At 41.3% G+C, this 123,260-nt stretch overlaps 2 protein-coding genes across 3 annotated transcripts; one reads left to right on the forward strand and one right to left on the reverse strand.

Annotated features, from left to right (window-relative positions):
* The first annotated feature begins 1,433 nt into the window (after nucleotides 1–1,433).
* CDHR2 (cadherin related family member 2) lies at nucleotides 1,434–43,382 on the forward strand. 2 transcript variants are annotated; one of them, XM_088133923.1, is made up of 32 exons: nucleotides 1,434–1,525; nucleotides 5,825–5,889; nucleotides 6,379–6,447; nucleotides 6,822–6,961; nucleotides 13,909–13,962; nucleotides 14,541–14,630; nucleotides 17,241–17,330; nucleotides 18,151–18,276; nucleotides 20,238–20,381; nucleotides 22,217–22,292; nucleotides 22,987–23,093; nucleotides 23,195–23,425; nucleotides 24,799–24,954; nucleotides 25,657–25,824; nucleotides 26,163–26,224; nucleotides 26,322–26,565; nucleotides 28,683–28,922; nucleotides 29,239–29,308; nucleotides 30,781–31,395; nucleotides 33,097–33,168; nucleotides 33,598–33,647; nucleotides 33,783–33,934; nucleotides 34,958–35,060; nucleotides 35,151–35,239; nucleotides 37,215–37,295; nucleotides 37,738–37,815; nucleotides 38,470–38,530; nucleotides 39,244–39,368; nucleotides 39,635–39,748; nucleotides 40,584–40,664; nucleotides 40,900–40,963; nucleotides 43,113–43,382. In XM_088133923.1, the coding sequence occupies exons 2-32, from the start codon at nucleotides 5,844–5,846 to the stop codon at nucleotides 43,260–43,262; spliced, it is 3,948 nt and encodes a 1,315-aa protein (XP_087990049.1). In that variant the 5' UTR covers nucleotides 1,434–1,525; nucleotides 5,825–5,843; the 3' UTR covers nucleotides 43,263–43,382. The 2 variants fall into 2 exon arrangements, with proteins under 2 accessions (XP_087990049.1, XP_087990050.1); XM_088133924.1 differs by lacking the exon at nucleotides 30,781–31,395.
* A 5,803-nt stretch (nucleotides 43,383–49,185) lies between these two features.
* On the reverse strand, nucleotides 49,186–51,000 carry GPRIN1 (G protein regulated inducer of neurite outgrowth 1). Its single transcript, XM_025174385.2, has one exon. The coding sequence runs from the start codon at nucleotides 50,953–50,955 to the stop codon at nucleotides 49,186–49,188; it is 1,770 nt and encodes a 589-aa protein (XP_025030153.1). The 5' UTR covers nucleotides 50,956–51,000.
* Nucleotides 51,001–123,260: the final 72,260 nt, after the last annotated feature.

Here is a 123,260-nt window from a genome sequence, read left to right on the forward strand (position 1 = left end):
AAAGGGTGAAGATGCCAAAGGGAGCATGAGGAAAGCTAGAGAGGAGGACAAAGGGATGGGGAGGCTTGAAGACTGAGCTGTGCTGCCCAGCAATAGCAACTGGCACTTTGTAAGCAGCTGCACTTCAGCTAGAGAGGCAACTCATGGAGTATACTGGACTTTAGGTGCCTATGGCTGAAATGGCCATGTAGGCCGGTCACTCATCCCCTTCTCAGGAGCTCTTGTGAGAGGAGGGGAAAGGGAGGGGAAGTGGGATGGGCAGAAAAATGGCTTGGTGACCCACAGAAATTTGAGTCTGCTGAGGGCAGCTTTTTGTCTCCTGAGAGCTGCATCACATGGCAGTAGTGAAGGTAGCAGGAGCTAAGGGTGAGGTCAGAGCCAAGACAGGGTGAAGCCACATATTCTCTATATTTTGGGGCACCCACTTTGCTTTCCTTCTTTCTGATACCCTCTTCTCTCTCTCTCCACCCACCCACACATCAGTCCATGAGGGAAGGGACAGACTGCTGCCCCTGGGGATCTATATTGATTCCTTGTAATGGGCTTTGAAATTAGGCTGCGATCTTGCTTTCTGAGGTGTTTTTCTGGAGGCTTCTCACTTAGGGCTTTGGGGAAGTCATATGGTGAAAAGTGTATGCACCTTCTTTTTCTCCTCACCTGATTATACCATGGGGCATCCTTTCGGATATTTCTACCCCCACAGTGATTGTTCTTGGCAGATCTGCCCATTCCTGCTCTGCACTGAAGACAGGAGGACACAGAGCATCCAGCAAACAAGATCTTCCAATGGCTGATCAGTCACTTGATAGAGGCAGGGCCATAAGTTGTAAACTGGACCAGGGCCTGATATAGGAAGTGGGGCTGTGGATTTGAAAAACTTCTGGGTGATAGGAAACAGCCTACTGGGAGTCATAAAACCCAGTACATGTGGGCATGACATAACATAACATCTGTATCTTTATATTCTCAGAGCTTAAGGGAAGGTGGGCCCTGTATACCATTCTGATGGCATTTTCATATATCCCTTCCTGCAACTACTGAGGCCCAGGAACCAGGTAGCTCCTATAGTTAATGCATTGTATACAGTCATCTAAAGTGCAGAGGTCTGAGAATTCAATTCCAGGTACAGAGTCTGAACCCCACAGAAAAGTCCCAATAAAGGATGAAACCGATCACTCGATGCCTCCTGGTGGTCAGTCTAACTAAAAAATACGACACAGGATATGCACTGTGTAAAAATAGAGATATTGCCACTCCAGGAGTAGGGGTGGAAGTCATGTTAAGCCAAGCTTCCCTTCCAGAACACAATGGACACTTTAGTGCATAGTTAAGACTTCAGCACTGATGACAATCTGAAAAGGAAGGCTTTTCAAGGAAGAAGATTTGAACTTCTCTATCCACTCATTGCAGTTAATGATTGATCAGCTAATTTATAACAGGAGCCAAAGTCTGCATGAAGGTCTCAGACCTACCTCCATCACTGCAACAGAACCGAGCAGTGCTCCGCGAGCCTGCATGATTCCAGGTAAGGTTTGCGAGCTGTTGGTTGTCCCTCGGAGCTGTGTCCAGGGAAAGCGGGATGAGAATGACACCAGGCAGCCCTGTTACAGCATGAGGGGGGCCGTGGCTCCCCACCCATCTAAAGCAGGTGCTCTGCATAAAGAGCAAGTGCCGGGCCTGCAAAATCCTTCGGGGTTAATGGGATGATATGTACAAAGAGCGTGTGGTGGGCCTTCCTGGATTACTGCAGATCTTGTGTGGATGATCGCTTGCAGAAGAGCTGAGGCTCCCAAGAAGCGCCCCGACTTAAAAACGTCAACAACAAGGATACTACCCATACAGTCAGTGGAGTTTAGCTCATATTAGCACATACTCTTTTTTACCTCCTGTATGCTGATTTAATCAGAATTACTTTTTTTCAAAGGCAGCTCTCTAAATCACTTTAAAATCACATTTATCCTTAGAGACCCAAACCAGCCTTCCCTAATTCTGTGTCTCCTCCAACAGAATAGCCAGTAATTCTACACCTTAGATTATATTATCCAGCACATATTGTAGTACGTGCCAGGTTGTATCTCTCTTCTCCCACCCCACCCCCCGATCCCACCTCACCTTATAGCAATTGATCTTTATGTAGTTAAATTTACTTTGGGCAGATTCAGGACAGTACTTCCTATCATCAATAATTTGTTATGAGACACAACACTTGATAGCTACAAGCTTAAGTGGTTGTTTTAAAGTATTGAAGCATCTTTGTAGAAGATAAGTCCATGGAGTCCTTGGGGTTCTCTGAGCTTGGTTGTTTTCTTGCAAACGTTTCGTTACCCAGCTAGGTAATATCTTCAGTGCTAGAATGGAATGGGGTTTGCTCTCTGTTTATATACAGTGGCCTGCCCTGCCAGTGTTGGTGGGGGTGCGGGTTTTGTTTTGCTCCTCTGGTAGTTCCTTGAGTAGGGTATTGTTTACTGTTTGATTGTATGTCTGGTGATAATCTTGGTGTTAATCTCTGCTTATCTAGGTGATGATTGTTGGTGAGGAGATGTTCTGGTCTTTTGTTTTCCTTTTTATTGTCTCTTTTGAATAGTGTGTAGATGTTGTTTATCTCTATGTGCCTGTTGATGGCTGCCTTGTCTGAATACCAAGCTTCTAGGAATTCCCTCACATTTTTGGATTTAGCTTGGTCTAAGATGCTGACAGTTTCCCAGTTGAAACAATGGTTAAATCTGTCCATGTGTTGTGAGATTATAAAGTTTTCATCGTGTCCTTTGACTGTTAGTTGGTGTTCATGGATGCACTCTGCCAGCCTTCTGCCTGCCTATCCTACACAGTGGTTATTACAGGCCTTACACTGTATGTTGTAGATGACTCCTGTTTTTTTTTCTTGGGCTACTGGGTCTTTTGGTTTGCTTAAGATGTTTTGGAGGGGTTTAGTTGGTTTGTGTGCTATGGTAATGCCGTGTGGTTGTAATAGTCTGTTGGTAATTTCTGAGACATTTCTGATGTATGGCAGTGTTATCCTTTTCATAGCTTGTGTTGGTTGTGTTGTAGTAGGCTGAGTGATCAGGCACTTTTTGATAAAGTTGCGTGGATATCCATTTTGTTGGAAGATGTTGTATAGGTGGTCTCTTTCCTTTTTCTGCTGTTCTAAATTGCTGCAGTGCATTTGTGCTCGTTTGAATAATGTTCTTACACAGCTCCTCTTGTGGGAGGTTGGGTTGTTAACCTTGGTAATGGAGTACTTGGTTGGTGTGGGTCGTTTTCTGATAGACTTGAGTTTCTAATTTGCTGTTGTTACCTCTGCTGATGAGGATATCCAGGAAGGTTGTTGTTGTTTTCTTCCTCTCTGGTGAATTTTATTCCTTTGAATATGATGTTGATAGTTTCATGTGTCTTCTCTAGTTGTTCCTTTTTTATTATAACAAAGGTGTCATCTACATACCAGATCCATACTTTAGATTGTATATGTGGAAGTGCTATAGTTTCTAGGTGTTGCATTATAATGTCTGCTATGAGTCCTGACAGTGGTGATCCCATGGGTGTGCCTCTGATTTGTTGCTATATTTGTCCATCAAACTGAAAATAGATAGTGAGGCAGAGGTTGATGACATCCATGATTCTGGGTATTTCGATCTGGGTGTATTTCATTAGGTCGGGTGTGTTGTGTAGTACCGCTGATATGGATTCTTTCACTAGTTCTGGGTTTATGGATGTAAAGAGTGCTGTGACATCAAATGAGACCATAATTTCATCTTCATCTATGTGTACATCTTTGATTTTCTGAAGGCGCTATAATGAGGAGTTGATAGAATATTTGCTCCTCTCTATGAGATGTCCAAGCTTTTTTGTCAGTTCTTTCGCTATGTTGTATGTTGGAGTCCCTGGTAAAGATACAATTGATTGAAGAGGTATGTCAGGCGTGTGTATTTTTGGTCGTCCATAGAAACGTGGGAGGATGGGTCCACTGCTTTTCATCTGTCACTGTTCTTCTTTTGTGATCTGGCCTTTCTTGATTAGGTTGTCTAGTTTCTGTATTGGGTTGGTGTTAACTGGGATGTAGGTTTCTTTGTCCTCTAATAATTTTTTGGCTTTTTGCAAAAAAATAGATAAGTTCATTTGGCCATAGATAAGTCTATGGCCAAATGAAGCCTCCTTGATCAGAGGAGAAGATCCTTTTAGGTGAGTAAATATTGACTTATTATTGAAGTTCATTTGCCACTACTATTTTTTTTATTTATGATACATACTCTTCTTAGAAGATCATGGGACCATCCAGCATTGGGGTAAAAAAAATATGGTCAACCTAAAATTGAATGTTCATTCTGGTCATGTCAGACTGCACTACTTTTTTCTCAAAGGATGACCCAACAAGTCACAGGGTTGTCTAACATTACTTTAAATAGATTTCCATGATAGTTTTATAGTAGGTCAGAGTCCGCTTAGCTGGCGTATTAAACTTTTCATCCTTCTGCCTAGGAGCTCTCTCACACAAAGATGTAGATACATCAGTAGTATGAGATCACCCCACCAGCTCTATTACCAGTTGTATGTGACTGTGTCAGATCCTCCCTTTTTTTTGCTCCGGTTCTGCAATGTTGTATTTTTCAGTATGCAGGAATACAAAGCCTTACCTAGTTAATTTCTCAACTAAGAAAAGTGTGTGCTGACATGTGTGACAAGGGGATGTGATGGTTCACCCCTAGGGTGGCCAGATGCAAAAAAAAAAAAAAAAAAGGCCTTAATTGATGCACCTTTACAAGTTGTGTAGCAGTAGCATTTCAACAGGTGGGCTTAACTGGCAAACTGTTCTGTGCTCTCCTTCCTTGTACACAACTGTTAAAGGTGCAGAAGCCCAATCATCTTTTGCGCCAGGCTACCTTGCTCAAAGATTGGATTAAGGAAGCATGAACTAATTGTGAGTGTGCTCGCATTTCATTCAAAATCTTGTTGGAATGGTTCTGCAATCGCTCTGAAGCACCAAGGCTGATGTCCAAATTCTCAAGGCTTTGCTTGAGAAATGGGTGGACCCGGGAACTGGATGCCCTTTCAGGATTATTCCAGGCCCCTTTGTGGAATATTCCTTATCATTAACAAAAGAACAACTCTCATGATCCATCGTTCCTGAAGACCTAACAAACTGGTGGGCAATATTCTATCCAATCCCACAGTGAGTGAAAACTTGACTCCAAATTTCAACCTCTTCAGACAGTATTTTGTTAATGCTTTATTTTTCTGGAAGGTATTTCTTGAATAAGTTTCAACAACCAAAATCTCCTCTCTGTGTGTGTGTGTGTGCATGTGTGCTATTTTTACATTGAGTTTTTCCTTTATCCTATTTCTTCCAGGTCTGCGTGCATAGCATTGTAGATTAGCCTTCTCTCTTCAGCTTGCATAATATGCTACTTTTGTCATACATTTATTCTGGTTATGCTGGGCAGTTTGATAAGAGGACATATTGAAATCCTGTGATAAACATAGACACTCCTACTTGTAATGCCATAAAACAATATTAGAGATAGGAAATTTTGTTGTGACTTAATAGCAATTTAGCATTCATTTAGCCACTACACCCAGAGGACCAACTTTTTTTATTGTACTTGGGAGGCATAATAAAGCCATAAAACATTGCATAAGAGTAAATCCACGTTGCACACAATTCTCTGTTGCCTTTTCATGGTGATAAATCTTTGCAATGAACATGATTCCTGCTGTCCAAGGGCAACCATTCTCAACAACCTCATGTGATCTTACGAACAACCAGGCCCTGGGCAGGTAGAGCAGTTTTATCTTCAAGATAGTTAATCCTTCCTTTCTGTTGCATTTGCAGATCTTCTTGCCTCAGCAGGATGCTCTGGCTTTCATGGGTGCTTCTGTCTATATTTCTGACAGTAGGTAAGATTTTCGGTGGAGAAATCCCTCCCCCACTTCCATGCCAGTTCATGCTTACTGAGACATTACTGAAGCTTGGCACTGCATGGAAGAGCATCCCCAAATGAGGACTACAGTCAGGACTACAATCCTGTATATTGCAATCAGTATGATTTACTTTTAAGTAAACATACAATAAATCTGGAAGAGCACCTTGGTATTCTACCTCCCTTGAAGGAAGTGAAGGAAGGTTGATGGAGGTATACATTTTCCAAGGTCTTACTTGCTAGGACTGGGCCATGACTGCTCTGGACACCCTGTTAAGGGTATCACTAAGTTCACTAGACTTAAGTCTATTGAGTGTTGGGAAATATCAAGAACTATGGCAGGAGATACTGTGAAGAAATACAGATGAAGGAAGAATTAGAAGATGGGGTGGTGTGTATATGGGAGGGGATTACCTTTCTCTCATGGAGAAATAATCATAACTTCAGCTGACTGTCTTTCCTGCAGCATCTGGGAACACAGCTCCACAGTTCAAGATGAACAGCAGCTTTATGTTGCCAGAGGACACACTTATAGGTTAGTGATGGAGAAAATTCTGTCTTGGAATGCAAAAAATTAAAGCCAATATTTCCATATTTGTCAATGGTATTTTGCATAGCCTTCCTAGGTTAATGACTTCCAGATGAGACAGGCAGTAGCTCCCATCATTTCAGCCAGTGGTTGTGATGACAAAAGAGCTACAATCCTGTGCATATGGAGGATGTGGTAAGAGGATTAAGGAATTCAGAAGCCTTTCAGGGTTCTTTCAGAAGGTGCAGTTTTAGGGAGATGATATATTGGGGGGGAAAAGTCAGTTGCCATAAGGATTTTTTAAACCCAGGTATCTCTGTTTGGATATTTCCTCCCATCTTTTCTGCCCTCATTTATCTGGCCCTCATTTATCACTGCAGGCACCTTGGTTTTTCAGCTGGTGGCAGTGGATGCTGAAAACGATCCATTATACTATAGCATTAAGGGCGAAAATGCTTATTACTTCTCGGTTGATGATAGAACAGGCAACGTGACCCTGAAGCAATCTGTGGATTACGAGGTAAAGATATGAAGGGACATAACCATGGCTGGGCAGAGGGGGAAGTGAAAATCTGGCCACCTACTTTTGAACATGCAGGTAGTCCTTGGTCAGCAACCACAATTGGGACTGGCAACTTGGTTGTTAAGTCGTTGCTAAGTGAAACCATGACTGAGCTTATGATATTACTTCATCTTTCCTTTGCTTTACAGACCTGCAAAGGTCATTAAGTGCAAGGATTGGTCATAAAGTTACTTTTCATCACTGTCATAACTGCGAATGGTTCCTAAACAAGACAGTTGCTAGACAAGGACTACCTTATTGCAAATGTGCCTTTGTCAAGCTTTTCCTCTGAATCCGTGTAAATCAGATATGCAGCATTGTGTTAAAGGTCTTGCAGCTTTTTCTAACATTGGTATGCTATTTTTTTTTATGTTGTTGTTGTTCCTTAATTGTCCCCTGTAATATGCTGCAAGGGTAGGAAAGACATGGCTGTTCTCATGAAATACACAGATGCATGCACACACATGTGTACACACTGAATCTACTGTGGCTGACATTTTAATAAACATGTATACTCACGGTATAAAAGATAAAGCCAAGTTTGTGTAATTAAGGTAAAATTGAACTTGGTAATTGGATAAAGGAGGGTGAATGGATGGAAACTGGCTTGTGAAAAAATCCATGCATTAAAAAAAAAAAAGCAATTGCTTCATTCCTCATATTCAGCAGCCATTCTTCAGGAGATATCATTGATAGGATCTCTTTAGCTATCCGCTCAGAGCAAAGAAGGGACTTTGCTTATATCTGCTGTGCCTGCAGAAGAATGGACAGAGTCAGCTTCAAAAAAGGAGACCAAGGGAGAAACGAAGGTGGCAGAGGAGCACTGAGATTGGGACAAGAGCATATGGGGAAATAGGCTTATGTTCAGCATGTTTAGATTGGTATTTCCTATGCCAAAATGTGGCTATATGTGAGTCCTTTTTCGTATGCTCAGTCCTGCTAAAAGAAAACAGTACTGTGTTTATGCATTGTGGCCAGATGATTGTGCTTGAAATGGAAAAGTCAGGCAATTACAAGAAACTAATCATGATTCTGTTCAGGTTGGTCTTCCTGGGAGACAGGACCTTAGAGGAATCTTGAGGATGTCCCTCCCTTTTCCTTTTCTTGGCTGGTAGCTGGGCTCACATCTACATTAAAACTGTTGAAATCTGAACTAGAGCCAAGGTGCTATTGAAATAATGTTCATGATATATATGGTTACATCTGAAAATAGCATTTTTTACAGTGTTTCATCTTGGGAAGAAACTGCTTCTTCAGTCAGCTGAGTGCCCAGTCAAACAACTTGTCTTGTTTCTCAGCCACTCCTAATTAAAATGCCTTAATAATTTATGTGGGAACGGAATATTGTTGAACTCAGTACCAGTTTTAAGGTGCAGTTAAATAACCGCATTGTTTTTATTTTTTATTTTTCCTTATGTCTTTTTAAAATCCTCTATTTTACATTCTCTGAATTAGTATTTTCCACTCTTTCCAACACTTATGTTCTTATGTAATTGATTTTATTTCAGGTAGAATCTTTACTGAAGCTTTTTGGCTCCCGGGACACTGCTATGCCTGTATTTTTTTCCACACAAAGCTATTGCTCTGTGGTCAGACGTTAGTTAATGCACTGCAATATCCATTGTATTTAAAATGCATTGCAGTGCCACACACTGATGCATAGTGTTGTAACAAGAAGAATTTGAAAAGTCACATCTGCTTTAAGTAAAGTTGAGCTCAGCTCCTCATATCAGACTACTTAGATATGTACATGGAGAGGGTTTTTGGCAAAAACTTGAAAATAGTTCACCATTGCTTTCTTCTGGACTTCGGACATGTTTTAAAAACGTCTTATTCTATTCTATAGTTTTTCTTTCCTGATGGTGTTCCATCAAAGTATAGGTTCAAATCTACTTAGTTTTTTCAAGATTTGCCAAGATTCTGATCTCTGCAGGAATACCAATATAAATCTTTCTTTTTAAAAAATATAGTTGTTCCTCACTCAGGTGCACATTTAAATAAGGATAAATAATTCCCATCATTTTTTTTTTTTTTTACAACAAACACAAAACATACATGGACAAACAAAACCATAAAAAGGCATTAAAAAAAAGCATCTTCCATTTTATAGCGTGTGTCAACCAGTTACCAACTCGTTGGTGCCCCTTTCATAATCTTAAATTCTCATATCATCTATTCAAAATATACTTGTATACTTATCAATTAACAATTATTAATCATTCATAGCTAATCTATAAAATCATTTATTACAAGAAATTTTAACTTTCAATAGGATTAGTAATACATTTTCATCTATCGATTATATGTGTATATATATAATAATTAATATCAAATTTCTATTATAAAGTTTCCTAATCCATTACATTACTATATTTTCTCATCCAATCATTAATAAAAACAAGTTACTTATCTTCTTACTCTAATTTCAAATCTCAATTTAACTCATCTCTGCACATTTCATAATTTTCAATAACTTCCTCCTGCATAAGTAATTTTTAATTTTTCCAATTCTTAAAAGTTACAGTTCTAACCAGTATCAGTTACAATATCAGTTACAGTTCTAACCGGGTTACAGTTCTAACCAGATTCTTCACTACATATTTCAACAAAAAAATCTCTAGTTTAAAATCTATATGTTACTATATTCAACCATATGTAAATGTCTAATCTCTTAAAACATTTAGAATCAAATACAATTTTTAACTATATATCTCAGATTTATACTTAATTCCAGCACTTGCATAATTTTGAGTTCACCCTTTTCATTCAATATCCCAAAATATCTAGCTGTTTATTCCTTTTTCTATATTATTAGATAAGAGAAAGCAATAATAAATGTCCTTTCAAACATTCTGCTTTTTGAAGCTTCTGTCAATTCCATCATTGTTGTATTCCCCTCGTTTTTTCTTTAAACATCTGAAGTAGTTTCTTTCAATATTGTTTTACTTCTTCTTTTTGTGCATTCTTTTAGTACGATTTTCCATTATAATCTTGTATAATCTTTTTCTCACCCTCAGTGCCAAGAACAAGTCTGTCCCTCTTCATTTATCAGTTGATTAACCCTTTTAATTCTCAGTTTATAAGCCTCACAATAATTCTGGTTAATGTTTCTGATTTCTTGTACTATTTCTTCCTTTTCCATTGATCCCGTTTTATGTTTAATTAAGTCCATTTTAGCTTTAGTATCTGGCTTAGGAGCTGGCGTCGCGGCGATACGGCGGGCGATCCTGGGCTCCCAGGATGGCAGCCGATATCTCCTCCCCCGGACGGTCCCGATGGACCTAAGCCGTCCCGTAGAGATGGCGATCGCAAAGGGCACGTCCCGCGGATCTCAGGGACGCCGCAAGTCCCAGATTGATCCGGGGAGAAGCTCTTGAAGCCGGCGGAGGAAAGCCAGCCAAAATGGCTGCGAAAGCCGGGGCAGCTCCAAAGGAAGAAGGAAGAGAAGGGTGTCAACTGGGTGAGATGGACTTTTACTATTTAACTATTCTTAGAGAACACCTTAAGTAACTTAAAGAGATTTTTAAAAGTGAAGAAAAGTGGATTAAGCGGCGAGATCGAGCCTTATAAAAAAAGGGGGGAATTTTTTTTTTCTTTTCAACTTTCCCTTTTTAGTGGAATTGGCAAGATGTTTTTTTTCTTTAAAAAATATATATTTTTAACTGGATTGGCTTTTTCTTTTTAATACTCAATAACTCTTTATCTTAAGCCTTTTTTTTGACTAAGATTTCTTTATTGTTGTAAGAAATTTATACCTTTTGATTTTGAAATGGGGAAAGTGGAGTTAAGAGAAAGTAAATGAAAGAAAGTTACACTACCATCTAGAGGCTCAACATAGTGCTTTTTTTCTTCTATTGTGACGCATGCTCAAGGACCCTGTGCTTTCTAAAAAGATAGTGGGATGTGCATGTTTATACAAGTGCCATCCGTAACTATAAACAAGAAAGTGGAGTTGAAAGCGATTTTGAAAATATCAAGATGGAAAGTTTGAGCTAGTCACAAGAGCCCTGATTAGTGGCAGTAGCTCTTCTTTCTGCTAGAAGCTCTGCTTTGCTCCCCATTCCCCCCTCAGTTGGATTTTTTTTTAAAGAGACTTAGTCTTTTCCCTCCTCTTCTTTTTTTTTTTCTCTTTTTTTTCTCTTGTTTTTTTTTATTTTTTTTTTATTTTTGGCAAGAACAAAGATAAAGAATCCTTTGACTCAATGAAGGTTTATCAAGATAATAAACTATACGAGAAACACAATGCAGAAAAAGATCTTTAAACTATTGAGGATGACTATAAAAAACTGGAAGAAGAGCTGCAGAAATTCCCGCAAAAAAAAAAATAATTCCCATCATTAAAGGAAATAAATGGTGGACAGCCATGAAGGTCATATTCATAAACCCTTTCCCCATTCAAGTGAAAGATACTGTAGGTGGGAGAAAAATGTTGTAAAGAAGTTGGCTGGGGAATTCTGAGAGTTGAAGTCCACAAGTCTTAAAGTTGTCAAGGTTGAGAAACGCTGGAATAGCTCAACAGCAGTCCTAAGAACGAAATTGCAACACAGAGAAACCACAAGGTTCTGCCCTCAGTCAGGGGCACACCCCTGATTACCTCAACTTCCATCTCCTGAACAAGGGACTCCCCCAACTCTGCTCCTGAAAGGCCTGTTTTGCCTTACAATACAAATAACTCATCCATACTACATATCACACAGTGTGATAAAGACAATCACTTGTGGTATAGCTTTTAAGGGGGCCTGAATATTTACTAATATTGCAAATTAGCAAATGTATAAAAAGAGGGAAGTCAGAAATCAATAGTTTGTTTTTTGTTATTTTTGTTATTATTATCATCATTATTACTTTTTTCCCTCTTTTTTCTACTTTTCAGGTATTTTAATTTTTGTTAAATTTGCTTCCTCTATCTCTTATTTCCACAGAGAGAGAGAGAGAGAGAGAGAGAGAGTAATGATACAGTGGAGATCTTAATATTAAGTAATTAGTTTCAGACCAAAAGTATTGTCACATAACTACTACTTTGATATGAAATGCAGCAGTTCTTTTTTTATGTTATACTCAATTTTGGATGAAAAGTTAAATAATTTTATGCTTGCAATATTGACATCCTAAAATGCTATTGATATTGATAGACTTTTTACCTTTTTCTTCTTATTTTCAATACTTTAAGCTTTCTAAATAATAGACTGTTCATAATCTTAATCCTATTACATAATTTTTATTGCATTAAAATCTGCATTGAAATAATACAGTGTATCAAGATTTATAACATTATAATAAAAGGGAAAAAAATCACACTGAAAAAAACAATCAGAACATAACCCTAGGTACACAGACAAGGGCCTTCCTAGTTTCCCGAAAAGTTGCCAGCAAATCAAGTTTCCCACCTTGTAGTTCTCAACTTCTATAAAAATATTTGCCTTCCCATTGTTTGCGCCCCTCTTTCTTACAATAAACATGGTTTCTTCTCTTCAGTGTTGTGCTCTGTAGTTCTGAATTTTCCACAACCCTATCAATACATCCAGATCTGCTTTTATCTACCCCTGAATTAGACATTAACTCACGTTAGACTAAGAGCCCTCAATAGATCTGTCCTCCATTTATCCAGCCTCCTTTTAGAGCCATCCAAGTTAGTGACTATCATCACACAGATTAACTATGTGTGGCGCAACAATGTGATTTCTTTTGTTCTAAATTACATTCCATTCCACTTAATTGGATGACCCCTGATCCTAATGTTCTGAGAAGAGAAAAATGTCTGTTGTTTTTCTCCAGACCATGCATGAAGTTACATACTTTGATCATGTCCACCTCCAAGTCACCCTTTTCTGAGCTAAAAAGCTCCAAATGTTCTAGCTTTTTCTCATAAGAAAGATATTCAAGCCCCCTGTTCTGATCATTTTGGCTGCCCTTTTTGCAGCTTTGCTATATCCTTTTTCAAATGTGGCAGCCAGAATTATGCAGATACATATCATAGATTTGTGTAAGGACATTACTCTGTTTTGTTTTATTTACAATCCCCTTCTAATGATCCCTGACACAGAATTTGTCTCTTTCACAGCTGTCTTTGTTGAATTGTCTGTTGTGACCTAAGAACTTTTCCCTGGTTACTTACAGACAGCTCAGACACCACAAGTGTATATGTGAAGTTAGGAGTTTGCCCCAATGTGCGTTTCTTTTGACTCATTTAAATTAAAATACATTGGTTATTTGGTTAATATTCATCCTTTTTTTTTTCTTGGATTACCATTTCCTCTAATTTGCCCAGAAGAGACATTAAGGTAATTGGCCCACAATTACTCACATCTCACACAGGTCCTTTTTAAAAAATTGGTGTCTTCATGAGATCTTTTTTATACCAGAAGTTACCCAATTGATTCAGACTCAATAAAGATACAAAGCACTGGAAACAGACTATTGGTTAGTTTTTTTAATCTCTCTTCAACGGCTGGTAGAGACTTTTATTTTAGAAAATAAGGAAAGCTTACTAAAAAGATATGATAATTAGCTACCGGAGTTTGTTAGCCTACAGTGATCTGTAAATTTGGTCTGAAAGAAACGTACTGGCTTAAATAAATCAGGGCATAACTGACTCATTGGACCTACTATATCTGGAATAGCTTGTAGAAAAGATGGGAAGGGATTAGTAGACTATGGTTAAGGACATCAATGATTCATAAATGAGGCATTTCAGATAATCTGTCCTTGGGGAGAAAGTATTAATAAGAGATATGGTCTGGTTCATCCATCATTTCAAGTCATAATGTGATTTGTCTGTTTTGACTTAGCATTATGTGTGAATGCAACCATTATGATTTATTTATCAAACCATGTTAAAACCAAAGTATGATAATCATGTTGGTATATCTTTATCAAAGTACTTCTGCTCTGCACTTTCTTTTCAGCAAATAAAAATGATCCTGCTTGATGCCACTGTAACAGATGGTCACAGTGTACCAGTAAGTGAAGAGATCTTTTGGGAGAAAGATAAGTCTGGAGAGATACATGGGACAGAGAATACCCATGGGAGCACGCCTATGAGGGGGAGTGGGATGGATAAGTTTGTTTGCTACCCCAGTGCTCAGTTAGGAGCCACAGCACAGTTTGAGCAAGTTACTCTTTCATTAGAGCCACTGAGGTCAATTAAAATTAGTTTAAAAATTGAGAAAAGACTCAACACAACTTTGTTAGATATCCAAATGCAAAATCAGATGTAACAGCTGTGCTGAAGACATTTCTGTGGTTGCTGTGGTTGCAGTTTTTCTTATCCATTAATCTGCTAAGCTGCAACTGCTATTGTTGATTATGATGACACTGATGATTACATTTTTATATGGTGACTACTGGAGTTTTGCCTTTTATTCTGCTGGCTAGCAGAGTCTTGTTTCCATTACACTCTTCAGGGCCCAGGATCTGATCTGCCTTGTATGTGGTTACCATATCTCTACAGTTCAGCCCTTTCTATACATGAATGCTGAAGCCCTTCCATTTAGCCTCTTATATCATTAAGTTTCTACCCTTTCTTTTTTATCAACAGGCCTCTAAAAAAATTACCATCATTGTAACTGACCGGAATGACAATAAGCCAATATTCCAGAATGAACCTTATTTGATAGATGTCTTTGAGGTATCTATGTCCATATTATCTCCTGCTCGGGTTTATTCTAGAAATGTTGTTTCTTTGTGCCTATGTGTCCAATACAGATAGTCCTCAAGTTACGACGATAATTGGGACCAAAATTTCCATCACTAAGCAATGCGGTTGTAAAGTGCAATGTCATGTGACTGCATCGCTTAGTGATGGCAGTCCCAGTCGTCCCCATTGCTGTCATTAACCAAATCCCACCAGTTGTTAGCCAAGGACCCACCCCAATCCAAGCCATTCCCAGCTTAGTCCGTCCCAGTCCTGAGCCTTGGTAAGGTAAGGGACTGCCTCCTCTTCAACTCTCCCCACCCACCTATCTCCCTCCCATCTCTGCTGTTTTGGTCATCTTGGGTTCCGCTCGCCCTGTTACCTTGTCCAAATCATGTGTGGCCTTCTCATGAGGCTTTGAAGCCTTCCAAAGCCTTGCATGAAAGCCGCACGCAGTTTGGATAAGGCCACACGTGCCTCAGGAAGAAGGCCTGGTGCATCCAGCAGATATCTCAGAAAAGGCCAGGCTGGGCATGCCCTGGGCATGCAGAGCCCAGGGCAACCAAAAGGTTAGAGATGGGGGGGATAGAGAGGAAGTTGAAACACCCCTGCGGTTGTAAGTGCAGGTGGGCTGCCAAGCACCCAATTTTGATCATGTGATTGTGGGGGTCCTGCAACAGCTGTAACTTCAGGGACCAGGCATAACAACCATTCACTCAGCACTGTCATAACTTCTAAATGGTTGCTGAACGAATGGTCGTTAAGCGAGGACTATAAATATGCTAAATAAATAAATAAATAAATAAATAAATAAATAAATAAATAAAAATACCTGTACAGTGATTGCAAGAGTTAATCATGGAAACAATGGAGATCAGGGCTGTGTATATTTTGAAAATGAGTTAGAAGAAATGCTACAGAGCTCACCACAAGCATGAACGCAGCACCTCACTGCCACTTATTAAAGCAGCTTCTCTTGTATTAGGCTTCTGTGGGAACCAAAAAAAAGGGGTTAACCTGTTGTAACTTCAGGGACATTATATCATTTGGGAAGCTATGTTTGAGAAACAACTTCCGTATCCAACTGTGTCCATTTCAACCACATGATTTCAATCTTACAGTATTCCTTTCTAATACAAGTACTGTATATCCTAGTCACTTTGGCTACTGTTAAAACTGAGGAATTAATGAAACTGCCTTTGGGATGGAGGATAAGGAAAATCAAGAAAGGCTGCTGCTTTTTAAACAGGTTTCTAAGAACCTGTTGGATGAAACACTGTTAACTTGTGATCTGCAGAAGATTTAGATTGCATTCACAATAGTTTAGTTATATCATGATAGAGCCCAAACAGACAATATGTTAAATCTGTGTCATGCAGCATGATCTGTATATTTAAAATGTAATAGTAAGGATGAAAATAGATATTTATCAATCCCAGACTGTGTTTGGAAACAAGATTCAACTCATTGTTGCTATCACTCATAATTCTATACTAAACTTTGGCTTAGACAGAAACCTCCACTGATGTCAATGGGAGCTTTTCCCCCCCAAAGCCTAAGTACTGCACAAAAGAATGGATTTTCAATATGTTTGCAGCCAATTAAGAAAGGATTAATTCTCTCTTCCCTGTTTATTGCAATCCCAATAAGTGCACCCTCTTTCTTAAATAATAATTTAAAAACCCTGTACATTATTTTGTGCACTGTAATTTAAACATAATTAATAATTAGGCCCTTATCCTCAGACATTTTGATCTTGCCTCATTCCTTAGATGTTATTTCAAGTTTACTTCAAAATGTAGTACGCCAGCCTTTGCATGTTAGGTTAACTAAACCTGAATGCTCTTTGAAAGTAATGAATCCAAGGGACAGAAGAAAGATGCTTGCTTTCTTCAGCATCAGGGGTGGATTTGCTGCCTGAGATACAGAATGTCATGTTAGCCCCCATGTAGTGTGTGCTAACGCCCCAGGGAAATAATCCTACATTACTCAAGCTTCTGCCCTTCAGAATTAATGGGCTACAGCTCCTCAGTTGCCTCCTGGCTGAGATTTCTGTAGGTTGTAGTTCATCACACCTGCAGGGCACCATGACTGGCATACATGGAAAAAGCTGCTGAAGATACCATAACTTCTAGTGTTGCCACTCATTTTGTTCAAATGACTAAGGAACTTACCTTATCAGAATCAGAGAATTATTGGGTAGGACTATGGACATTTCAGATGAAGTACTTTGGACTTTGCAGCACCTCTTCGCTACTGATTAAAGCAGCTCAACTGTTTTCAGGCTTCTGCCTGGAAAAAAATGGTGCCACTACTTTAAAATGGTGCCACTACTTTAATCCACTTGTTAATGCTGTGCTTCAAGCAGTGGTACCTTTTTCAGGTTCACACTGAAGCATGAAAATAGTTGGACAACATTAATCAATGCAGAGAAGTGCTGCCCTTGTGTGAGGTCCAAAGCAGTTGTTCAGAATCATTTGCAAAGTGTGTGCAGCTGTGTTAGTGAGGTTTGTATATTAGCTTTGGATGTTATAGCTTCTGTTGCTCTTCCTTCTCTCTACCCCAACCTCAAGTCTGCAAACTGATTAATTTTTTTTGTTCCAGAATACCAAAAATGGCACTGCAATCTATAATGTGACAGCCTTGGACAGTGACAGTGATAATGCTGGATGGGTATCCTATGAAATTATAGGGGTGAGTGTCCTAATGCTGGCATTTTGAATATGTTCTAAGTAATGCCTGCCCAATGGCACTTGTGCAAAATACCTCCTTAGGATTATGAATTTCCCCATTTAATACAGTAGAATGACTTCTCTCAGACAGCAGACTTCGGAATTTTATCTAAAATTCCATGCACATGGCATGAATGTCAGCACTATATAAAGCCATTGCAGCCATCTTTCTGAGATTAAAAAAGCTGAAGAAAAAGTGCACATTTCTTTTTAAGAAATGCATCTGAAAAAGAATGTATGTTTCTGAGACTTCTATGCGAAAAAGTGTAGGTACAATTTTAGAAAATGCTTACCTCAAGGACATTTAAAGACATCAGGATAATTTACATAATGTATATAATCCTGTTGGAGAAATTTGGGCTAATATTTCTCTGGGAATTTGCATTACCAAAAATGGAACTCAAAAGAAGTTACAAACAGAACAAGAATTCCAAAAGTTAGTTGGAAATGAAAATGTATGCAGATATTTAAAGATTGTAACTTTTTAAAATTGTAAACAGAATCTTGATGAAACATATGACTGTCCTGCTAATGCAGACAGTAAAACAAAATCAGATTTCTACTTATGTACACATAAGCTGAGAATTTATGTGACCACTGGTGAGGGTTACTTTATTGGCTGAGCCTGTATGTTATAAATAGATATACTTTTTCCCCATCAGCTGATTTATAACATCTCCAGGACTTGCCACAAAGTCATCCTTGAGGAATGTTTATTTTATTCAAGGCAAAGTCTTGTGTTTTGTCACTGTTCATGTTTCTACCATATGACTCATTTACAGGTCATTCCAGACAATGCAGAGAATCATCAGCTTTTTAACATTCTGCAAAATGGCACTGTGGTGTTGAATGGCTCACTCAGTTACAACAACAAGAGCACTTTCTATCGAATCAAGATCTTAGCTTCGGTGAGGCTCAGCTGAAGATAAACAAGGAAGATTCAGAGGGAGGGAAGGGATGATAATCTCCTCCTTTCTGTGGAGGAGAAAAACAGGGCGTGCCTAATTGCCACAAATAGGGCCCTTGTGTGCAGTGGCTTTCAACTGGATTCATTAAGGAAGGATTTGTATTGGCTTAGCCTTTAAGTGTGCTAAGACTGCAACTCCTAGAATTCACATGTAGCATGGGGTTGTAGTCCCAACATATCTGGTGAAGACCAGGTAGGGGGCCCTGGCATGAATATTTCCCTCTCCCTTGTATGGCTTGAGCAGGTTTATGGGGATATGGTTTGGCTAATACTAGGGCAAGAGCTGGAGGAGATTGTCTATGTTTTGTTCAACATTCTGTGTGTAGTTCAGGTGCTGGATTAACCAAATCAGATTAGGAAGCTGCGGTGGAAAGGCCCCGTTGCAGCTGAGGCCACCCTTCCTCTTCCTCCTCCTCCTCAGGATCTCCGCCATGGCCCACTCACTGATGGCCATGCAGGGGCCCAGCATGCAGAATCACAGAGCAGATCCTGAGGAGCTTTTCACCAAACTGGAGCACATTGGGAAGGGGTCCTTTGGGGAAGTCTTTAAAGGCATCGATAACCAAATGCAACACGTGGTTGTTATTAAAATCATCAACCTTGAGGAAGCTGAGGATGAAATTGAAGACATCCAGCAGGAGATCACGGTTCTCAGCCAGTGTGACAGTCCTTATGTCACAAAATATTATGGCTCCTATTTGAAGGACACAAAATTGTGGATAATAATGGAATATTTAGGTGGGGGATTGGCCCTGGATTTGCTCCCTGCTGGCCTGTTTGATGAGTTCCAGATTGCTACGATACTAAAGGAGATCTTGAAAAGTCTCAACTATCTGCATTCAGAAAAAGATTAGGAAGCCAAGAGGAATGAAATTTATATTATAAATAAACATCCCTCTATCTGTATCTGCTTCAGTTTAAACTTTCTTGCCCTTTTTGTTTTTTTTACCTTTTAAAATCCATTTCTTCTTTCAGTCCTCCCTCCCCCCCAGCACCTTTCAGAGATGTTGGATTCCCAATTATTGTTATCTCACATTGGCCAGGGGTGATTACAAATCTAGACCAATATATTTGTAGATAATGCATTGGGGAAGGCAATTTGTTAGATTGTTTAGATATTTACAAACCTCTATAACAATTACATTTGGAAAAGTTTGTTTATCTGGCAGATGCTACATTTTAATTAAACTGCATTTTGAGAGGAGGAATATCCTACACAGGGGAAAGGTTTTAGAGAAAGCATCTTTTTAAAACACTACAGCCAAATGTCCAAATATATTTTTAAAAGTTTGTTTGGAGAACAAAAATAAAGAGGAAGGGGAAAAAACAGAGAAGACCCATACATATAAAATTTCACATAAAATCAGTTAACTAATTTTTCTAGTCATGTTGCCTACCTGAACAGCCTTGCTAGGTAGGTTTATTCCAGGGAAGAAGATCTGAGACAGAGTATCTTTGAATTCTTGATCTAGATGATTCTAAGAGACAAACTAAGGATGAAGTCTTCCATATTTATATAAAGCTAGCAAAAGCCAGCCTGTTAGATTATTTTTTTTCTCCAGTGGTGTAATAAGATCAATTTCCAAAATCGGTGATTTAGTTCGGCAATCAGAAAACCATTTAAAAATTTCCTTCATCACCCTCAGTTCTAAATTTACTGTTCAGAGGAGTTAACCAATTACAATTTGATGCAATACTGTGAAAGAAGAGCTTTAGATCTGGGTATTTATTCAGAAAAAAATTCAGAATAGATGCTTTTCAAGGGTTCTTTATGGGAATGCAAAGCCCTAGATGCTCTAGATGCACTTGGGCTATGTCAAAATACAGGGCTTCATCACAGTGCTACCATAGGTAGGTAAAAGGAGAATTCAAATGATTTATGGTTGCTTCTGTGTATTGTAGGACAATGGAGGATTGTGGAATGGTTCTCTTATCTACCAGACCAACATAGCCTATCTATCTGTGACAGTTATTGATGTTGCAGATCTGGATCCCCAGTTCTTGGGAGAGCCGTATGTGACCTCCGTCTCAGAGAACTGCCCTCCGGTAAGGGGCTTCTTGTTCAATGTTCTCACCCGTAAGTGACAAAACCCAACACCTTCCTTAGACATAGAAATATCATCACCTTTTGTGTACTTTCACATGTTTTTTGCATACGTGGGTTTATCCCTATATCCTCAAAGGGAAGCTATGTCCTTCCCTACAGCCTGAGCAGAGTAAGTAAGAAAAGAATATGATCACGTGGATCCCATCTCAGTTAATCCCAAAGGGTGAACTTTGAGTGGTAGGTGTGCTCTGGCCTATTGAACATTTTAATACTGATATCAAACTGACCCTGGCTTTCAAGTCTTAAAGCTTCAAAATCTCCTACTAAATCCATTTGTGGGCTGAGTACGGTAAAATTTGGGGATGGCATTGAATTTAAAGTATAAGGAGAGGCATAATATTGAAAGCCTAACTAAATTGAAGATATTTCCAGCCCTTCTAAACCAAAACCAAGGAATCCATCTGCAATTCCTCAGGAGGAAGCTCACAATTGCTATTGAGAAGGTTCCATCTTAGCGTCTATAGGTGGGGAGACGTTCTTTTTGAAACTCAGAAATCATAGGCAGGAAAGTGGTCCTTCCAATTAGGGCTGTGGAGCGATTGGTGTCCCCTGAGAGCAGCCAAGCAGTCTCAAGCAAAGTTGTAAGCACTTTAAGGAGTGGCAGTTGAGTGCCATATGCATGCCCCCAACACCTTTCTGCCATTGCATCCAAAGTGCTGAACATTGCTACCTCATTTATCCTAGTCCCACACCATGCTAGTTTTGATTGGTGCATGGAAACTACTGGAACGCCAATGACATTAATCCAAGTCTGATATAATGTACACCTCATTTTGCAGGACCTGAAGTTTTTAACCACCTTAAGAGGTAGCCCATCAAAGCATGAATTACTGTAGTCAGAACGTTATTCTCTAAGATAAATTGCAGATGTCATATCAGGCAAAGGTATACGAACATCACAGTCTTCCATATGTTGTGATCATCACCAGAGGAGCCCGTGGATGTTGACCTCCAATGACTACTACATAGCACTTTTTGCTAAGCTTAGTTTTGTGGTATATCATCCTGACAAGGTCAGCCTGTGAGAGGGAGGAGGATTTTCTAAAAGAAAACTGGATGTTGCGATATCATGTCACTTTTTAAAACCATACTTTAAAAAAAAAGACAGGCATATTTGAGAGAAGGTAGTAATTATATCAGGTGATAAAAGCCAGTTCTGAGTTCTTGAATCTTCACTTTGCTTCTCTTTAGATTCAGTTACACTGTGTCCCTCTCTTGAGGAACATCTTCCACCAGCCATTTGGTTCTAGCAATTTTTGTAATCCAAAGTGAACACACTGAATACATGGTTGGTCTCATTCCCCCTCTTGCAAGCCAACCTGTCAACATCTGTAAGTTATGAACATTTTACAGATGTTATGCTATATACATTTGATAAATAAATAAACAACACTTAGAATCTCGCCAATGTCTGTTTCCAATATGAATCTAAATGAAAGTATGCATGAATGATTTCATGCTGACAAAATGTTTTAAAAAAACAGCTGGAGCAGATTTCTGAAGGCTCTTCCATAACCCCTTGTCCTGCAAAGATCAAATAGAATAGTCTTTTCAGCACCTAAAACAATTTTCCTGAACAGCAATGATTTAGCTAGATGGAGTATTATTTTATCTCCTTGTTGGAATGTTGTTCACCTTTTAATTTCTTTTTTATAAATCTAGAATTGTACACAACTGCAAGGGTTGATTAACACATTGGCAAACTAGGTTCTTTCTCTACATACTGTGAGGGTACAAAATATGCCTTACCTTATTCAGGCTTTCTTCCTTCTAGGGTACCCCTGTGATGACAGTGCTGGCCATTGACAAGGACAAAGATGTGAACGATATAATCTATTACAGCATCATCAGTGAGTAAAGGGACTGGGGGAGGAGGGATATAAGGTGTGCAGACAGGATCAAGGTTATGATTCCTGTAGTTTAGCACTATGCAACTAATTATGAATAAGCCTCTAGTTTTTATAATTCCTATTACTGATACTTTATATCTAGAAAACACTTAGCAACACCCTTATGCTTAGGAAATCATAGTTGATGTTCATTACTCTTCTGACATGTTACAACAGCAAGCCTGGCTCTCCTATCACATTCTTCCCAAGATGTCTTCCTGGCTTCCTTGTTGTGTGATTGAACTCCATTGCTTTAGACCTTTTCCTATAGTCAGATAGTGCCTTTTATGTATTTTGAACTTAGATTCCCATTATCCCAGCCAGCATGGCCTGGAATCCACAACTTCTGGAGGCCATTACACTGCCTATCCATGCAGTGGACAGTTCTGGAAATTGTCCCATCACCAAATCTTGACTCTGTTGGACAACTGCTGTCTTAAACTTTTTCTTGCTTCTCCTTCCCAAGAGCTGGAGGAAAAAGATGACAGAGGACCTGCTTGAGGGCCTACAACAGGCCAAGCGGTTAGAGAATTGTTCTTATACAAAAACATACCCCTTTCCTGAGGTCCAAATTAAAAGCCAAACACAATGGCCATCCTTAGTGAAGTGTTACTTCTCCAACTCTGCTAATAGGATGGCTTGTCTCCCTCTCCAGATGCCACCAGACTGTTTATAGTGAATCAGACCACAGGAGTCATCACTGTGAGTGGTAACCTGGACCGAGAGGGTATGCCAAGTGAAGAGGTGCAGTTTCAGATTATTGTGAGTAACAGAGCAGTCTTGGGGAATGGTCAGTCTGTGTTCTCCCCAATCCTCACTTTTTGTCAGAGGCCTCAGTTGATCTCTTTTGCTTCAATGGACAGGCTCAAGAAAGAAATCTGGACATTTACAATCAAACGGCACAAGTGAGCACCCAGGTGACCATCCATATCACTGATATCAATGACAACAAACCTCAGTTTTATTTATGCACGGGTCCTACCTGCAACTTCACAGGTCCTACAGAGGACAATTTTTCTGGTCAGATTGAGGAACATGCTTCTGCCAGAACACCTGTGGCCAACCTCAGTATTGTGGCCTATGATCCTGACAAGGTGAGTGTGTGAGGATTTTGTTAGCTTTTTATTTTGCCTTTCCTTCAGGTGCTCAAGGTTTCTTACATGGTGGACTCCTATACTGTAGTTTATCCCCACAACAACAACCCTGCAAGGTAGATTGGGCTGAGAGTGGCCATCTGGTTCCCAAGTCACTCAGTGACTTTCCATGGCTGAGGGTAGACATATCCTGGGTCTTTCCAGTTCTAGTCCAACACCTTAACTGCTACATAACAGTGGATTGATTAGGCATCTTCACGTGGTGGATGCAAAGCTAGAATAAAAAGACAACAGCTCAGAAGAAGGCACGATATGATTGCCCAGCTGGGAAACCTAACCTGCTGCTTCATTCACTGAAGACTAGGACCTTGAATTTGGGCTAAAGGCAGAACAAAGTTTCATCATAATTTTGGTCAAGCTTTAAATTCTTTTGACCAGCTAGGTGGCAGCACCTAACAGGATTAGGCTAAGCAGGATTGGACCTGCTTAGTACTTGGATCAAAGACCACCATGAAACATGTTGTAGACTAAATTAGAAAGAAAGAAAGAAAACAACCTTGGAAGAAAGCAGTGGCAAAATATTTCCATCCTGTTGTCACAAAAGCCTTCATAAGGACATGTCTATCAAGTCACTAGGAGTCGAGTTTAACCTAAAGGAAACTTGGTATTTTAAAAATTCCTTTAAGTGGAAAATTGTGTATGTGTGTGTTTTGGGGAGTGGAGCCTACATACTTCTTCAATTTCTCTGAATTATGAACATGTTCCATTTCATTCCACTGAATTTGCCAGTACTGTACTATAATCCCGCAAATGTGCTGGAAAGACTTTACAACACGCTGGAAAGACTTTACAACACTGTTGTATCAGGTCTGTGTTGGCTGAAGTCAGGTTGTTCCAGTTAAATGGTAAGGGAATCAATCACCTGTACTGACTAAGGTGGCAAATAGTATTCGGTTACCTTCACTGTTTTTGCCAGCGGTAGCTTCTCTCTTTTACCTTGCCTTAAATATAGTTACTGAATGCTCATTTGCATATTTAGAACACAAGCTAAAAGTTCATCTAATCATTTCAGCTCATTTGATAAAATATTTTAATGTGCTTAATGTGACATTGAGAGATACGTCAGTGTCAGTCCAAGATCATTTTCTTTTACAGGAGATTGTTACAAAAATCTTGTTTTACAGCTGAAAGTTTCCAGCTCCAGGAAAATTCAGGAGCATTTGCAGGTTAATGGGGGTGGGGGACAATGCACTGCTACCCGCTATTTTCTATTGTCAAAAATCCTGATCAGGATTCATCCTCCTGGCTAGTACTAACCAATTCTCCTGGTTCATACACTTCCTTTAGAATGTCATGTCTTCTCTTTTGAATAGGGTCAAAATGGTACTTTCCAGCTGTTCCTGAAGGGTCCTGATGCACGGGCATTCTCAGTGTCACCCAGGCAGATTGTAAATGAAGGGACTGTGCAAGTGGTAGTCAGTAACTCAAGCCTTGTGGATTATGAAAATACAACTACTATGACTGTGGAGGTGAGAAAAAGAGGGAAAAAAAATAGATCCTTTGTTTGAGAGGTACTCCAAATCAACAGTTTAACATTCTTCCCTCTGAGCACTGAAATACCCCTTAGATAGCCTTACTATAGGAGACCTAAGCGGGGAAATCCTGGCACATTTGCCTCTATACTCTGCAGATCTCAGATCTCAGTGTGGAAAGTGTGTGGCTGGTACTGTGGGATCAACGGTGGAGCCAAACTATCCCCATCCAGCTGCTGCCAAGGAAATGGCTATCCCTTCTCCACAGCTGTCAAGAAATGTGGATCTGATCTTGGGAAGGGGAAGGAATAATGAGCCATTAAGCGGAGATGTCGAGAAAAGATTACTTTAGATTACTTAAAGATTACTCATACTTGCTTAAGAAGAAAGCATGAGAAAGAAACACAAAAGAACCCTGCTTTGATTCTGTTTGGTATAAGGGGGCAGAGAGAAACCCTGACTCAGATTCAGATTCTTTATTCAGTTACAATAAAGAGCATTCCTGGCATTTCTGCTGTGCCCATTTCTTGACTTTGCCTATCTCAATGGGCTGACAGCAGCTAGACAACAGGCAGGAGTTTTGATGGCCCTGTCGTGTTCCTACCTGAGTCAACAAGACTCATCCTGAAGGAAATTCTCTTCTGATGATGAACATACATGAGATAAGTTTAGTAATTTGATGCTTTTGTGTACTAACAGATTGTAGCAAATGACACCAGAAGGACAGATGATTGCTGCTCTTTTGCCACAGTGACCATCCATCTTCTTGACATCAATGACCACAGGCCTGAATTCAAACAGAGTGACTACAAGCTTTCCGTATTGGAAGAGAGTCCACCTGGTTTCATTGTAGCTTCTAATATCACAGTAAGAAAGCTCCATGGCTAGTTGGAGTCCAGGTGTTAAAGATGATGGGAATAGAAAGACGTATTCTCTCTATGACTTTATGACTGTTTTGTGCCTGTAGAATATTATGTTCCTTGTTTCCTCACACCCTGCACATAGAACTATTTAAATTTTTCTTCTATAGATCCAGCAACAACTGATCTAGCATTAAGTCTGCTATTAATCCATTTAAACCAATTACAGTATTTGTTAGTAGAAGGGAAACCTACTTGTATCCTGGCTCTCTCCTTCTTGAGCTGCAGACTGCAAATCCTGAAGAACCTATGATAAACAAATGGTTCCTTCAATTTTTTTTGCAGGCCACTGATCCAGATAGTGGAAAGTTTGGAGAGATCACCTACCAATTACTCCCTAACAGCATGTAAGTATATACAATAATTAGCAGAGAGGAGCAGAAAAAGGATTGGTGTCAGCATTCTCTTGCTAAGTGGGCGTGATCTTGTTTGTCTGTTTTGCAGCCAATCAACTTTCACTGTGAATGCAATGAACGGTACAATATTTGTGGCCAATGGCAGTAAAATAGAATGGGGAATCCGCTCTGTCTATTACGCTACTTTGCAGGCGGTGGACGGTGATGGGCTGATTGGTTCTACCCAGCTGGAGATCACAGTGATTGACATCAACAACAAACCTCCAGTTGTGACAGGTTCCTACAACTTCATGGTCACTGAGGGCAACAGCATTGATGATGTCCAGATCCAGGTAGAGCTAAAATACCAGCTTCCTTTGTCTACTGGAACATTTCCCAAACTAGACTAATAGGCATTTTCAAGCAAAAAAAAAAAAGCAATAGTTTGCTTCTTGGAAGAAATCATTTAACTATAGATAATAAATTTGAAAGTTTACCTTTGGAACTGAGATTATTTCATCAAATTGTGTCTATCCTGTTTCTTCCCAGCCCTACTCCAAAATTAGGTTATGACTGTAAGACTTTCTAATTTATTATTTAGTATGTTATCTTTGTATGTTGTATACAGCCATATGATTACCATGGAGAGTCAGAATGTGATATTCTGAGTTTTTGTGTTTTTTAAAGATGGCATTTGCAACCATTCTAGATATAGACAGGAACTTCAGACTGCCACAGCTATGGGTCATTTAACCTCTGGACTCAAAAGAAAGAGGAATTCCTTCCATGCAAATAAGAACCCATAGCACTCATACCATTTCTTTGCACAGGTTTTAAACAGTTGTGGAATATCCAGTTGTTTAAGATATGTATTGACTTGTCGAGTCCTTGATACTCTTTGAGCTTGGTTGTTTTCTTGCAGACATTTCATTACCTGACTAGGTAACATCATCAGTGTGAATTAGGGCGGTTTTGTTCCCTATTTATATACAGTAGCTTGCCCTGCCAGTGTTGGTAGGGGTATGGTTTTCTCCTTGGTAGTTCCTTGATTAGGGTATTGTTTCCTGCTTGATTGTTTATCTGGTGTTAATCCTTGCTTACCTGGGTGTTGGCTGCTGGAGAGTATATGTTGTGGTCTTTTTGTTTCCTTCCTAGCTTTTTTATTGTCTCTTTTGCATGGTGTAAATATGGTTTATCTCTGTGTGTCTATTGGTGGCTGATTTATCTGAATGCCAACCTTCCAGGAATTCCCTAGCATTTTTTAATTTGGCTTGGTCTAAGATGCTAACAGTTTCCCAGTTGAAACTGTGCTTGAGACTCTCCATGTGCTGTGAAATGAAAGAGTTTTCATTGTGTCTTCTGACTGCTAGTTGGTGTTCATGGATGCACTCTGCTAGTCTTCTGCCCGTCTGTCCTACATAGAGGCGGTTACAGGCCTTACACTGTATGTTGTCGATGACTCTTGTTTTTTCTTCTTGGGCTACTGGGTCTTTTGGTTTGCTTAAGATGTTTTGGAGGGCTTTAGTTGGTTTGTGTGCTATGTGAAGCCATGTGATTGTAATAGTCTGTTGGTTGTTTCTGAGATGTTTTTGATGGCAGGGTTATCCTTTTCATAGTTTGTGTTGGATGTGCTGTAGTGGGTTGAGTGGTCAGGCACTTTCTGATAAAGTTGCATGATATTCATGCATTGTATCCACACATTGAACTGACTTGGAACATACTTTGACTTTTGTGGCTGGGGTCACACATCATGTTAAGACATCGCTTATTTAACCATGGCTTATTGTATGAACCATAATTGGCTTAGTTCTCACAATATACCAAGCCAAAACCAAAACACTCACATCATGGCTTAGTACACCATGTGAGTCAGGCTATGGCCTCTTCAAGGCCTGGATGTCCAGTCTAGTCCTCTTTAAGGTCTGTGCAAGCAGTAACTCATGAGTTCTGGTAAAAGGAGTTAAAAAGTACCCAGCTATTTCCATCTTGGCCCCTGAAATTGTCACAGCAGGTAGTAGTGATCTTGGCTGATCTAAAAAATGTTAAGCAGAATCAGACCTGATTAGTAGTTGGATGGTCTCTCCCAGAGAGACCAAAGCGCTGCAGTTTAGAGTGAGAAGTCTAAGACCAATAAAACCCTCAAACTTATATAGATCTGCCATAGAAAAATATGGGGACCTACCATGCAAAGCAAATATGGGATAATTGGTCTTCATCTCAGTGTAAAACAACCTAATCTAAGAAATTCTAATCTAATTAATTCTAATCTAGGAAATATTCTAAGAAACTAATCTGGTAGTTTCTTGACATGTTGGGTTCCTATTTCTGCTATTTCATTGGCTGTGCTGGGTGACCAAATGCATCTAAAAATCATCCAGTTGGGGAAGTTTGATCTTACTCCTAATATTGACTGAAACAAGGAATAGTAAGAAGTAAGAGTAAGAATAATTTTCTTCAATTCTCTTCCCAGGCCACTGATCAGGATAAACCAGACACGAATAATAGCAACTTGCATTATGAAATTATGCCTGGCAAGTTCAGCAACAACTTCACTATTAACCCAGATACTGGACTGCTAGTCAGCAAAGGGCCCTTGGACCGAGAAGCTATTCCTGTGGAGCTCAATGGGAAGATAGTGCTGACAGTACTTGTACAAGACTTGGGGACCCCTCAGTTGAACACCACTGTCAATGTCACCTTCACTGTGGAGGTAATCCTACTACTCTTTGAGTTTGAGCTAAGATGCTTGGAGAAAGAGATTGTGACTAATGCAAAACTAAAATTCTATTTAGGTAAGATGCTTAGTGGAGAAGGAAGCATGTGTAAAACACTCCAAAAATGGAATTTGCTTTTATTTTGCAGTTGGATAACCTTGGTAATAGGGTTTCAAATTTAACATTATATCTATCATTTTATGTGCTATAACGATCCCCCTCCCCTATTTTTCTTCCTGTACTGCTGCCAGAATGCCCAATGCAATCTTAGACATAGGATGGTATTATTGTAAGCACTTCTTCTCTCCCTAGGACAGAAATGACAATGCACCCAGATTCAACAGTTCAAATTATGAGTTCTTTGTTCCTGAAGGCTTGCAAGGTATGATTCACTGCATCTCTTTAGTCTGGGCTAGAAATGAAACTAGAAACTAGAAAATATCTTGGAGGGTAGCCTGATGCAAAAATCCTAGTTACTGCATTCTAAAAAAAATCCAAGTGAGGAGCTAAACAGACCAGCTACAGAGCTCTACTGGATCAGATGAAAAGCTAGGCTAGTTGAGCATTCTTTTCCTACAATCACCAATCAGATGTCTATAACAAGACCAGAAGTTGGACATGATGCAATAGTGCTCTCTTGCTCTGGTTCCCAGACAGCTATTATAAGAAGCACCCTGCTTGAAATTGCAGGCAATATATAGCCACGAGGACCAGCATTCATAGATTCCATTATCTTGATAGTCTTTGGGAGAGGAAAATCTTCCAGGCCTTTCTAAACTAATCTTATTTATTTGCCTTCATTGAAGGAGGGAGTTCTGGACAGATGATATTCTTCTAAAATTTACCCAGAGTTTTAATATATGGCATCCAGCATGGATCTGTACACATTTTAAGGGACAAGATGATTAACAGAGCTTCATTACACATACTGTATAGGTTGTGCTATAACAAAGTGTGGTTTGTTTGGTTTTGCTTTAGCATGTAGTGAGAACTGCAAATTACTAATTCATATTTTACTGCAAGGTTAAGAAAACTTGGTGGCCATGAGCTGCATTTAACATAGGTTGCAAAGTGGACAGATAAGGCCACATTACACATATGAGAGGGTCTGGGGAGGGATCTTAAGATTTTTATTTTTTAGCCTGTGATTTGCTATTAAAGGGTCTGCACTACAATTTTCATGTGTTTTCCACTACAAAATGGCAGACAAGAGTGTTGTCACTTTTCTCAATCATGCCCAAAGAGGCTTGGTGGGCTTTATGAACCCAGTCAAGGGTTAAGCAAAACATAGTTGTTTGACAACATGTGCAAACCAAGTCATTTGTGGCTTATAAGATTATAACTGGCATCTTCAATGCCAATCTGAGAGGCAGTTTAAATCACCTAAAATAGTGCATGAAAGGATTCTTGAGAACCAGTATTGGGAATGCTTAGCAGTGCATGAAACTGAAACTGTATGAAAGAGAGCCAGTTTGGTCTAGTGGTTAAGGCTCCAGGCTAGAAACCAGGAGACTGCTGAGTTCTAGTCCTGCCTTAGGCATGAAAGCAGCCGGGTGACTTTGGGCCAGTCATTCTCTCTCAGCCCAACTCACCTCACAGGGTTGTTGTGGGGAAAATAGGAGGAAGAAGGAGTATTAGGTATGTTCACCGCCTTGAGTTATTCATAAAAATAAGAAAGGCGGGATAAAAAAAATCTTTTAAAAACCTGAAAGCATAGGATAGCATTTGCTTGATTGGTGGCATTGCCATTCATAAAGAAACTGTAGAGCTCTACTATTATGATCTGGGTGGAGAAGGGTGGAATATGTTTAACTCTACAATTATTCTAATTTTGATATTCCAATTCTATCTCAGGTATCTCTGTGGGAGATGTGGAAGCCAGAGATGCTGATCAAACACAAATTAACAACCGTATCTCATTCTACATTAATAGCAGTGTAGGCTCAAACAACTTCCTGATTCGCTCCAGTGCCCAGGGATCTGGCTGGTATCAGGGGATGTTGTACCTAGACCCAGACATTGCTCTTGACTATGACCAAATGCAGGAGAAGTTCTTCAATCTGATTGTACGGGCTGAAAATTCAGACTTTGGGGGAACAGTGGAGGTCGCTATTGCCATGGTGAGGGTGTATGTGCTGGATGTCAATGATGAGTCCCCAACCATTGTACCATCTCCACCACAAAACATTAATGTTATAGAGAATGAGAAACTACATACATTAGTAGCTGTGCTAAAGGCTACTGATAAAGACACCAACCACTCATTAGTCTTCCAGGAGTTGGCTGTTGCATGTTTCAACAGCTCAGGCAGTGCAGGCAATATATGTCAGCACTGGTTCCGCCTGACAGCCAATGGATCACTTTTTGTGAATAGTCCAGATATAGACTATGAACTGTGCACCCAAGTGGAAATCACGCTGCGTGTTAAGGATGAGTTCACTGCAGTAGGAGACCCTTACAGTAGAAATGGTAAGGAGCCTGAAGGAACACTTGCTTTCACACTTTCTCTGTCCTGTGAGCTATATACCCTTCCTCTATCTGTCCTACTTTTCCTTTACTACTAGATTTTTTAATTCCACGGGGGTAATTTAAGTGTTTATAATAACTACGTGTTCCATTCCTAGCATCCCTTAGAGGCAAAGGATATCATCTAGAAAAATAACAAGTATCAAAACTGTCACTGGTACCTGATTCCCCTGGGGAATAGCTGATCACAAAAGAGGTTGCTAGCATTGCAGTTTGTCATATGGGTGCGATTGATAGCACAGCCCGTCCTGTATTGTGCTGATGACCTACAAATGGTTAGGGAGATAAAGAATAACATGGAAGAGGAAGTTGAACTCTCTGCACCTGCACTTCTTCCTCTTGCCACCTCACTTACCTGCAACAAGTCTCCTGAAAGGGGAATACTTGGAATCATAGCATTGGACAGCACCATAGAGACCCAACCCCTGGGTTACAGAACCCAACTAGAAGAAATATTGTTACATATATGCATGGAGATGGAAAGACTCTGAAATACCCACAATGGAGGAATGGTTGGTGAAGATGACCAAATTTGCAGAGATGGCAAAATTGACTTGTTTGATTAGAGAAATTTGACTGGAAACACTTTATGGAGTTTTTGCTGAAAACAGAAAAAAATGAACTTATGATGTATGGGTTTGGTCACTAGAATGAGTAGAATGTGGAAAGAAGGGAACCATGATGTAACCTTAAAGAGAGAGGATAAAATAGAAATGTATTTATAACTGCTATAAAGAGATTGGAAGCAGATCGGAAGCACTTTATATATTTTTTTCCTTTTTCTCTTTTTTTGTCCCTTCTTTCCTTTCTTACTATTTACTCATCACTTTTCTCTTACTTTTCTTTTTTCTTTAAACATGTACTGTTTTTATTTTATAAAAAAGCTTCTTTAATAAACATTAATTTTAAAAAAAGAAATATAGTTACAGAAAAGGTGTTCCACAAGAAAAAATATACATGAAGGAATGATGGAGTTCATTCTTTCTGTTCACTCAAGCTGTCTTCATAACCTTTCAGATGTACTAGCCATGTGAGGTAGGGTTAATGAGAGTTGTAGTCGGGCACATCTGAATGTTGGGGAAGGCTGCTGTGTGTGGCTTTGGCATTGCTGAATAGAGGTAAAACTGCCAGTGCATAAGTGCCTGCAGCGGGAGAAAGGGAGCAAGTGACAAACTGTATCACAGTTCAAAACTGTGTCTTAAGTAATTGTATCACATGTTGGGCTGCAAGAATGTAAGAGCAAAATTTGCATGATGACATCATCACGCTCATGTCATCATTTTGATGTAATCGCAGTTTGGTGTAGATGGTTGTGTGCCAGTGGGCTTAATGCCACAACTTGTTTCTTTATCTCAGGGTATTGCCACGGTCCTATTTGTCTCGTAGAAAGGTGGCTACAAAAAAGAAGTACAACCACAGATCATCTGATCCTAACAACTTCACAAATGGAGGCTTCTCACTCCTCTAGAATAGAAATATCAGCACTAACACTGGGATATTTTATATAAACAAGGAAACAACATGTGCTATTCATGGGAAATGTGAGCAGAACTGGTTTATGACTCCATTGTGCAGTCTCCATGAAGGCATTCAGAACTGTTTTGATCAGTGACTAGAGTCTGTTTACTTGTGGCTTTTTTGCAGAGACCCTGATAATCTTGATAGCTGATGCAAATGACAACGCACCCCAGTTTCTTCCTGTTGATGACACCTTTGGTAAGAGCAGAATCGCAGGACAATTTACTGCCCCCTAATGGATGAGGGGTGGTATGTCAGATTCATTTAAGGGTGCTTTATTCACTTTACCCTGTGCAAATTGACTCAGTTGCAGGGACATCCATCTCTGTGAGATCATAACTGATTGCAGATCTCAGAAAGCCTCTCCTTTCACTGCAAGGTTGACCTCCTCCACATATGCATTCCTCTTTCCGTTAGCCAACCGTAAGGGGGACGTTCAGCTTTCTGAATAGGCAGAGGAACACCATATTGGACAGCCAGGCAATGGGTGTTGGTAGAGCACGTGCTTGGGAGCAGAAGGCAACAGCCCCATTATAATGTGATTTGGTAGTGAGCCTTACAAGAGAACAAAACCCATTGTGTTTTGCTGATGGGGTTCACTGATCTGTATCTGGTATTTCATTGCAGTAATAATCCCAGAAATCTCTCCAATAGACCTGCCAGTGGCTGTGGTCAAGGTAAGACTGTACAGTATGTCCATTTGGTGGCACAGATTTCATGCTTTTTTTAGGAATTAAACTTGGTACTCACAAACTATGCAACAGGGGCTGATAATATTTCAAAGTCCATCAATATTCCTTTCACCCTTCCAGGCCAAAGATGCTGATTCAGATGAAAATGGTGTGATCACATTTAGCATCTCTGGGGTAGTTTTCATCCAGGACGATGGACAGGACCAGACGTTTTATGATCTTTTCAAAGTGGCAAAAACAACAGAGAAAGGTGTCTCTGTTGGAACCATCCAGTAAGTGATGGAGTTCTCTTCCCTGAAAGCTTTGAGAATATTATCTTACAGTCCTGTTCACATTAAGTAAATGCAGGGCACACATGCTAACAACCCCATCCTTGACCTCCTTGTATTGATCAGTAAGATCATGAGGATATTTGGATAGATATGTTTAATAGAGCTCTTTAACCCAAGGGGCATTGCAAGACAAGGAGATGAGACACGGGGGTAAAGCTGGCTTTTGCATCAATATATTGCCGCAGTGCTTTATTTCCACGCACATACTTTGAACATACCCATAGGGCTCATTGGAGGTCACTAATTGGGCAGGGAGAAGGAGAGCTTTGCTTTCTAGCACATATAGAAGCAGCTAAATAGGAGTAGAACTTTCAGATAATGGCTTAGCTAATTGGGGCTTAATGTTTTCAGTGGGCCTGCTGATCCTGGGTTTCACAGAACAACCTCAGTTTGGTGCGCCCCAGATGTGTTGTATTACGCTGCTACTGAGATGATTAGGAGAGGCTGTCATAAATGCTGAGTGACCCTCTGGATGTAGTTAACACAACATGCTAAACCCAGATTAGCAAACTGCAATCACTGTGTTCACATAGCATACTATTCCCCAATAATAAGCCACATTATGGTTTAATAGGATAATCTGGCTCACACAACATGCAACACCAATGGCTGGGTTCTCATAACACCCTGGAATGCATCTTACACAATCTCATTTTAGTCTACTCTATCATTTTCTGAAAAACAAGTTTCTAAATGATTGAAATGTTAACAACAGGATACAATTGTGATGTTGTCTTTGGTAACATCCAACTCTTTTCTGATGCTACAATAAAGATTCCAGTTTAGTATATGCTTTATTTGGTTTTCTGATGAACTATCCCAAAACTTGAAACACAAGGATTAAAGCAACTAATGCAGAAATATTTCAAGATGGAGAAGGGATTGGGCAAGTCTGTTTCAGGGTAGTGCAGAGTGGGAACCAGAACATGCATCTCTGATGCTGCAGCATGTTCTGTCCTGCAGAATTGCAAGCAACCTCAACAGCGTTTTGAAGGGTCGATATCAAGTGAGAGTGGAAGCCAAAGACAATGGGACTCAAGCACGAAGCAACTTCACATCATTGGATGTAAGTTTGTTTTCTCTCCTGGCCAGCTTCCATCCACAGAGTTTTCATAATGTCTGATCTCTGAGAATGATCATTTCTCTCCTTTTCCAGATCTTCAGCGTGGATCAGAGCTACCGTACCAATCTGAAATTTGATACCTCCTTGAAGGAAGTGCAGACTAATTCAAATGAAATCAAACGGTATGGTACCCTCTTCTGCTTACTAACTGGTGAACTCTGAGGTAGGACAAATGGTGAACTTCATGGAAAGGTCATTTACAGAAAGAACAGGGATGGAGGAATTGTTATGTACAGGACTCAAAAGCTGATTCAGAAGCTGGATTTTTGAGAGCTGCTTTTTTTTTTTGCTTGAAAAATGGAAATGTCTATCTCAGTTTTGGGGGCAGGGGAGAGATAGTCACATGTCCATTTAAAAAGCGCAAACCACAAGTCAAAGGAGCAGGGGTTGTCACCGCCATGCAGAAGTTCTGTCTCATATTCCTTCACAGACTGTTATATAAACTTTTCAGTACCTTATGATGCCCTTCAGTCAGAATATAGGTGATCATCTTTTCCCAGCTTGTTACCCTTCAGGTGTATTAATCTATGCACTCTGCATTATTCACCTTCCAATCATCCTGTTGGATGAAGCTGGATATGAGTTCTATGGGGCAATGATAACATAATCTTGGCTGTGCTTGATTCTGGTTTTGGTTTTTAATTTTATTTATTTATTTGTGTGTATGTGTAGGCACATTTTATGCTTAAATTTCACCCCTTTAGAAGATTGTAATGTAGTTTCTCACCCCATCACTGTATAAAAAATGGTGCTTCTGACAGTCTTATTATGCAGAACAAGGCAAAATAAAATGTCAGTTCACAAAATAAAGTACAAAGCAGTGTAGTGTGTGTGTGTGTGTGTGTGTGTGTGTGCATGCACTCATGTAGGCATTGACTCCATAAGTGGAGGAGATATCATTTAGCTTTGGGAAAGCCATTCTTAAAAAAATTACTGAATTCACATATCACAATAAACCAGTTTTGCTTAACCCTGGTTTACTAAATGTACCATAATTTACTGGATTTCACCTAATGTGCTAAGTCATAAACTATGGTCTAGAAATTACAATGGTGGGGCTCACACATCATGTTGGGCCAAAGCCAGACAAAGCACATTATGCCTTAGTGTAATGTGTGAACAAGAGCAGCTAAACATAGGCAAAGTAAATAGTTACCATTATAATACAGTGGAACCTCGGGTTACGAACGCCTCCGTTAACGAACTTTTCGGGTTACGACCAGCTCCGGCCGCAAAAATTTACCTCGGTTTGCGAACTCCGCCTCGGGTTACGAACCAGATCCGTGGCCATTTTCCCTCCCATGACACGGTCCGCGGCCATTTTTCCACCCCTGACACGTGGTCCGCGGCCATTTTCCGCCCCTGACACGTGGTCCGCGGCCATTTTTCCGCCCCTGACACGTGGTCCGTGGCCATTTTTCCGCCCCTGACACGTGGTCTGCGGCCATTTTTCTGCCCCTAACACATGGTCCGCGGCCATTTTCTGCCCCTGACACATGGTCGTAGGGAGGGGGACTCTCCCTCCAAGCAATAGCCGCCTCCCTGTCCTCCACGCCAGAACGGATTAACGGTAATTACATTGAACCTTATGGGGAAATTTCCTTTGGGTTGTGACCAATTCGGGGTGCGACCAGAGTCACGGAACGAATTAAGTTCGTAAACTGAGGTTCCACTGCATCAATTTCAGGAACTTAAAGTTAGAACATTTGACTAAGATAGGGTAGTAGATAGTTCATGCATCCAGGATTCTAGCGGTTCCTTGCTCAGAGTCAATGTCTTTTGAATCCCTTAGAAATGTTTTCTAAATATAGGCGCTAAAGATGGCTGCCCCCCCACCCAAGCTTACCTTCACTGATTCCATATCTCCATATTTTAAATGTGGTTTTGAATTATGGTTCTCTATGACATGAGTCTCTCATATTTTGATGGTACAGAGTAGACCATATACCAGGGAGGATCAGAGTATGCAGTAAAATGCCACTGTGTAGTGCTGATTTTACAATTCCTGAGCATTAACTGGGTTACCTGCAATGCAGTCATGTGGGCTATTTAGCGTGGAACCGTGATGATAACTTGCCTGTTTTATGCTGCTTCCAGAATTCTGAGCAAAGCAACTGGATCAACAGTCTACATAGCATCAATCTATACAGATGATTCATCCTCCTCCAAATCTAACAGGTGATTTGAACAGAGGGAAGCAATAGTAATGAGGAAGTAAATGAGGTTAAAAAGCCTATGAAATACCTGAGGAAGAAAGAGGAGAGAGATGTTGAAGTATTGGGGGTATATTTTGCTGCAACAACTGGCATAGGCATACTCAGTGGAATGTTACAGTGCTTGTATGGATTAAAAGTTGGTAGAACGTATGGAAAATGGAAGGAGCCTCTTGAGGTTCCAACATGGTTAGCATCTTGGTGAAGGGTGTAGTTGGCCACTTTCTACAGATGATAAGGCTGCCTTTATAACACTGACTTCTTAGGATTCTTTTTGTGTAGAGTAGGGTGGTTGGAAAGGCAGCCGTTCCTCTGAGATGGCTCTCTGATGGTCATGCTTCGAAGAAGATCCTGCTGCTAATTTCCCTTCAGTCCATCTATCTTACGTGTCGCTTCATCTTCTATAGGGCTGTGACAAATACTGCAATGGATGCCTATTTTGTTTACAAGAATGGCACAGCTCTGACTGGCGATCGTGTGCTCATGTAAGTGGCAGGTTGCTGTCAGGCTAATAAACGGAGCAGGGGGAAGGAACAGAGGCGGCCAAGTAAAAGTGCCATGTGCAAGGCTAGCCCACTCAGCTGTTAGTGTGACACTGTTGGAAAAGGAAGTGCTCGAATTAAGAGGGAAAGGTAGGGGCCTTTAAATGAAGCAAATCTTGTCCCCCCCCCCCAATAATTTTAGACAAAGAATGACCTCACACTTTCTAAAATAGTATTTTAGAACTTGTATTCTCTCCCCAGCCCCATGTAACTTGAGCCTGGGGAAAACATCTAAGTGTGTCAGTGTACATGGAGCTACACGGGAAAATTTGATGGAGCACACAGGAGAAACAGTGCAGAAGAAGGCTGAGATTTAGGAAGCAATCCTAGGGGACAGCTCAGCATAATGGCACAGAAAAAAACCAAGAGGGGCTGCAAGGCACTAAGTGAGAGGTTGGAAATAGACGTTTTTTAAAAGATCTTTTTTAAAAAAATTTATATATTTATTTTCATTTCATTTCATTATTTCATTTTATTTATTTATTTTCATTTCATTTCATTTCATTTTTTATTTTCATGCTTAATTCTATTGTAATTGCAAATACCAAACAGCTCTTGGAAAACTTCCTAATCAGCCTCAAAATATATTTTCTCCAGGCTCATTCGAAGAAATCCTGAAGAGTTGCAACAACTTGTCCAACTTGGCTTGTTGGTCATTGTGAGTGTCTTTATCCTACTAAATCTTCCAAATTCAGAGGAGTTGAATTTGAAAACAAAACTGAACAGTGGGGATGGAAGCTGCCCAAGGCTTGTAAAAAGAACTTTTAAGATGGGAACATCCAAGGCAAGATATATGGCCAGAGAGGACAATTTTCTGCCAGAAGTGAGCTAAACAGCTAAGGGAGAAGCATATAGGTGAAGCCAAAGTTTCACCTGGAGAAACAGGCATCCAGCAAGAATGGCCACATGCAACTTCATGCTTCAGCTTTTGCAATCCCTTGTTAGTAGCCAGGGTGGATGGCAATGATGGAATTGTAACCCAAAATCTTTAGAGGGCAATGAAGTCAGAACTAGCACGGGGAAGTCCTGTCTGTAACAAGTCCTCCTCAAGTCAAGCTTGGCATCTGATAGCTTCTTGGACACGTGGATGCAATTTTCTGAACAGCACTATGGAAGAAGTCCTGTTCTGTGATTTTTTTCCAACTTCCCAGCCTAGTCTGCAGCATTAGCCTAAATGTAGTGTAGATGGGTCTCCCCCAAATTAGCATTTTCCAGATGTTTAGACTAGAGTTTCTATAATAACCAAGCAATATGATTCTGCTGAGTGTGGACAGTGTGAGTTGTGATTTGATATGGGGAGCACCAGGATGGGGAAGGCTAGAATGGATTCTCTACTTGTTGAGCCAGTGTAATGCATTTGTATGTTCCCAGGGCCCTGGGGATGTGAAAGAGCCCAAGAAAGAGACGGAGCTGTTTGGTATTATTGCAGGATTGGCTGCAACTGTCGTCCTCCTCCTCCTCCTCCTGACTGGGACAATAATTGGCATGAGGAAAAGGTACAACTTCCCCACCAACTCAGTTTTCCAACTTTTTTCTTCTATTTCTGATCAGATACTGCATGAATTCATTGCACCCAGGTTTTTCCCTCTGATTGCAAACCCTAAACTCTTTTGCCGTATTACACTGCCTCCACATCTTTAAAGCCAGTGCAACAGCTACCTCCTTCAGGTGGTCTATTCTTCTGCCATCAAGGACTGCCTTCAACCTGCTTCTCAAATTGGTACGACAAAGAGTTCTTCCTGCTCTTTCTTTCTTTTTGCAGTTATACGAGGAAGTTGAAGGCACTCAAAGCCTTGAAGGTGGCTTCAAATTTCTCAGCAGATGGAGTGCAGCAGGCAGCTGCTATTCCTGGGACCAACAAATACAATACAGAAGGGTATGTGGGTTTTTTGCATGGGGAGTGGTTTGCTGCACTAGAGAGAGGCAGATACAGCTTGTAACAGAGAAAATGCCTGGGGCCCTGACTGTGTGCAGGGACCCACTTCTTGGTTGTGTTAGGGACTGCGTTGTTTCTCGGCTGCCTGTATTTTTCATTTTTATAATGTTTGCTTTCATATTTATTATGTTTTAATTTTGTCTGCCACCCAGAGTCACTTGTTGAGATGGGCAGCCATATAAATTGGATAACTAACTAACTAAATAAAATACAAGTAAGAACTTTAAGCTCCTGCCTCCTGGAAGCCATCTAGCCCTTTCCATTGCTAATTTTCAGTGATAAAACTCCATCTGTTGGTCAGATGCTATGCTGAATTTGGATATGATGGAACCATACAGCATCTTCAAACAAGCAAACAAGCGAAAAGCTGATGTGGCTAAAATTGGAGACTTTGGAAATTATGGCAGAGTTGTGCTGTTGAAAGGATATGGAAGTGCCCAAGGAATGTTTAAGACCATTTATCAGTCTGAAGAATATGAAATCTTTCTCTCTGAAGCTTCAAACCTGTTATAGGAGGGCAAAATTAAGATAGCAGTTGCTTGTTGCTTGGATAGAAGGTAATCCACATTGTGGAAAACCACAAAGTTTTAGTACCCTTTGTGTGTCACCTTGGCAATTGCAAGTGATGGTGTATAGTTTGTGGCATATACAAGAGTAGCTGTAGGGCACGTTAGTTACCAGATGTTGTATTATGGCATTCTTTGCTGAGCATAGCATTGGACAGGTTACATTTCTGATAGATAAAGACACTCACCTGTAAACCATTCTTCTGTAGGGCTAATCCTGTGCTTGGTTTCTCCTTGGACTCTTCTGTGAACCTTGGCTTTGAGGAAAATGCCAGTTCTGAAGTGGCCAGGTAGTGTGATGAATTTCATCCCTAATTTCTCACCATCTATGCAGAATCACATGGTGATTATGCTAATGTGACTGCTTTACTTACCCAAGGCCTTATCCCACCTCCCCCCACCCCGCAACTTAATTTTGTCATTGAGGTGCTGAATTTTCCACACGTGTTAAAGGGGGTTATGGAGACTTGCAGCTAGAGATGACAAATAGCCCCCTGGCTGGTCAAGCTGCTTTCTGTATTACAGCCTGAACTCTCTGGATGAAAATATGGTTGATGCTCCACATTACTCGATTCCTGCTGAACGGAAGGTGAGATACCTGTCCCTACTTTATTGCACATTTTTTGGCTGATGATTTTTTTGAGAGGGGGAATCTACCCTTCCTTCCAAGTAAATATATTATTTGCTATATCTAAAATAAGTAAACCTCCTTTCTATTTATAAGGGTTTTTTTAAGCTATAGGGATTTTCATATATGGAAAGTATTAAAACCAAGTTGCACATCTTTACATTCCTAGTTAAGCCCTACTTTCAGCTTCTGCTTCCTTGATCTGTGATTAGCATACCCAAAGAGCAAATGGAAATTACCTGCTGTCCTTTATCTGTGAAGGCTTTTTCCATTTGGACAGAACCTCTGCCCTGTCAACCAAAACATCAAGAACTCTGCTTATATGATCACCAGTGGGCCAGTCCTTCTATGCCAGTGTTTCTCAACCTTTGCAACTTTAAGATGTGTGGACTTCAATTCCCAAAATTCCCCAGCCAGCAATTCTGGGAGTTGAAGCCCACACATCTTAAAATTCCCAAAGTTGAGAAAGACTGCTCTATACAAAGCTAACTTATATTCTTCCCAAGATTAATATATCCCCTCATTTGTAAGAATGCCTAATCAATAGAAGAGTAATTATACGTCGTCCATGAGCTGTGTATTCTATATTGCGGAAGATAGTCTGATATCAGTAGGGTTCTTTGTACCATGCCTTTAGAAATCTATAGGTTGGATGCTTGCCCTACTTGACTTCTTCAGACAGCTGAGGTAGGGGGCAAGGGGCTGGATTCAGGGAGATTTTGGAAAATATGGTCAGGCTGCAGTTGCAGAGGATCCTCAAGGAATTGCATTATCTGGTTCCTCTATAGATAGGTTTCAGGGCCAAATATGGAATGGAAATGGCATTGGTCACCCTTGTGGATGACTTCCAACAGGCCCTGAGTGGAGACAGTGCAACTCACTCCGTCCTTTTAGATATCTCAGTGGCATTTGATACCATTAATTATGGTAATTGTCTGGAACACCAAGATCAAGGACTGTGCTTATATGATCACCAGTCGACCAGTGTTTCTCAACCTTGGGAACTTTAAGAAGTATGGACTTCAACTCCCAGAATTCCCCAGCCAGCAATTCTGGGAGTTGAAGCCCACACATCTTGAAGTTCCCAAGGTTGAGAAACACTGCTCTATACTGTCAAAGATGACCCAGTAAGCTAGATTCACACTTTGTGGTAAGTCATAGATCACTGAGCAAGCTATAGTGTTTTGGTTCATGCATAACATATTATAAACAATGGACTGTAACTCACAAAGCCAGCACTAACAAAACAAGGTTTGTGGTTTAGCCCAATCTCTTCATGAAGATCAGATCATCAGTAAGGGCTGAACCAGATGCAGCTACATCTGTACACCTATGTTTCCAGTTCACCCCTCACTCATCTTTATGAAGAGATTGGTCTTATGGTGCTCAATTTTATATCACTTGTCGTTAGGCCTTTCCAATCTCTGCAAGGAACGGCATGAGAAGTAAGTCCACCATATGTTCACACAATCCCATGCACACTCACAGCCATAGGCTACACTGTGCTTGGCTTTCTACAAGGGTACCAGATGGCCAAGTACGTGTTTGAAAACAGAGAGTGGAAAGACACACATTCATCTGTTGTGCTGGGCTGTGCTCTAGAAGGCTAGTGTTCTGGAGGAAAAACCCCAAAAGAAAATGCTTTTCACACACTTACAACTTTCCCCAACCTGGGACCCTCCAGATGGACTGGGACTACATCTCCAGAATTTGTCACCGGTATAGACAAAGGCTAGGGATTCTGAGAGATGCACTCTCAATCCATTCAGAGAGCACCAGGTTGGAGAAGGCAGTTCTGTGATAAAACAGAAGCAGCGGCTTCAACAATTGTATATTCCCATGTTTCCACTATAGATCTGCTGTTAGAAGTATCTTCCAGCTCCTACCTGTAAGTGTTGAGGTGCTGCATTCCAGAAGGTGGGCTGGTGGGTTGAAGAAAAGAGTACAGGATGTGGCCTCTTTTTTTAAAAAAAAAATCCAGATCTCAGGTCTTAAGACTGACAAAGCCTAGGATATGGTTTCTATACTGTGTGGCAATCCAAAAATATGATATCCAGCACTCGTATCCCACAGAAACAATAATCTTTAAATATGATCTCACTCTTTCCAGCTGGACAAAGCAGATGCTCGGTGTGAAACAAACAGTTGGGAAGAGCCCTTGAAAGCTGCTTTAGATAGTCACAAGAAAGACAAGCCACCACAGCAAGGGCTCTCCAAGCAGGCCTTTGGAAAACCTTGCTTGGATACTACAGAACTATGACTTCACCCATTTCCTTCTGGCAAAACAATGACCCAAACTGGTATAGCAACTGTGACCTGAAGATGTTGGAATACCAATGAAATAAATAATAAAAATAAAAAATAAACACATTGGAATATTGTCTTCTCTGTGGCCTAAATCAATTCAAGGTCTGCACCTTAAACTGCACCAGGTCTGCCCTAAACTAAACTAAAAGATCAGACAAGATCATGGAACCAGAGAACTAGAAGAAGCTCCTTGGGCCATTAGGTCCAGCCCCCTTCTGAGTGCAGGAATCCAACTGAAAGATATACACATGTGGCTACTGCAGAGAATTGTTAGTAAAACAAAATGCTTCAATGGAGACAAGGCAGAGAATAAAAGTTTAGTATAAAGCTACTGGTAACCAGTATGGTATAATGACTGAAGGTACTGGAGTAGAAGCTGGGGCACTATGAGTTCTCAACCTGCTTTAAGCATGGAAGCCAGCAGGTGACTTTGGGCCAGTGACACACTCCCAACCCTAGGAAGAAGGCAATGAAAAACCATGGTTTTTAATGTTGCCAAGAAAATTGCATGGGCTTGTCCATGTAGTCGGTGAGAGTCAAGACTGGCTTCAAGGCACTGCTAGTCTCTGGGTAGAAGCCAAATTCTTGTCATCCTATCTCATTGTTGCTGGAAAAGGCATAGGCCTCTTGCTATTTTATTTCAAACATATAGCATGGCCAGATGGTGGTTTTCATGTGAATCTCAAATATCTTCAAAAATAATCCAGCACAATTGTTCCCCTCCCCCCACTTCTTAGAGCTTCTGCAAAAGGAAGTACTGATAACGTCAAAGCTTTTCATTCTCCTGCAGAGATTTCTAAACCTTTTATTAAGATGCCTAGAAATGAGCTAATAGAACTGTCCCAGCAAACACACATTACTTTCTCTCAGGCACAGTTGTTTGTATGTGGTTTCACTTTTGGTTCTCTAACAATGTATGGCCTGCGGGGTTGATGCCCCCATAAAATAGAATAAAGTAATTCCTCTTTGGGTGTCATAAGAAAACAAATATTTCTTAGTCTAGTATTCTAACTTTACTGTCAGGAGAAGGAAAAATGCTTGTAGGATTTTTTTTTTTACCCTGGTATCAGTGTAACTTGTAGGTTCAGGGAAAATAGACATTTTCCATTTCTGGAATCTGTATAAACTTGAATGCTGGCCCAATCTGGAGTACCTGACGAGTATGACACTTGTAATTCATGACTCAGAGGATAAACTTGTAATTTTAAGAACATTCTTCCTGAAGGTTGCAAAAATCACTGTTTTCCAGCTCTTTCGAGAACCTGCCAAGGCGTCACCTTGAGAGCCCTTCACCACAATTTCCACCATTCTCAGCAGGGAGACTGTTCAGAACTTCAGCCCAATAAAAGGAAACCACCCCTTCCTCCCAACACAAAGAAAGCTTTTGGAGCAGGAAATGTTGATTGTTGTGTTGGGTTTGTTTGGGTATTTTGGAGAAAATTTTATTATCCAACAGCTAGGTTTACAAGTGGTACCCTAAAGATATAAAGAAAGGAAAAAAAAGAAACCAAAAGGCAAAATTACTCGTAACAATTCAGCATTGCTTGGTACTATAAATCCATATGGCACGTAAACACCATACTGAGAACAGCACACAAGGCAGGGCGTGGGAAGGCTCTTCAGTGGCTCGGTAGGTTTCCCCTGTATTTCTGAGGAGGGATCAGGGGGAAGTGCATTGGCCATAGCCTCAGCTGCATTCTCCATTCTAGACATACTGCCGGGGGGGGGGGTAGATTTCACCACGCATATTTGTACTTCCAGGTTGGATGCCTCTCCCCACTTCCTCTCTCGCATGCCTGAGTCTCAGCCGAATGTGCTGGTAGCAGAAACCCTGTGCCTATTATGTGCTTATTACGCTCTCTGACCTGCAAGGCTGAGGCCCACACCACAAACTGGCTCTGCATCTTGCAACTGGGAGGCTACTTGTGAACACTGAGCGCTCTAGGAACTGAGGAATGCAGCTGGCTGAAGGATAACTTCATCCTCCAGCATGCCTTCCAAAAGCCCTGTTTAATGTATCGAGGAGAGCTTGCCAGCCCCAAACACTTTAGGAATAGCTTTATGCGGGCAGTGCTTCAACATTTCCCTTTTTGCAGCTGGGTGTACCAAATCTAGGGCTAACATTTGCACCTCAGCAAATGCCTGCTAAAAGTGGTTACAAGGCTAGACTTTTCCATCAGCCAGATGCTCCCCAACAGCAGTGCTAGTTGGAGATGATAGATGGTGTTGTCCAACATCTCTGGAGATCACTGGGTTGGAGAAATCTGACATGGATTCCCTCTCTTGTGCAGGAAGGCAGACAGGCAAACTATTCATTTGCTTGCACTGGTTTACAAAGGTTTTAAAAGCTACTTAGAGTTGAACACCCCCTTCTTCCATGCACTCTGCAGATGATAGTTAGCCTTTGTTGCCTGGAGATAATGCAGCAATCAGGGAAGCTGTTCCCAGGCATCCGAAAGAAACACACTCTTTTGCATCACAGGAACAGAATGCGGCCTGGCTTTTGAGGGTCTGGTGAAGAGATCTTTACACTCCACCCAGGAGTTCAAGCAGGTCTACATCCCCCATTAGCCACGTAACACTGCAAAACAAATCAATATTCTTCTGCCAAGGGAGGGAGGGAGGAAGGAAGGAAGGAAGGTTCTTCAGGTGTAGCCAATCCATTCACAGTCTTGCATAAATTATCATGTGCTGGATGTTTTCAATCAACTGTTTGTAAAGAGATACTGAAAGTCTTTCCTTTTGAGATATATCCTCCATTGCTTAGACTCAAAGAGTTCATCTCCAATCAGAGTATAATGGTCAACTTTTCTTCCTTTTTCATGGCAGGGCTCCCTGACAGAAGAAAATTCAGCAGAAGAACCCTTGCTTACTTTTCATGATGGGCAAACTGCCCACTTTCTGCTCACTTTCTGCCTTTTAGCAACAGCTAAATAGCACAGCCCAGGCAGGAAAAAAATCAGGGTGGAAAATGAAAATGAAGAGGGTATCTTCTGGCAAAAGTTAGAAAGAGATTTTTGGCACCATATTTCCCACTGGAAGCTCTTTTGAAACAATAGTTGATGCAGCTATCTGGACAACTACCATCAAAAAGAAAAAAAAAGAATCTGGGTTTCCCCCACATTACCATCCTCTGTTCCTTTTATCAGCTATTCCTGCCCAAATTATGCCATTTAGGGGAAAAGTACAAAATCCCAAATCCCCAGTGCATACATCAGTGAGAGAGGAAAAATGAGGGAGGTAAAAAAGAGGAACAGCAACATCAAGAAAAACAAGAATTTGGTCCAGAGTAAACACAACGATTTTTTTAAGCCCCCATCTCCTGACACATATGAATAAAGTATTTCAGCCCACCCAGACCCTTTGAAAAAAACATCTGGAGTATAACACCTGCCAATTTTCAGGTGGCAATGGACCTCATTGTTCTATAGAGAAAACAGTGTAGACTGCAAAGAGGCAAAGATACATACGTACATGCATTCAAGTGCACACAAGGTGCACATCGAGCCATCCATTCGCACACAAGACATAGATTCTTCCTAAGGATTAGTTTCTCAGGCAAATGGATTGGTTGGCGGCCTCAGCACCTTGGCCTGGGATCTGAGCCATCACCATGGGACCTCAGCAATGGTTGCTGGCCAGTGATGCTGCAAGGGGTTCAGGCCCACATGGAGAACCCACCATCAATTCAACATCCAGGCTATAGAGTTTTGACTTGCAAGAGGCACAGACATTAGGCCTGAGGAGGCTATGGGGACTATGCAGACAAAGGGCAAGCGATTAAATATTTTGTCTACATTTTTCTTTTGCCTTAGGAGTAACTCAGATTACTCTTGAGCTAACACCCTAAATTGTCCATCTTCTGTGCAAAACTAATCAAAAAATAAACCCAGACCCACACTAAGGTAATTCCAGTCCTGTGTACAAAAGGAAACTATGTGCAGAGTTTTTGTGCTGCCAAAGCCAAAAAAGTGGCTTCAGAGTAGGTACAGACACACACACTGCACCCTTGAATCCCTCCTTAAAGCAGATGCATCTTGATCTGGGCTTAAATGGTAACCAAGGAAAACATGTTAAGGAGTCATCAGTAAGATGCAGGAAAGTGCTTTAGAGCCAGCCTAAATGCCTCGACTCAACCATATTTTCCTGGGATTGTGTGGCCATCATGCAAACCCAGGAAAGATGCAGCTTCTGTAAGGCGGCACCAACAGGCGTGGCATATGTGTCCTGTCCGTGTGAATCACCATTTTGGTTTCAGTTCCAAAGTGCTGCATGTCCCTAGATACAAATCATACTTCATGAATTGAGTAATTTTGCTTGAAATTGTTCTGTTGGATTACTTCCTGGATATATGAGATGGCTGTGGAGGAAAGCTACTGGCAAGGAAAATACCATGACAGGAAGAAAGCTTATCCGTGTGGAGGGAACAAAAAAATAAATAAGGAGGAGCGCAGTAGCAGTTGCCTGTTCTACAATGTTACAGGGTTTTGCTTTCTCAAATCATTTTGAGAAGGGCTTCCAGATGGGTTGGATCACAAGTCCCATCACCTGCTATCACCGTGGCCAAACTGATGGGAGTGGTCATCTAATGTGCTGGAGGACACATGGTTGAGGAAGGCTGAAGATGGGAGACATTTGCCAATCCATAACTTGAAGAGCCAAGAGTGGATAAGTATTCAGGGCATAAATGTTTCTATTCCTAATTACTAGAGGCTCACATAGTACAATTTTTGGTTTGGCCTCAGTTCCTAAAGGATGGGGACTGGGAAGAAAACAGGCCTTCAAAGGACCCAGGAGTTGACATTCTGCATGACATTGTGGAAAACTGCCTGCTCAGCACGGCAGCTCTGAAGCTATCTCCCTAAGAGTTACCTCCAAAGACTTCAAAGGCTTGATCTTTCCAAGCTGTATTAAGGAGATAATACTTCAGAAGCACAACCATGCAAGTCTGCTGTAGCAAAACAAAGCTCTTGCTTTGGATCTACAGGGTGAAATGGCATAACTGTCAGTAATTTGGGAACTAAGGCTGCTGGTCCTTACCCCATCAACCATTTTTAAAAAATGGTATGTGAGAAAGTACTCAGTACGCATGGAGCTGACAACTCTAAGTGACCTTGTTCTGTGTAGCCTAAAAGCAGATTCAGTGACTGTTTCCTGAAGCAGCCCTACCCAATCATGCCCTATGTTACTGTCATAGATTTTTCAGTACTTGAGCAACAGGACCAAGAAAGATGTTGGGGTGGCCACAGTGGCTGTTTTAAAACATGCTCCAGTTAAATGGATAGCTCTTCCTATTCGTGGATCCCAAACACTTAAGGAAGGTGGCTTTTAACCTGTTGAAGAGGATGGCCAACTCTATTCCCTTATATCTTGCAGGATATCCTTCAGAGATCTCAATGTAATCTATCGTGTGATTATTTTAAAACGACAAATGTGGGCTATCAGAGGGCTCTGTCAGCTGGGCACCAAAGCCCAAGGATGATCTCTATCCTATAGTAAATAGATTGCTTAGACCTTTGCATTTTGTCATGGAAGTCTGTCATTGTGGAGATTACACATCCAGCGTGAAAAGCTGCACTCCAGATGTGAGCAGCAGTTATGAACACTGCCCTCAGGGATATGTAAGCTTTTCAAACACCTATTTCTGGGCAGGGCTCAAAGTTCTCCAGCCAAACTTCTTATGTCAGCCTTGGAATTTAGTATTTGGCCTACATTTTCAAAATGTGTCTTTTGAAGGACAGTAGATAGATAACGTTATGGTTTCAAAAGACTAGGAAGGGGTCTTCTCCCCACCACCACCACCATTGCCTGAGAAACTACATAACATTTGCATTTTCCAGCTACAATAAAACCCAAGAAAATGACAAGAGCACATTTCACTCCACAGCTGGGCCTCCACGAGAGCAGCAGCGGGGCCGTCGTACATTCTGTAGGAGTGCCCTGAACACACTAGGCTGCCTCTTGATCTCACCCTTGCGTGGGGCAGCCTTGACAGAACTGGAACGGGTACTTTGAGGAGTCATCACCATCTGCCGACCATGCTCTTCAATCTGCTTCTCCAGATGTTTCTGGATTGCCATTCCCAACACTTCTACCTCCATGGACGCTCCATATACTTCCCATGTCATCCCCTTTTCATCCCAGCTGACCTCCCGTATTGGCTCTGATGTCTCTTCCTGTGCCCCCTTAATGTGCACTTCAGGATAGGATGATTGAGGGGATTTGGTTACTGGAGTCATAGGTCCTGTGGCCACTGATCTGGTCTCCACTGGGATGGACACTTGCATTTCCACATCCCTTTTCGTGGGTTTCTCCTCTGGGCCAGGACTCTTCAGAGAGGATGTCCCTAAACCTCTCGTGTGAAATGTGAAAGCTGTGGAGCCGTCAGGTGGATTGATAGGGCTGATGGCTACAGACACCAAAGATACACGATTGTCAACTTGAGTTCCAGCATCATGCTGGGGAGGCGTGACTTCAAATACACAGGTCTGGGCAAGAAGTTCTACAGATGCCATCTCCCCATTGGTTGTATGGTCTTCACTTGTAGCTATGCTGATCATTTCCACTTTTTTTCCATGAGCTTGGTCTTGACTCTTGCAGTTGGAGGATGTTGCTTCCCTGAGCCCTGTTTTCTCTTCCATGGATTCACTTGGGCTTGATTCTAACTCACCTGATGTGCCTTGATGTTTGACTTCATAAGAAATGCTGGTGACAAGTACATCTGGCACTTTACAGGAGTCCCCAGGTGGGTGAGCTTCTGCAACAGGGAACCTTGTTTCCTCACTATGACCCAACTGATAGCTTGTCGTAACTGGCTTGTCTAACTTCCCTGATGTGGTTTCAGCTTCAGAGAGTTCCAGAATAGACTGCTTCATAGCTTCTGATGCAAAGAGACTTTTGGAACCTTCATTCCCAAATTCCACAGCTTCACAAATGTCACTGCTGATGTGTGATTTATCTCCTTTAGAGGCAAGAGGCTGCCCTTGACTTGTGTTTTGCAGACATGCAGGAAGTGCTGGAGTCATCTCGGAATGAACTGTTTTTGTTTGGATACTTTCTTCCTCAGCTTTACTTTTGATGGGTTCAAGAAATGCAACATGTTTCAGGGAGGTTGGTGTACTGGATGAGTCTTTATTAGGTCCTTTGAGGCAGGGCTCTGTTGGGAGATGCCTACATGCTTCTCCAGCAACAGGGCTAGCTTTTCTTTCCAGATGGCTGCAGACAGTCACTGAGCTACCCGGGATCTCCTTCATGCTCACATCCTGCTTACTGTTCTGCTTCCAGTCATGACAAGCAGCTGTTTCTCCTTTTGCTTCTGAGGGAGTTCCTCCAACACTTGTGTTTTTCAGAACAGGAGGCTCAGTGGCAGCAAGTAGATCTGCAGAAGACTTTGGATCTACAGCTGGAACCTTCTCTTTCTGGTTTGGGTTATCAACCATGGTGACTTTTTGGCTGCTGTCTTTGGTGCTGAGTTCATTTACACAGCAATTCCTCATGGTGAAATCACCACTTGCACAGCTGGCGTTTTGGAGGCAGCTGTTTTTTCTCCGATCACAAGGTGAGCTGCTGGTGGGCTGGTGAGCATCTTCTGGAACAGCTTCTTGCTTCAGCAATTGCAAAGCCTTGGTCTCCTTAGCACTGCCCATCTCTAGGCAGGACTTCTGCCATGCTATTCTTTGTACCTCTCTTGGAGGGTTCTGAAAGGAGAGAGAGGGTGGGGAAGAGACAGGACAATTATCTGAGGTAACCTCAAAGAAAAACACAATGATCTTAAAGCTATCTATCTTTGATGTCTTCTGGGTCAATGGTTCCTTTGCATTATTTGAGAGTGTTTAGTATGTTTGCTGCCTTAGCAAACAACACAAAATCTGAGAGCTGAAATGAGACGTGGCATTTTGCACAGTCTCAGAGAGGTTCACAGATTTCCCACCACTGAATTCTACTAAAGTAATTCCACCCCTTTCCTCCCTTCCCCTCTTCCTTCCCACTCCTTACTTTCATAACAGCTTGTTCAGGCGTTTAGTTCCATGAGTTACATACATATCTGCTCAAACAACATTGAACTTCTTATGCACGTATATAAATTGGTAGGAGTAGACTAAACTGTAGCCCTTTAATTTATAATCTGACCTTGACAGAAACCCAAAGCACAGTCCATCACTAATAATAAAACTGTTGTACTCTTTTAAGTACACCATCTTCTTCATCTCACTAATCTTTAGAAAAAAATTATACAGTAGATCAATATTATTATTCCTATTTTATAGATGTAAGATTGAGGCTGACAATCTTAGGGTGCTTAAAGCCATGTAAGGGTGCTTAAAGCCACATAAGGAATTCACGGCAGAGGCAGAATTTTCAACTCTGTCCCCATAACTACAGTCTTTAAGCCACAGCCATGAGTTCCTGGAATCACAGAAAGAATCCTGCATTCTGATAAACATTTGATAGTGGCCTTTGATAATTCCACCAACTGGGAGATTTAATAGACCAAGGCTAAGAATGGAGGCCACCAAGACTGTGAAAATAAAAGATTCTGGCATCATAAACCAAAATTTGATTTTTGTAAAAGTTAAGCATATGAAATGAATGAACTGAAATGGGTCTAGAGTGGTTCCAATGCCACAGATTGCATACCCTGAGTGCACAGCTGACTGCTGCAATAACCTGCATTTGCACAAACCAACTTGGTGCACAATTTCTAGACATATATTTTGTAGAGAATCCATGGTGATGACAAAGAAGAGGCGTTATGTCCAGAAGTGGTGTATTAACAAAGAGCTGATCTATTGTTATGCCATATCACACCCACAGCATCCTCATGCTTGAATAAGCCACAGGATCTAGGGAACTACTTTTTATCCTGCTTATAGCCACAGGCCAGTGTAATCCAAACATACAAGAACAAGACAGCCAGAACAATTTGGATAAGAAGGACAAGCATCCTGCCACATTCCTACAATGAAAGAGAAACAAAATAAGTCCACTTAAGTGTTATTACTTGGAATTGGCTGGGCAGCTGAGGATCCTTTGCAGCCTGCAACAGCTCTCTGTGGGGCCAGTGAATGGCACTCGCATTCCCATGGCTTCTCCTAATCTCAGGGGCAGGTTTGTGTTGTGGTCCTTGGATTATGTCAGCCGTGAAGAAAAAGTGAAAGATGGAGACCTTTCACCTTTTTTGAGGTGGCGGGGGGGGGGGGGAGACAGGAATGGGTGGTACTCAGGGAAAGGGTATCAGGATCTGGAAAGCTAAATTTTGCTGTAGCCAAATCCAGATTGATAAAAAGCAGTGTTTTCCCACACAGCAGGGCAAGCAAACTTTGAATGGTCAAGGGTTGCCCCTTTTTACCAAGAAAATGGGGGAAGGATAGGATTTTCAGCCTTTGGAGAGGGTTTAGGGGGTTGTTATCGTTCACCTGTTTTAGCAAAATAAGTGTTATGCTGACTGGAGGCTTAACAAGCCATTAATTCTGTTGCTTTTTAAAGAAAAAGTGAAAATTTAGTCTGAAAAAAATCAAACTGAATGGAGAATCCATCCCCCTGCTACAGGGAACTGGGACGAAATCTAATGCTGGGTCCTGCTTACCATAAAGCAGCTGAGTTTAATGTTTAGGCCGCTCAGTATGCTGCAATGCCTGAATGTGGTTCCCCCAAAATGCGTCAGAGCACACAGCAGCATGGATGTAATATCTACCAGCAGCTTTTTAAAGCAGCCACACCTTCTCCCTGGGAACTTGTACAGGATTGATAGCAGAAAAAAGTAAAAAGTAAAATCACCCTCACCCATGTTCCTCAGAGCTACATGTACACATCCATATTGTTTTCTTGACAACAATACAAAATTGGCTTGCCACTGCCTTATCCCTGGATCTCTACAGCTCTGGGATATCTTGGTAGTCTCCCACCCAAGAACTAACCAAGTCCAACCCTTCTTTGCCTTTTTCAGGTCAACAAAAGATGTCTGGATGCTCCCACCTGCTGACATCAAGGTACTAGTTGAGGGTAGACAACTCTGAGATCTTTAGGGAGACAGATAAAAGCTCAGTGATGATGTAAGTGCTCTATAAGCAGACGGTCTGGGTCCAATCCTTGGCATTTTTGCTTAAAAAGAATCAGCAGGCAATATGAAGTAAAATGTTTTTTAGTATTTATGTATAGGGTTGTTTTATAATCAGATTTTAATTGATTACTTAATTTTAATTATTTATATGGTATTGTTTTGTAATGGCTTGGGTTTGTGGTTTTAATTGTGAGCCGCCCAGAGTCACCCACTGGGGGAGATGGGCGGCATACAAATTTAATAAACAAACAAACAAACAAACTGCAGCCAGGAAGAAGAAACTTGGGATTGGCATCATGGTGCACAGATACTCCCACGACCCTGTCAACACCCTATACCGTTTGGCTTGTTTGTTTTTTAGATAAATTTTAAGACATGCTTTTTCTTTTTAATCTTGGGAGGCTGGAGCTTCCAAATCACCCTCCTTCTGTCCTATTCCTTTTCCAAGGTGCTTCTTTTGAGTCCCACATGGCCGAGGTCCCTGAAGCTCTGCTATGCAGAGGTTCGGCTTGTAATCGAAACCTTAAAAAAAACGAGGGGAAAAGATGTCATTTTATACTATGGGAACGTTCTCCCTGTGAGGATAGTTATCACTGTGTCTTTCAATAGTTCTGGTAAGGTTACTGACTCAGTCTGGAGATTAAGTTTATGTAGATAAGTTATTTTTTTTTAATGAGTGTTTGCAACTTCCCATTTTTCTTTTAAAAAGAAAAACATACTAAACCCTTCACTGATTTTTATGCGCCCTAACTATTTCACATCTAAAGTAATTTATTTCTTTTTCTCTGTGGAACTTTTGACATAGATGCGGTTCTTTAGGCATTCTTAATATGCCAGCTAAGAAGGCAAAGATGTACCACTTCTGCAGTGCAGACCAGAAAACAACCTGGATGCGGCTGTGATGAAATGGTAGGTCAGCTAGTTTACTAAACTACGCAAACAAAGACTTAATTGAACTCTGACTTCCAAGGCAGGCGGGGCAGAAAGGTGAGAAAACTTAAAAGAGGGAGGCGGGAGGTAGTTGTGATAGAGTAGAAGAAAGGAAAAGGAAAAGGAAGAAGAGCCAAATAGACATTTTTTTAAAAGTCCCAGGTGGCTCATTCGACAAAATAAACTAACATTCTACAAATAAGCATGGAATTCTGTACCTCTAAACAAAAGCCATTTATATCCCATATTATCCATTCATACAATATTATTGTTAAATAAAATTTTAATTCATTGTAAGCAATTTGTCCTACAGGTAAATGAGAGACAACATATAACACCCAATCATATAGTTGGGAGGAATCACAAGATCTTCTGCAATGTGCAGAAAACCAACTAAACCATCCATGAGAACTGGCTGTCATGGCTTTTCTTGAAAGCTTTCAGAAAGAGAACCCACAACTCCCCTAGGCAGACAGCCCATTGCTCTACTAATCTTACCACCAGGAAATTTTTCCATGTATTTATCACCTATCAAATCAAGCCAACTATCCAGGTATTTAAACAAAATCTAACTAGCCATTTATACCCATTATTTCTAACCCTAGTTTCTGTCTAAGATAAGATGCTACAGGAAAATGTTTGATAAGAGAAAATAATCTCAGGATAAAAATTCTAATATTCGGGGTGAGGAGCAAGATTTTGAGACAATTTATTTATTTCTCCTCCCCTGCAAAGTAAAATAAATTACACCACTTCTGACCAAATAAGCCAGGTTTCACCTGTAACAGCCACCAGCAATTAAGATCAACTTGAGACTATCTTTACTTAATCTTTGGCAGTTCTCTGTGGAATCCTATTGCTGTATAGATAAATAATAAAGGAAGTTCAGAAGCGATTTCAGCAAGTGACATTTTCAGACTGCTCATTTTCATATTAGTCACACAGACTGGGGCAATACTATGGGATACAGTGTTCAGTCTGGAATGCTGAAAGATGTTTGTCTGAATATGCCAGACCTATGCAGCCAGCAGAAAAGAGAGTTATAGGCATACCTCAGGTATAAGATTTGCTTCAAACAACATTCATTTATAGCATTTTCCGTCATGCTTAATATCATAATATAAAGTGAACACGTTTATTCCATTTAAGAATGTTTTCAGTTATGAGATCAAATTCCATACCAAACAAAGCCTAAATTCTGCATCAGGAAATCTGCAATCTTTTAAACACTATAAACGTGTGCTTAATGTTACGTATCTTCTCTTGCATGACAGGAGAAAAAGTATAGACTTCCAACCACTAGAAATAATCTGGAACAGCTTCCCCTCTGACTTTGGAGACTGAATTATCCATGCATACTTTCTAGCCTTGTACTGCGGCCTTAAGGACTAGAATTTTTTGAAATAAAGAAAGAAAGGGGATTTCTAAAAGCCTGTGTGCTGCAGTAAGAGTACACAACCCCTCTTCTTGTGCTGGATCTATCTTATGTTAGTGATAATCAAACTGACATACATATAGCAGAATACAGAATATTATTTTGGTATTTAACATTATAGTACTAATGAACCAATATAGCTATTATAATAATTTTTAAGGGATTCAAAATTGTTGCTTATGGAAGTTGTCACTCTGCATAAAATACTATTTCCATCAGGGCTGTGCATATTTCCAAAGTGATCTGGAAGAAGTACTTTGGTCCTCATGCAACTGTAGGACCTGCCTGTCACTAATTAAACCAGCCACATTATGCAGAATTCTGCAGCTTGTGCAGAATACCCCCTTCCAAGACATGACTCCTTTAATGAATAGCAGATGTTATGCTCAGGTGTCGCCCAAAGCACTTCTGAAATATTTCTGAAGTGTGCATAGCCCTACTTCTCGTGCTGCAACTCATCGCAATTCTCACAACGAAGGGCACACACGTAGCCAGATGGAATTGTCTTAGCAATGCAATTGTAATTGGATAAACTGGCTTTTAGAATATCAAATCTTAGCAGACAGTATCTCGGACCTTGCTATATGCTGTGTGTTAATGCAAGCTAAATGAATCCTGATCTTCTTTCTTTGAGTATAAAGCTGCTTTTACAAGAGGGATTCTTCAAAGGAAAAGTAGAGAGAGAAATGGCACTTAATTTCCCCTGAACTCAGTTTCCATATAACCCTTCCTGCTTGCCATTTCTCTATTCCAAAACATTTCTCTGAGCAGCTTCCTTTCCTCAGTTGGGCCCTTTCAAAAGTATGTTAGCTTTAGAATTTGGAACCTGAAGTGGGAGAATGAGAAGCAGTTTGGGAGGGCTGGAGTGGGCTGGAAAACCACTGGTATAGAAGAGCTTAAACAAGTTTTCTTTTGCTTTGAACTCTCCTTTTCCTCAGGAGAGCTGAGCTGATAAAAGAGAGAAAGGTCCTTCAGATGGCAACTGGCTGTCTATCCATGAATATTTTGGACACAGATAGGGCAGCCAAATGCAGTTGTCTACAGGTTCTTCTAACCATGGCCTAAGTTCAATGATGCAACAGAACTTCACCTCACATACAGGTTCCTCTGAAGGCAAGATCTGCCTAGGATTCACCCAGAGTTCCCTTTCTAGCCTTTTCAGCTGATCTAGCCATCCTCTACAGCCCAAACATTTATCTCCATCTCAGTGAATAAACTTGTCTCCCACTTCCCTTTGTGAGCACAAGCCTTATTCCCAAGAGGAGGGACCTAGCACATCTGTGATACATGCTAGTCCTTCTTGCTTTTCCATGCTCCATCTCTCTCTGAGGGAGTCACATGCCAGACTATCTACTAAATCTAGCAACCTTAATTTGGCTGGGGTGCTGGGTAAAGTTTATGGGGCTTATAGTTTGACATTCAGCAGGATACCAGTTCTGCGAGTACAGTATTTGAGATATTACATCTCCACCCCTCACATAGAAGAATATAATCCATTAGGGAATTCAATGTTCTGTATTATGATTAACATAAATTCTTCCATGTCAGAAATGTAATTTGTCAAGAATCTATTTTATCTCTTCAGTTAGTTGTGATGAATGTTCAGTCATGGCCTCACACATCTAAAATCTCATAGGTATACAGGGCACTTCCACATATAGATTTAATGCACAGCCTTTTCTCCTTCTAAAGGGATAGTACATATAAGCTTTCTCATAGAGTCGAACTTCTCCTGCAAGGATAAAATCCCTTTCTGCCAAGATTTTAGAATATGCACATAAAAGAAGTTTGTCAACCAATTCTTAAACCAGACTTTCCCAGTCTGAAGTCTTCAATATATGTTTTGTTTGTTGGAGATTATGGGAATTTCTCTTCTCTCTGTTTTATCAATGGACTATTAAGTAAGCAAAGTTTTTTAAAAAAAATCTATGAAAGCAACTCCTTGTTCCGACTTGGCTTGGACTACCCCAAGATATGGGATAATGAACAGAGCTAACCAAAGGCAAAAGCAGGATGCAGATTTTGATTGGACACTAGGAAAAAGTTCTTAATGATAAGAACTGTTCAACATTGGAACAGAGTTCCTGGAAAGGGGATGGACTGTCCTTTGCTGGAGGTGTCAAAATGGAGGCTGGTTGGCTATAGTAGGGGGTGCTATAGCAGTGGATTCCTCCATGGGGCAGGGATTGAACTAGATGATCTCTAAGCTCCCTTCCAGGTCTTACATTCTATGATTCTTATTGCTTGAATGTGCCTTATACTGGCATTACTTTATTTTAATAGCATGAATGGTGATATAACCCAGATATATCTATGTCTAATCTACATGATCTGAATTCTTAGGCAGAGGATCTGCATAAATTTGCTTAGTTTGCAATGCATTTTCCTCATCAGGATGAACAAGGAGTTGCAACTTTACTTCTTGTCTATTGGATATTTCACTGAGCTTCTGGCTTCTGCAATATTACCAGATGTGGCCCATTCTCTTCCAAGACGGACGGTCCTTCCAGTGAAACTGAATCCTCAAGGTATTGAACCTCCCACCCAGTATCAAATTTCATTCATGGACTAACTTAAACAAGGGAGTACAATGGTGGAGAGAAGACAAAGGACAATATGCATAAATCTTTCTCCAAAAGGTGCAGACATAGCAGACGCACAACATGGAATTCCTTTCGCACTGCAAAAAGCTTCTTTTTTTCCCATTATTTCATTATTTTGAATATCTCACTTTATTCAGAAGCAACATGGCCCTTCACGCAAGTTGGCATGCCCGATGGGAGGTAAATTTAAGACCCAAAGAAGCCACCTATCCTAGTTTGAACAAAAGGTTCTGTGTGAAAATAGTTCTGTATTTCCCTTCAAGGGCTGGCAAATTGGGCAACTCAACTCACCCTCTTACCTCTCACCTTGAACAATTTTTCAACTTTCTAAACCTGCACTTCTGCAGGGCAACAACTGACCCTGCATTTGAATTGCTGCCCAGTGTATCTGCTAAGCTCATTCTGCCAAAGGAAAAACAACAAATAGCACATGGCAGGTCCTGGTTTGGAGTGAAATCTATAGACTCCTAAGATTCCTTACAGAGATGAATCTCTTTAGTGTGCCAGGAGCTCATCAAGCAAGCGAGCAAGCAGGGAAGGGGCATTAGCTCTGCCTGGGAACTACACAGGGCAACTTGGTGCAGTGAGTCCAAACAAGCAAGAGGCTTTCCCATGGAAGGTTGAGGAAACTGTCCAAGATTTAAGTACAATAGATAATGTTGAATGGAAGGGAAACTGTCAGGCCCAGCCCAAGAACAACAGTGAAACAGTCCAGTTGAGTAAAGTTCCTTTATTTGCTTACACCTTATAGACAGAATCTTGCCAGACTCAACTTATACTACTGCAACCAGTGGATATACCCTGGGAGATTCTAGGGAGCAGCTATCCTGAACCTCTTTCACTTCCCACGCTCCTGTTGTGGACTCAGCTGCCTCTTGCCTCCTCCTCTGTCCTGGAATGCAACCCCTCCTTCCTGATAGCCTTGATCTCTCACATCACCCTCCTCTTCATATACACTTCATCACAGAAACAGATACGCAAAGAAGAAATGGGCAAAAATATGAGGAAAGAGGAATGCATTGCCTGCTACCATCTCTGCCTTGGTGAAAAGATTGCTCTCCTCTTATAGAACTGGAGCAGCAGGCTGTCTGGTGTCATGATACAAAGCAGGGTAACTCCAAAGCTCCTGATTCAATCAAGCAAGCAATCAGTCCTCTTCTTCACCCTCTTCTCTCTCAGGCTTCTAAAAGAATGATGCTTCCATCTTCCATCCCTTCTCCAGCTGTGTACATGGAGGCTGAACCACGTGCAGTGCAGGCCTTTACTCTGGGGGATTGTCGTAAAAGAGCTCAGCTGGAGCTTTTCATTGCATTTCATTACATTTCCCAGACCTGCAATCTTACAGCAACTAAATGCACCCTGCAAACCCCTGGTAAAGTGTCAGTGCTTGCAACTGGCTATCTATGACCAGGCCAACAAGGGGAAATCGTTGGCAAGGTGAAGACTCTCAGGGCCATTTGGTAATGTGCACGCACACACACAGAGTGTCTTTGCCTCAGGCCACAAGCTTGCTTTGATGAAAGGAAGTAGAGGCTCCAGGTCATCCCCACACAAAGTGCTGGGTCAAGGCACAGGGCTGAGGATGAAGGAACTGACTAGAAGCATTGTGCTTACGGTCGGTCGTGCCACAGTATTTGCTACTGGAAGGAAAGGCAGCTGTGGTATCTTCAAGGATCGGCATTGTGCAGTACGAGTCAGCAGGGGCACCACAAGCATCATGGCAATGCATTTGGGGGACATTGCTGCAAGCCTTTGAATGCTCTGAATTTTTCTGATCCTTACCTCCTGCTAGGCAGACAAGACTCAGTGAAGCTGGCAAAGGGAATTGGGGCTGAAATTCCCCAAAAAGTACTTAAATTCGGGAAGGGAGTCACAGATTGTACAGTATAGGGTATTTTTGTTTTGGAACCATCCAGTCTACAATTCATGTAGGCATCTGGTTTGTTAGCAAAGAGGCAAGGATGTTTGAAGAATTATTGCCATGTCTCAGGTTTCCAATAATAGATCTGTTCCAAATACACATTTTTAGCACCAAAATGCCTACTGTATGCAACTTTTTTTTTTTAAAATCCCAGTTTATGTGATGTCATCACATTTCATAGTCTGAATTTTTGGTCTGTGCACAATATGAAGTGTTTAATGCAAAACTTCAAATCCTCTGACAAGTCTGCCTTAAAACAGCATGACTCAGTATGACCAGATTCTGCTCTCAAGTCTGACAGCCTGCATTATACCTGAGCATGTGCATGTATGTTTTATGATAGTGATCTTTTCCAACAGGCAAGCAGGTAAGCTGTCCATTCCCATCACTTTTTCCTTGCACTGGCACCATTGTTTCAGTTTTGGCAACCCAGGACCTGAAGTTACCAAACATCAATGCAGTTCAGCACCAGCCCTGCTATAGCAATTTCCACATAATATATCAGCATAGGTCAATTCACATGTTTCCTACTTTACCTTAGGAATTAATAAAACGGATCATGCAAATGTAACTGTAGAACGGAATTGGCAACCTAATGATTTCCAGATGTTTTGGACCAACTCCCATTATCCTCTGCAAAGATATAATCCTCCCAATATTTGGGGGCATTAGGCTGGTATTCCCTGCCTTTGAAAACTCCCCTAATTCTCAAGAGCAGGATCATATGTACATTCTACTCAACATCTTTTTATAGCTATGATAGAAGAATATTAAACTCTTAAAAGACTTATGGAGTGGAGATGATGAGCACAAAAACTTACGCTTAGCTGATCTTAACAGGCCAAAGCACTGTACGGGTAATCCTTGTTTAGTGACTGCCTCATTCAGTGACCGTTCGCAGTTATGACAATGATGAAAAAGTAACTTTGCAACCAATCCTTGCATTTACTGTATGACCTTTGTAGGTCTGTAAAGCAAAGGAAAGCTGAAGTAAGATCGTAAGCACAGTCACGGTTTCACTTAGTGACTGCTTTGCTTAACAACCGAGTCTCCAGTCCCAATTGTGGTCGCTAAACAAGGACTACCTGTACCTTTCAAAAATTCATCCAGCTCTGACATGAACCCAGTGAGATCCTTTTAAATTCACAGACTATTTCAGAACATAATTAAAACTCTTTTCCTCTACTTTTCTGCAAAGGGGCTCTAGAGTAGCTTACAATAAAAAACAAAGTCCCTGTTCTTAAGCCTACAATGTAAGAGACACTATATATAAGGAAAGAGGGAGGGGGAAAGGGGTGTGGTGGGAATCCACACACCAGTTCTTAGAGGAGGAGGAGGAGGAGATAGGAGGAGCCAAAGCAGCACCACTCTCCATGGAGTTGGGGCCACAGCTCTTCTTCTGGCTTCTCCCTCTTCAGCAGCCTGATGGAATGAAGTAACCACTGGAAAAAAGCTAACAGACACTCATCTCTCAGCACAGCAATGACATGGCCCCACTTATCTCTCCCTCTACTGCTGGGCTGCCTCAGGAAGATTATTACTGCTGGATTGTTTTCACAATAACCTACGGGGAAGAGCCCTTCTGGGGCAGGGATGGGAAAACCGGCTGCCGGCTAAATCTGCCCTGAGACCTCCATATCAGGCCAGGTTCAGGCAAAGCCAGCTAAAGAGCTGCTGCTTCAGCATGGTCTGAATGCCTTGAGGTGGAGCTGCGTCTGTGCAAGTGAGAAAGACGTATGTGCAAGGGAAAGATGTGCCTGTTGTAACAATCACTGCAAAGCAACTGCACTGCATACTGGCCTCAGAACAGATGCTTCCTACTTGGGCTAGAGACAGGTCACTGTAAGCATGAATCTCTAGTTGCTTGCTAGGAGGTGATTTTGCTCTTGGGCTGAAAAAAGTCTAGCCCGGCAACATTCAGATGTAGTAACTATACTAGCTAGTTAAAGTTAAAAATCGTCAAGTCCTATGGGCATAATCCAGTCCATGGTTATTCAGAGGTAAGTATCACTGAGTTCCATACAGCTTCCTCCCTGCTGAGTTTTTTTTTAGTACTGAGTATTACCCAGGGCAGGGAAAGCATGCAAAACAGTGTTTTTGGAATTCTTTCTAACCCCTGCACAGCAGTGGCTGTAGGTTTTGGTCTGTGTATGCTCCGGGACGCATAGGGTGGGCTGCACACTTTACTCTCTGGATCATGGGACCAAGAGGGAGGAAGGAAGGGGCTCGGAAGGGAGCAGCCAGAAACTTTCTGAGCCACCCCCCAACTGCAGGACTTTTTCTTCCCATAGCCCCATTTTTTAGCTCAATATTTCTTTTGCCAGCTTCCCTCCACACACCAGATTTGATCCCATTCTGTTCAGTTTTAAGAACATTAGTGTGCAAACCAACAGAGTCCTGAACGCCTTTGCATAATTTATTTCCAGTGTTATGACGGCTGACAAGAAAATCCCAAGTTTTAACTGTCCTTTCAGGATTGGTCTAGCACAGTCCTTCCCTGGGTGCTTGTCAGATGTAGCCCGGGTGGCTGGGGAATTATGGGAGTTAAAAGTCCAGCAAGCTGGAGGACACATAGGTTGGGAAAGGTTAACTTAGCATATATTACAAGCAGATAAGGAGATCCCATTTACAATTTGAGCAAAATGTAAATTCTTATACCTTGCTCACCTGTAATAAAATCGGCTTCCATAAACTAAAGCCACAAGATCAGAACAAGAGAGAATTGACAAGCAGTGGGTTTTTTGGGCAGAACACAACTTGTCACCCACTAGCTATGGGGCAGTTCAACTAGCCTTGCGGCATCATCTGGGAACCGCTACCAGGGAAACAAGAAGCCCATGCAAGTGAAAACATAGAAAGAGGAAAAAAAGAAACAAAGTATAATATGTCATTATAACAGCTAACAGTTACAATTCTATACTTATCTAATGCAAATATTATTACATTGACTGATGTCAGTACGGAACCATGATTTCCCTTGATTTTAGAAGATAGCTTTCAATGAATACACGTTATCAGGAAGTCTGTATATATGTATGCATGTGTGTATGTATACATGTGCGCGTGCCCATATAATGGGTGGGTATCATTTATTATCAAAAAGTGGCTGGATAGTGTAGTGGTTAGAGCACCGCCCTTTGATGTGGGAGACCAGGGTTCAAATCCCTGCTAGTACCTAGCAAAGACCCCCTAACGCTTCACCTGCTTTATGGATATGAGAGTGACACAAACTAAGACAGTCGTGCTGGCTCAGATGTCACTCGGATTAACAAGGTCCACGCCAGATGTTGGGGAACCAGGACAATCTGACAAGTGGGCTACTGGAACAATCATACACGGACGAGACAAGAGAACCTAGAATTGACAGAATGCTACTACAACAGTAGACCTAATGAGAGGGGATATATGAAACATGTGAGGGTCAGAAGACCTACATCCACACTAACTGAGAAACAGCTAGTTACCCAACACTTCAACACAGTGAAGAGGAAGCTGCTCTCACAACTTGAGATAGACCAACTACACATTACATCCCAGACTCAAGAAGACCCAGAGGAACAACTGGATGTGCAGCCAACATCTGAAGCTGGAACGTCATTGCTACCCCCTCCATTACAGAGCACAGCAGCTGATATGAGGCATAAGATCATGGATAAACTAACTACAGTCAACCCTCGAGACCGATTACCAAGGCTCAGTGGAGAAGTACTATCAAAGTATGCTAGAAGATGCCAATAGAGTCCTCATGACAATCCCTGCTACCACTATAATGCAAACCAATGAACTGGTATACACTATAGCTGCTGTAATCCTGGAGATGCTTGGCTACATGATCAAGAAGAACAGCAGTACATACTCCTCTTGGAAAATGATGTTGGAGGCTAAGATCAAGGCAACTCAGAGAGAAGTTAGTCAGCTGGTAGAATTACAGAAGGGTGTGGAAATTAAGGATAAGACTTGTCTACTGAAAAAATGCATGGACCTGACTCCATCTGAAACCCTAGAGACTGCTAAACAAAGGCTCACAGCACTGGGTATCAGGCTAAGGAGATACACTAGAGAAGCAGAGGCCAAGAAGATAAATGCCCTATTCTCCAAAAAACCATCCAAGGCGTACTCCCAGCTGCAGTGCAACAACACAGTATCAGCAGAACCACCAACAGCAGAAACTGAACAGTACTGGAAGAACATATGGGAGAAAGAGAAGACACATAACACCAGTGCAAAGTGGCTGCAGGACCTGAGAGCACACCACAGTAAACTCCCAGAACAGGAACCAGTCACCATCACAGTAGCAGACATCCAACAGTACTGGGTCAGGACATGATCCACACTTAATGGGTAAAGAAACTAACAGCAGTGCAGGAATGCCTAGCAGCTGATGAACAGATGAACCAGCTGCTAGCAGCAGATTCCCACCCAGTCTGGCTAACACAAGGAAGGACAGTGCTGATCGTGAAAGACCCCCACAAGGGAACAGCACTGTCCAACTACCAACCAATAACCTGCCTCCTCACAACATGGAAAGTCCTATCAGGCATCATAGCCACCAAGCTACAGCACCATTTGGGCCAGTACATGAGCACAGCTCAGAAGGACATTGGGAGCACCACAGACTCAAAACACCAGTTGCTCATAGATAGAGCAGTTGCCCAAGACTCAAGGTCTAGACACAGCCTGGACTGACTATAGGAAAGCCTACGACACTCAGGACCTTCCTCAAGAACCCAATGGGACTGTGGAAGACAACACTGGAAGTCAACTCAAGACAGCTTGTGCAAGTGGCCATCAAGTGCGGCATATACCAAGGTGATGCACTGTCCCCGCTGCTGTTCTGCATAGGCTTGAACCCCCTCAGCCAGATAATCGCAAGAACTGGATATGGATACAAGTTCAAGAGTGGAACTATCATCAGCCACCTCCTCTACATGGATGACATCAAGCTATATGCTAAAAATGAATGAGACATTGACTCACTGATACACCTGACACAGATCTACAGTGGGATGTCATTTGGACTGGAGAAGTGTAGCTGGATGATAGTAAAGAGAGGGAAGTAGTTAAGACTGATGGGGTAGAACTACCAATGGGTCACATAGCAGACAAACAGACCAGCTACAAGTACCTTGGTATCCCACAGTCACATGAGAACTATGATGAGGAGGCAAGGAAGACAGCAACATCCAAGTACTACCAAAGGATAAGGCAGGTCCTGAAGAACCAGCTCAATGGGAGGAACAAGATCCATGCCATCAACATGTATGCCCTGCCAGTCATCAGATACCCTGCCAGTATAGTAAGCTGGCCAAAGGAGGACATGGAGGCTGCTGATGTGAAGACCTGGAAGCTCCTCACACTGTACAGTGGTTTCCACCCAAGTCCAACACCCAGAGACTGTACACCAGCTGGAAACAGGGCAGGCAGGGTCTGGTGAGTCTCAAAGCCACTGTCCTAAATGAAACCCAAAGCATCCAGGAGTACATCAGTAAGATGGCACTCAAAGATGAGCTGCTGAGAGAAAGCCTGAGGCAGCAGCAAACATGGGAGGAACTTCAAGCAGAGGAAGTGCCATGGCAAGACAAGACCCTGCATGGGATGTACCATTGCCCGATAGCTGAGATGGCTGACACTGGGAAATCCTACCAGTGGCTGGAAAAGGATGGACTAAAGGCACTATCAGCACTGAGGCACTGATCATAGCAGCACAAGAACAGGCACTAAGCATCAGATCCATAGAAGCAGAGGTCAACCTCAAGGTGCAGACTGTGCAGAGAGGCCTCAGAGACAGTCCATCACATAGTGGCAGGGTGTAAGATGCATACACTGAATGGCACAACCATGTAGCTGGCATTGTGTATAGGAACATCTGCACAATGTATGGGCTAGACCCTCCCAAGTCCAGATGGGAGATTCCACAGAAGGTCATGGAGAATAACAGGGCTAAGATCCTGTGGGATTTCCAGATCCAGACAAACAGGCAGGTACTAGCCAATCAACCAGGCATCGTAGTAGTAGACAAAGACCAGAAGATGTAGCAGTGCCAAGTGACAGCAACATCAGGAAGAAGGAACATGAAAAGCTGGAGAAGTACTGGGGCCTGAAGGAGGAACTGGAGAGGATGTGGAAAGTAAAGGCCAAAGTGGTCCCAGTGGTGGTAGGAGCACTCAGGGCTGTGACTCCTAAGCTGGGAGAGTGGCTCCAACAGATCCCAGGAACAACACCAGAGCTCTCTGTCCAGAAGAGTGCAGTGCTAGGAACAGCTAAGATACTATGCAGAACCCTCAAACTCCCAGGCCTCTGGTAGAGGACCCAAGATTGAGGAAGACACATACCACCCATAGGGGTGAGAGAAGATTAAAAAAAAAATAAATGGGTGGGTATGATTTATTAGGAAAAAAAAGAAAAAAAATGGGAGCACTAACAACAATGCCAAGCTGTATGCCTCAAATTGCAATCCATATCTTGCCCTTTCTTCCCTGGCATTTTAAGAGACTAGTAGTCTATACTTTCACATGGAGTGCTATAAAAATGATGCCCTCTCCTTTCCTAAATCAGTATGGACATGCAATCTATGAACCTCTTAGTAAGCTAAGGGGTGGTGGTGGTAGTAAACCAGGTTTTACTAAGACAGGTGATGGAGAAAAATAAAGAGCTAAAAGACAGTTCCTCTTCCTTTCCTTGACAACATGGAAATGAAGGAAAATGTCAAGGGATGATGGGGAAAAGGGTCCCTTGGCACCTGCCCACTTGCTTGCCTGCATGGAATTCCTTCTTTCCTATGAAGAACCGCTGAATTGTTAAATGCAAAGATGTTTACACAGAAATCAGTCCAACTTAGTTCAGCAAGGCTTACTCACAAATAGAAGTGACTGCAGCTCTGGGCTTCAAATACAATGTAGGCTTGTCAAATAAGAGGTAATTCTATCAAAAATAATCAATAAAGCTTTTAACAAACATATGAGAGATCAGAAAGAGTTGATCCCCATCCTAACTACAAAAATAAATCAGACAAGCAATACTGGGGAACAATACCATTAGTCTGAAAACTGTAGCAAATCATTTCTTTATTTTTATTCCATCTTTCCCCCAAGAAACTCATGACTGCGTACTGGGCTTCCACCATCCTCACCAAAACCTTGGGAAGTAGGTAAGCTGTTAATGTTTGATTAGCTGCATATCACCAGATGGGATGTGAATGAGAATCTCAGCCTCAATCTCTCCAACACTAAACCAACATTATCTAAACAGTGTGACAACTGGAAATGCCTACAGTTACAAAAGGTAGGCAAGGACTGAAGCTTTGCGGTGCTCCACAAGCACTATGAACAAGCTGCTCTTGCTGATAAGTGGCACCACAATTAACAATTTAAAAGGTAAAAGCTATTGACACAGTGCCATTTTTGGAATATCTGATTATAATCAGAGAGCAGGTGTTTCTCTGACAGTATCTGATGCAGTGTTTCTCAACCTTAGCAACTTTAAGATGTCTGGACTTAACACGCTGGCTGGAGAATTCTGGGAAACGAAGTCCAGACATCTTAAAATTGTCCAGGTTGAAAAACACTGATCTGATGGGTCAGTTGAACAATGTGTCCAACAGCCCTAGCTTCCAAACATGCCAGTTCATTTAAAAATGACCCCGCACTCATATGTTACTTACTCTAAAGCCCAAGCAGACATGGCACCATCCACACAACTAGCAATTATATGAATGGTTGTTTCTTAAGAGTAAAGAAGAGGAGAAAGAATTCTGATTTGGATCTGACCCTGGGAGAGAAAAAAGAATTAAAAAAAAAAACTTCCACTGTGCGTCTCACCCAAATCTGTCCTTGAGACTTGCTATTAAAAGTTTATAGAAAACATTCCCAGCTCAAGCATCCAGTGCTGTACACTATTTTTTCCCTTTCTGCCTTGGGTCAGCACTCTTTAAGATACCCAAAAATACAAACAAATAAATAATGCTTAAAGAGGACTAGCTGATATCAGGGCAGTATCAGGTTTTGGGGAAGGAGAAGTGACTCATATCCATTTCTCTAGAGCAGTGTTGTCCAAACTTGGCCACTTTAAGATGAGTGGACTTCAACTCCCAGAATTCCCCAGCCAGCATGGCTGGCTGGGGAATTCTGGGAGTTGAAGTCCACTCATCTTAAAGTGGTCAAGTTTGGACAACACTGCTCTAGAGCAATAATCAGGATATACAGCAAAGAAAGGCAGGATCTGCTGGACTGGGTAATGGTGGCACACAGCAACATTACAGAGCATCAAAATGCATACCTGTCTCATTATTTAACACAGAAGAAAGTAAAACTAAGTATTTAACTATATCATTTTCAATTACTGTACAACTAGAAATGCTTTTAGCCAGCTGTATTTCTGGACAATGCCAATAATGTAGAAAATGTTCAAATGGTTCAAATAACATAAATGTGGTTTGAATATGATTTAGGGTCTACTTCCCTATCTATTATTCTGCTCCTTGTGTGTCAGGATAGGGCCTCAGACAAATGGAGAGACACCTTTACCACTCTTACCGATGAGAGTTTTATACCAAAACATCTGGAGGAACTAAAATGGAGAAGGCTGCTCTAGGGTTACACACACATTTTTGTGTTTCTTCTCACAGAAAGGAAAGAGTGTGACAGACTGACTCTGTATAATTGTACAGAGTAAATGTGTTCTTATTTCCACTGGAAAGATGTGACAGTGAAGGGAACTGTAAGAAATGCCACATGAGAAGAAAGTAAGATGTAATAATGCAATCAAAAGTAAGATCTGATTGCCTCAAATCTACCTGACTGCAAGTTTTTCTAATAGTCTACCATCCATTTGATATGTATGTTACAGTATACCAGCTTTGTTTTCCTGCAGATGTTAAATGTTTGGATTAATAGCATTATTCCCTCCAGTCTTTGTTAGAGCCAAAGAATCTTGATTTAATCCAAGCTCCACTGAGCACTATTGCTGATGCATTTGGGCATACACTTGTTATCTGTATAGTTTATCAGATGAGCTGAATTAAGTGAATAGTTTGTGCATGGGAATTACTGGGCATTACTACTACAACCTGACTCATAAAACCACTGTTAGCATTTTAGTGCAGACAGAAAGGACTTGAAAGCAAAACTATCAAGGAAGTTGCTTTTTTCATGGGTCCCAAATATTGTCCTCTTGTGCAAGAATACACTATGCTGTAATATTGTTCTTATGACACATTTCTTGGTGACTAATAACCATGGTTTACTCAATTAGATGAATTTTGGGGGTTTGTAGACTCACTGGACCACAACTAAAGCCAGGCCAGGTTTGGATAAAATGCTCAGCTATAACACAAGCACCTCATTTGTGGTTCAGTGTGTGCTGTGCAAACACCACCCTCTTTTCTGTGATTCTCCCAGCCCAGTTAAATCAAACAAAGCCCTGCTCGGATTGGAGTCTAAGAAAGGGAGGGGCAGTGCTTCTCATCATCCCTGTGAACAGAATCAGATGCATGGGGCAAAAATGTCAGAAGCAGCTTGTAAAGAGAAAGCTTTATCGTGGCTGATAGGTATCAGTTTCTTCCCTCCTTCAAAATATTTGAACAATTTCAAAAAACTTCGAGAGACGTTACCTTCCTGCAATGTAATGATCGCTAGCTGATTTCCAAGGGTTTGTAGTGCTTTCTTATACATGCTACCCTGAGAGGAAGTCCCACTGAATTCAATACGTAAGACTGCACTGAAGATCATGTGTTAAGCACCACCACCAGATGGCCAGAAAGGAAAGTTCTACAAAAGTCATTTCTACTTTTCAACAAACACTACAGATAGGCAGAGATTGTAGGAGAGTACCAATTATCCATGAATGTTGTGGATTTGTTCTGCTACGTATCTCATTCCAATTCAAACACTGTAGTTTGCAACATTTTCTTCCTTGAAAGCAATGAACAATCTTTTCACCTCCTCACAATACAGCCTCACACTCCTCTTTGGTGCTGACAGATTCCTAACTGCTGCTAACTACACCCTGTGGAGCTGTAGGCCCACTGCCTGTGACTGGAGCGTTGCTTGGGGCTGAGCTAGCTGAGGCAGCTACAAGAAATATATAAGGAAATTAGCCCTCCAGAGAACAAACTCACTGAATGAGCAAACAGGGAAAGCGAGCAGGAATTTGTTAAGGGAATTCACAAGAGGAGGTAAGGAGAAAACACATTTTGTTTGTTTGTTGTAAATGGAGGAACAATGAGATAAGGGAAACTGCTCTACTGAGCTGCAGAGGATGGGCCGTGCTGGTTTTCATCTCTGAAGACGGGAATAACTAGTCTACCTGCTACCAGTGTAGCCCAATTGTCCTCCTGGAAGAGAAGGCGAGGGGCAAGAGACAAAACTATTCACACATACACCCAGCTTATCAGAAACAGGAAGCATTTGTGGAGGGACAACAGTACCAAGAAGCCTCCCAGAAGATTGACGAAAGCCAAGTGGAGAGGAGGGTGAGATGGAGACATGTGATGCAAAGGCCCAAGCCTGTCAAGAGAAGCTCCTCTACCCTGAAGCCTCAGTATAGATTCCTCAGCCTCCCTAGGGATGATGTTTTTGAACCCCTGGATTAACAGCAGCTGCCATTAACTCAAGGAATGAGGTGGAAGACTCTACAGCCTCTACAAATGGAAGAATTCCTGCCTCTGCCCTGAAGAGGAAGAAGCAATGATAGTAGAGGAACGCCCATGGGATCATCACACTCAAGATTAATTGCCGAGACTGTGATGCGACCTCTAGAAGCAATAGCACTCCCACACATAGAACCAAAAATATGGACCAGCTATGTAGGCAACATTTTCGTCATCATAAAAAAATGAACAATTAGAGAGGTGCATGAGAAAAATCAACATCTTTAAAGGAATAAAATTTACAAGAGAAGAAGAAAACGAAAACACACTACCCTTCCTGGATATCCTCATTAGCAGTGGAAATGATGGCAAAGCAGAGACGCAAGTTCATTGAAAAACAACTCACACTAACTAAGTGCTTCACTGCCAAAGCAACAACAAGAGGAGCTGTGCGAAAGTTATTCAAACAAGCACAAACATACTGCAGTAACCTGGAATGCCAAAAAGAGGAAACGGACTGCCTATACAACACCTTTCAATGTAACAGATACCCACGCTTCATCAAAAAGTTCCTGAATCCATGACCCACTCCAACACAACTAGTACAACCTATGAAAAGGATAATGCTCCGGTATATCAAAAACATCTCCGGGACGACCAGCAGACTATTACAACCACTCACCATCACCACAGCACACCAACCAACAAAATCCCTCCAAAACATTTTAAGCAAACCAAAAGATCCAGTAATCAAAGGAAACAAAAACAGGAGTCACCTACAACATACAATGTAAAGACTGTAACAGCCACTATGTAGGACAGGCAGGTAGAATATTGACAGACCATATATCCACACATACCAAATGGCAGTCAGAAAGCAGGATGAGAACTCCTTAATACCAAAACACATGGACACATTCAAGCCAAATCCAGAAATGCTATGGAATTCCTGTATGCTTGGCATTCAGATATATCAGCCATCAACAGACACACAGTGATAAACCCAACTGCAGGTAGTCCTCGGCTTCTGGCCATTTGTTCAGCAATCGTTAAAAGTTATAGCAGTGCTGAAAAAATGGACTTATGACCTGTCCTCAAAGTTCTAGCCGTTGCAGTATCTCTGCGGTCACATGATCGCAATTCAGCCACTCAGGTACTTGGCTCGCAATTATGACATTGCAGTGAGCTGCATCACATGATCACCATTTGCGACCTTCCCTGCTGGCTTCCCACAAGCAAAGTCATTGGGGAAACGGGCAGAGAAGGTAGCAAGTCGCTCCCGCCCCTTTTTCTCCCGAGGAGCCCGCTATGGAGTATAGGGATCTTGTATTCTATAGCACCCCCCCACCTGCATTCTGTAGTGTGCTCCCACCTGCAGCAGCTCCTCGCCTGTGGCCCCCACTGGCCCTCCTATGGTCCCCAGTGACCTGCCTGCGCTCCAGAGCACCTGCATGCAGCACCCTGCACCCCTCCGTGGCACCCCGGACACCCCTGCGCTCTTTGCCTGGGATTCCACCTCTTTCTGCTTAACGACCCATGTAGTTCTGGATTTACAACAGCAACTGGGATTGCCGGGATTGCTGTCACTAAGCGATGTGCTTATGTGACATCGCGCTTTATAACTGCATCACTTAGCGATGGCAATCCTAGTCCCAATTGCTGTCGTAACCCAAGAACTGTACATATCATTTAAAAGATATCATCAAAATCCTGGGAAGGAAGCCTAGAACACCCCAGCACCCAGCACCCAGATAAGCAGGAAACAGCACCAGATTTAAAAAATCAGGGAGGAAACAATATCCTAATCAAGGAACTATCAAGGAAGAGGTCACGTTCACATAAGACTTGCAGGGCAAGCTGCTATACATAATAGCCAACACGCCCCACTCTCTCTGGCACTGATGATGTTACCTAGCTTGATGAAATGTCTGCAAGAAGACAACCAAGCTCAGATAGCATCAAGATGCCAACAGCTCAACCCTGAGCTACATATATTCTCTAGAGATTCCATACTGAGTGGGACCGAAGGAGCAATCTGTCAGCCACATAGTCTGTGAAAAGAAGTGGGCTGCCTTCATGGAGTATACACTTGGAGATGCAATAGTAAGATTCCTATGTGTGTATAAGTACACCGAAAAATATGCCTTTCTAGCAATCCATGTCAAAATGAGTGAAACACTCAAGTAGGCATTGCTGAAACTTGGTGGGATGATGTAGAAGATAAGGTCTCACGAGTATAACTTATTCAAAAGCAATAGCCCACGCAAAAGGGGATGAAGAATGGCATTACCTGTGGAGGAAATGTACAAATGTAAAGAGACCGAGAAATTTGGGTGCAAAGGTCCAGTTGAGAGCATTTTGATAAGAAGAAATCGGAAACAACAAAAATATAAAAGGCAGGGGGAGGGAATGAGTGGGTGCCTTAGATTACAAGCCAGATGGAAGATCATGATAATGTCTTTCTGGACTAGATAGCAGAACTTTCAGGAGGAAAGGCTAGTAATAATGGGAGATTTTAACTACAAGGACATCTATTGGAAAACCAGTTTGGCCATGACTGCAAATATTCCTTAGTTTTCCTGACTGTATTTCATTTTCCAGAAAGTTGAAGAAGAAACAAGGGGATTGGCTCTCCTAGATATGATCTTAACCAATAGGGAATAGCTAACTGCAGAGGAAAAAAGCAGTGAGACTTGGGGAAAGAAGTAAACATATAATTCTGGGGTTCAAGGTATTACAGAAAGAGAAACTGGGACATAATCATACAGGCACACCAGAGCTGAGAAGAACCAATTTCAATAATTTAGAGAAACACTAGGAGGAATAGACAGAAATCCTCAGCCCATCAAAGGGAATCTAAGAAGGTTGGGAACTTCTCAGTAATAAGATACTGGAAATACAACATAATTCCAGTGATAAAAAATGAGAGGGGGAGAGCTTAGGTAATTATTCTGAATGTATATGCAGCTATCAACTGGCCTAAGAGTTGAAAGGGACATTTATAGAAAATGGAAGATGGAGGAATCACTAAGGAAGTGTCCAGCAAGTAGCCGGTAACCGCAGAAAGTAAGCTAGAAATGCTAAAGCACAGAAGGAACTTAGGCTCACAAAAGGAAGCTAAAAGCAACAAAAAGGGTGCCAGTAGTAAATGGAAAGAAGAACTCCTGAAGTCCTACTTTTCTTTCTCTCCAAAAAAGAACTGTGTTCAAATGGATTTAAGTAAAACAATGACACAAGAAAGGAGTGGCAACCCAAGATAACTAAAGAGATGGTTACAGAGCATTCAGCTATTGTGAACAAATGTAAGTCTCCAGGACCAGGCTCTCTGGGAATCTTGAAGTAGCTTACAGATGTGATCTCAGAGTCTCTCTTTATAATATTTGAGAAACCATGGAGGATGGGCAGAAGGCCAACAAAGGGCAAATGTTCTTCCTGTCTTCAAAAAAGAGAAAAAAAGAAGACCCAGGTAACTACAAAACGTTGATGCTGATATGCTCAATTCTTGACCAGGTTAACTATTTGATTTGTGAGTATTAAAAAAGAATGCATTGCTTAGCAGGAACAGCATGAATTTATCAAAACTAAATCATGTCAAATCAAACTGATCTCTTCTTTTAATAGAGTGACTAGTTTAATTGTCTGAGGGAATATGGTGAACAATGTATGTACCTCAACTTCAGCAAATCATTTAGCAGAATCTATCAGGCTCTGTTAACAGATTTTAGTAGAGATGGTGGCAAATTGTGGGCTGGTCTACACTACGATTAGATGGACACAGAACTTGTTGAACAAGCATATCTACCAAGTATATATCTATGGTTCTGTGTCAGGCTGGAAGGAAGCATCAAGAGATACACTGTGAGGTTCTTTTCTATGCCCAGTACTGTTCAATATATTTATAAATATCTTGGTTGAGGGGCTAGAAAATAGGATTATCAAATTTGTGAATGACACAAATAGGAAGGATAGCAAACCTTTAGAGGATGATATCAAGATTCAGGAGGATCCTGAAAATCTGGAGCAATGGACAGATCAGCAAGATGAATTTCAGTACAACTACACAGTTCTACATTTGTATAGGATGGGGGGAGGGCAGGGAGATAGCCATACTTGGCAGGAGTACATGCAGATGAATGTGGGTGTCTTGGTGGATTACAAATTGAACATAAGTCAGCAGTGTGATGCAGCTGCAAAAAAAGCAAATGCAATCCTAGGCTGCATCGAAGAAGTATAGTATCATGGTCAAGAGAAGTAATTATTTCTCTGTATTCTGCATTGGTCAGACTGCACCTAGAATAGTGTGTCCAATTCTTAACATAGCATTTTAGAAAGGAAAGAAAGGACTGAAAACTAGAGCAAGTCCACATGAGACCAACCAAGGGGCCTGGAGGAAAAAACTTATGTTGGAGGTATTGGGTATGTTTAACCTGGAGAAGAGACGACTGCGAGACAGATGATAGTTGTCTTCAAGTATCTGAAGGCTGCCACGTAAAAGACAGGCAGAATTGTTCACAGTTGTTGCAGAAGAAGACATAATGGACTTAAATTGTTTGGAAGTAGATTTTGGCTGGATATTAGGAAATTTTTTCTTAAAGATTATTGCTGTTCAACATTGGAATAGACTGCCTTGGGCAATAGTAGACTCTGCTGGAGGTTTTTAAAGAGAGGCTGGATTACCATCCACTGGGGATGTTGTAGTAATGGATTCTACAATCGGAAGTGTTTGGACTTAATGTTCTCTAAGGTCCAACTTTCATTGTCTCTGATTCTGTGATTCAGTCCTATGCCACTCTTTGGTTCAGCCACAGAAAAATCTAACAGCTTCTCTTTGTGAATCAAGTGACAGGAAGCAGTAGCACGCTGATCATTTAAATCAAGGCACATCAATACAGTCAACGTATGACCAGTGAGCTGACTCCACCCACCCCTCCAACACATCTTTTCTCTGACTGGGCCGCAGTTGTGATTAAGGTCTGGCTGTGGCAGTCAGAAGGAAAGCGCTGTGCCTGAAAGCAAACTATGAATTTGTCAAACTGACAACTGATTCCCTTTATCCATGAAATAAAACCTTTGGGGCACCCAAGTGCCTTCCTTTCCATCTATCATTTTAAAAAGGATGGCGGTAGATCTGGCTGTTAAATCACCTCTGATCTACCCCTTGGGAGTAGGAGATATGCAGTAGATGAAACCAGGCCAGTCAGACTAAGCGCATCCTCCTGAATGCTTTTCTCTAAAGCTAAGAGGTATTCATAGCATGATTTAAATAATTTACCAGTTTTCCAAATAGATGGATACAAATATAAATATACAGATAGATAGATTTCCCTAGAACAACAAAGAAAAGAAAGACAGCTAAGGAAAGTATGTATACAAATAAAAAGCAGAAACACATCTCAGTGACAAGCTGAGATCAGATGCAAACCAATTGCTGATTCCTGTGGCACATCCATGGCTCAGAATGCAATTCCTTTCTCATTACTTACATCTGTCTACGATTCTTTGGACAGTCATCACTGAAAGCCAGTGTATGCTTTCAATGCTCAGCTGCTCACACACAGACACACACAAAACTATGAACAGTGATTCAGTGGTTATAGCAAACAGGTTGCTGCCTTCATGACCAAAAGCTACCATCTAGGCAATCTGTTCATAAGCATTCATTTATCACTGCATGTTTATCCTTTCAGGTGTTTGTTGAATGACGGAGAACAAAAAGCTGCAGCTTCTGCATGTGGCAAATGACTGTGCTGGCACTAAAGCCACATCAACACCAGCCACTAGCTATTGGCTTAAGTGGAAAAACTGAAGCATGACTATGTGAATCAACTCCAAGGCAGAAGCCACATTATATCCAGAATCAGGCCAGAGGTAGATATTGCAACTTGGTTCCTCTTGATGGTTTGAATTACAACCTCCACAGGATCCAGTCAGATTAGAGTTGTTGTTCAAAACTTCTAGAAAGCACTCAGTTGTCTAGGCTTAAATTAGGCTATCAGAGGAAACATCATTCAAGGGCTCTAACAAATCTATGCATTAATATTTAATTTGAGCCAGATCTGATCAGGATGCAGCCAGGGATGGGAGATCTGTTGTCAGCCACTCCTCCCCTCCACAATTGTCTGGCTCAACTAGACTAAAGCTTCCTACATATTAGGTACCACAAATATCTAGTATAGAATCTTTATTAGGGCTATGCCATGATCTGGACCAAAGGGGGAAAGATTATTTGGAGTATATGGATGTCTCATCTGTTGACACCTCCATAAATGAAATGTGCCTTTTCTTGGGCTTGCATGGCAACAATCACACAAATTCGCGGAAGAACAAAAACACTTTAAAGGAATTGCTGACAAGTGTGACTTGAGTGCCCCATGTGCTCTGAACCACATTTTTTTCTTCTGAATCTGAATTGCTGCACAGCTCAAATCTTGATTGTTTAATAGGACTGAAGCCAATCAACTCTTTGGATTGCTTTCTGACATGAAAGCTGCTGGTACATTTTATACCCTCTACAGCTTAAACTCGGTGTCTTTTCCTCCCACTCTTTCCACTGCTTAATGGAAGCCCTGCTTTACTCTTCTTATTGTCAGTGCAAGGTTCTCAGAATTCCTACCTGGGAAACTCTAGTTCCCAAAGTAGCTGTCACACCTGTGAGTTGTTGAACACTCTCAACATTCCTCACCATTGGCCATGCTGGCTAGAGCGGCTAAGAGTTGTAGGTCAGTCCCACTGGTAGGGTCACAGTTTTCCAAGCCCACCCCTTATAATTTGTTCTGAGAGTTCAACCTCTCATCAAATCAAGGCTGATCAAAACTGTAGGCATAACCAAAAAAAGGTTCTTTAGAAAAAGAATAAGAGAAACCCGAACTCCAAAAAACCTAATTGGGGGAAACCACAAATGACAGGTGAACCATAGGAACAGAGTGCCAGATACTGGAGGAAGGAAAAACGGAAACCCTTCAGAGTGATGGTGGTAGCAAATTAAGTGGAATATCCTAGCATAAGATGAAATTGGCTGACTGTAACTGGAAGAGGAATATACCACATTGACTTTTTGTTGCAGATTACAGGGGTCTAAGCTAGTAATCAAGAACAAAGTTTCCCTGAAAACTTTGCACATTTCCTTAAGAAGCAGGCACAGCCACTCATCTGATCTTAAAGCACACAGCATGACTTCAAGGAAGGTCTGAGCTTCAGCCAAGTGCTACTGTGCATGCTGTGTTCCCTCCTGAAGAATTGCCAGTTGAGAGAGTCCACTTAGCAAGCCAGCTGCACAAACCACAAACAAGCCATTTGCTACCATTAACCCACAGTCTCTCCTCAAACTGTATTCCAGTCCCAGGAAAGTTGCTTTGCTTAATGGCACATGTGCAACAATTAAAACATGCTTTGTGTCATTTAGCTATAACCATTACACAGGCGGACAAACACGTTGGTTAAAAGCAAGGACATTTACTACACAAGCTTAGCTTCAATTTTTACTTGATCATGAAGTCACCAAGAGGCCTTGAAGAAGCTTTATAGGAGGTTGCTTCATCCCAAAGCAAGGTATCGTAATGGTTTAGTGCCTGATTGCCTTGAGGGGGCTCTGCTGGCCAGGAGCTCTTGAACTTATGATCCCAGTGTACACGCAGGGCATCCTGTTAGGGTGGGATGGTCTCTACTTATTGGCAGCAACTTTTCAGAAGCCAAAAGAGCTGTTTTCCTGGTTTTACTTGGAGGTTCTGGAGACTGAACCTGGGATTTCTTTGCAGGCAAAAGATGCGCTTTATCATTTAGCTACCTTAGCTTCTGGGTGACCTTGGGCCAGTCACTTTCTCTCAGCCCTAGGAAGGAGGCAACGGCAAACCACTTCTGAAAAATCTTGCCAAGAAAACTGCAGGGTCTTGTCCAGGCAGTCTTAGAGAATCAGACACCATTGAACGGATTAAAACAAACAAACACCTTAGCTTCAGTTCTCCATTTACAGCAGGAGTTTGTTTCTCCAGGTTTTACTGAATGCTTTCCAGCATCCCTTACCACTGGCCACACTACCAGGCAGTTCAGCATTACCTGTAGAACCACTGGTTCTTTTATCCTTGATCTATGGAAATAGTCATAACCAGCTTATAATGTTTTTCTAAGGGCTTCTGAGATACACTACCCTCTTACTGAAGTGAAAGCACTCCTCATCAAATGCTTATTATTGTACCCTTTATGATTCCAAACCTGTAGATTCCCCGTGTCCACCTTTCATAAGCAACCCCTCTCCTTTCATGTGCAGGGTGTACACACATGCACACACATGCAAACCCGAAGATCCCAAGGCTCCAAATCAACAGTCAGAAAAGCAAAGTCAGCCAAGCGAAAGGAAGGAGTCAATGAGGCGAATAGTCAAGTCAAATCCTTGCCTGGCCGGTGCTAGACCCAGAGCGGAGAAGCCAGACAATCTCCACTCGTGAGCAAGGATAAGAAAGGCACGCGGGGCTTCGGACCAAAGCTGTTACCGCCGAAGAGAGGAGCTTGTCATTATGGCCCGTGAGGCATGAAAGCAAACGTGATTCACTGGGGAGCGGAAAGAGGGCGAAGCGAATGGGGGGCGGGGGGGGAGTGGGATGATCGGCAGAGATCAGTCGCCTCGGAAACCGAACGGGCGACCCGGCGGCAAACTGATGAATGGAATCCGCACCACCGAAGTGGCAGAAACACATCCGTTTGATCTGTGCAGCCTACCGGCAGGGTGTGCACAAACACATTCTCCAAGTATCTATGTGTGTATACACCCAACGAGGGCAGCCGTGCACACAAATGGGGGGGGGGAGAAACTAACGTAATGTATCCAGCCCACGCGAGTGCTTACCCAAGGTGGCGCGCGTGCAAAACACACACGCACGGACACGCTGAATTAAAAACACATGGCTAAATACGCGGCTACCTACCCAAAATAACGCGCATTTCCAGTACGCGTCCTCCGCGCGCACAATGGGGCAACGGGACCAAGGCAAATCCCACCTTCCCTCGGCACACACACGCATGACCGTAAACAGGCGACCAGATTGCCGCGCACATCCAACTGTTTTAAGGGGGGAGGCGCGCTTCAACAAACAAGGCTACGCTCCTGCCAGCCGCGCACACGGAGCTTCTCACACACAACAGCACGGAGAATCCACTCACTCCCTGATCAGATTGACGATGCCAACGCCATATTCCCGGCCACTTGCTCGAGATAACCTGTAGGAGTGAGCACCGGGAGCGAGGATCCACGATTTCCTGATCTCCCCTCCTCCCCGCCCCGAGGGGTGGCTGGACCGGTCTCCGAACAAAGCCAGCTCGGCTTCACATCGCACGTGTGTTCCTCCACTAGTGCCGCCTCCTCCCCGGCGGGCAGAGCGCGCCAGACGCTCCCCAGGTCCATCGCGCACCTGCCTGGGACCCCGAGGAGAGCACCTCCTCTCCCGGGCGTCAGTCAGGCCTGGCCTCGACTCCCCGTCCGGTCGGAGCGGAGGGGTGTGCTTTTACCTGCGGGAACCTCGAGCTGACCCGGGTGCAGGAGGAGCGCTCTTCTTGCCCCGCACTGCTGTTTCAGGCGCTGCTGGCGACGAGAGTGTGAGGCTGGGAGCATGCGTGGAAGAGCCAGGCATCTGGTTTCTGGGAGGGAGGGAAGGAAAGCGGGAGGGAGGGAGGGAGGGAGCCTGCTTAGGCACTTGAACATGGAGATGCAGTACTCCCAGCAACCGGGGAGGAGAGCCTGGCTCCTTCAGCAGGTCCTCAGGAACCTGCCGAGGAGGCTAAGGCAAGCGGAGCGGATCTTCCCCCGGCAGCCCCTCTGCTTAAATTATCAGCGCCATTAGCCCCATACGGCAGACCTGGAAATGGATTTCCCTTCTCCCCTCCTCCTTTTCTCCCGGTCTCCGGGATAAAACATGGATTCGCAGATGGAAGAAAGGGGGATCTTCCAGTCAACCCTCTTCTTCGGAAGGCAACTCAGTCTTTGGTGACAAAAATAAAATGCGCAAGCATTTCTCCTTTAAAATGCGAGTCCCCGGTCCGAAGTGGTTCCTGCTTTGGGGCAGAGCCCCGTCCAGTGGAAGGAGCAGGAGGGCCCTAAAGCGCAGCGGAGACAGGTCAGCGGGTTTAGAAACAAGTGAAGCGATGCCCGTGGCACCGTAGGAGCGAGCGTAAGAGCAGCACGGAAACCGACCTAACGCTATCATCACCAGGGACTCTAAGGAGAGAGGAATCCCAGCTGGATCCGAAGGCTGAGCAACTTGGTTGAGAAAGAAATGCTTAGAATTTCACTGAAAGGCTTTTTAAAAATTGTGGCTTGGTTTCAATATAAGTTAGGCTGTTTTTTCTCTCTCCCCATTTTGTTTACCATCTAGTGTAAAGCAGAGTGCTGTGAACTATGTTAGTTCTTGAGGAAGACATAATAAAGGTAGTGAATAAAGATGACATTTTGAAAATTTACTCTTTTTTTTTTTTTTTTACAGTAAATCATTTAGTCCCTAAATTTCATTTCCTGGAAGAGGAGAAGAGGACGCTAGTTCTTTGCCCTGGCCAAGGGGCTGAGCTAATGCAAGTCTTACATTGTACAATTCTGTGATACTTTCCAGACGTACCATTCTATGTTCTGCATGGCTGGTGTAATAGAAATATTGAGGAGTGGCAATTCTAAGTTGAAAGAGAGGTTTGAGGACTGAGTAAAAAGAGCAATAATTATCATCCCCATCAGAAGTAATGCAGCTTTTTATAATTAGCCAATGAGTCAGTTAATGAATGGCCGGGTCCTGGCATAAGAACACAGGGAAGAGCCTAGCTGGATCCTTCCAAAGGCCTCTCTAATCTAGTAATTTGTTCCCATAGTAGCTATTCTAGCACCTATGAGTAATCCACAAATAGGACTTGAGTGCAGTAACATCCTCCATTCATGATTCCTAGCAATTAATATTCAGAAGTATATTGTCTCCAGTATTTGATGTAATATATAATCATATCAAGTAGCTAATAATAGACCCACACTATAGCTTTGTTTTCATCAGCTATTCATCTCAGTCCTGTGATGTCCTTCCTGGCCAGTTACTGGCAGCTCTGACCCCTCAGTATGTCTGTGATGGCAATGTCCAAAACCCAGCAGTGGAACATTTCGTATTCCCAGGAGATTCTATCTTTGACCTCAAGGTGAGAATCTTTGAGGAAAGGGATTAGTCTTGTGACTGATTTCATGGGGAAATTCTGAACAGGAATCTATTAGAAGATTTAACACCATTTCCCATTATTGTTTTAAACTTGTATGCTGCCTGACTCTCAACAACGATGAGCAGCTTACAATAATAAAAGAAATTACAATGAAATCAATAAACAATAAGAGAGAAAATGACAAGTGCAATGAACTGAGGGGTCTCACTTTGCCGCACCAAAGGCCTGGATGAAAAACCAGGTGATTGTTTTTTCCTTTTTTCTGTAAGATCATGTGCATTTAGTTTAGAAGATGACGAACAGTAGTGATATGTATAAATATTGTTTAGTTTTGCAATGATTTATAATTATTTCTCAAGATGATGTAATTAGTTTTATATATTCAATTAATTAATTCATCAATGAAACAATGGATTTATGAATTTTAAATTTTATGACATTTATAAATTCTGTTTATATTTTATTTTCCATCCACTACGTCTTTTCTCATTTTCTTTTTTTTCTTTTGTGTAGTCATTTGTTTTTCAAATGTTTTAAAATCAAATTACTTATAAAAAGGAGATTTAACATTATTTGTTGAATTAAAGAAAGACTAGAGTTTCTTATATTACATATGTTAATTAGCTATTCAATGCTATAATGTGTGTGTCACCCCAACTACTAGATTATATTGGCCACTTCTAAAGCAATTCTGTTTCTCAGCTGCCCTTTCATCATTCCTACCTCTCTCTTCCTTCCTCAACAGCTGTATGTATACAGTATACAATACTCCACTCACAAGATCATTCTCAGTGCTTCTGATAGGATGGACTATGATCCATAAAAACTAAAACTAATTTTCAACTTTTTTGTTGTTGAAAACTTTTTTGTTGGTGGTGAAATTAGAATTTTTTTGTTATTTTGCTCCACTATGCATCAGTTTGTAGTAACTGATTTACACTGAATAACATTTGAAGATAACTTTTTCATTTGGAGCTGTCCTTTTATAGTCATTCCCTAGTCTAATCACAGTGAAGTTCTTACCACACAGATTCTAGAGGCAGATCATTCCCCACTGAAAATAAATTTCTCATGCCTTGTGAAAAAGTAATTGGTGCCTGTGAGTCTGGAAAACTAGTTCTAAAGCTGTGAGTCTTTGTTATTCCACATTCAGAGACATAGGTCTTATCCACACAACCAGCTTGCCCCAGCCTACCACAAGTATAGGCCACTCCTTCATTCTTGAAGACAGGAACATCTGACATCATCCTCTATCCACACACAGCCCACCAGGAAGGCATCAAAGGTAGTCTTTTCTGCTTTGTGGTGGTTTAAATTGTGTTGTCTGGCTTGTGTGCTACCCTTCATGTCTTTGTAGGCAAACACCTTTAACCCACCTGGCTTCTGTGCAGTGTAGCCCACTCCCCTCCAGTCGCTGGTTGCTGCACTCTGAAACCTTTTTTTTAAAAGAAAAAGAAGAAAAAAAAGACCAAGATCATAGTGGAGCAGTGAAAGCTGATTTTTTTTAACAAGTTCACCATTGGAATTGTGAAACAATGGACCTAGCTTTTTTGGTTAACCAGGTGAAATTGACAAGAGTTCTTTCATTTTCCCTTTCTAGTCCAAGTAACCAAAAAAAAAAAATTTTTTTTTTAAAGTTGGTGTTTTACCAGTCCAGGAAGAATAAAAAAGCAGGGGAATCCAAATCGGGCTGAGTGGTAGTGGTGGTTGGACAGAACATCAGGCCACCATCATGGCCAAAGCATTGGAAGGATTTGAAATCTGGAAAGGAATTCCTTAATCCAGCTTCATTTCCAGCCATTTTACATGCGGGAGACAAAGCAGCTTAAGGATGCAGTGGAGAAAAGCCCTTAGTCTGAAATCAAGATGATTTGGGACACTAGTGAATCTTCCCAAGAGTGGACGTCCTGTCAAAATCACTCCAAAAGCACAGCATAAAATGGTTCCAAAAGTCACAGACACAAAAAATCTCAGAACAAATAACTAAGGCAGAAGACCTCTCTTACATTGGCTAAAGACAGTAAAAATAGCAAGGCAGAAGCCATGAAACATTAAGAAGAACATTGATGCTTGTCTGAAGTTTGCCAAAAAGCACCTACCTGATCCTCCAGACTTCTGGAGAAATGTTAGATGGATAAATGAGTCAAAAGTGGAACTATTAAGGCAACATGGTTGTCATTATACCTAGCACAAACCAAATGCTGCGTTCCACAATAAGAATCTCATACCGTCAAGCATGGAGCTAATGATCATGTCATGGTTTGGGGACGCTTTCCTGCCTTAGGACCTGGACAACCTGCCATCATTGAAGGAAGCATGAATTCTGCTTTGTATTATAGAATTCTACATAACAGTATCAAGCCATCTGTCCATCAGCTGAAGCTGGAGTGTGTGTCATACACCAACATGATCTCAAACATACAAGAAAGTCTACAACAGAATGGATAAATTCAGTGTTTTCAAATGGCCAAGTCAACCCAACCTAAACTCATATAAATATTCATGCTAGAAAATCCTCAAATGTTATTGAGTTAAAGGCGTTTGCTATGGAGGTACAGGCCAACATTCTATATAGTGACCTGAGAGATTCATCACCAACAGCCAAAGATGATTACTGAAACTAAGAGAACAATTAGTTTTACACACTGGCACTTCACATATTGGATTATTTTTGCTTATGAAATAAGCAAGTATCAAACATTGGTGTTATTTGTTCATTCAGGTTTCATTTATAAATCAGTCAGACCCAAACGAAGCTTTTGTTTATTTATTTAAATAAATACTATTGATAATGATTTATTTACAATATATATTTATATATTATATGAATAATATGCAATATATAATATAAATCATATTTGTATCCTGCTGCAATCATACACTGACACTTTGCGGCTCACAACATAAAAAACAATAAATAGATGTGAAAAATATAAAAACCTACCGAACAGCTAAAAACACACAACAATATCGTAGAGGGAAGAAGGAATGGCCTTGAAAGACAGGATGAAGAGCTGTTACCAAGAATAAACGCCTCAGACAAGCCCCTCCCTAGTTCACATAAAGATAAAGGGAGGGAGGCGGGAAGCACATTCAAATTTGCAAGATTGTGTAACTGTTGCTTCACAATAAAAGTAGTCCTAGCCTACATGGCATTGGTGTCCTAGTCTGGTCTACCTTGTGGGGCTGGCACATACTGTATGCTCCAGATAGCATCTGGTGTCAGCCTCCAAATGTCCTCCAGAAAATCTCCATTTTTGGAAGCTCCCGGAAGGCGACCTGAGTTGGGGCCAAGTACACTTCTTATGGAAGGCCATTTCAGAGAGCCAGCCTGATGATGGAGAAATGCCTCAGGGCCTTAGCCTCACCGACCTCCCCAAACCAGCGGCTTCTCTCCTTCTCCCACATTCAGTGGCAGAAATATCCAATAATTCAGAAAATCGAAAAGGAGGCATCCCGTTTTTTTTTTAACCAGTTTACCAGTCAGTTGTGGCTACATTTAATTATGTATGTGCTAATTAAAACTAAAGTAGAATAATGTAATGCGTTGCCACTGAAAATTTTAAAAAATCGGTGCAGAATCCCCTTTGCCGCCAGGCAGTCAGAATATATTACACAAGCTCTGTACCTATTGTGCTTATTACCAGCTGGTTTCAGGCCCAGTTCAAAATACTGACTTTGACCTCTAAACTCTGCCTACTTGGTTAGGGGCCAGATTATCTGAAGGACCAGCTGGGTCTGAAGCATCTGTACATCTTGTTGCAGGAACATTGTTTTCTCCTGATCCAGATCTAACAATGTTGCCTTTATTATATAAAACTCTTTGGGAAAGATTTGTTGGGCCATGGAGATTAACCAACTGTTTATTTTTATAACAACATCAATAAGATTGATTTTAGACTACATATTCTTGGCAGGGTCTTTAGCCCTCAAATTCCATTTTTCACAGCAGGAAAAAATTCCACTGGAAAGCCAAGAACACTGTTCGGTAGCAAGACTGGGATGAGCCACACATTCTGCTCCTTGATTTTCCTCCTTCAAATTCTCCTCCCAATATTCATTAGTACTGCCATCCTCTGCCCTGCTTAGATTAGTAATATTATCTGGGAAAAATAAAATCCACAAAGTGCAAATCCACCCACGCTCTGAATCTACAATTGATGCCACCCACTCTGCCAATTCCATTAGAGAACCAACATGTTCTGTAGCCATAAAGACAGAGAGAGACTGGCTTCTTTGAAAGGAGAGGAGGCAGATGTAGCAGCCATTGTGTTTTGTTCTGTACGCGTACACCTCCCATTTATTTCATGACCTTCTTTTTCTGCTAAACAAAAAGGAGCCTCTTCTAGAAGATCTGTCAATGAGGGGAACACGCAGGCTTCGTTTTGATGGGAGCTGAGTGCACCAGGGAAGGAAAGCCCTCCCCCACGGGCCAGCTGAAGCTCTGCCTTGGCTTCCTAGCTCAGGCATTGTCTAGCAACATCCTATAAATTCACGGTGATAAAGAAACTATTTAACTCACCTGTGGCAAGATTTCCCTGAGCCATCATTCTTCAGACTCTCTCTGCTTTAGCTCAACAGGCAGTATTTAGCAAGTCAGCACTCCACTGCCCTGCCGGCATCTGTTCAGAGTTACTTTGGCTTTAAGGCAAGATAACAGATTCAGGATCATAGCAAATTGTATTGCTTATTGCTTGGGAATAGCCGCTAAAAGCCAGACATGAACCTGATCCTTCTTTTCCAGTCAGTAATGATCATTTGTCAGATATAAACCAATGTCCTATTAAAAGGTCGGCTATCTCTAAAGTTTAATTAGGTTATATTTGGGGCTTCCCATGGACAGGTATTTCAAATGACTTTGTGTTGAAATTAAAAATGTGAGGGGAGTAGAAAGCAGGCAAGTAAGGCTTGTTGAAGCCCACTGAAGTGTGAAATATAAACAGATACTTACCTATAGTCACAGACCCAGGGTCCTTTGCAGCAAAGTAACCTTTTTCACTTATTAACTGTTATTGACTTAGATAATATGGGGATTGAAAATGTACTTCTGGAGAAAGGATTCCCCTCCTTTCTTTGGGGCCAGTTTCAGTTGGTGTTAACTGTGGGGGCTGGTGGGGGTGGGGTTAACTTTGCAAGGTAGTCCAGACAATAAGTACAACCAGGAGTACTAGATATATCTTTATTGTAAGGTTACATTAACAGAATCTTGCAAGTCTGAAAGTACCCCCTCACTTTTAATCTCCGGAAAACTAGGGAGGGTTCCTTCTGAGACATTTTCACTACCCCTCCTCCTTCGGACTCAAATTTTATCAGACAGTTATCTAGGATGCGGCTCTTCCTCCTGTCTCCCAAGGTCATTCCCATATTCCATTAAGGGAGGGGGGAGATTGAGTCCATGGCCCCTCACCGGTGCAGTGCCACAGAACTCAGCACTCAGTATCTGGAGGCTGTGCAGGTTTGGATGGGGAGGAACAGATTCAGACTTAATCCTGACAAAACTGAGTGGCTGTGGATATTTGAGCCCCCTGGTTCTGGGGATCTTCCATCTTTGGTTTTGGATGGGGTTGCACTTCCCCAGTCAATAGTGGTACACAACGTGGAGGTCATCTTGGACTTGCAGCTCCTGCTGAAAGAGCAAGTGGCAGTTATGGTCAAGAGGACCTTTGCACAGGGACATCTAGTGTGCAAGTTGCACACTTTTCTGGACTGGGATGCCCTCCAGTCACTTATGCCTTAGTTACTTCATGAACAGATTACGGTAATGTGCTGAGGGGCTGCCCTTGACGATCACTCAGAAGGTCCAGAATGCAGCGGCTTGGGCAGAGATGGACATACCTCATTATGCCTACATGCCCCACTGCTCCATGAACTCCACTGGTTATCAGTTGGTTTCCATGTACAATCAAGGTTTTGGTTATCACTGATAAAGCCCTTGAAGGTACAGGGCCTGGTCATTTGAAGGACTGCCTGTGTCCGGTTGTTTCTGCCTGTCCAGTGCAATCAGGCAGAGTTGACTTGCTCTGGGTCTCATCAATTAAGCAGTGTCATCTTGTGGGGCCAAGGAAGTGTGCTTTCTTTGTTGCAGTGCCTGCCCCCTGTAATGATATCCCCCTAGAAACCCAGATGGCTCCCACCCTGATGATGTTCAGGAAGCTATTAAAGACCTGGCTATTTTTTCATGAGTAAAGGTTGAACCTGTGTTGGATGGGCTTTTTATATATATATAGTTTTGGAAGCTGTTTATGATTTCTTTTTGTTTTCTGTATTTTTTTTTTTACTTTTTTAATTGAAAACTACCCAGAGTCATTGGGTGCATTGGGAGTCAGGTGGCCTGTACATTGTATAAAAAAACAAATAAATATAAATTAATCTAGGAATGGGACAAAGCAGAATTCAATTAGGACAGCCTGCTCCAACCTGCTTTGGGATGTGGGATGTGGGACTACAACTCCAGACATCTTTCTATCCATTTTGGCATCTGGTGACAGAAGTTTAGAGAGTAATAAACCTTTGTAACTAGATAAGATCGAGGGAAAGAGCCCCAGTTTGTATCCTCCATTGTAACCTTTACAAACTGTGTTAAGTAATTCTAAGTGGGGCTCTAAATTGTTAACACCTGTGGAGAGGGGTGGAGGCCAATCTGGGGAAGGTATTTAAGATTAGCCCTGGAGGAGTAAAAGGGAGGATGGGGGTGTTGGTGAAGTGAATGTCTACCTTGAGTTGTTGCTGGTTTGCCTTGAACAGGTCACCTGAGAAAGCTGCGGACTCAAGCCTTTCCTCAGCTGTGCGAAGGGAAGTTTCCTCATCCACTCTTCTCGCCACCAAAGCACATTTATGTAAGGCTACTTAGGTGAAGAGGGTTCATAACCCTGCTTTTACTTCTATATGTTGACTGTGTGCTCCTATGGAGTGATTTTTAATTTGCAGCTTGTTTTGCCATAATCCTTTTGAGCATTAAGTAAAGCCTTGGTCGAAAATTTTTCACTTGCTTCCTGAGTTATTCTGTCATCATGATTGCACACAACCAGAAATGAAAGAACCCAGAGAGAGAGAAAGAACTAAGGATACTTCACCCCTGTGGGTATCAGTTACACTCAGACACTACCTTAATAATTCTTAGGTCCTTGGTTAGGACTTGAATTATTAAGTTTTCACCAGTATTTGACTGTGAATCTAATTGTAGACAATAATAATAATAATAACAACCACCACCTTGGGAAAGACTCAATAAGTGGATAAAAATGCCAAATCCAGTCTAAACGTCTGGCTGACTGTGCGACCAGCCATGCCAATGAATAATAATAATAATTATCATCATCATCATCATCATCATCATCATCATCCCCTTCAAAGGAACAGTACTTCATTGTGGTGGAGGGGCCTGCGTGCTCTAGTGATGCTAAGGGCTATGTTGAACAGGTGCAACCATATCAGACAGGTCTTAGCTGTAGAGTCCGACTAAATCTGTTCCAAAAAAAAAAAAAAATTCAATAAGGTGAGAATATGGAGTTCGAATGTGATGCCAGATCGACTGTTGCCCAGATTAACAAAAGTCACATTGTGGCTCCTGGGCATTCATTGAAAAATATGCTACAAAGCTCAACTCCCTCTGCTAGCCAACCAAGGCATGGAGCTGACAGACTACTGGAAGGCAATTGAAAGCAAAGAATTTGGTCCAAGGAAGAAAACTTCTCAATTATGGAATGTTTCTACTAATCGAAACCATCAAAACACAGATTTCAAAACTGAATGTACTAGCTTTGGAAAGAAAGACATCCAGATTTAGAGATTAATGAGCAGAGATTTATGGACCAGATTTTGAAACGCAAGTTCTTTACCAATGCTGAATTGAAAGCAATTGAAAAACAAGCAACTCATAATTCAGGTTTATTTAGAACTACCAATAATAATGCTAATTTGCAGAGTGAGCAACAAACAGTAGAAAGTGAAAAGACTGTTGATGTTAATGAAGAACAACAAGGAGAAGAAAATCAAGTTGCTAAAGAACTGCAAGCACTATCAGTTAATGAAGAATTAGTTGGGAAAATCAAGGACCGTGTGAAAAAAAGTGAAAGAATATGTTTGCCAAAATTGAATCAAATTAACAAGAAGACTTTAGCTAAAATAGTGAAGAATATTAACGAAGCTGTCAAAATTATTCCAACTGAAACACTGACCCAAATGAACCAGCTGATGTATGCCACAGCCTATGTAACTATTGAAGAATTGGGACTTAAAATATGAAGGAATGAAGCCATTAGAAGGGAAAACCTAAATGGAAAATTCACTTGGAATTGAAGATAAAGAAAGTTTGCATGGATCTGAGCAATTTGAAGAATTTGAGGCAAGGAAATTTGAAGAATAAGAAAATCAAAACTAGTCTCTGTGTGAAGTACAACCTGGAGAACAAAGGAATTGCAGAAATTATAGAACAACTGAAACAGAATCATGGCTATTGCAGAGAAGATCAAGCCATATGACAATTGAATAATCCAATTCCAGCAGAATTTGCAGTTTAGAGCAAATCAGCATAAATTCTACAAAACCCTTGAAAATGGGAAAGAATCAACCACAAATAATGAAAAGCCTGACAAAGAAAAGGCCCTAAAATTTTAGATAAGTTTGTGGGAAAACAACAGGAGTCACAATAGGAAGGCAACATGGATGAAGCAAGTTGAAAAGACAGTGAAAGTACCCAGCATGGAAGACATTAGGATAACTGAGGAAATGGTACGAAAGCAATCAAAGAAGGTCAAAAACTGGAGTGCTCCTGCACCAGATGAACTCCATGGATTCTGGCTAAAATAACTGGCAAGTCTACACTTGAGATTGGCAGACCAGATGAATAGAGTTTTGAAGCACCAGAAAATTAAGAATGGTTAACAACTGGAAGGACACTGACATTCCTAATTCAGAAAGACAAGGAGAAGGAAAATGAGCCTGGAAACTACAGACCCATAACCTGTTTGCCAACAACATGCAAGCTACTTACAGGCATAACTGCAAATCAAATTTATAGCTATCTGAAAAGGAATAATTTACTCCTTGTAGAACAAAAAGGGTGCTGCAAAAACTTGAGGGGAATGAAGGACCAGTTATTGATTGACAAGTTGGTTTTGAAGAATTCGAAAAAAAGAACAAATTTGTTTATGGCTTGGATAGACTATAAAAAGACATTCAATTCTGTGCCACATAGCTGGATTGAGAAATGTCTCAATTTTTTTGGAATCAGCAGACACATTCAGCAAAGAATATTTCAATGAAGTTTTGGCAAACAAAGCTGATGGCTAATGGGGTAGTGTTAGAAGTTGAAATTAAATGTGGAATTTTTCAAGGTGACTCATCTCCTTTACTCTTTATACCATCAATGGTCTCATTGACAACAATTTTGAACAAGACAAACTGTGAATATGAATTGGCTAAAAAAGGAGTAAAAATTTGGCATTTACTCTATATGGATGACTTAAAACTATTTGGAAAAAGAAGGCTGAACTGGATTCCTTGCTAAAAAGCACAAAAGAATTCAGCAAAAATATTGGAATGCAATTTGGCATCAGCAAGTGTGCAACTATAGCCATAGAGGCAGGCAAAATTGTTGAAGTTGAGGGAATACAGCTTGACAATTAAGATTCGATAAAGGCAGTAGCACCAGAAGAAGGCTACAAATATTTGGGAGTTTTGGAAGCTTCCGATTTATTACAGAACCAAGTCAAAGAAAGCACTTCTGCCAAATATATTAAATGAATTTGAAAATTTTTGAAATCAATGCTAAATGGTGGAAACATCAAAGCAATCAATACCTGGGCAGTCCCCCATATACAATATGCAGCAGGAATAGTTGACTGGACCCAAATGGAATTTGATAACTTCGATCGGAAAACAAGAAAACTAATGACAATATACCATGCTTTACACTTGAAAAGTGATACTGATTGGCTGTATTTGCCAAGAGCCAAAGGAGGCAGAGGACTCCTACAGGTGAAACAAACTGTGGAGGAAGAAAAACATGGCTTGAATTACTATATTAAGAAAATAGAAGAACCCTTACTGAAGGAAGTCAATCAAGGAAAGCTTTTGAAAACAACAAAGGTGAAGGCTGAATAGAGAAAATAATCAATTGAAAACTGATTTGTTAATTGGAAGAACAAGCCAATGCATGGTCAGTATTTGAAGGATATAGAAGGAAAAGCTGATAAAAACCCCACATGGAGCTGGTTAAGATCAGGAGTGTTAAACAAAGAAGCTGAAGACTTTATAGTAGCAGCTCAAGAACAAGCTTTGACAACTAATTTCATGAAAGCGAAAATTCATCATGTAACAAACAATAAATGTTGTCTGCGTAGTGAAAAGGATAAAACAACTGACCATTTGATCAGTGGCTGCAGCAAAATTTCACAAACTGACTATAAGCAGCATCATGACCAAGTTGCCAGAATTATTCATTGGAAATGTTGCCAGAGGTTTGGATTTGAATGTTAGCAAGAAACACTGGGACCATCAAGTTGAGAAGGTTTTGGAAAATGAGCAGGTTAAGATCTTGCAGGACTTTAAATCCAAACAAACAGGCATCTTGTTCATAATGTGCCTGATACCACAGTCACTGAAAAGAAGAAAGTCTGGTTCATTGATGTTGCTCTGCCGGGTGATGCTAGGATTGAGGAAAAGCAATCCGAAAAAATTACAAAATACCGGGACTTGCAGATCGAAGCTGAACATTTGTAGAAACAGAAATCTGCTGTTATACCAATCACGATTGGAGCCCTTGGAACAATACCTAAAGGACTCCCTCAACATTTGGAAATTTTGAATTTATCAGACCTGAACACTCCAATTTTACCAAAAAAAGTACCCTGCACGGAACTGCCTATATCCTCAGGTGCTGCCTTAATAATTCTCAAGTCCTTGGTTAGAACTTGAATTATTAAGTTTTCACCAGTAATAATAATAATACTTATTTGTTAAACTTGTATGGTGCCTGACTCTCAAGCATCCAAAATAATACTTTGGAAAAAAACTGAACCCCAAAATTAGTACAGAAGGACTAAGAATAGAGTTTAGGCACAGAATATTGAAACCGAGAAAATCAGGTGGTGGTTGTAGCAGAACGGGATGGAGTATCCTGCAAGATGGAATGACTAATTGGTGGATAAAATCCCTGACAGGGATTTATGTCATTTCAGTGATAACTTTACCTCGGATTCAAGAGGCAGAAGAGAACCCAGTCTCACTAGTTCTAAATCAAGGGAGGCTTTTGTCACTCTTCAGTTGTTGTTGTTTTTAAAACAACTGATAAATTTGTAAAGCAAAACTAGCCAGGTCTTTTGGGATGAAATATGAGAAGCCTACTCCTTGCAAGTGACTTAAAATGGAATCCTTCCAGTCAAATTATCTAGTTCTTACCCATGAGCAGGTTGGAAAAGATGGGAGAGGTAAATTAGAAAAAAATAACAATATGTAGTAGCATTCTAAGTAAAAGAAATAGAAGCATAATTCTTTTAGTCTCATTCTTGAAATCAATGGCAATTTCTCATAACATATCAGAGATCTATAGTGAAGCACACTGTCAGTCCCACATTACTGTAATTCTTTTCTTTTTTCTGTTCTTCTTGTTCCTTCGAGTCAATCTTGTCTCCTGGCATCTGCCTGATCAAGTCCATGCTGTTTACTTGGTAAGATTTTCGGAAGTGGTTTGCCTTCTTCCTAGATCTGCAAGAAACTGACTGGTCCAAAGTAATCCAGCTGGCATCTTGCCTAAGGCAGGACTAGAACTTGCTGTCTCCCAATTTCTAGCCTTAGAATCACTATATCAAACTGGCTCTTTTCATTAATTCTAATCCATTTTTGGGAGGTGCTTTCGAGTCAGTTTCTGACACCTGGTGACTGCCTGGACTAGTCCCTGCAGTTTTCTAGGCAAGATTTTTCAGAAGTCGCTTGCCATTGCCTCCTTCTTAGGGCTGAGAGAGAGTGACTGGCCCAAGGTCACCCAGCTGGCTTTGTTCCTAAGGTGGGACTAGCACTAATGGTCTCCTGGGTTCTAGCCCGGTGCCTTAACCACTACACCAAACTGGCTCTCAATCGCTATTAATTCCCATGAATTAAAATAGGTAGATTTCATTCACTGAGAAGGGTGATCCTACTATACTGCAACATAAGGAAACCATATCACAAAGAGGTTGTGTGATGTAATAGTGATATTATACTTCAAAAAAGAAAAGGAAATTAGCTTAGGTAGTGTGCTTGAAATAGAAGACCATTACCTTGAATCTCTTAGTGAAATGAATCAATTATGCTATAGAAATAAGCGAGCAGTGATGTTCAGGTTCTGAATTGTATTGATACTACCATCATAAAATGGCATCCATCCTAGAAGTAAGCCATTATTTCTAGTTTACAACGCCTTCTACTAAAATGCTGTCATTATATTTCATTACATTGTTTGGCAGCATTCAGTGTCATCATTGCCATGGAATACAACAGTATGGTTAACTTGGCTATAGGAGACCCCACTCTCTATTCACTGAGAAAGCACTGGGCCATGTTCACAACTGGCCACGGTAGCAATAAGTTGAGATCCAACACATCTAAGGGGCACTAGGTTGGGAATAGCTGGCATTTGCACAGTTAGCTTCCACTCTCCTTCGCTCATCTTTTCATCTGGCTGGTCAGTATGGCTATTAAACGGATTCCTGCAAAAGGAACCTGATGCAACTGGCTCCTCCATACCCAGCATGCAAGGGCTACTTCTCCATTTCAAGTTGACTATGTTGAAGGGTCAGCATGGTATTTCCTCTGCTTCATATCTATATATACACAAAAATCTGCAGTAATATCTATGAGTATTCCAAAAATCTATAATGATCTTATGCTATATACATTTTTATCTACCCTCTAGAGATAGCTGGTTTTCTGATCTCTTATTTGAGGGACCACCTCTCCCTGGTTACATCCACCCATCCCATAAGATCCAGCAGAAGAGGCCTGTTACAGACACCGTTTATTAAGGAGTGTCATCTGACGGGACCCAGGAGGACAGCTTTTTCTGCCATTGCACCCGCCCTTTGGAACATCATCTCCCCAGAGGTTAGATTGGCCCTGACCCTACTTGCCTTTCAGAAGCCTCTGAAGATATGGTTTTGCCATCATGCCTGGGGATCTGGTTGCGGTGTGGAGCCTGCTAGATGGTTGGATTGACTGACACGTATTGTATTGTACTTTCCCACTGATTATGTTTTATGGTTTTTAATTTGGTTTTAATTGTTCTTGTTGTTTTATTAGTATTCTGATTATTGTTTTTTGTGGTTATTTTAATTATGTGAGCTGCCCTGAGTCACAAATGAGAGATGGGCAACTATAAAAACTGAATTAAAAATAAATAAATAAATAAATAAATACTTCTTCGAAGTCCACTTCTTTTATCCATAAAGTGTCACAGGGAAAACTGTTGTCTATACGATTAGGATCTTTGTAGGTACAGACATGTCAAGGCATCTGAATAACATTTCCAAGGCCTCCGTTGCTAGCCTAACAAGTGCTGGTCTGCTGGTTCATTTACTGTTGATAGTTTATCCTAAAAGGCAGAAGCTATCTACTACTTCAGTATTTTCATTGTCAATGCTAAGGCAGGCTGCTGTACCTGTTATTGTTAGTTTGGTCTTTTTTACATTTATATTTATTTTCACCATGCTCCTTGACTTCCATTACTAGAGCTGGCAGATCATTTGCATTTTTAGCTATCACAATAGTGTCATCAACATAGTACAGGTTATTGATGTTTTTTTCCCCAGTTTTAACACCACACTCATCTTCCAATCTTGCTCCCCTCAATATATAGTCAACATGTAGGTTGAATAAATAAGAACAGTGTATACAGCCTTGTCTCAATCCCTTGCCAATCTGGAGCCAGTCTGTTTCACCATGTTCTGTCTATGGCTCCTGTCCTGGGTATAGATTTCAAATGTGGACAGTGAGATGTTCTTGGATTCCTACTTTCCTGAGGACATTCCACAGTTTGACATAGTCAACACAACCGAAGCCTTTTTATAGTCAATGGAGCACATATTGAGTTTTGTCTTTGGATTTCTCAATTATCCTCCCTGCACCAGCAATAATGTTTTGTTCTTTGCCCTTTTCTAAAATGAACTTGGACCTCTGGCATTTCCCTCTCTATGGAAGGCTGTAATCTGAGCTGGATGATCATAAGCATTATTTTGCTAGCATGTGAAATTAAGGATACCATGTGATAGTTTGCAAACTCTTAAGTCTCCTTTTTTGGTATTGGTACATAAACTTACTTCTTCCAATCTGTTGGCCACTGTGTCATTCTCTGTATTTGCTTGCATTATTTAGTTAGAAACTTTACAGATTCTTCTGTTTCTTTCCCACTATGTTTTATGGTTTTTAATTTGGTTTTAATTGTTCTTGTTGTTTTATTAGTATTCTGATTATTGTTTTTTGTGGTTGCTTTAAGTTCCTGAAGCCTTCTGACTTGGTAATGACAAGAGTCCCGATCTAACTTACTTCATCTTCTAGTACTAGATTCTTGTAAATAAGAAATACTTTCTAAAGTATCTTGGATGGTGACATCTCTACTGTTCAAAATTTCAGTATGGTCTTTCCTTCTCTGTTTGATATTTTTAAAATCAGTTACTATCTGTCCATTGGCATTTTTTAGCATACCTATTTGAGGTTGGAACCTCCTTCTGAATTCAGAGATCTTTTGGAAAACCCCTTATTTGTCCATGTCTGTTTCCATCTTCAATGCCTTCAATGCCAGTTGTAATACTGCTCCTTGCCTCTTCTAACAGCTCTCTGAAATTCATTCTTAAGTTTCTTTCTGAGATCTTGTCTTTCTTGACTTTGGCTTCTCTTCTTGGCAATTTACACCCCTGACCTTCAGTTTGCTTTCTTTTCTTTTTGGTTTTTGTCAATCTCTTTTCACATTGTTGTTGTTGTTTAGTCGTTAAGTCGTGTCCGACTCTTCGTGACCCCATGAACCATATCGCGCCAGGCCTTCCTGTCCTTCACTGTCTCCCTGAGTTTGTTCAGTTTCATGCTCATTGCTTCAGTGATGCTATCTAACCATCTCATCCTCTGCCGTCCTCTTCTCCTTTTGCCTTCAATCTTTCCCAGCATCAGGGTCTTCTCCAAAGAGATCTCTCTTCGCATTAGGTGACCAAAGTATCTGAGCTTGAGCTTCATTATCAATCCTTCCAATGAGCAATCAGGGTTGATTTCCTTTAAGACTGACTGGTTTGACCTCCTGTCAGTCCAGGGGACTCTCAAGAGTCTTCTCCAGCACCACAGTTCAAAGGCATCAATTCTTCGGCGCTCAGCCTTCTTTATGGTTCAGCTCTCACAGCCATACATTACTACTAGAAAAACCATAGCTTTGACTATGCGGATCTTTGTGGGCAACGTGACGTCTCTGCTTTTTAATATGCTATCTAGGCTTGCCATAGCTTTCCTCCCAAGGAGCAAGCGTCTTTTAATTTCATGGCTGCAGTCTCCGTCTGCGGTGATCTTGGAGCCCAAATAAATGAAGTCTGTTACTGCTTCCATTTCTACCCCTTCTATTTGCCAGGAATTGATGGGTCCAGATGCCATGATCTTAGTTTTTTTAATGTTGAGTTTCAAGCCAGCTTTCGCACTCTCCTCTTTCACCCTCATCAAGAGGCTCTTTAGTTCTTCTTCACTTTCTGCCATTAGGGTGGTATCATCTGCATATCTGAGGTTGTTGATGTTTCTCCCTGCAATCTTAATTCCGGCTTGTGATTCTTCCAGCCTGGCATTTCTCATGATGTACTCTGCATATAGGTTAAATAAGCAGGGTGACAGTATACAGCCTTGTCGTACTCCTTTCCCTATTTTGAACCAATCGGTTGTTCCATGACTGGTTCTAACTGTTGCTTCTTGGCCCACATACAGATTTCTCAGGAGACAGGTAAGGTGGTCTGGTACTCCCATCTCTTTAAGAATTTGCCACAGTTTGTTGTGATCCACACAATCAAAGGCTTTTGCATAGTCAATGAAACAGAAGTAGATATTTTTCTGGAACTCTCGTGCTTTCTCCATGATCCAGCGAATGTTGGCGATTTGGTCTCTAGTTCCTCTGCCTCTTTGAAACCCAGCTTGTACATCCGGTAGTTCTTGGTTCATGTATTGCTGAAGCCTAGCTTGTAGGATTTTGAGCATAACCTTGCTAGCATGTGAAATGAGTGCAATTGTGTGATAGTTTGAGCATTCTTTGGCATTGCCCTTCTTTGGAATTGGAACATAAACTGACCTTTTCCAATCCCATGGCCACTGTTGCGTTTTCCAAACTTGCTGGCATATTGAGTGCAGCACTTTAACACCATCGTCTTTTAGTATTTTAAATAACTCAGCTGGAATACTGTCATCTCCACTAGCTTTGTTGTTAGCAATGCTTCCTAAGGCCCACTTGACTTCACTCTCTAGGATGTCTGGCTCAAGGTCAGTGATCACACCAGCGTGGACATCAGGGACATTAAGATCTTTCTTGTATAGTTCTTCTGTGTATTCTTGCCACCTCTTCTTAATCTCTTCTGCTTCTGTTAGGTGCCTGCCTTTTTTGTCCTTTATCATGCCCATCTTTGCACTAAACGTTCCTTTCATATCTCCAATTTTCTTGTAGAGATCTCTAGTCTTCCCCATTCTATTGTTTTCCTCGATTTCTTTGCATTGTTCATTTAAAAAGGCCTTCTTATCTCTCCTTGCTATTCTCTGGAAATCTGCATTCAATTGCTTATATCTTTCCCTTTCACCCTTGCTTTTTGCATTCCTTCTTTCCACAACTATTTGTAAAGCCTCATCAGACAGCCATTTTGCTTTCTTGCATTTCTTTTTCTTTGGGATGGTTTTAGTTGCTGCCTCCTGTACAATGTTATGGACCTCCGTCCACAGTTCTTCAGGCACTCTGTCTACCAAATCTAATCCTCTAAATCTATTCATCACCTTCACTGTGTACTCACAAGGAATATGATCTAAGTCATACCTGAGTGGTCTAGTGGTTTTCCCTACATTCTTCAGATTAAACCTAAATTTTGCAGTAAGAAGCTCATGATCTGAGCCACAGTCAGCTCCTGGTCTTGTTTTTGCTGTCTGTATAGAGCTTCTCCATCTTTGGCTGCAAAGTATATAATCAATCTGGTTTCGGTATTGACCGTCTGGTGACGTCCATGTGTAGAGTCGTCTCTTGTGTTGTTGGAAGAGTGTTTGCTATGACTAGCTTGTTCTCTTGACAGAACTCTATTAGCCTTTGCCCTGCTTCATTTTGTACTCCAAGGCCAAACTTGCCTGTTATTCCGATTACTCCTTGACTTCCTACTTTAGCATTCCAATCCCCTATGAGGAAAAGGACATCTTTTTTTGGTGCTAGTTCTAGAAGGTGTTGTAGGTCTTCATAGAAGCGGTCAACTTCAGCTTCTTTGGCATCAGTGGTTGGGGCATAGACTTGGATTACTGTGATATTGAATGGTTTGCCTTAGATACGCACTGAGATCATTCTGTCGTTTTTGAGGTTGTACCCCATTACTGCCTTTCCCACTCTCTTATTGACTATGAGTGCAACTCCATTTCTTCTAAGGGTTTCTTGCCCACAGTAGTAGATACAATGGTCACCTGAATTAAATTCACCCATTCCCGTCCATTTCAATTCGCTGATTCCCAAGATGTCAATGTTCAATCTTGTCATCTCATGTTTGACCACATCCAGCTTGCCTTGGTTCATAGATCTTACGTTCCAGGTACCTATACAATATTGTTCTTTACAGCATCGGACCTTCTTTTCGCTTCCAGATACATCCACAGCTGAACGTTCTTTCGGCTTTGGCCCAGCCGCTTCACTCTTTCTGGAGCTACTTGGAATTGCCCTCTGCTCTTCCCCAGTAGCATATTGGACACCTTCCGACCTGAGGGGCTCATCTTCCGGCGTCATATCTTTTAGCCTTTTAACATTGTCCATGGGGTTTTCTTGGCAAGGATACTGGAGTGGGTTGCCATTTCCTTCTCCAGTGGACCACATTTTGTCCGAACTCTCTGTCATGACCTGTCCGTCTTGGGTGGCCCTGCACGGTATAGCTCATGGCTTCACTGAGTTACACAAGCCCCTTTGCCACATTAATCCTTAACAACTTATTTGATTTCATTCCACAGTTCTTCTGGTTCCCTATCAATAAGGTTCAGAACTTTATAGCAATTCCTGGTCTTCTCCTTGAAAATGGTAGATATATGCTCAAGATTGTATTGTGGACACTGGTTAGCTTTGTTTTTCTGTTTTAACTTGATTTGGAATTTGTACATGAGCAATTTTTGATCTGTACCACAATCAGCCCCTGGACACATCTTTGCTGTTATAACTGCTTGCATGTTCTGCTGATTTCAGATTGAATTTGACCGTAAAACTTGTCAACTTCTTCTTGTTGTCCATCAGTGGTTGGGGCAAAAACCTTTGTTGTTGTCACTAAAATAATAATCTGTCTCCAGAATGATAATCTGTCTTCAGCACTTTCCTATATTGCTGCTTCCCAGCTTTAACTAGGCAGCTGGAATGACCTTCACACCTTGGGTGATGCCTACCTGGCATACTCCTGATGTGTTTCACTCATTCCTGCCACAATGAAGCAGCGTACAGGAGTGGGATGGGGGGGGCTGTTCTTTAGAATAGGAGCAAAAGAAAGATACAAGCAGAGGGCAAATGGCATATTACTCTCAGTACTTAAAGAAAGCAAATATGTTGGTGCATTCTGGCACTTGGAAGAGGCTAATGCTGGGTGAATGCCCTATAATTTGCTTGATGCCACCTGTGCTTTGTGCTGTGACTCATACATGAATCACATTCCAGTTGCTAATTCATACCATCAAAATCACTGTTTCTTTATGGATAAGTGGAAAAGAGGCTGGTGTGCATAGCAAAAGGGAGAACCAGGATGGCCTTTCCTTGAACAATATGCTCAGAGCAAGAATGTGCTCAAGTCAGTTCCACACATCCAGCATCGCCCTACCCTCCAGACTCTCCCTAAACCCTCAGAGCCATTCCTGTAATGGCCTGAGATTGTCCTGAGAGTAGTTGTTGAGGGAACAGGAGAATAGACCTGCATTTCCTCTACCCAACCAATGACAGAGTGCAGAAATTGGCAGTTGGCCAGCGCACCTGCATACAGTACCTCTGTTCTTGCCTTATGTTCCCTTGGTTGCAGTGAAGGGGGAAAAATAGCCAGTCTGGCTGCCAAAAACCCATAGATCATTTGGAGATCACTGTATACAACCCTGCTTTACAACTGAGGGGAAAGCAGAAAAGCCATCAAGGCAATGAAAGTGGCCTGCTCTCCAGCCCCATGGAGCTTGAGTTACTCAAATAACAAAATAGAAGTGTTGCAGTATCAAGTTTTGGGAGGTTCAGCTGAAAGAAAATTGGGTTGACTGCCTACTGAGGGGCAGTCAGTTCTAGTATGGGAACTCAGAGGCACAGTGATGCGGAAGCAGCATCAAAGCCCTATGCAGAAATAATTGTACGCTGTAGTTCTAATGAGGAATGAAAGCTATGGTGGCTTAGGCATTTCATCACTGACCTTCACAGAGCGCTAGTGAAGGTCAGTGATGAAGTGATCTGCCCAATATTATGTTGGGAAATTGCAACATGAAGGCTATCTTGAAGAAGTCCAAGGTTTAAAACACCTACTGCTTCCTCTGCTTTTGCAATACAGATGCAAGGCCTACATCATCTAGAATGCACTCAAATGGTTCTCTGCTTTCTATTCTGCATTAAGAATGTTAAGATAAAATTCCATAACTCTCCTCAGGCACACCTTCCCTTGTTCAAATATGTGCACTAAGTATTTTAATCTGATTTGTATATTAAATATTCTTCAGTCAGAGCAACTATCCACAATTGTGACTGCAAGCTTGGTTCATTTTGATCTTTCCTTTGGAGGGAATATATGTACCCAGCATTGCCTTGTTGAAGCTCTGCAGCAGCTTAGTCATGCAGGCAAGGGTCTCCTCTCTCTTAGGCTGTTCTTCAGTGTTTCAACCAGCTGATCAAGCAGAAGTTGCAAAAAAAAAAATAAGAAGAAGAAGAGCTGTCTGTGGTTCTCTGCACACTCCTTAGCCTTCTCTCACTATCTCTTATTTTTATAATGAGGGAGAAAAACCCTCCTCCCCACAACTGGCCACTGTGAGAAAAGAGACACAGCTGCTACTTGGTGTGACTGTGGAAGACAGGGGAATGGGGCCTAATCACTGGGAATGAAGGGAGTCAGGACTGTTACCTACCATAAGGTAGGCTGCCCCCCTACCAGGAGAGCAAAACAAGAAGAGGGGCAATTTCTTTGCTGTGCGAAGCCCCCCCCCCCCCCAGGCCTCACGGAAGTCCCACATTTATATTTTATTGACAAAGTTTCTTGACTGCCTCAGTTTAAAAGGGTATGTGGTGCTATCAGATACAAACGATAGTATAATCTTTATACATAAGTTAATAGTGAATTATTGTTGTAGAGACACAAGGACCCTGTATGTAAAAGGAGTTGTATTCCTGACGTAGTCACAGGAGAGAAACATTAAATTCTTCTTTGCACAAGGCCCTGGAAGCTACTGGTTGTAGCTTTTCTAGATCTCCCTTTAGGATGCAAGGTGTGTTCCTATTTCATTAGCCCAACTTCTTCCCCATCCCCATAGATCTTTCTAGAGCTGCTTCTCCTTTGGCTGTAATCATGGTACCTTATTGATTTTAAATTCTTTACAGCTGCTATTGCAATCTGATAGTGGATCTGGAGTAACAAGTCTGGGTGAACAGTAGAGCAGAGTAGATACAGTAGTTATTTATTTGATTTCTATAGCTGCCCATCACAAGTGACTCTGTTACTTAAAGTGATATATCTAATTATTTTATATTTGTCACCATCTTTGCTCTTTACTTCAATCTTTAATCTTTACTTCAGCTTCAGACTGGAAGATGTGCAACAAAAAATTGGTGAGGTCTACTTCTTAATATGGCCTCTTTTTGAAGCCATCATTTACCTTTTTAGAGACTGAATTTCTATCTGTAATGCCCTCTGAACAAAGTTAAGTTGATCTGGGGGGTGCTGGAATTTGGTGTTCATGCTGAAATCTGCTTTTGCTTTGGGAGTGCTCTGGAAGACTTCTTCTGCCCTTTTGTTACAGGGGTTGTTGGGTCAATGCTCATTGTTACAAGGATTACAGCTGAATACCTTGTAATGGTCCCTCTGGCAATTCCTTTCATCAGAGAGAACGTGATCTGTTCCATAGTGTTGCTTGAAAGACAGTGATGTTTATTCATTAATCCATGTGTCTGTTTGGTCCTGTTGGACTTGCTAATTATGTTTTCCAGATCCTATCAAAGAAATCCAGAAAGGAGAGGGTAATTAGTTTCAGTGGCACCTCATGATATGCAATTTAAATCCTGGAGAGGAAGCTGCTGTCAGCCATTTGGCTTGGCACTGGTGTTCATTAGCTGAAGCTTCCTGCATCCTTTAACTGGAAGGGAGGAGGAGAGATAAGGGAGAAAATTTGTCTTCAAAGAGGTCCAAAAATATTTTTTTAAAAAAATCCCTTCTTGTTCTTAGATTCCAGTTCAAAGATGAGGGGATATAACCTGGGAATTTTTGCAGGATACCTTTTCTGTGTTTCTGATTTTACCTAGCACTCTCATCATCCTTAAGAAATCTGTGGGTGAGTATTGGGAATAAGGAGATTAATGATGGAGAAGATGAAAAGGAGACCTTGGTCCCTATCCTGAGTATGCATTTGCTTTATTGCTTCAGCAATGCTTGCCATTTTTTAATTTCGTGATTGCATTTTTTGTGAGGGAGATCTAGACCTGCTGTATCAATACGCCATGGCTATTCTCAGTGTCACTCTGATCTCCAGGGAAATGAATTGCTTGGCTCATTCAATGAATGTGAAAGAGCCTCTTCATTAGGGAGATGAGGGTCACTCCTCTCCTCTCTTTCCTCTGCATCTAAAAGGAAAGAAAAGATGGACTGGGGGCATCTATACTGCGGTGGCTCTTCCTGGTGACCTGTTGCGTGAGCACAAAAAACAGGATAATGGCTAGTCATCTTTCCTGTTAACCCTACTACTAGTGGGAACTGGTTGAGCATCATCTGCTCTGCTAACTGCTCTGAAAGCTTCTATAGTATTGGGGAGGGAAGAAAGGTAGCTGAAGCTGCCACAATAAAGAAAAAAAATACTTTTTTAAAACTTTTCCTCTTGATTTTTGTTGCTTGTGGATATATCAGTAGAGGAAAGAATGGATTAGGGAAAGAAAGAGCTAGATGGAGGCAAAAAAAGCGGGGGGGGGGGCGATACTCCCAATAAATATGATAAACAGCTGTAAAAGCTCCAGGAGGAAGCACCATTACAGACATGGTAAATCCTCTCTCACTCCCTGTGAGCCTCAAGAGAGGGGCTTTCTTATTCCAAGCTTAACTCCAAGCCTAAACAAAGCTCACGAAACTACTAGTAAAGCATCACAAATACAATAGGGTCTAGTTCCTCTCTCAACCGACATTAATCGCAATGGGAAAACTGCATTTTCCAACATTTTCCATGATAACATAGCTGATAGACAAAATACATGTTGGAATGGGAATACTGTATTATCAATTGAGTAGCTGGGTGGTGAAAAAATTTAGAGGTGGGAGGAAAGCAGGATGACCACTTCTGGCTTGAATTAAACATCTGAACTAGAATCCAAATTTTCACGACTGTAACAGCTACACTAGCATGGCTTTTGCATATTGGAGCCCACACTCACGAGCTCACAAGCTTTGTACAGCTGTGCCAGGAAACATGGAATTTGATTTGACTTCCCCAGTCCAAACATCTCTCTTTCTGTTTATCAACATACTGATAATTTATCTGACTGAAAAACCAGCTTCTGAAGGACAAGTTAAAGATGGGAATTATGTTTGAAGGATACGTGCATTTCATGTAATGTTTTCAAAATCTAGTGAGTTAATATGAATTGTCATTTAAAGGGGTTTTAGGATATTTCATAGTTGCCTTGATGGCTCTACGGATAGAAGGCTAGGCTAAAAATGGAAACAAGCTTATTCTTGCCATCTTCAAACAGCAGAATCCAGCAATGTTACTGACGGCTAGGGTTAGCATGAAGATTAGGAGATAAATGTTTATCTTGCATGGGGGAGGAAATGAACTGCTCTGGGATAGGCTGTGGTTACACAATCACAGAGAAAGGAAGGGAGACACGAACAGTTTGCTTGACAGAGCTGGTGATTGCTTCCAAGGATATGCCAGACTTGAGCAAATCATGAGCCCTGAGAAGCCCCAGTATCTCCTAGCTGAGTGTTGTGTTACAGTGTCTTTCACAATGCCCCCTCCCTGTTTCCCCCACCCACGCTCTCCCTTCTATGCAGATCGTATGGGGGCCCTATATGAAAAAGGGAGGAGGGAGGTGCAATGCTTCCAGAGCCTGCTGAATCTGTCTCAACCAATCAGCATCCATGGTGCACCTGGTTGCTAGGCAACATAGAGGATGCAAAGACAGAAAATGCTCCTACCAGTAAACAGTGAGGAAGGAAGGCTGGATGTAGAGAGGGAGGAGAGAGGAGAGAGCTAAATATAGAAACAGAATAAAAATAAAGTTTATTAAATGCCACACTACTCTAATGATTTAGAAGTCAAGGTAGGTTACGGGTGACAAGAAGCACCAATTTGTTCAAGACAGATATATGTGGGAATATTAAAGTGCAAACTCTCATGTAAGAACAAGCACTGCAGCTTTCACAAGACTGGATCTTTTACTCTTTTCTACTTTAGAGATGGCTGCCCTCTAAAAAGTCCAATTCCAATGCAAGGATGAATTTTTAAAAGATAGTTCCAGTGGAGGATAGCTCTTTCCTCCCCAGTTACAACTCCCCTAAATAACCTCCTACATAGCTTTGACAGCATTCATCACCATCTTCTCAGTGCAGTTTTCAAAAGCTTCATTCCAGTACAGGACAATTTAAAAATTGCATCTCAAATCAACTAGTGACTTGCATAAGAATGTGTCTTTTCGAAGCAGGCAGGTTCTTGGGAGCAAGATGGCAGGCTAGATGAGAACGCCTTGTGGGGTGAATGTTTCCTCATTCTCAATTTACATCGTTACACTGAATATGCTTAGTCTTTATTTATAAAAGTCCCCGTTCCAATCCCTTTTTTTTCACACTGTTTTGGTCACCACTCATAAACTCTGGTACCTGTTGCAAAAATCCTCTAACATCACAGAAGTAGATTTTTTTTAAAAAAATCAATTTTATTTCAATTTTATTTTAATTGTAAGCTACTGACTCTACAGCAACCCTGGGCAACTTACAATAAAAAAATTAAAAAGAAAAACACATACAGGTAGTCCTCAAGTTATAACGGTATTTGGGACTGGAATTTCCATTGCTAAGCAATGTGGTTGTAAAGCATGATGTCATGTGACCACATCACTTAGTGACAGCAATCCTGGCATTCCTGTTGCTGTTGTTAACTGAATTCCACCGGTCATTAGCTGAAGACCCACCCCAATCCAAGCCATTCCAAGCTTGGTCCTTCCCAGCTTGGAGCCTTGGTTCTTCCAAGGTAAGGGACTGCCTTCCCTTCAACTTCCCCCAACTGCCTATTCCCCCTTTGGCCACCTTGCACCCTCCCTTGTGGGGCAACAAGCAGCCCCAGAACCAGGTGGCTCTGGAGCTGCTTGCCAGGTTGTGGCTCAGGGGCTTTTTGGTGTGCTGAGGCTCTGGGGCTGCAAGAAGTCCAAGCCACAGCACAGTGCAAAGCTGCAACCACCCCTGGAAGCCCCAGCCGCCCCAGCAGCATGGTGCAAAGCCGCAGCTGCCCCAGGAAGCCTCAGCTGCTCCAGACCAGTCCCAGCCACAGTTGCCCTCACCATTCTGCAGCCCCTGCCTCTTTGTACTCCGCACTACAGCTGACCTTCACCGTATTCTTGCTCCTGCTGCTGACGAGGTATGCACAGCCTGGCCCTTCGTGAGGCAGCTGCTGGCCATGTGAAGCCATCTTCCCCAGGTCTCACAAGGAAACTGCTGTGCAAGACCTGGGGAAGAAAGCCTTGTGCGGCCAGCAGCTGCCTTGCAAAGGGCCAGGCCAGGCATGCTTGGTCAGCAGCAGGAGCAAGAAGACAGCAAAGGTCAGCTAGGGCAGCAGAGGCCGTGGAGTACAGGGGGACAAAAGGGCATAGTTGGGGGGGGAGATAGGTGGGTGGGGGGAGTTGAAGTGTCCCTGCGGTTGTAACTGAGGGTGGGCTTCCAAGTGCCCAAATTTTGATCACATGACCCCAGGGGCACTGCAACAGTTGTAACTTCAGGGGCTGGTTGTAAGTCCCTTTGTTCAATGCCATCATAACTTTGAACAGTCACTGAACGAATGGTCATAAGTCGAGGACTACCTGAATATCAAAGAAAAAGAATACAGCTGACTGAAAGAGCCAAAAACCAGAGGGGTTCAACTACTATCTTAACCCAAGGCCTGGGAGAACAACCAGGTCTTTAAAAATGTGCAGAAATTCAAATGGGTGGGAAAAGTACCTCTCACCCACTGTTAACACCAACTGAAACCAGCCACAGAGAAAGGAAAACCATTGCAAAATAGGGCCTCCCACTCCCAACCCCTAAAGCCAGTCCAATAGGATAGCATGGCTGACTGTATTGAAAGCTGCTAAGCAATCAAAGGGTACCAGGATGGATGCACCATCCCCATCCTGGCTCCACCACAGGTCATTGACAAGCATAACCAATGCTGTCTCCATACCAAACCCTGGTTTGAAACTTGACTGAAGTAGATCTAAGGTCTGAAGCCAAAGAAGACCACCACCATCCCTAGAAAGAAAAGGTTGGAGACTTAACAGAAATTATCTAGAATGGTTAGGTCCAGCAACGGACTCTTGAGGTCAGGGCAGACTACAATCTTCTTCTTCAAACTGAGGGCAGACTACAGCATTCTTCACCCCCTCCCACAGAGAAGCAGACATCACCACACAGGCCCAACTGCAGATCATCTGCCAGGTGACCTTAACCATCCTGGAGGGGCCTGTATTTAAGAAACAAGTAGCCGAACTCACAGACTGGAGAATCTTGTCCATTTCCTCAGAAGTCACAGAGTCAAACTAGCTCCAGATAACCTTGCAAGGGTGTACCTTGAGCACCCAATCTGGACTTGTTCAGTCAAAGTCCAACTCTGGAGGGATTTCAGGACTATCTGCTGGGCCACTGGAAGGAATATTCTAAGCAACTTTATCTGCCAAATAGCAAGAATATTCTTCCAGTGGCCCAGCAGATAGTCCTGTAATCCCTCCCTCCCAGTTATGATTGGGTCACCTTAAACAGGACTGCCGGGTGGCTATTGGCAGACACAATAAGGGCAGTGAAATAATATTTTGCTGCCCTTATCACCATGATGAAAGCCCTAATATAAAATCTCCTCCAGCTAAGCAGGATTCCAATTTCCTATTCAGCGCAGGTCTTCATTGCAGAGTACAACTACAGCACTTAATGCATAGCTATCCAGCTTCTCCATAAATCCCTCCAAGCAAAGGATAGTTTTCAACTACCTATTGGGGCAGTGAATTCCACAGTCTAATTTCAGCAATTAAAAACAAAAAACAAAAGCAGAAAACAACATCTTTATTTCCAGCAACAAGAGTGAAGTAGAGGAAGGAGCAAGAGAGAAACTTGCTACCAGCTCCCCTATTGTGTGTATCATTTATTGTTCTTACATAGTGTGATGAGACTTTACCTTGCTAATTCTTAATTCTTCTCCCTATTCACCAGTGGTTCTTAGCAAACAAGAGAATAAAGCCACTTCCCTCCTTCAGTTACTTCCAAAGCCAGCATCAGAAGCCATGGAAGCATGCCAACAGTCCACATCTTTCCACAAGATAGCCAAGTCTCATGAAGAAGCTGATTACAACTCCATTGCCTTTATGGTGCTAGCAATGTTTTTGTCAGTGTGACCTAACAAGGACTAGACTATCAAGAGTCTACAACTGTTTTTCTATTCATGATTTATACTCTTCTTAGATGATCACGGGACCATCCAGCACTGGAGTAAAAAAAAATATGGTCAGCCTAAAATTTAATGTTCATTCTGGTCACATCAGACTGCACTACCTTTTTCTAAAAGGATGATCCAACAGGTCGCAGGGTTGTCTAGTAAATACTAACAATGTATCCAGTCAACAAGAGCATAGTATCAGTCACAAGTATAAAAGATTGTTGGTAAGGTAATTTCAATTTGGCCATGATCATTTTCTTTTGACTGTAGAATGTATTACTGTGCTAGTTGGAGAATCCAACAAGCAAAGCATTGATGTACTTGTATGTCCATTTCTGGGAGAAATACATTCCTAATGACTGAAAATATTGGTTTTCAGGATGCTCATAGGAACCATATAGATTTGTTTAATCATTTACATAGTTGCTTCATTAGGAATTAAGTAAAAGGAGTCTCTTAATGTTAATATTTATTAGGGAAGTATTAAGGACCTGGGCTCCTCAGCTAAATGTACGTTTTCTGAAGCCACGGCTTCTAGCTATCAAATGAAATTACAAAATTTCATTTTCATTTTATAATTTTATTTGATCGCTAGAAGCTACATCTTAAAAATATCCTTAAGGGTGGAGAGGAAGTGTCCAGATCAACAAATACTATACATTGTAATATGTCCCATAATAGATATTGGGGTCAGACAATTATGATATTGGGGTCAGATAACTGTAATATGTCTCATAATAGATATTGGGGTCAATCTTCACAAATACTTTGAGATGTCCCAGGCAGAACTTAAAATAGTGCAATCAAAGTAAATGCTCTAGATTTCATGCAAAGATTTTATCCTTTAGAGATGACTTTCCCATAGGGAAGTCATAGGCTGTTGTTAGAACCTTTGCCAAGTATTATTGGACAACTTGCTCAGGCACTCAAGATATCATATTTTCAGTGATACCTTGTTGCATCATAATCCAAGGAGTTCAGGTTGCCTATTAGTGATTTAGCACAATCCTTTTACTCAACAATCTTGTTTCTTGCCCTAATCAGAAGCTTTGGAAATACAGGTGAAACTCGAAAAATTAGAATATCATGCAAATGTTCATTTATGTCAGTAAGACAACTCAAAAGGTGAAACCAATATATGAGATAGACGCATTACTTGCAAAGCGAGATATGTCAAGCCTTACTTTGGTATAATTGTGATGATTATGGCGTACAGCTTATGAAAGCCCCAAATTCACAATCTCATAAAATTAGAATAGTGTGAAAAGGTTCACTATTCTAGGCTCAAAGTGTCTCACTCTAATCAGCTAATGAATCCATAATATCTGCAAAGGGTTCCTGAGCCTTTAAATGGTCTCTCAGGCTGGTTCAGTAGGAATCACAAGCATGGGAAAGACTGCTGACCTGACAGTTGTGCAGAAAACCATCATTGACACCCTCCATAAGGAGGGAAAGCCCCAAAAGGTAATTGCAAAAGAAGTTGGATGTTCCCAAAGTGCTGTATCAAAGCACATCAATAGAAGGTTATGTGGAAGGGAAAAGTGTGGAAAAAAAAGGTGCACAAGCAGCAGGGATGACCGCAGCCTGGAGAGGATTGTCAGGAAAAGGCCATTCAAAAGTGTTGGGGACTTTCACAAGGAGTGGACTGAGGCTGGAGTTAGTGCATCAAGAGCCACCACACACAGACGGATCCTGGACATGGGCTTCAAATGTCGTATTCCTCTTGTCAAGCTGCTCCTGAACAACAAACAACGTCAGAAGCATCTTACCTGGGCTACAGAAAAAAAGAACTGGTCTGTTGCCCAGTGGTCCAAAGTCCTCTTTTCTGATGAGAGCAACTTTTGCATCTCATTTGGGAACCAAGGACCCAGAGTCTGGAGGAAGAATGGAGAGGCACACAATGCATGATGCTTGAAGTCCAGTGTGAAGTTTCCACAGTCTGTGTTGATTTGGGGAGCCATGTCATCTGCTGGTGTTGGTCCACTGTGCTTCATTAAGTCCAGGGTCAACGCAGCCGTCTACCAGGAGATTTTGGAGCACTTCATGCTTCCTTCCGCAGACGAGCTTTATGGGGATGCTGACTTCATTTTCGAGCAGGACTTGGCACCTGCCCACACTGCCAAAAGTACCAAAACCTGGTTCAGTGACCATGGGATTACTGTGCTTGATTGGCCAGCAAACTCGCCTGACCTGAACCCCATAGAGAATCTATGGGGCATTGCCAAGAGGAAGATGAGGGACATGAGACCGAACAATGCAGCGGAGCTGAAGGCCGCTATTGAAGCATCCTGGTCTTCCATAACACCTCAGCAGTGCCACAGGCTGATAGCATCCATGCCACGCCGCACTGCGGCAGTCATTGCTGCAAAAGGGGCCCAAACCAAGTACTGAGTACATATGCATGCTTATACTTTGCAGAGGTCCGATATTGTTCTATTTCCAATCCTTGTGTTATTGATGTCATGTAATATTCTAATTTTCTGAGCTTGTGAATTTGGGGTTTTCATAAGCTGTACGCCATAATCATCACAATTGTACCAAAGTAAGGCTTGACATACCTCGCTTTGCATGTAATGCGTCTATCTCATATATTGGTTTCACCTTTTGAGTTGCCTTACTGACATAAATGAACATTTGCACAATATTCTAATTTTTCAAGTTTCACCTGTATGCTACAAATGCAAGATACAGAGAAGTCATGTCATAAAAGACAGAATTAGATCATCAGACAGAACTGCTGGAATCCAATAAGACAGTTATGTATTGTCCCTATATTTCCAAAAAGAAAAAGGGCATTCTCGTTAGACCTAACCTATTTACTAAAAGGTGTAACATAGTTTGCTGTCAGATGGGAAGCAAAAGTTGGTATCTCAATTTCATGGAGTACATTTTCACATGGAAGAGATTCAAAATAAAGATTGGTATCTAGCCAATGGGTTGGCACATACTTTAATCTAGAGCTGGCTTCAGCTCCCAGTTCTTTTGCTTTTTGCTCTTAATTGCTGCGAATGAGATGTGACTTGAAATATGCTAGCTCTGGGCACATTATAAACCTGATAAATATATACTTGATGGTGAATATAGGCATGAAACCACCTTTTGTGTACATTATATGCTATTTAATAGAATGTAATAGCACACAATGTAAACAACCAATGCTTGAATTCAGAACTCAAGTTTATGCAATGAGACAAAACTTGTATCTCATCCCAAAAATTACAGTGTGTATATGTCTTCCTACATTGATATTTATTTCCATAGAAATGGCCCTAACTCTATCCAAGTTTATTTGTGTGCCTATCTGAATTTGACTTGTAATCAGTTCCTTCAATGATGTTGATTTCTAATTAGCCAAAGTTGATTGCTCTTTACCAGTTGGGCTGGAAGGATGCAGTTTTCAGTGACAAGGAAGAATTAGGTTTCTGGTAGTCAATAAGAGCAAGAAATCAAACAGTGAGAGTTAACAAATTAGTGCCTGGTTGTCATCTTGTTAATTGGAGCAATGATTATATGATAAGCCATTCCAAATTAATTGCCCCTCATTTTCCTTCCCAGTCATTTAGCTCTACTCTAAAAGTGTTTCATGAGTTTAAACAAACCCATTTGAGTTGGGAGTATGGAGTAACAGTTGCCTCGATCCTACAGTCACCATGACAACTGTGTGTTACACAACAAGGCGGTGAAATAGTAAACTGTCATATATCTCCCGGAGTTGGAAATATCATCTGATGAGAAATGGGGTGTGTGTGTGAGGGAGGTGGATAGGGGTTTCAGCCCATCATCTTCATCATTACTGCAGAGAAGTATGTGCATATGTGTATTTGGTGGCAATGAAGAATAGAGGCATCAGGAAGAAACTGCTAAATAGGAAATCATCCTTTTTTTTAAATCACCCACTCTATAAATTATGAGACCTAGAAATAAAAGTAATGCCATTTCATTATTAATTTTGAATGACCGTTCACTCAGACTTGAGCAGCTTCCAGTCCCAAATACTTTGATCTGTATGAGCATTTATTCATTAAGAACGAACCTTGAAGCATGTGAAGCTCATGTATTTCTGGACAGTTTCATCTTGGGTTTTTGTGACTGATTCCCAACTGACCACTTGGGTGGCAAAATTAAGAAGTAGCAAGCTAATTGCACATACAATCCAGAAGAGGAAAGCTGTACTGTCTGCATTTATTATCAGCTGCTTTCATAATCCCCCAGGTTTGTCTTTTGCTCTGCTACTGCCAGCAATTTCTGCCACTGCAGACCAAATTTGGTGTATACCAAGTGATGGGATGTGTGTGTTATTCTTGAGAGTAAGGAAAATGAAGATGGAAATTAGTTTAGGTGTCTTCATCCTGATTTCCTGTATGCAAGAGAGAGAGAGAGAGAGAGAGAGATACCGAAGAGCATTTAATCATATACTCCCTCACCTACAGTCTGATACAGTCTAGGGCAAACAAGCCTACTTTAGTGTTGCTGCTGCTGAAGCACTGCTTTTCAGTAATTAACTGGGAATTAAATTTAATCAGAAGCTCCCCAAATAACTTAAACAGCACTGTTCAATAACACTGCTATCTAACTCAATGTCTTTCCCTTTGGTCACAATCTCTCTATTATTGTTTTCTCAGAAATAAATACCTTTCAGGAAACTCTTAGCTCAGTTGGCAAATATCCCTCAAATGCTTTTATGATGTCAGTCCCTATACCTGGGAGCTGGAGGATTGTGATTATGGATTCTTTTACATTTGCTTCTTTTCCATTTTTTCCAATCAAATAATCTCTCTTGAAGCATACTCTTTTGACCCTGCTAAAAACCTTGCATTTTCTGTATTGAGGTGTTACCCTTCAGTGTTGTATGAGGAAAAGCAGCTTTAATTGAAGGTGCTTTTCCTCGCTGAGCCAGCATGGGGCCTATACTAGCAGCTGGTCCTTCCTCCTTTCCCAGGGAAAAAGAAGTGAGATTGGCAGGGTAACAATAGGAGAAAGGGATGAGCAAGATGCTACTGATTGCCCTGGAAACGCACGCTTCCAAAGCCTACGTCAAAGAAAGCTGGTAGCTTAAGCAGAATTGCCCCCACCCCCCACCCCAGGATCTCCTTTCACTCATCCTGAAAGAAGCAGGGAAACATCTGGCCCCCACACCCCACAACTCTTCATTTGCAGACATATGCTCAAGGTCACACACAGTGCAACAGTTACACAGATTTTGTTCATCTGCCTTATTCTAATTTACCCACAAATGCTGGGCTGCCCACCCCAAATATTAAAACATATCAGTGAAAATCACATGTGCAAAAAAAAAAAAAGTAATTGAGCAGTGTAAAAATATTCTCAATCCTAAAGAACAGTCTGTGGGTGCATCATTTTTGGTCTGGGCATGCTTGCTTGTTTGTGTTCTCTTTCAAACAAAAATGTCAAAAAGTGTGGTTTAAACAGTAGAGTTTTATCATGCTGCTTTGTTTTGATTATGATTTGTAATTTGGACTATTATTGTGGACATTTTATGTGATGATTTATGTACTGATGTTGATAGTTGTTAGCTATTGGGAGTCCTTGCATAATAGCAGTATACAGATTTGACAAGATAAATTTCCACCTGCAGAGAATAGTCAAAGCAGATTGGGTCAATATTAAGCATCTTTTTGCACAATTCCACAATTACATTTAGTTTATAGTATTGTGCCTCATGCTTAACATTCCTCCATTGTTTTAACTATCTCTACTACCACTGCATTTTGTGTTCATTCTATGTGGTTTAATGTTGGTGTAAGCTACTCTGTGTCGGTTTTGCAGAGAAAGACAGTTGCTTTTTAAAGTTATTCTGTGTTCTGCATGAGACTAGGGAGGGATGGCGCTATTTTGAGAATAGCACCCTGTTGCTGGAATGCCCTCTCTGAGAGGCTGTTCTGACATTATCTTTGTTATCTTTTTAGGGCCAGGTGGAATTTTTTTTATTTGTATAGGGCTTTTATCTGCTGCTATTATGCTTTATTTACTGGTTCTGAGATATGTATATGTGTGAGTGTGCGCGTGTGTATGTATACACACACACACTTGTTTCTATTCATGTTCTGCATTGAAAGATATTTTTAACATCTTCTTTTCTTAATGTGGTTCAAATAGGTAATAGTTTTAATTGATAGCACTCTGGAAACTTTTTGTGATTGAAGAGAGAGAGACAGATACATTAAAAAAAAAAACCTCCTATATCAAGCCCTGCTTATTTATAACAATCAAGTTTTGAAGAATTGCTAAAGCACACAAGGGCTAGATTCACCTGTAATGCTAAAGAGGTATTTTTTTAAACTATAGTTCATTGTACCAGTCAAAATAGTTTGGCTGTTGGGGAGCAAGGTGCAAAAAGATATTCCCACTGTCTGAGGTGAGGTTTTGTGCAATATTTTGCCAGTAACATTGCTCAAATTCACTCAGGCCCTGACTCAGCGCAGATGGGGTCAGAGAAGGTGATTGGGCTAATACCTTGCATGGTAATCAGGAATTCATTTTGACTTGTTGATTCTGAGGAAATGGATAGGGTGCTCAGCAGTATGAGCTCTACTGCTTGTGGAATAGATCCACACCCTACTTGGTTCCTTTAAGAAGCCTGTAAGAGCGTGACTGATTGCCAGATCTGGGAGGTGATTAACATCCCCTTGGGGGAAAGGATTATGCTAGCCACTTTGAAAGAGATGGTGGCATATTCCCTCCTAAAGAAGCCCTCCTTAGATCAGGCTATTTTAGATAACTATCACCTAGTCCCTCTTTAGGGAAGATTGTAGAGAAAATTGTAGGGCTGCAACTATAGAGTATCCTAGATGAAACACATTAGCTAGATCCTGTTAAGTCAGCATTCCAGCCTGTGCATGATACAGAAATCAAATCATCATTCTGGTTGATTACTGTCAGGTCATGGATGAGGGAGTGCACCTTTTCTTTTCCTTTTAGACCTCTGGGCCCTTCAGTGCCATCAGCCATGGTATCCTTCTAGATTGGTTTTAAGGGTTGGCTCTTTCCTGAGTGAACAGTTACAGCTGGTGGTAGTACAGAAGGAGAGGTGAACGTGATGGCTCCTCTCTTGTGGGGTGCTGTAGGGTTTGTCTCTCTCACTCCTGCTTTTTAGTATCTAGCTACTGGGAGTGGTCATCTGTCAACCTGGAACAAGATATCATCAGTATACTGAGGATACTCAGCTATACATCTCCACCTTAAGCCAGACTGGAGATGTGTGGAAACCTTGACTCAATGCTTAGAGTCTTTGAAGAGCTGGATGAGAAAGAACAAGGTGAAGCTGAATTCATGCAAGATGGCACTATTGTTTATCCAGAAACTATCTGGCTTCCTAAATGCTCCAGAAGGTGGATAAGGTGGCATTGTCCTGAAGGAGCAAGTTTTTTCTTGTGGGTTTTCCTAGACATATAGCTATTGATATATAGACAGATAAAGATTGTGGCTAGGCCTTTGTGCAGCTTCAGCTGATGCGCCAATTGCAGCCACTCCTATAGCAGGAAGCTCTGAAGACAGTAACTCACACCCTTGTCACTTCAAAGATTATTGCAATGTGCTCTACAAGGGACTGCCCTTGAAGCTATAGCCCCAAAAGCTATAGTGTAGCAAAATATAACAGACTGCCCATTGACAAATGAGAACCACTATAACTATATATTACTGGTTTTGCAGGCTGCATTGTCTTTCAGTAGGCTTCCAAGTACAAAATGCTGGTTTTAACCTGCAAAGCCCTTTATGGCTTGACACTCTTGTTTTCAGGATCACATGCTTCAGGTAGGACTAACCAACTTGGTTCACTTGTCCCACGCTGGAATGCTAAGTGTCTCCCCTGTATATGTGATATAAGGAGGGAAACCCACATAAAATATGTTTTTTGGTTTATGTTTCGCCCTGAAACAACCTTCCTGTAGAAATCTGAATGATGCCCTGATAGCCTGATTAAGATGGAGTTTTACTGTACACCTTTTAATACCTAAGACTGTTGCTGGGCTATGGTTACTGGAGCAGACTGATGATTTTACAGTGTTATCTGTTCATCTATGTTTTTATAATTTTATATAGAACATTATAAACCACTGAGAATCCTTATGGAGTGGATGATATATAAATATCATAAATAAATAACACCAAGACATAATGGGTCAGTTCATATGTCATACTAAGCCACAACAAAACCTCAGTATGTTTTAGCTTAACACATAGGTCCCCAGTCTGCTGGGACAGTAGGCACATTAGGACAGGCTATGATTCTTCACTCAAAATGGCTGATATCAGATGGCAGTTCTTCATTCACAAAATGACATCCCATTGATGTAAACAAAAGTTTCTAGTCAATCAACTGCTCATTTGAGATCTAGATATCTGTAGATCAGACATGTCCATGTAGTTTTCTTAGCAACAGCATGAAAATAATTTGATTCCATCTTGTTTTTCTTTTTCTTCTCAGCTGAGCCTTCAGCCTTGGTGTTCTCACATCCAAGTACTAACTAGGTTGAACCATGTCTAGCTTTTCAAGATTGGCCAAAATCTCTTAGACAGTGCTTCCTACATAGCCATAGGCTTTAAAAAATACTTCCCAGTATCTGAAAATTTTATCTTTTAAACTAATCTATCTTGTAAACTGCTGTATGGAAGCCAGTGCAGATAAAAAACAGAACAGAAAAATAAGTTATACTAAAGAGGAGCTGCTGCACTGAAAGAAAAAAAAGTCTGAAGTGATTTTTGGGGGAGATGGGTGTTTCCTAGCACTTTAAACCAAGGCTTGACAAGTGAGTATACTATTGCTACACAGAGGAGTGGAGGCAGCACTTAATTTTCAGAAAAAAGTATTCCTTCTAAAGGGCCATAAGCCCTTCCTTTAATTCTGTGTGAATGGTAGATTGCCATTTGTTAAGTGGAAAAACATTCATTCTTGTCCCTAGTAGAAATAATGCTTGCCTGCTAAGCCGAGACATGATTTGTGAACTCCTAAGACAATTTGCTTGCTACAGAGAGTTGTGATCTCCCTCACTCAAACAGTCCAAGACATGCTCGTTTCCTAGAAGATACTTTCTGCATTTGGAACAGATGTGAGGAAACCTTTAAAAAGGAGAGGTGACAAGCAAACAGGGGACAGAAAAGGTCATGGCAAGAGTGACCCGTGGGATGCATATTCCACTCCTGATTCGCTTGTCTGGGGCTGTACAGTGTTGATGTGGCAGCTTTTCTCCTGTAGAAAGGCACAGAGATATCTGAAGCCACGTTCCCCCTCCCCTTCTTTTCACAGATGGCTGCTTGCTTTATCTGCAGGAATGCTGTGCCAGTTCATGCAGGCAGCCATGCAGAAAGGCCAAGCTTTAAAACAGATGTGATGCTGACAGATGGCAAGCAAAGTCTTGACTCTGAGAAGGAATGGCTGGACTAATGAAGGATCATTCTGTATATACTGTACACACATGTGTATGTGTGTGTATATATGTGTGCATATGTTTCCAATTACCAGAATAAATACTGTATTTCTTTTTATAATTAATGACAGGCAAGCTAAAATTAAGAAAGTCCTGCCACTAAGCATGAGAGAGAGATATACACCTCCACCATATTGCCCAGTCTCTTGATTTACTGATGGTACCCATATCAGTTCTGCACCTGCAATGATTTAACTATTTACAAATCTCCTTATGATATTAGGCACTGCTAAGTATGCTATCAGCTTGTAAGGATACCGTAAGGATCAGGTTTTGAACCCCTAAGCTGAATTATCACTGAATTAGTCTCTAACCAAACCAAATAAATTAGATGTCATGGATTCTCCAGGCGGCATCTACATCATCACCTGAACAAAGACGTGGTTTATTTAATCACAGTTTATTCATAGATACAGAGATACTCATCATACTTTTGTCTTTCAAGAAAAGTGGTGTTATAGAGGACACAGAAAAAGAGTAAGGAATAGAAAACAAAGGAAATTAAAAACGTGAGATGAAGGCAAAATAAGAAAATATAATTATATTTTACACCAGTATCATTCACTGTACCATTTTTTTATCCTTGCAGCCCATTCTTGTTTCTGCCATGCCCATACCTGCTTCATACATTTTCTTTCATTCTTTTAATTTCCCACCCATCTTTCTGAGGATCTCATCAACTCCATTCAGCCACAACTTTCTCCATCATGTTGTTGTTGTTCAGTCGTTAAGTCGTGTCCGACTCTTCGTGACCCCATGAACCATATTGCACCAGGGCTTCCTGTCCTTCACTGCCTCCCTGAGTTTGCTCAGTTTCATGCTCATTGCTTCAGTGATCCTATCTAACCATCTCATCCTCTGCCGTCCTCTTCTCCTTTTGCCTTCAATCTTTCCCAGCATCAGGGTCTTTTCCAAAGAGTCCTCTCTTCGCATTAGGTGACCAAAGTATCTGAGCTTGAGCTTCATTATCAATCCTTCCAATGAGCAATCAGGGTTGATTTCCTTTAAGATTGACTGGTTTGACCTCCTAGCAGTCCAGGGGACTCTCAAGAGTCTTCTCCAGCACCACAGTTCAAAGGCATCAATTCTTCGGCGCTCAGCTTTCTTTATGGTTCAGCTCTCACAGCCATACATTACTACTGGAAAAACCATAGCTTTGACTATGCGGATCTTTGTCGGCAAGGTGACGTCTCTGCTTTTTAATATGCTATCTAGGCTTGCCATAGCTTTCCTCCCAAGGAGCAAGCGTCTTTTAATTTCATGGCTGCAGTCTCCATCTGCAGTGATCTTGGAGCCCAAATAAATGAAGTCTGTTACTGCTTCCATTTCTACCCCTTCTATTTGCCAGGAATTGATGGGTCCAGATGCCATGATCTTAGTTTTTTTAATGTTGAGTTTCAAGCCAGCTTTCGCACTCTCCTCTTTCACCCTCATCAAGAGGCTCTTTAGTTCTTCTTCGCTTTCTGCCATTAGGGTGGTATCGTCTGCATATCTGAGGTTATTGATGATTCTCCCTGCAATCTTAATTCCGGCTTGTGATTCTTCCAGCCTGGCATTTCTCATGATGTACTCTGCATATAGGTTAAATAAGCAGGGTGACAGTATACAGCCTTGTCGTACTCCTTTCCCTATTTTGAACCAATCGGTCGTTCCATGACCGGTTCTAACTGTTGCTTCTTGGCCCACATACAGATTTCTCAGGAGACAGGTAAGGTGGTCTGGTACTCCCATCTCTTTAAGAATTTGCCACAGTTTGTTGTGATCCACACAATCGAAGGCTTTTGCATAGTCAATGAAGCAGAAGTAGATGTTTTTCTGGAACTCTTGTGCTTTCTCCATGATCCAGCGAATGTTGGCAATTTGATCTCTAGTTCCCCTTCTTCTAAACCCATTAATTCTTCCTTCTTATATTTGTTTTGTTATTCAATACTCATTCATTCTCTCTATCTGATGAAATCACTTCAATGTACTGGTCTTTCATTTTTAAGTACAATCCACATTCATTCAGCTTCCATTTATTCCTGACTATCTTTTCTTGTTTTACCCATGCATATATTTTAAATATCCCATTCATGTTTTATTCAACTTATTTTTATATTTCTCTTGACATATCCAACTCTCATAACTGGGCAGAAATTCTTTTATACACAGGTATGTTTACTTCTTTCAACATTCATTTCTTTCAATAGCCATACTATCCACTATGTTTCTGCTAGCATTTGCATATCTTAAAAATTCTCCATCTTCCAATCTTTAGTAAACATTCTATCAAGGTACCCATTTACTTGCTTGCCCTAGTTTTTCATCATTTAAGTATAACTTAAAATTATTCATTTTTCCTGTCAAACACAATACCTTGGTCTTGTTAACACTCATTACTGTGAGGGAGTGAAGTTGGGGTTGCTATCTGTGCTTGGGAAAAGTAGCTGCAGCCAGGCAGAAATGCTTCTCACCTCATTTCCCTAACTCAGACTTTACTCACAAGCATCCAAGCCAGCGTCCCAGCTGCCTTTGATAATTGAGCCGCACCCTGGCATTTGCAAGGATGTGCCTACATCCAGAGGCAGCCTCACGCCACCCAGGCTCTTAGCTTAGAAAAGCAAATGCTAAGACAGAGTGGAGGGGTGCATGTAGGAGGAAAGGTGATAAGCAAATGGCATACAGATGGGGAAGCGGAGGTGACATCTGAAAATTGGCAGCTGTTACAAGCAGGCAAGAGGATTATCATTCAACTGCCAGGACCACAAGTTATGGTGGGCAGCATATCCTAGTGGGAGCCCTGCCTGGAGTTCTGTAGCAACTGGAAGAAGAACAACCACACTGAAGCAGCACCTCATCTCAACTAGCGTAAGAATGTTTGGAAAAAGGCAAAGGTTGTATGCCACTTTATAGACTTTTGCTTAGCTAAGTATTAAAAGACTGAGTATTAAAGACATATTTACATGGCAACATCACCTTGTAAGTCCCAGATGGATGGAATGCAGTAGTCTGTTGTTGGGGAAGATGTGTGCTGCAATAAAGCATTTTGTACAGATTTGCTATGTTGTGGTATGTCCAGTCCTTAGAAAACACAATTTTCTAAGGACTCACAATTACATTAACACTTACTACAGATAATTTGGTTTCACTGTCAACAATACATCATCGATATACAAAAGTGTATATACATTCATGTCCCCTCTTAACACTACCATAAAAATTTCTTTTACCTTTATCCATAAATGCATAAAACAACCAAGAGGGATACTGCATACCCTTTATTTACTCCTTCCACAACATTGAATCATTTGCTAAGCATTTCATTTATTCTCATGCACGCTTTACTTCAATCATTATCAGTTTCATAAGATTGGCTGGGTTCATGCATTATGCTAAGCCATAAGCCATGATTTGCAAACGATCTCATTTATACAAGTTGTTAAACCAAAATTAAAGCTAATACATTAAGACACATTTTGGTTCAGTATACTATGTCAGTAAGGACACTGTTGGTTAACCTCACAACCAATAGGGGCACATTAGGACATATAAAGCCTTCACACCCAAATCAGATTCTTCTCAGTTTAGCCAACTTGTTTCATTGAGCATTATACAAATTCCCTAGTTTTGCTGGCTTCCACTATTGTTAAACCACCAGCCTGCTTTGACTGTGTCATCTTCCTCTGGCTCTTTTCATTCTCATCTGTTTTTATAAGCCCTGGCCACATCAGCTGCTTCTGGCCCTTTTGATCCTTGATTGCTGGGACATATACATAGGTTGCCCAGAAAACATGTTTAAGGTCTGGCAGAATTTTTTCATCCTTGCAACGAAGAGAAGAACAATACATTTTAAAAGTGTGATTATTTTGTAACCCCATTATAAGACAGAAAGAGCCTTCTTGAGAAATAGTCACGTGAGCTGTAAAATGTAGCAGGTTGGGGAGAGTTCCCATTCTGCTCAAGTTCTGTCAGTTGTCCTAGGAGGACCATTTTATCCACTTGCGAAGCAATGACTGCTTTCAAACCATTCTGACAAGGAATTCTCTGAGCCTTACAGTGACAATTCTGGCACCCTCTGACTTATTTTATAATCATAAAGACAGATGAACTTTGGAATAAATAGCAAGCAATGCATCTTAATAGATATCTCTAATTAAAGAGGTGGTATTAGATCTTGTTGGTGGACACATCTGATAAGTAAAATACATTTAATTGGTCTGTCTCTTGAGTTCCTGTAAATTCTGGGTTTGGATAAAGCCAAGCAAATAATGAGGCAACAGTTTGGAGATATAGTTACAAAACAAGCATATGACAAAGATGCCCAGCCACTAAGGGAAATACAGAGGCTCACACCTGTAAAATAGATTCTCTTATTCCAATTACAGGGGCTCACTTTAATGTTCTCCCTTCAGTCATGGCTTTGTCCATGTGGATCAGGTATGACTGAATATATGGAGCATGTTTTTCTAGGCTCTACCTTTTATTCAAATTTAAGATAATGGCTACTCCAGCCATGTTTAAAAATATTCCTAGTGATACTGAATAATTTTATGCTTGCTTCTTTATAGCTGACAGAAATCCTGAAGTCACTAATAGCACAGCAAAAGTTTTGCTACTTAATGACACAGATATGCCATGTGGTCACTATCACAGGACAGAATGACTATCTACCTTGCTTACACATGAACATTATCAAATGATTTATGATTAATTAGGTTTTATTTATTATATTGGATTTCTGATCAATGACATTAATAGCTTTTTGATTTGGTTTGTCTTAA

This window comes from Python bivittatus, unplaced genomic scaffold (assembly GCF_059951505.1).
Source record: "Python bivittatus isolate LINGU-HERP-01145 unplaced genomic scaffold, Pbiv_v1 ctg000080_np1212, whole genome shotgun sequence".
Lineage (NCBI taxonomy): Eukaryota > Metazoa > Chordata > Lepidosauria > Squamata > Pythonidae > Python > Python bivittatus.

What these genes read in the sequence shown, in the direction of transcription:
- GPRIN1 (XM_025174385.2), bottom strand. Translation starts at nt 50,955, where the DNA reads ATGGGCAGTGCTAAGGAGACCAAGGCTTTGCAATTGCTGAAGCAAGAA.
- CDHR2 (XM_088133923.1), top strand. Translation starts at nt 5,844, where the DNA reads ATGCTCTGGCTTTCATGGGTGCTTCTGTCTATATTTCTGACAGTAG. An exon ending in CAACTACTATGACTGTGGAG is followed by an intron (nt 24,955 to 25,656) that starts GTGAGAAAAAGA and finishes GTGTACTAACAG; the next exon opens with ATTGTAGCAAATGACACCAG. An exon ending in GCCAGTTCTGAAGTGGCCAG is followed by an intron (nt 40,665 to 40,899) that starts GTAGTGTGATGA and finishes TCTGTATTACAG; the next exon opens with CCTGAACTCTCTGGATGAAA.